The sequence below is a fragment of the Oncorhynchus kisutch genome, linkage group LG29 (assembly GCF_002021735.2).
Source record: "Oncorhynchus kisutch isolate 150728-3 linkage group LG29, Okis_V2, whole genome shotgun sequence".
NCBI lineage: Eukaryota > Metazoa > Chordata > Actinopteri > Salmoniformes > Salmonidae > Oncorhynchus > Oncorhynchus kisutch.
In genome coordinates, this window is record NC_034202.2 from 12417124 (window position 1) to 12561302 (window position 144179).

At 42.0% G+C, this 144179-nt stretch overlaps 1 protein-coding gene across 3 annotated transcripts; it reads left to right on the forward strand.

Moving 5' to 3' along the window:
* Positions 1-37891: 37891 nt before the first annotated feature.
* LOC109873988 (noelin) lies at positions 37892-95034 on the forward strand. Of its 3 annotated transcripts, none has more exons than XM_020465724.2 (6): positions 37892-38384; positions 69994-70143; positions 76789-76944; positions 79011-79230; positions 84549-84655; positions 92650-95034. In XM_020465724.2, exons 1-6 carry the CDS (start codon positions 38319-38321, stop codon positions 93322-93324), a joined length of 1374 nt encoding a protein of 457 aa, XP_020321313.1. In that variant the 5' UTR covers positions 37892-38318; the 3' UTR covers positions 93325-95034. The 3 variants fall into 3 exon arrangements, with proteins under 3 accessions (XP_020321313.1, XP_020321312.1, XP_031665053.1); XM_020465723.2 differs by lacking the exon at positions 37892-38384 and adding an exon at positions 62934-64706; XM_031809193.1 differs by lacking the exon at positions 37892-38384 and adding an exon at positions 68171-68378.
* The last annotated feature ends 49145 nt before the right edge of the window (positions 95035-144179 follow it).

Here is a 144179-nt window from a genome sequence, read left to right on the forward strand (position 1 = left end):
AAGGTCTTCGAAAGCCAAGTCAACAAACAGGTCACTGACCATCTCGAATCCCACCGCACCTTCTCCGCTGTGCAATCTGGTTTCCGAGCCGGTCATGGGTGCACCTCAGCCACACTCAAGGTACTCAACTATATCATAACCGCCATCGATAAAAGACAGTACTGTGCACCCGTCTTCATCGACCTTGCCAAGGCTTTCGACTCTGTCAATCACCATATTCTTATCGGCAGACTCAGGAGCCTCGGTTTTTCGGATGACTGCCTTGCCTGGTTCACCAATTACTTTGCAGACAGAGTTCAGTGCGTCAAATCGGAGGGCATGCTGTCTGGTCCTCTGGCAGTCTCTATGGGGGTGCCACAGGGTTCAATTCTCGGGCCGACTCTTTTCTCTGTGTATATCAATGATGTTGCTCTTGCTGCGGGCGATTCCCTGATCCACCTCTACGCAGACGACACCATTCTATATACCTTCGGCCCGTCTTTGGACACTGTGCTATCTAACCTCCAAACAAGCTTCAATGCCATACAACACTCCTTCCGTGGCCTCCAACTGCTCTTAAACGCTAGTAAAACCAAATGCATGCTTTTCAACCGGTCGCTGCCTGCACCCGCATGCCCGACTAGCATCACCACCCTGGATGGTTCCGACCTAGAATATGTGGACGTCTATAAGTACCTAGGTGTCTGGCTAGACTGCAAACTCTCCTTCCAGACTCATATCAAACATCTCCAATCGAAAATCAAATCAAGAGTCGGCTTTCTATTCCGCAACAAAGAATCCTTCACTCACGCCGCCAAGCTTACCCTAGTAAAACTGACTATCCTACCGATCCTCGACTTCGGCGATGTCATCTACAAAATGGCTTCCAACACTCTACTCAGCAAACTGGATGCAGTCTATCACAGTGCCATCTGTTTCGTCACTAAAGCACCTTATACCACCCACCACTGCGACTTGTATGCTCTAGTCGGCTGGCCCTCGCTACATATTCGTCGCCAGACCCACTGGCTCCAGGTCATCTACAAGTCCATGCTAGGTAAAGCTCCGCCTTATCTCAGCTCACTGGTCACGATGGCAACACCCATCCGTAGCACGCGCTCCAGCAGGTGTATCTCACTGATCATCCCTAAAGCCAACACCTCATTTGGCCGCCTTTCGTTCCAGTACTCTGCTGCCTGTGACTGGAACGAATTGCAAAAATCGCTGAAGTTGGAGACTTTTATCTCCCTCACCAACTTCAAACATCAGCTATCTGAGCAGCTAACCGATCGCTGCAGCTGTACATAGTCTATTGGTAAATAGCCCACCCTTTTTCACCTACCTCATCCCCATACTGTTTTTATTTATTTACTTTTCTGCTCTTTTGCACACCAATATCTCTACCTGTACATGACCATCTGATCATTCATCACTCCAGTGTTAATCTGCAAAATTGTAATTATTTGCCTACCTCCTCATGCCTTTTGCACACATTGTATATAGACTCCCCCTTTGGTTTCTACTGTGTTATTGACTTGTTAATTGTTTACTCCATGTGTAACTCTTTGTTGTCTGCTCACACTGCTATGCTTTATCTTGGCCAGGTCGCAGTTGCAAATGAGAACTTGTTCTCAACTAGCCTACCTGGTTAAATAAAGGTGAAATAAAAAAATAAAAAAAAGCCTGAAATGTGCTTTTACACTAAACATAACGTTTTGCATTGTTGCCAAAAAGTTCAATTTTGGTTTCATCTGACCAGAGCACCTTCTTCCACATGTTTGGTGTGTCTCCCAGGTGGCTTGTGGCAAACTTTAAACAACACTTTTTATGGATATCTTTAAGAAATGGCTTTCTTCTTGCCACTCTTCCATAAAGGCCAGATTTGTGCAATATACGACTGATTGTTGCCCTATGGACAGAGTCTCCCACCTCAGCTGTAGATCTCTGCAGTTCATCCAGAGTGATCATGGGCCTCTTGGCTGCATCTCTGATCAGTCTTCTCCTTGTATGAGCTGAAAGTTTAGAGAGAAGGCCAGGTCTTGGTAGATTTGCAGTGGTCTGATACTCCTTCCATTTCAATATTATCGCTTGCACAGTGCTCCTTGGGATGTTTAAAGCTTGGGAAATCTTTTGTATCCAAATCCGGATTTAAACTTCTTCACAACAGTATCTCGGACCTGCCTGGTGTGTTCCTTGTTCTTCATGATGCTCTCTGCGCTTTTAACGGACCTCTGAGACTATCACAGTGCAGGTGCATTTATACGGAGACTTGATTACACACAGGTGGATTGTATTTATCATCATTAGTCATTTAGGTCAACATTGGATCATTCAGAGATCCTCACTGAACTTCTGGAGAGAGTTTGCTGCACTGAAAGTAAAGGGGCTGAATAATTTTGCACGCCCAATTTTTCAGTTTTTGATTTGTTAAAAAATACAGTTTTGCTCCTCTTATTCTCTGTCCCCAACGCTCTAGGCGACCAGTTTTGATAGCCTTTAGCCGCACCCTCATACTACTCCTTCTCTGTTCCGCGGGTGATGTGGAGGTAAACCCAGGCCCTGCATGTCCCCAGGCACCCTCATTTGTTGACTTCTGTGATCGAAAAAGCCTTGGTTTCATGCATGTCAACATCAGAAGCCTCCTCCCTAAGTTTGTTTTACTCACTGCTTTAGCACACTCTGCTAACCCTGATGTCCTTGCTGTGTCTGAATCCTGGCTCAGGAAGGCCACCAAAAATTCAGAGATTTCCATACCCAACTATAACATCTTCCGTCAAGATAGAACTGCCAAAGGGGGCGGAGTTGCAGTTTACTGCAGAGATAGCCTGCAAAGTAATGTCATACTTTCCAGGTCCATACCCAAACAGTTCGAACTACTAATTTTGAAAATTACTCTCTCCAGAAATAAGTCTCTCACGGTTGCCGCCTGCTACCGACCCCCCTCAGCTCCCAGCTGTGCCCTGGACACCATTTGTGAATTGATCGCCCCCCATCTAGCTTCAGAGTTTGTTCTGTTAGGTGACCTAAACTGGGATATGCTTAACACCTCGCCAGTCCTACAATCTAAGCTAGATGCCCTCAATCTCACACAAATCATCAAGGAACCCACCAGGTACAACCCTAACTCTGTAAACAAGGGCACCCTCATAGACGTCATCCTGACCAACTGGCCCTCCAAATACACCTCCGCTGTCTTCAACCAGGATCTCAGCGATCACTGCCTCATTGCCTGTATCTGCTACGGAGCCGCAGTCAAACGACCACCCCTCATCACTGTCAAACGCTCCCTAAAACACTTCTGTGAGCAGGCCTTTCTAATCGACCTGGCCCGGGTATCCTGGAAGGACATTGACCTCATCCCGTCAGTTGAGGATGCCTGGTCATTCTTTAAAAGTAACTTCCTCACCATTTTAGATAAGCATGCTCCATTCAAAAAATGCAGAACTAAGAACAGATACAGCCCTTGGTTCACCCCAGACCTGACTGCCCTCGACCAGCACAAAAACATCCTGTGGCGGACTGCAATAGCATCGAATAGTCCCCGTGATATGCAACTGTTCAGGGAAGTCCGGAACCAATACACGCAGTCAGTCAGGAAAGCTAAGGCCAGCTTCTTCAGGCAGAAGTTTGCATCCTGTAGCTACAACTCCAAAAAGTTCTGGGAGACCGTGAAGTCCATGGAGAACAAGAGCACCTCCTCCCAGCTGCCCACTGCACTGAGGCTAGGTAACACGGTCACCACTGATAAATCCATGATTATCGAAAACTTCAATAAGCATTTCTCAACGGCTGGCCATGCCTTCCGCCTGGCTACTTCAACCTCGGCCAACAGCTCCGCCACCCCCCCGCAGCTCCTCGCCCAAGCCTCTCCAGGTTCTCCTTTAACCAAATCCAGATAGCAGATGTTCTGAAAGAGCTGCAAAACCTGGACCCGTACAAATCAGCTGGGCTTGACAATCTGGACCCTCTATTTCTGAAACTATCTGCCACCATTGTCGCAACCCCTATTACCAGCCTGTTCAACCTCTCTTTCATATCGTCTGAGATCCCCAAGGATTGGAAAGCTGCCGCAGTCATCCCCCTCTTCAAAGGGGGAGACACCCTGGACCCAAACTGTTACAGACCTATATCCATCCTGCCCTGCCTATCTAAGGTCTTCGAAAGCCAAGTCAACAAACAGGTCACTGACCATCTCGAATCCCACCGCACCTTCTCCGCTGTGCAATCTGGTTTCCGAGCCGGTCATGGGTGCACCTCAGCCACACTCAAGGTACTCAACTATATCATAACCGCCATCGATAAAAGACAGTACTGTGCACCCGTCTTCATCGACCTTGCCAAGGCTTTCGACTCTGTCAATCACCATATTCTTATCGGCAGACTCAGGAGCCTCGGTTTTTCGGATGACTGCCTTGCCTGGTTCACCAATTACTTTGCAGACAGAGTTCAGTGCGTCAAATCGGAGGGCATGCTGTCTGGTCCTCTGGCAGTCTCTATGGGGGTGCCACAGGGTTCAATTCTCGGGCCGACTCTTTTCTCTGTGTATATCAATGATGTTGCTCTTGCTGCGGGCGATTCCCTGATCCACCTCTACGCAGACGACACCATTCTATATACCTTCGGCCCGTCTTTGGACACTGTGCTATCTAACCTCCAAACAAGCTTCAATGCCATACAACACTCCTTCCGTGGCCTCCAACTGCTCTTAAACGCTAGTAAAACCAAATGCATGCTTTTCAACCGGTCGCTGCCTGCACCCGCATGCCCGACTAGCATCACCACCCTGGATGGTTCCGACCTAGAATATGTGGACGTCTATAAGTACCTAGGTGTCTGGCTAGACTGCAAACTCTCCTTCCAGACTCATATCAAACATCTCCAATCGAAAATCAAATCAAGAGTCGGCTTTCTATTCCGCAACAAAGAATCCTTCACTCACGCCGCCAAGCTTACCCTAGTAAAACTGACTATCCTACCGATCCTCGACTTCGGCGATGTCATCTACAAAATGGCTTCCAACACTCTACTCAGCAAACTGGATGCAGTCTATCACAGTGCCATCTGTTTCGTCACTAAAGCACCTTATACCACCCACCACTGCGACTTGTATGCTCTAGTCGGCTGGCCCTCGCTACATATTCGTCGCCAGACCCACTGGCTCCAGGTCATCTACAAGTCCATGCTAGGTAAAGCTCCGCCTTATCTCAGCTCACTGGTCACGATGGCAACACCCATCCGTAGCACGCGCTCCAGCAGGTGTATCTCACTGATCATCCCTAAAGCCAACACCTCATTTGGCCGCCTTTCGTTCCAGTACTCTGCTGCCTGTGACTGGAACGAATTGCAAAAATCGCTGAAGTTGGAGACTTTTATCTCCCTCACCAACTTCAAACATCAGCTATCTGAGCAGCTAACCGATCGCTGCAGCTGTACATAGTCTATTGGTAAATAGCCCACCCTTTTTCACCTACCTCATCCCCATACTGTTTTTATTTATTTACTTTTCTGCTCTTTTGCACACCAATATCTCTACCTGTACATGACCATCTGATCATTCATCACTCCAGTGTTAATCTGCAAAATTGTAATTATTTGCCTACCTCCTCATGCCTTTTGCACACATTGTATATAGACTCCCCCTTTGGTTTCTACTGTGTTATTGACTTGTTAATTGTTTACTCCATGTGTAACTCTTTGTTGTCTGCTCACACTGCTATGCTTTATCTTGGCCAGGTCGCAGTTGCAAATGAGAACTTGTTCTCAACTAGCCTACCTGGTTAAATAAAGGTGAAATAAAAAAATAAAAAAAAGCCTGAAATGTGGCAAAAGGTCGCAAAGTTCAAGGGGGCCGAATACTTTCGCAAGGCACTGTATATGTAATGTGATGAAGATACATTTGATGAAAATCACAGGGTTCTTTTAGAAAGAATTCAACGATGATGTCTCTGTTACTAAAACATACAATCATGGGTGGTAACTCTACAATTCACTCGAAAAGAAAAGGCACCATGGGAAATATGCAAATTAGGCTTTGGGTGTTAAAACAACACCCAAAATAAGTTACTGTAACAGTGTTGTTGCATAACACTAATAGGAGTTAACTCTAGATTAACACTAGTGTTGAATAGAAATAAAACTGTGAGTGTTAATTACCCATAGTGATACATTTGACTAACACTTGCAAGAATAATGCAGTGTAACATTCTCACTACACAGGGTTACATTAACACTCAAAATGTAACATTATAATCAGAGTACTTTTTAAACTCTTTAGTGGGACCATATGTTATCTGAGTAGTGTTAAAATGAACTCTTTAAGTGTTGATTTAACACTGCAAAATGTACTCTGTACTGGCAGGCAGTATTAAAGATCTGTTGATGAGTCTGTGCTCTGTGTGTGTGTGTGTGTGTGTGTGTGTGTGTGTGTGTGTGTGTGTGTGTGTGTGTGTGTGTGTGTGTGTGTGTGCGTGATATATTTGTCTGTATGTCTGTGTGTGACAGAAAGTTTACACAATACATGTGGTGTGTAAGTGTATTCCTGCTTGTGTGCATGTGCATCTGTGTTTTCGCCAGCGTGTGTGTATGTGTGTGCATCCCTGTCTCTCTAGTGTGGCTATGCTTCATGGTATATATGTGTGTGGATGCACATGCCTGTCGGTGTGTAGGCTACATGTTATATGTGTGTGTCAGTGAGATGGATGCTTGGTGCTCCAGAGGTATAATTGGATTCTGCAGGTGCCTCTGGGTTGGTCATTGATCTCTCCCCTGCAGCAGGCAGTCCTCTGTACTGTGGGGATATAGTACTATGGGGAGGAGGCTGAGAGCTGAGTGACGTTATTGATTTTACCCTAGGCCCATCAGGAGAGGATGGACACGTGATCAACACGAATCCCTGCGGTCTGCTAAAGCAGGGTGCTGTAGAGAACCCTGAAATAGGTAGTATTCTAGGCAATTGGAAAATAGGAATTTGGTGTAGAGCCACCTAGGACAGAAGAAGAAGGTCCGTAATGACACGAGGTAGCTGCAGTACCAATGTAAACTAGCTAATATTGAGATCTAAATACAACCTGATCAAGAATATATTAGAAGGTCCGTAATGACAGAAAGAATGGAAAGCTAATATAGCGGAGTGAGTTATTAACGTCAAAAGAACAAGGAACAGAACAATAGGCTGCTGACTAGGGATTTACGACATCTGGAAAATAGCTTATAGGTTGTATACGGGTGAGACCTAATATCCGATCGAAAGACGCCTCTATAGATAAAGTTTCAAGAAAGGAAAAGCACACATAGGTTAAGGGATAGCAAAATACACATAGCGTGTGAGCCCACACATAGGGAGTAGTGACATACACCTCAATAGTGAGACACAAAGGAGTAATTTAATCCGAATTTTAAAAGCACACACATAGATATATTTATCAGTCAAAAGTCATAAGGAACAACTGTCAGGGTTTTCCTAGGAGTCCGAGAAGGCGAGAAGGATCGGAGGACCAATATGCGGTGTGTTAAGTGTCCATGGTTCTTTTAATAAGAAATTCTCAACATGAACACAACTACAAAACAAGAAACGTGAAAACCGAAAACAGTCCCGTGTGGCACAAACACTGACACAGGAAACAATCACCCACAAAATACCCAAAGAATATGGCTGCCTAAATATGGCTCCCATTCAGAGACAACTATAAACACCTGTCTCTGATCCAGGCAACCATAGACTTACCTAGACACCTAAAAGAACAAAACCCCATAAATCTACAAAACCCCTAGACAAGACAAAAACACATACATCACCCATGTCACACCCTGGCCTAACCAAAATAATAAAGAAAACAAAGATAACTAAGGCCAGGGCGTGACAACAACTAAGAATAAGTAGAACTTATAGTCGTATAAAGTGTGAGATCTAAATAATATATCAGTATTCATACAAATAATTATTGTAAAATTCTAGTAAAGATTAACGGGAGGTATTTATCAACATACGTTAAGTATAATGACGGTAAAAAGCTCATACACATAGATTGTAAAAAACAAAAAGTACAAAACATGGGTAGTACATCTTCTAAGGGAATCCCGGAATTAACGGGAGATGAGAAATATATGCAGGGGAAAGATAAGAGGAACATCTATTTTGGCCCGAAATGGAGGAAAAAGTACAAATTTGACAGACGTTTAACCTTTTTGGGATAGGGGGCTGCCTTCTACTCTGTCCCAGATGCTAATATATGCATATTATTATTAGTATTGGATAGAAAACACCCTGAAGTTTCTAAAACTGTGAATGATGTCTGTGAGTATAACATATGGGGTGGCAGGGTAGCCTAGTGGTTAGAGAGTTGGACTAGTTACCGAAAGGTTGCAAGTTCAAATCCCCGAGCTGACAAGGTACAAATCTGTCGTTCTGCCCCTGAACAGGCAGTTAACCCACTGTTCCTAGGCCGTCATTGAAAATAAGAATTTGTTCTTAAATGACTTGCCTAGTTTTAAAAAAAACTTTAAAAACTCATATGGCAGGGGAAAACCTGAGAAATATCCAACCAGGAAGTGGGACATCTGAGGTTTGTAGTTTTTCAAAGCTTTGCCTACCAAGTACACATTGTGATATCAAATCAAATCAAATCAAATCAAATTTTATTTGTCACATACACATGGTTAGCAGATGTTAATGCGAGTGTAGCGAAATGCTTGTGCTTCTAGTTCCGACAATGCAGTAATAACCAACAAGTAATCTAACTAACAATTCCAAAACTACTGTCTTATACACAGTGTAAGGGGATAAAGAATATGTACATAAGGATATATGAATGAGTGATGGTACAGAGGAGCATAGGCAAGATACAGTAGATGGTATCGAGTACAGTATATACAAATGAGATGAGTATGTAAACAAAGTGGCATAGTTAAAGTGGCTAGTGATACATGTATTACATAAGGATGCAGTCGATGATATAGAGTACAGTATCTACGTATGCATATGAGATGAATAATGTAGGGTAAGTAACATTATATAAGGTAGCATTGTTTAAAGTGGCTAGTGATATATTTACATCATTTCCCATCAATTCCCATGATTAAAGTGGCTGGAGTAGAGTCAGTGGCATTGACAGTGTGTTGGCAGTAGCCACTCAATGTTAGTGGTGGCTGTTTAACAGTCTGATGGCCTTGAGATAGAAGCTGTTTTTCAGTCTCTCGGTCCCAGCTTTGATGCACCTGTACTGACCTCGCCTTCTGGATGACAGCGGGGTGAACAGGCAGTGGCTCGGGTGGTTGATGTCCTTGATGATCTTTATGGCCTTCCTGTAGCATCGGGTGGTGTAGGTATCCTGGAGGGCAGGTAGTTTGCCCCCGGTGATGCGTTGTGCAGACCTCACTACCCTCTGGAGAGCCTTACGGTTGAGGGCGGTGCAGTTGCCATACCAGGCGGTGATACAGCCCGCCAGGATGCTCTCGATTGTGCATCTGTAGAAGTTTGTGAGTGCTTTTGGTGACAAGCCGAATTTCTTCAGCCTCCTGAGGTTGAAGAGGCGCTGCTGCGCCTTCCTCACGATGCTGTCTGTGTGAGTGGACCAATTCAGTTTGTCTGTGATGTGTATGCCGAGGAACTTAAAACTTGCTACCCTCTCCACTACTGTTCCATCGATGTGGATGGGGGGGTGTTCCCTCTGCTGTTTCCTGAAGTCCACAATCATCTCCTTAGTTTTGTTGACGTTGAGTGTGAGGTTATTTTCCTGACACCACACTCCGAGGGCCCTCACCTCCTCACTGTAGGCCGTCTCGTCGTTGTTGGTAATCAAGCCTACCACTGTTGTGTCGTCCGCAAACTTGATGATTGAGTTGGAGGCGTGCGTGGCCACGCAGTCGTGGGTGAACAGGGAGTACAGGAGAGGGCTCAGAACGCACCCTTGTGGGGCCCCAGTGTTGAGGATCAGCGGGGAGGAGATGTTGTTGCCTACCCTCACCACCTGGGGGCGGCCCGTCAGGAAGTCCAGTACCCAGTTGCACAGGGCGGGGTCGAGACCCAGGGTCTCGAGCTTGATGACGAGCTTGGAGGGTACTATGGTGTTGAATGCCGAGTTGTAGTCGATGAACAGCATTCTCACATAGGTATTCCTCTTGTCCAGATGGGTTAGGGCAGTGTGCAGTGTGGTTGAGATTGCATCGTCTGTGGACCTATTTGGGCGGTAAGCAAATTGGAGTGGGTCAAGGGTGTCAGGTAGGGTGGAGGTGATATGGTCCTTGACTAGTCTCTCAAAGCACTTCATGATGACGGATGTGAGTGCTACGGGGCGGTAGTCGTTTAGCTCAGTTACCTTAGCTTTCTTGGGAACAGGAACAATGGGGGCCCTCTTGAAGCATGTGGGAACAGCAGACTGGTATATTGGTTGAATATGTCCGTAAACACACCGGCCAGCTGGTCTGCGCATGATCTGAGGGCGCGGCTGGGGATGCCGTCTGGGCCTGCAGCCTTGCGAGGGTTAACACGTTTAAATGTCTTACTCACTTCGGCTGCAGTGAAGGAGAGACCGCATGTTTTCGTTGCAGGCCGTGTCAGTGGCACTGTATTGTCCTCAAAGCGGGCAAAAAAGTTGTTTAGTCTGCCTGGGAGCAAGACATCCTGGTCCGTGACTGGGCTGGGTTTCTTCCTGTAGTCCGTGATTGACTGTAGACCCTGCCACATGCCTCTTGTGTCTGAGCCGTTGAATTGAGATTCTACTTTGTCTCTGTACTGGCGCTTAGCTTGTTTGATAGCCTTGCGGAGGGAATAGCTGCGCTGTTTGTATTCAGTCATGTTACCAGACACCTTGCCCTGATTAAAAGCAGTGGTTCGCGCCTTCAGTTCCACACGAATGCTGCCATCAATCCACGGTTTCTGGTTGGGGAATGTTTTAATCGTTGCTATGGGAACGACATCTTCAACGCACGTTCTAATGAACTCGCACACCGAATCAGCGTATTCGTCAATGTTGTTGGCTGACGCAATACGAAACATCTCCCAGTCCACGTGATGGAAGCAGTCTTGGAGTGTGGAGTCAGCTTGGTCGGACCAGCGTTGGACAGACCTCAGCGTGGGAGCTTCTTGTTTTAGTTTCTGTCTGTAGGCAGGGATCAACAAAATGGAGTCGTGGTCAGCTTTTCCGAAAGGGGGGCGGGGCAGGGCCTTATATGCGTCGCGGAAGTTAGAGTAACAATGATCCAGGGTCTTTCCACCCCTGGTTGCGCAATCGATATGCTGATAAAATTTAGGGAGTCTGGATGGGGTTGCACTTCCTAGGGCTTCCACTAGATGTCAACTGTCTTTTGAAAGTTGAATGAGGATTCTACTATAAAGGAGGGGCTCATGAGACCTGTTTGAGTCAGTGGTCTGGCATAGTGCCTCGGTCTCATGACGCGCGCTCCCGACAGAGTTACCTTGCGTTCCAGTGCTTTTTCCGTAGACAGGAATTCTCCGGTGGTAACATTATTGATGTTGTATGTTAAAAACATCCTAACGATTGATTCCATACATCGTTTCACATGTTTCTAAAGGACTGTAATGGAACTTTTCGAGTTTTTGTATGGATAAAATGCTCGCGCCTCATGAAGATGGATTACTGGGCTGAACACGCTAACAACAAGTGAATATTTGGACATGAATGATTGAACTTTATGGAACAAATAAGTAATTTATTGTCGAACTGGGATTCCTGGTAGTGCCTTCTGATGAAGATTATCAAAGGTAACATGGAACCCAAACCGGCTGCGCGCATGCGCCATCGTGCGCTATCGTGTGCTATCGTGCATACATTTATTTTGCCCCCCACACACACCAAATGCGATCACGACACGCAGGTTAAAATATCAAGACAAACTCTGAACCAATGACATTCATTTGGGTACAGGTCGAAAATCATTAAACATGTATGGCAATTTAGCGTTAATTTGTCAGATTTAGCTAAATTGCTGTTGCTAGCTAATTTGTCCCGGGATATAAACATTGAGTTGTTATTTCACCTGAAATGCACAAGGACCTCTATTCTGACAATTAATCCACACATAAAATGGGCAACCGAATCGCTTCTAGTCATCTCTCCTCCTTTCCAGGCTTTTTAATCCGTTAACCTCTTGAAATCTAGGGGGCACTATTTTTATTTTCAATATAAAGGCGTGAAACTACGGCAAAATCCTGTAGACACCTTGGGGAATACATAGAAAAAGGAATCTGGTTGATAGCCCATCCACTGCTCAGTAGGGACGCATTGGAACGCAGAGCTTTCAAAACATGAGTCACTTCCGGATTGGATTTTTCTCAGGCTTTCGCCTGCAATATCAGTTCTGTTATACTCACACACAATATTTTTTACGTTTTGGAAACTTTATAGTGTTTTCTATCCTAAGCTGTCAATTATATGCATATTCTACCATCTTGTCCTGACAAAATAGCACGTTTACTTTGGGAACGTTATTTTTCCAAAAATGAAAATGTAATTTCACCCACTGCCTTATCAGGGGAAAGTTGTCGAGCTAGAAAGGTTAAATATAGAAAAACTGGAAGCAATGATTAAACAAAATAGGGTTTGTGGCCACAAGGTAGAAGAGCAACGGACAGAAGGGCTCGACACCGCTCATATTTGGCTGGCTGAAGCTAGAAAAAGAGAGGAGGGGGCCAAGAAAGAGGGAGTTACTAAGGAGGAAGAACAGAGAGAAAAAGGTCAGGTGCCTACAGCCAGACTCAGAGGAGGAATAGAAAAGAAAGAAGCAGATCACCTCGAGATAATTGTAGATAAACATAAAGGAGGCTTTAAGGAAAGAAAAGTAAGAAAGAACAGACAGGAGCAGAATATTTGATCGCCACTCTTGGGGAAATTCCAGGAAAGAGCAGGAAAGATTTTAAAAAGAAAGGGGGAAACATGGAGAGTAGAAAATGGATAGAACCCGAGAACAGCAAGTGTTACAACTGCGATAAAACAGGCCACATGGCAGAGAATTGTACAGCCCCACCAAGGAACAGCATACAGAGACAGCTTAGGGATAGACAGAAAAGGGAATGTAGGCGAATGAGAGAGCGAGAGGAGTAGTAGGAGCAAAAAGGCAAGTGTCGAGAAAGGGTGAGAGAAGGTTACAAGAAGGATATCAGCAGGGAAAAATGATGTGCGTGTGAGACTTAATAACTTATCAAAAGTCATAACAGTAATTATTCCTAAATTCTGTGTAGGAGATAGAGAGCTTGACAAGAGTCAAGAGAGGAAAGGACGAGAGAAGATAAAGGGACATGCAGAGAGATAATAACTGAACATTTTAATAGCTTGTTTAGGTTAAATTGAAAGACTAATTCATTCTAAATAATAGCAAAGCGATTTCGATGTAATACGTTGTCTTGCCTAAATGGTCTGCTGGTATAACCTATTGAGAATGGAGTCATATTTTAATTACTGAATCATAGAAGAGATAGTTACCTAAATCTAATGAATTCTAAATCATAGAGGAGAAATAATTGCGATAGAGTTGTGCCCATCGAAATGTGTTTTTATTCTGATGGATTGACTGATGTCGGATAAAAGTTTTGTGATAGTTTGTGGTTATTGATTCTTGGTTTGATTGTTTAGGTATATTATAGTGAATTGGAACAGAAAGTTAATGTATTCTAACATTATATTCTGTTTCCATTACGTGGCACAATGTCAGGTCAGTAAAGTGGATTGCAGGTTCACTAGTTCCAAAAACATCCAGTGATTTGGCAGAGAGCCACATCATTTTACAGAAATACTCATTACAATTGTTCGACATGGAAATATAGATAGACCTCTCCTTAATGCAACCGCTGTGTCAGATTTCAACAAAACTTTACGGAAAACCTTTACGAAAAAAACCATGCAATAATCTGAGAATGGAGCTCAGAATTATTTTTTTTGACTACCATGTTGGAGTCAACAGAAATCAGAAATAACATTATAAATATTCCCTTACCTTTGATGATCTTCATCAGAATGCACTCCCAGGAATCCTAGTTCCACATTATATGTTTAATTTGTTCGATAATGTCCATTATTTATGTCCAAGTAGCTACTTCTGTTAGGGCGTTTAGTACACAAATCCAAATGCTCGTGCAGGTCCAGACGAACGTCGGACGAAAACTTCAAAAGGTTATATTACAGGTTGTAGAAACATTTCAAACTAAGTATAGAATCAATCTTTAGGATGTTTTTATCGTAACTCTTCAATAACGTTCCAACCGGAGAATTCCATTGTCTGTAGAAAAGCCATGGAACGCAGTTCACTATCATGTGAAATGCGCATAACCAGGACCTGGCTCTCTGCTAGACCACTGACTCAAAGAGCTCTCATCCGGCCCCACATCACAGTAGCAGCCTCATTCAAGTTTCTAAAAATGGTTGACATCTAGTGGAAGCCTTAGGAAGTGCAACATAACCAATTTCCCACTGTGTATTCAATAGGGGCTGGGTTGAAAATCGACCAACCTCAGATTTCTCACTTCCTGTTTGGATTTCTTCTCAGGTTTTTGCCTGCCATATGTGTTATGTTATACTCACAGACATCATTCAAACAGTTTTAGAAATTACAGAGTGTTTTCTATCCAATACTAATAATAATATGCATATATTATCAACTGGGACTGAGGAGCAGGCCGTTTACTCTGGGCATCTCTGGGCACCTTTCATCCAAGCTACTCAATACTGCCCCTGCAGCCATAAGAAGGTAATCACAGTTGTGTGTGTCGAATGGATGGGTATTCCTATCAAGCACTTTGAGAGACTGATGGCAGACAGACTAAATGGGTTTCAATGTTGCAAAGCAAGCAAACCAAACTAGTCAAGTAGTAGGGGAATTTCATAGATTTAAAATACAGTATTGTATCCAAGGGTAGCTCATTTCAATTAAGTACATATAACCATTGAGGAAATTTTAAACTAATGATTGGAGAGAGTACAATGGAAATATTGTACTCTCAAGCACTTTGAGAGACTGATGGCAGACAGACTAAATGGGTTTCAATGTTGCAAAGCAAGCAAACCAAACTAGTCAAGTAGTAGGGGAATTTCATAGATTTAAAATACAGTATTGTATCCAAGGGTAGCTCATGTTCAATTAAGTACATATAACCATTGAGGAAATTTTAAACTAATGATTGGAGAGAGTACAATGGAAATATCATTATTATTAGGTTTTGTTTGTAGTCAAGGTTTGGGTTTCTGAATCGTGGTAGTATAATGAATGCTGACCAAGGGTTTTTTTGGGGGAAAAGGAGTGCTTCATTGTCTCTCTTTGGAAATGTTTTCTGGGGGCTGTAATCTTGAAGGGGGTGAGTGAGATAGAGTCATATTTCTACTAAATTGAAAAGGTCTGGAAATGTTTTGTTTGTTTTTAACCTTTGGGTTTGAGGAGATTTCCATTTTTCCTTTAGACACAATATCTTAAAGGGGTACACACACATATGGAGTATTAGAAGTTTTATTTTCAGAGTTTTAATTAAACACGTGAATTCTTTAGATAATGGGAATGTTCTGGGAATCTGGGATACAACATGTAGAAAACGTTGATGATGTTTTTTCTTTTATTTGTCTAATATAGTAAGTGTGGTTTGATCAGCCTCATTGGAGGGCCATTTGGATAATGAATTTAAGGTAATTTGTAATACTGAGTTCATGGTAATTTGTGTAATTGGTAATTATGAACGAGTTTATAGTTCTTTGACATATTTGTAATTGAACCAATGAGAAAAAAGAAATGGCATAGCCTTGGATTAATGGTAGACGTATGTTAAGTATTTAGAACCTATTCTAAGCCAACAGGACAGGGATATAAGACATCTGTGGTGATTCAGGATCATTGAGAGCATCGAGATAACCTTAATCAAACTATGTAATAACCTTAGAGATTACTACCATAGACATCTGATTTTTCTAAAATCCATGAGTTCAGACAGGGAGACAGTGAGACATTTAGTCAATATTTGGAAACAACCCATATTATAATATTTGATACTGACTGTTATAAGAAAGAGCGACAGACAGATAGCTGAAAATGGATGACAGTTTAGCTAATCAGGTAGAACAAATAGAAGGCCAGAGTTAGGGACCAGAACAGGTAGACATAGAAGTTGAAGATATACTAGCAGAACACATGAGAAGACTGTTTGTTAACCAAACCCGTATGTCCAAGATTTTGTGTCCAACAGGTGAATTACAGGAGAAGGTGATTCACTCAATCCAACCAGGAGACTGGGTGTGGATCCAGTCCCTGAGGAGAATAGACTGGAAGCAGCCCCGTTGGGAAGGCCCATACCAGGTTCTGTTAACTTCTTGGTGACAGGGTCAGTATTTTCACTTCCGGATGAAATGCATGCCCAAATTCAACTGCCTGCTACTCATCCCCAGAAGATAAGATATGCATATTATTAGTAGATTTGGATAGGAAAGACTCTTGAGTTTCTAAAACTGTTTGAATCATGTCTGTGAGTATAACAGAACTTATTTAGCAGGCGAAACCCAGAGGACAAACGATTCAGATTTTTTTTTTAGGTCACTCTCTTTTCAATGGGTTTTCATTGGGAATCCGAATTTCTAAGGGACCTTCTTGCAGTTTCTACCGCTTCCACTGGATGTCAGCAGTCTTTAGAAATTGGTTGAGGTTATTCCTTTGTGTAATGAAGAAGTAACACTTTTCAGAACGAGGGTCACTTATAGTGTACTGTTAGATAGAGGCGGATGACCAGAAAGCTAGCTACAGTTTGTTTTCCTCCTGTATTGAACACAGATCATCCCGTCTTCAATTTTATTGATTATTTACAGAAAAAAATACCTAAAGTTGTATTACAAAAGTAATTGGAAATGTTTTGGCAAAGTTTACAGGTAACTTTTGAGATATTTTGTAGTCAAGTTGCGCAAGTTGGAACCGGTGTTTTTCTGGATCAAACGCGCCAAATAAATGGACATTTTGGATATATATCGACGGAATTAATCGAACAAAATGACCATTTGTGATGTTTATGGGACATATTGGAGTGCCAACAAAAGATATTGTCAAAGGTAAGGCAGGGAATGGGTTGGCCAGATTGAAGTACTCGGCCAACCCACCTCGGTTCACTTTAACTCCTGATGAGTACCAGTGTTATAGATACAAGAATGGCACCGAGAACTTAGATGATTTTAATGGCTGAAAGGTAATCATTAATGTTACTAACTTAGGTTTGGAAGTACAGGAGAAAATTCTTAACCTAACAGCACCTATAACTGATGTAGGGTGGGCTCGTACCAGCAAAGGATGCGTACGACAGAAACTACCAGAAAGGGTGGATAGGCACTTGCGCCCCGGGGTAATTGGTCCAACCAGTTCGAGTTAGTCATCAGAGGCCAGTTATAGGAGGCTAAAGTAGGCACAGGAGGAGTTTTGACCTGGATGGGAGTAGCGATTGGCATCATCAGGTAGTTACTGATTAATACAAAGCTATGAATCAAATAGGTGAAGACTTTACCACCACGTTCTTTTGGTGGTTGACAATAAATAAAAATGTGGATTGGATTAATTACCCCTATTATAATCAACAGTGATTCGTGAATGATACTAGGGATGCAGTAAAGGGGTTCTCTGACCAATTATCTGGCACCTCCCCCATGACCTGAGACCTGGTAAAATAGACTGACTCTCGATATGCTAATTGGCAGATGTCTAATTGGTATGTAGAAAGATTGGGGTTCATTACTGTACGTCTATTTTTTCAATAACACAGCTCCAGACGGATCAGTGACCAAGGCCTTGGCTGGTTTAACCACATTAGCTCACGAATTAGCAGAGTATTCTGGGGTGGATAATTCTCTAACAAATTGGTTTGACAGTGTGTTTGGGAAATGGGAAAATTTTCATAATCACTGTGTTGTGGCCAACTTTCACCTGTATGAGGGGTTTGGGTCTGTGTGGATGTTGTTTGGTCCCATGTGTGAGGGGTTTGATCACAAGGACTCTGGAGGGGTCAATGACGCAACAGATGGTGAGATACGGAACGATTCTGATCTCTGACCAATGGGATGATGAATACAGTCCTCCAGGCCTAGGAGATGGCTCCGTTTCTTTTAACTACGAGGAGCCAATGTTGGATGAGACCATTTTTAATGTTTAGACAGTTTTTTATGAAGGTTGTAATAAAAATGCTAACATGAAGCGTTATAATTGGATATAGGCCTATAACAGTCATTGATGAATTACAAATGTACATACATGTATTGGTTTGGATTATTAGATTTTTTTTATATATTGTTTTACATTTTTACCCGTTTTTCTCCCCAATTTCGTGGTGTCCAATTGTTGTAGTAGCTACTATCTTGGCTCATCGCTACAACTCCCATACGGGCTCGGGAGAGACAAAGGTTGAAAGTCATGCGTCCTCCGATACACAACCCAACCTAGCTGCACTGCTTCTTAACACAGCGCGCATCCAACCCGGAAGCCAGCCGCACCAATGTGTCGGAGGAAACACTGTGCACTTGGCAACCTTGGCTAGCGCGCACTGCGCCCGGCTGGCCACAGGAGTCGCTGGTGCACGATGAGACAAGGACATCCCTACCGACCAAGCCCTCCCTAACCCGGACGACGCTAGGCCAATAGAGCATCGCCCCATGGACCTCCCGGTCGCGGTCGGTTACGACAGAGCCTGGGCACAAACCCAGAGTCTCTGATGGCACAGCTGGCGCTGCAGTACAGCGCCCTTAACCACTGCGCCACCCGGGAGGCATGGATTATTCTTGGATACCATTTATGTTTCCATATAGTGTTTGATGTATCAGTGTGTATTATTTAGTCATTAAGGGTGGATTGTTAATGGATTTTATATATTTAAATTAATGATTAGAATATCCCACCCTGAAACCATATAATTGTATGAAATTGATTAGAATCATAAAATTATTATTAATGATGTGTGTAGTTTCAGTCAGTAAAATTATATTAAATGATGTGTGTAGTTTTAGTCAGAATTAGGGTAAAACAATATATCTGTACAATATATCTTTATAGTATCTGTCGTGTCTTTGGTTTTCCGGATTCATTGATAAAACATCCAATCAAATCAAATCAAATTTATTTATATAGCCCTTCGTACATCAGCTGATATCTCAAAGTGCTGTACAGAAACCCAGCCTAAAACCCCAAACAGCAAGCAATGCAGGTGTAGAAGCACGGTGGCTAGGAAAAACTCCCTAGAAAGGCCAAAACCTAGGAAGAAACCTAGAGAGGAACCAGGCTATGTGGGGCGGCCAGTCCTCTTCTGGCTGTGCCGGGTGGAGATTATAACAGAACATGGCCAAGATGTTCAAATGTTCATAAATGACCAGCATGGTCGAATAATAATAAGGCAGAACAGTTGAAACTGGAGCAGCAGCACAGTCAGGTGGAAGTTGAAACTGGAGCAGCAGCATGGCCAGGTGGACTGGGAACAGCAAGGAGTCATCATGTCAGGTAGTCCTGGGGCATGGTCCTAGGGCTCAGGTCAGTTGAAACTGGAACAGCAGCATGGCCAGGTGGACTGGGGACAGCAAGGAGTCATCATGTCAGGTAGTCCTGGGGCATGGTCCTAGGGCTCAGGTCCTCCGCGAGAGAGAAAGAAAGAGAGAAGGAGAGAATTAGAGAACGCACACTTAGATTCACACAGGACACCGAATAGGACAGGCTAAAACATGCTATTCATAAAATAATTTCTCCGTAATTAATATCACCTGATTGAGCTAATCATGTAAATGTAATTAACTGGAGAGTCGGGCACCACAAAATAATATTTATAGAGCGGTTATCTTCCGAATAAACTCTTAAAGAACTAGTCATATTTTACATCAATATCAATCGTCATCTTACTTCAGTGTCATCTGAAAGTTGTAAATTCTTGGTTATCTGCAAGAACCCTGGCCTACAATTTGAATCAGCAATACAAAATGGGGTTTAATCATTTATTTACTAAATACCTAACTAATCACACATAATTCACAGACACATAATTAAATCACAACTTCATTACAAATTACGTCATAGGAAAACGTCCCTGGCGGGCGGAACAGATATGACGGCTTGTTCCACAAAGGAAAAGGGGCTGGGTTGAGTGAAAGAGCGGGAAGACAGGAACAAAGGCGAAGCTGTGCTATCGTAAATACAGTATCATATGCATTCTAAATTACCGCCCATTTGGAAAAGGAAAATGCAATAAATATTTACTCTGAGCTGCGCTTCAGTAGGATGGAGGTAGATGGAAGGTCGTGTTGCCAATCCGAGTCCTCTGTCCTTTGAAGCATGTCTCTGGTTGTCAATTGGATACGTTGTAGTAACGTTGTTGTGTGATAGACTAAATACTCTGTCTGTTCCTTCCTAACCTGTGTTTGCAGCTGCGGCCGCTAACTCAACAGCTAGGAGGTATCACTTCTGTAGTGAATAATAGTTAAAAGTTCATATCATTCGCAACCAAAGCTCCTGCTGATGTTGGCTTCATCCTGTAGTTATTTTCTGAACCATTCTGACATAGGATCGTCATCCTACCTCATCAGAACAAGAAGTTCTATTGTCATCAAGGCTTTATATAGGAAGGGAGAGGAGGGTGTGTTTGAAAAGTTTTATAGCCCTTGTTCTACTGAGTGAGCAGCCCTAACTTATGAAAACCCACATCTCACATTTTAGAAGCTAAAATCACATTTCATCCCGTCACAAATAATTTAATATTCAAACATTTAAATTGAACAACAACTCCATGTGAATCCGATAACTATGATGTGTAGACTTTCCACTGTAGAGTTTGTCATCTTATCATTGATGAGAATGTCTCAGATGACAACCAAACTGACATCATATTCATTAAGTACCACTGCAAATGTTCAATTGTTCGGGTTACCAGGATATAGTTCATTTCCCCCCACATTCTGACGTTCACAGAATCTCTATGTTAAACCAAGGGTTTTGCAAATGTAACCTTAGTGGGGTAGAGAGAGGAAAAAGGGTGGAAGAGATATTTATGACTGTCATAAACCAACCCTCCAGGCCAATGTCTTATAAACAGACGGGCTGAGCAAAATTCGGTGCCGACCTGGCTAGGAGAGATTTGGGAGAGGGCAAGGAGTACTTCTCACGGTCTCCCTAATCTTTGTCGGCTGGGTAGTGATACAGTATGTGCGTAGGATACCTGCTGTTTGTGTGTGAAGGTATACTGGTATAAAGATGCATGATATTCCTGAGGAGATTCCATTTGGATTTGGTCTATGTTGTGTTTGTATGTTTGTTTCTCAATCAAAAGGAAGAGCTTTAGATTTGTCTCAAGTTTTATATCTTCACCTGCACAAGTCCAGTGAAATGCCTTTCTTGCGACCTCTTTCCCAACAATGCAGTACTCAGTATCAGTAGTATGTTACATGAAGTAAAGTAGAACAGAAACATGCAAGAAATAGAATAAAAAGAACACGAGAAAGTAAGAAGCTGTATAAAGGTTCAGTGCCTATACCATATTTCCAATATGCAGGGTTACTAGAATGGTAGGGGTAGATATGTATAGGGGTAAGGTGACTAAGCATCAGGATATATGATAAATAGAGTACCAGCAGCAAATATGATGATTTTATGTGACTGCGTCTGTGTGTGTGTAGAGTCGGTATGAATGTGTGTGTGTGAGTATGTGTGTGTTGGATTGTCAGTGTGCGTGTGTATGAGTGTGCAGAGAGGGTGCAAAAATACAATAGAAGGGTCAATGCAGATGGTCCGTGTAGCCATTTTGTTGGCTATCATCTAGCTAGGAGTGTTATGGCTTGTGGGGATAGAAGCTGTTCAAGAGCCTGTTGGTGTCAGAATTGTTGCTCCGTTATTGAACATTTGAAATTTGCCCCCCCCCTGTTTACTGTAGTCCAAGATCAACTCTTTGGTCTTACTGACGTTGAGGTTGTTGTCCTGGCACCACACTGCCAGGTCACTGACCTCATCCCTGTAGGCTGTCTCATCGTCGCCGGTGATCAGGCCTACCACCGTTGTGTCGTGAGGAAATTTGATGATGGTGTTGGAGTTGGACTAAGGGGGGGGGGGGGGGGGCTAAGCACAAACCTCTATGAGGCACCCGTGTTGAGGTTTGACGTACTCATGTCAGCCTCGGGGAGCGAGGTCACCCAGTACTCTCGGTCGGTGGGGGCCCTCGTGCACAGATAGATGTTGTTTTGTCGAAGCATGCATAAAATGCATTGAGTTCCTCTGGTAGAGAGGTGTCATTGGGCAGATTCCTGCTGTGTCTTGGTTTGTAATCCGTAATGGACTGTAGCCCCTGCCACATGCGGCGGTGTGTGTATGCAGGTCTGTGTGTGCTCTTAGGATGGAAAACATGGAGCAATTTAATATTGTTCTACTTGTATGTGTGCATGATTTTGTGTGGTGCTTGCAAAAGGCTCCATTAGTAAATCCCATTAGATTCCATTTAGCTATACATTCTGATGTGTGTGTGCCTGTGTGGGTTTGTGTGTGTGTGGGTTTGTGTGTGTGTGGTGTGTGTGTGTGTGTGTGCAATTTTACTCACACAATTTGAGACGCATCTCTTTGGCTTGGGTGGTAACACATTTTGAACAGGCGGCTCCTTCCTTGGAGTTCCTACAGATTCTGTCCTGCTTTCCTGCTTTTCAATTATGCTCTTTTGACCGACTGCACAAGCTGCCTACGGCAAATGCAGCGGAAATATTTTCATCATAATAAATATAGAGAAAAAGCAATACAGAGGTTTTAACAAGGTCTTCTACACGCTGTATTAGTGTGATTAATTCTTCCATCTGGCTAGCCTCCAGACATAGCACTGTGAAACAGGCTGAGAGAGAGAGAGGGTGAGAGAGAGAGAGAGGGCGACAGAGAGGGAGAGAGAGAGAGAGAGAGAGAGAGAGAGGGAGAGAGAGAGAGCGAGATGAGTGTGAGGTAGAGAGAGAGATGAGTATGAGGTAGACAGAGATGAGTGTGAGGTAGAGAGAGAGATGAGTGTGAGGTAGAGAGAGAGATGAGTTTGAGGTAGAGAGAAAGAGAAAGAGAGATGAGTTTGAGATAGAGAGAGAGATGCGTGTGAGGTAGACAGAAATGAGTGTGAGGTAGACAGAGATGAGTGTGAGGTAGAGAGAGAAAGATGAGTGTGAGGTAGACAGAGATGAGTGTGAGGTAGGGGAGACAAAGCTGGAGTCACGGTAATATTATCATACAGTAAATAGACAGGCACTACTTGTTCTGAGAAGAGGATGTCTATTTACCTACAATTCACTTTTAATGAACTCGTCTTTGTATATGACTCTGGTGTTTAAATTAATTGGATTAGTTAGACTGTGCCCAAACCAAAATGAGGAACTACAAATAATAATTTGCACTAGGCTTTGTTTCAATTTGTCAGTTTAAAAATAGTTATCTAACAAGTTTTATTTTCTATTTACAGTTTTAATTTAGGTGTGTTCCGCCTCCTCATTAATTCACACAAGAAGTAGCCCATTTCACTGTTGCGGATCATTTATTTTTGAGCCGGACTAACTTCTCTCCTCAACGGGAGCTGAAGCACCTCCTCAGTGTTTCCCCAGATCAAGTATGCAGACATTTACTTATCTGTTGTCAGAACAGGCCTTGCACAACCTTTTTACCCCTGGCACATTTTCTGGCTGGCACACTTCATTATTCTTTCCCTTACAAATAATAACTTTTGATGTGTGTGTGTTCCTTTCAAAGTAAGTGCCTCATTTTCTGTATATCGTATTGTCGTTTCTACTGTAGCATAGCTGCTGTTAAGTTAGCTGACACACTTCTCTTTTCTAAATAATATTACATTGCTATCCTTGTGCTCACCAGAGATATGGTACATTGTAAACAAGTCTTGCTGTTAGTCGCTAACTTATGTTTCGTTTTTTTGGTCAGCATAACCTGTTATTTTCACTGGTTTATGATTTGAGTTTGGCTGTTTGATGCTTGGATGATGAAATTAGCATTTATCTTTGACAATAACGGTGACATTGAGGAATAGAGTTGTGAAACCTTTATTTCCCATCAGCACAAAACATTTTTAGTTGCTTTTCAGACAACAATGCACTTTAGACACGCTTGTTGCATCATACGTTCTGTTGCTACTGTTCCAATCACATATTTGTGATGGTACGCTTCAGGGACCATTCAACAATGATCACAAATATGTAATCATACACGTCAAAGGGCTAGAAAATAATGTAGAAATGTTTTATACTTTGTTATATTGTGATGCAGGAAGAGCTTGTCAAACGGATTTGGATCTTTGGTCTAGATATAATTCCTTCTGTGTTTTCAGACAGCAACACAGAATGTGTTCCAAATAGCACCATATTCATGGGGCACTACATTTGACCAGAACTGTATGGGTAATAGGATGCCATTTAGGAAGGAGCCACAGTAAAGCGCTAAATTAATCAGAAATAAACTGAGCTCTCGCTTTGATGTACTGTATAACTGAACTCCAGAGCGCTGCTGTAATGTGCTGCGCTGGAATCATGAGCTGAATCATGAGCTGAATCATGAGCTGCATTCAATCCCCCACCTAACTGAACTGAGGAGGCAATTTTAACTGGCATAAACAATGCAAGCCCGTTTTACCCGATAAATCATCAGAAGAGGTGTATGTGTGTGTGCGTGCGTGCGTTTCAATACCAACCAAGATGGAGGTCTTACCATCCTAACAAGCCTTTAAATCCCCATGCACCACGCAAGCTATGATTTAGTAACTGTGTGACGTACTGTATAGACTACTGATAATGCAACAGCCTAACAAGACCAATTCCATTCCCACCCACTGCTGATCACAACTGATTGAGTGAATGATAGTGATATAATGTTTACATACCCTACATTATTCATCTCATATGTATACGTATATACTTTACTATATCATCTACTGCATCTTTATGTAATACATGTATCACTAGCCACTTTAACTATGCCACTTTGTTTACATACTCATCTCATATGTATATACTGTACTCGATACCATCTACTGTATCTTGCCTATGCCGCGCTGTACCATCACTCATTCATATATCTTTACGTACATATTCTTTATCCCCTTACACTTGTGTGTATAAGACAGTAGTTTTGGAATTGTTAGTTAGATTACTTGTTGGTTATTACTGCATTGTCGGAACTAGAAGCACAAGCATTTCGCTACACTCGCATTAACATCTGCTAACCATGTGTATGTGACAAATAACATTTGATTGATTTGATTTGATTTATCTGATGTGTGGAAGTGGCAGCCTGGCATTGTGTACAGGCAAGAAGGGGGGAATAATACTGCCACAAGTTCTATGATTGCAAAGGCAACCCATACAATAGAAGACACAGAGGATCTTGCTAATGAGTTTGGCAACCCATCAGAAGTAGCATATTATCGCTGTCTGATGAAACAGACATCAGGAAATTGAAAATATTTTCCCATTAACAAACATACAATTATTATGAATCTTCAGTATGACATTTTGAATATATTTTCTTGGTCGTAGAGTCATGAAATGGTAAGAATACACTGAGTTACTGCTTTAAATAAATGTTTTTAAAAATATGTTTTTCTTTAGACAGCGAAGACATACTCAAATAGCGCAACAGACAGCAAACAAGACTTCACCAACCAAGCCTGCAAGTAATTCCTAACCCATTCATACCCATGGAGAGCACCCCATATTACACCAACACATTAACTGGAACACAGCTAGTTCTACCGTGAGTGACGTCTGTGTCCTGGGATATACTAGAAGTAATTAAGAGATCTGAGAATCTGGCAACCCAATGGATTGAGGAGAAAATGCAGGCAGAGGGGAAGAGCTCGAAGCTTATGGGCCATAATTAAGAAATGTGCAAATCTGGCAACTCAGCAGGGAAAGCCCATTTGCAAAGAAAGAGCAGCTCTAGCCTCTAACTGATAATGAGTTCTCACAACCACAGACATACAGTGCATTCGGATAGTATTCAGACCCCTTCACTTTTTCCACATTTTGTTACGTTACAGCCTTATTCTAAAATTGATAACATTTAAAAAAAAATATCCTCATCAATACCCCATAATGACAAAGCAAAAACAGGTTTTTAGACAATTTTGCAAATGTTTAAAAAATGCTGTTTCCAATGATTATCCTTGCGAAGTTTCTACAACTTGATTGGAGTCCACCTCTGGTAAATTCAATTGACTGGACATGAGATTGGAAAGGCACACACCTGTCTGTATAAGGTCCCACAGTTGACAATGCATGTCAGAGCAAAAACCAAACCATGAGGTTAAAGGAATTGTCCGAGTTCTGAGACAGAATTGTCTCGAGGCACAGATCTGGGGAAGGGTATCAAAAAATTGCGGGATTGTAGGTTCCCAAGAATACAGTGGCACAAGTTTGGAACAACCAAGACTCTTCCTAGAGCTGGTCGCCAGGCCAAGCTGAGCAATCGGGGAAGAAGAAGTACCCGATGGTCACTCTTACAGAGCTTCAGAGTTTCTCTGTGGAGATGGGAGAACCTTCCAGAAGGAAAACCATCTCTGCAGCATTCCACCAATCAGGCATTTATGGTAGAGTGGTTGCACCAGCTGTTATTTAGGGGCTTTATAGCAAAGGGGGTGAATGCATACACACGCACCACTTTTCCGTTTTTAATTTAAATTTTGTGCATGTCTATTACATCAACAAACAAAAAAATGTCAAGGGGGATGAATTATTTTGCAGGGCACTGTAACTGTGCTGCTGGCAACAATTGAATTACACTTTGTTGCCGGCGTTTACTGACTATGGACATATTCAACGGTTTTGAGCATTTAAAAAATAATCTGTTATTCTGCACTCTGGCACACTAAGATAAGTATTTTGTTAATAAATGTAGCTAGATATCTAGCTAGGTAAACAATGAATCCCAACACATGATGAAACGTTAGTTAGCGAGCCAGCCAGCTAATGTTAGCTAGCTAGCTACAGTACACTTTAACGTGAAATTAAAATACTTTGTGAAAATTAGAAAAGCATAATATCTGAAAGTTTAGCTAGCTAGACTATCTTACCCATGGTCTGAAATCGGACTGCCAGAGCAAATTTACCAGCTATCAACAGTTGCAGTGACATTCTACTGAAATGGATACTAGTGGAGTCGTTTGATAAGACATGTAGCTAGCTATCTAGCTAAACAATGGCCCATAATCACAACTCATGACGTTACTACACGGTATGAATCTGCAGGTAGCTAGCCATATAGGTTCTATGGCTATAACTAGTCAAGCATATGTGTCTGAGATACAAAGAATAAGATCATACCCATAACGTTAGCAAGCGACCCAGCCAGCTAACGGTAGCTAGCTAACAGTACACTTGAAATGAAACCACTTTCTGTCAAAATTAGAAACGTGTAATATCTGAAAATGTAGCTAGCTAGACTATCTTACCTGTATAGATCATTTTTGGACATTTCTCCTGCCTGATGCCATGCATGGTTGCCGTTGGTTTGAAGATGTAATCCAGACTGGTGTTTTCTCCATCTCCTTAGCTATTATACTTGAATTACACTGCTTTCAAAACTTCAAAACTGCATCGCAGTGCCAGCTGTGCCACCAGAGTCTCTGGGTTCGCGCCCAGGCTCTGTCGCAGCCGGTTGCGACCGGGAGGTCCGTGGGGCGACGCACAATTGGCCTAGCGTCGTCCGGGTTAGGGGACGACCTTTCGACCTTCGTCTCTCCCGAGCCCATACGGGAGTTGTAGCGATGAGACAAGATAGTAACTACTAACAATTGGATACCACGAAAAGGGGGTAAAATTCAGACCAATCCAAACTCATCTCTCGGCATGTCCATCCCACTCATTATCTTAGCCAATCATGGCTAGCGGGAAGGTTGCTCTTTTTCTCTGTGGCTAAACCAACTAGGCTTGAAATTGAACCATTTTATTCGTATTTACAGATGGCATACAAGTTTGATATTAAGGCACATGAAAGTTCACATGGTCGGGAAGGCATTTCTGGCCCAAAAACGGCATAATATTTTTGGGGGATTAAAAAAACTCTCCTGTGAAGTCGTGACTTGCGACATATACCTAGTTTCCTGAATCGGGTCACAAATGTGTTAAAAGTGAAGGGGTCTGAGTACTTTTTGAATGCAATCGTCTATGACACGAGAGTGAAAGTGAGAGAGATCAAACGGATTGTACCGCAACAACACCTGAATCATGATCCAACCATGGCCTCCCTAAACCTCTCTCTCACTCTCTCCCACCTTACTTTCCCCTACGCTTTCCTCAGTTTATTCCTCTCTTTATCTCTGCCAGTAGGCTATCACTCTCTTTTTTTGTTTCCTGCATCATACTATTCTGACCTACATAAACCCAGTTTATACAATATTGCATGTATCTGGATGTGAGGGCCGTCCCCAGGCTACCCACTGCAGCCTGCATGTGAACTCATACACACACACACGAGGGAGAGAGAAATGCACAAATACTATGCATATACACACATGACAAACACAGACACATATCCCCATTCATTAACACAAGCCCGGAAGCAAACTCATACATGCACAGTACATCTCACCCATACAAAAACACACACAAATCACCGTTCAAACACAAAGAGAGGAGTATATAAAATGACCAAGGAAGTGGAATGGAATGTCATATGGAGCGAGAGAGACCAAATAAACAACCCAGCGCTGGATCACTTAGTTGGGTAATTGAGTAATGATCCACCGGGTCAGAGCTGGTGAGAGTATATTTTATTCCGGTTCATCTGTCGTGCTGCGTTGTCGACACATGCTAGGGTTCAGCATTGACAAATTTGCAGCCCATTGAGACTTACGCAAGTTCCTATGTCTATGTTGGGGTAGTTACAACTGTGTTATGATATTTAAATATTGATTTTACATATAAATATGTAATGTGCAACAATACTGAAGGGAAGTGGACAGGAATGACAGAGCCATGACTACATGGAACTCTATTTCACACCAAGTAACTCATGCCAGCAGTGAAATTAGATTTAAAAAACAGATAAAAAACACCTTATGGACCAGCGGGGACTGTGAAGCAACACAAACATTGGCACAGACACATGCATACAGACACACACACAATTACAAACACATGGATTTAGTACTGTAGATATGTGGTGGAGTAGGGGCCGGAGGGCACACAGTGTGTTGTGACAATCTGTGAATGTATTGTACTGTTTTTAAAATTGTATAAACTGCCTTAATTTTGCTGGACCCCAGGAAGAGTAGCTTTGGCAGCAGCTATTGGGGATCCATAATAAATATGAAGGAAAAAGGAAACCGCACACTGCTCTTGATTGTATCACTGATCTTTAATTAATAAGCTTACGTATCGGCCACACGGCCTTCATCAGAGCTTTTGGGATTTTTTGAAAGTTGCACCATTATGTGGACCTGGCCCCTCCCACATCCGTTCTACACATCGAAGGGGGTTGGAGGCAAAGGAAAAATAAATAAGTGCTTCCAATTATAACAATATGCATTTCATAAATATTTCAAAAGTGTATAAATAAGGTGTATTAAACACGCCTGTAAAATCTCAATGAGGACATAGCAAGTTTTCATTAGTCATAGGGTACATCATACGAGAAACGTCAGAATAATCTACAAGAGAGACATATTTCATGTTCAAATTCACAACATAACATACATAGGCATTATTTAGGAAATAATGTCTGGAGGGTGAAAATCCCAAAACATTCTCTTTTACTCAGAGTATTATTAATATCACCTGTCTGATATCTTAACTTTCTCTATGCCACAAAATCTAAAGGTGGAAATGTCATGCTTCAGGTCATTGAAATGTACAGCGACTGGATAATCCCTGTCGTTTCTCCTGATTGAACTTTTATGTTCACTAATTCCCTGTTTGAGAGCGGGTGGTTTTACCGACATAAGAGACCACATGGACATTTAATAATGTAAATAACATGGGTGGTGGAGCACGTAATAATGTCATTTATTTGGAACCGTTTTCCTGTGTGTGGGTGGCAGAAATATTCACACTTGATCATATTGTTGCACTGTGCGCAACCTCTGCATTTATAGCTACCATCTGGTAGAGGGCGTAAAAAAGCTTGGCTAATTTTATTTTGTGGCTGGCAGTTGGCGTGAACCAATTTATCGCGTAAATTGCGACCTCTCCTATACACAATACATGGTGGATATTTAAATTCAGCCGGCAAAGCTGGATCCGATGATAAAATATGTTTATTCTAATGGTTGGCCAAAGAGACCCATTGGCAATCCAACGGCCACAATTGGCCCTGCTTCCTGAAAATAACCTATGGACTACATAAAATTAAAAAAACATCTGCTGGGTCAACCCAGCATGAAGGTAAATAAAAACCCAACTGATGATAGCTAGTGATGTTACGTTTGATACCAAGGAATGCATAGAAATTGCTAATAAAGTGTACTTCGAAGCAGTGTGCCGACGCCTGTCTCACTTTATCAAAAGCACGTGATCATTGATGTCCAAGGTTTCCTTTTGTCGACCTACGTTTGGTATTAGTTTGGTAGTAGACAAAAAGGCTATGCTGTGCATGCGCTACGGGGTTTGGGACATCATCTATAGAAATTTGACCAGTAGCCTAGTGGTTAGAGTGTTGGACTAGTGACCGAAAGGTTGCAAGTTCAAATCCCCAAGCAGACAAGGTACAAATCTGTCGTTCTGCCCCTAAACAAGACAGTTAACCCACTGTTCCTAGGACATCATTGTAAATAAGAATCTGTTCTTAACTGACTTGCCTAGTTGTAAAGGTAAAACAAATAAATGTACACTGTGTTGATCAAAGCCTTGAGTAATGAACCTATTGTGACACAATTGTCTGGAAAACCTCAATACTTCAAAAAGCTTTGTTTCCCAGTCAGTACTATATACAACTTTTTTTAATGGCTCTTCATAGAATCTTCGGAAACTATTCTTTATAACACCATACAGGTTCCCTATAGAACCTTATAAGCATGGTTCCATATAGCACCAAAAAAACCTCCGTTATGGTTGCAAGGCAAAGAACCCTTATTTGGCACAACATAGAACCATTTCCTTTTAGAGTGCACACAGAGTAACCCAAAAAAACAGTGTTGCTTTCAGTGTTGATGCCTGCTAGGTGTGTGTGTGCGTGAGAGAGAATGCTTCTGTTACGGTTTTCTTTTCTCTGAAGAGGTGTAGCAAGGATCGGACCAAAAGGCGGCGTAGTTGGTGAAGGAAAAACTCAAACATGAACATAATACAAAACAAACAACGTGAAAAACCAAAACAGCCTATGCTGGTGCAAACTAACACAGAGACAGGAACAATCACCCACGAAACACTCAAAGAATATGGCTGCCTAAATATGGTTCCCAATCAGAGACAACGATAAACACCTGCCTCTGACTGAGAACCACTCCAGACAGCCATAGACTATACTAGATAACTCCACTAAGCCACAATCCCAATACCTACAAAAACCCCAAGACAAAACACACCACATAATAAACCCATGTCACACTCTGGCCTGACCAAAATAATAAAGAAAACGCAAAATACTAAGACCAGGGCGTGTCAGAACCCCCCCCCCCCCCCCCCCCCCCAAGGTGCGGACTCCCGGCCGCACACTTAAACCCATAGGGGAGGGTCCAGGTGGACCCCACTCCAACAAAGTCTTAGTCCACTTGCATCGCGTCCTTTGATTGGCGACCCTCGCCGCCGACCTTGGCCTAGTAACCCTCACCAAGGGCCCCACTGGACTGAGGGGCAGCTCGGGACTGAGGGGAGGCTCGGGACTGAGGGGAGGCTCGGGACTGAGAGGAAGCTCGGGACTGAGAGGAAGCTCGGCACTGAGAGGAAGCTCGGCACTGAGAGGAAGCTCGGCACTGAGAGGAAGCTCAGGCAGGTAGTTGGCTCTGGCAGATCCTGGCTGGCTGGTGGTTCTGGCAGATCCTGGCTGACTGGCGGTTCCGGCAGATCCTGGCTGACTGGCGGATCCTGGCTGAATGGCGGATCCTGGCTGAATGGCGGATCTGGAAGATCCTGGCTGACTGGCGGATCCTGGCTGACTGGCGGATCTGGAGGATCCTGGCTGACTGGCGGATCTAGAGGATCCTGGCTGACTGGTGGATCTGGCGGATCCTGGCTGACTGGTGGCACTGGCGGCTCTGGCTGCTCCATGCAGACCGGCGGCTCTAGCTGCTCCATGCAGACTGGCGGCTCTGGCTGCGCTGAACAGGCGGGAGACTCCGGCAGCGCAGTAGAGGAGGAAGGCTCTGGCAGCGCTAAACAAGCGGGAGACTCCGGCAGCGCAGAACAGGCGTGAGACTCTGGCAACGCTGTAGAGGAGGAAGGCTCTGGCAGCGCTAGACAGGCGGGAGACTCTGGCAGCGCTGCAGAGGAGGAAGGCTCTGGCAGCGCTGGACAGGCGAAGCGCACTGAAGGCCTGGTGTGTGGTGCTGGCACTGGTGGTACTGGGCCGAGGACACGCACAGGAAGCCTGGTGCGGCGAGCTGCCACCGGAGGGCTGATGCGTGGAGGTGGTACTGGATAGAACGGACCGTGCAGGCGCACTGGAGCTCTTGAGCACCGAGCCTGCTCAACCTTACCTGGCTCAATGCCCACTCTAGCCCGGCCGATACGAGAGTGCGCTCCACAGCATAACATGGTGCCTGCCCGGTCTCTCTAGCCCCCCGGTAAGCACAGGAAGTTGGCGCAGGTCTCCTACCTGGCGTCGCCATACTCCCTGTGAGCCCCAAGACATTTTTGGTGCTGACTCCTGGGCTTCCTTCCACGCCGCCGTTGTTCCTCGCCAGGCTTGTTATTTCATAGTGGCTCATCGGCCTCTCACCTCCCACTGCTCTTGCCCTTCTCAGGATATCATCGTGTTTCTCCTCAGTATGTAGTGCCACGTCGTATGCTCCCTCCAACGAGTTGCCTTGGAAACAAAACACGTCCTTCACCGTCAGCTTTAGAATCCCCATCAATATAGTCCTTCCAAAAGTTTCCCGTCCTAAAGGCTCCAACTCCTTTTCCTTCCAAGCAAACCGAATCGTGTTGGCCAGCCCAATCCCAGGGACCGACCGTGTTGATGGATTTAGCACCATCTCCGCAAGGAGAATGGCGCACCCGGCTCACGTTCTCTTCTCTTCCAAAACAAGGAAAAAAGAAAAACCAAAGTGACTGAGCGTATCTGGTGCAAACAAACACAGAGACAGGAACAATCACCCACGAAACACTCAAAGAATATGGCTGCCTAAATATGGTTCCCAATCAGAGACAACGATAAACACCTGCCTCTGATTGAGAACCACAGACTATACTAGATAACCCCACTAAGCCACAATCCCAATACATACAAAAAACCCAAGACAAAACACACCACATAATAAACCCATGTCACACCCTGGCCTGACCAAAATAATAAAGAAAACACAAAATACTAAGACCAGGGCGTGACAGCTTCTGTCTGAGAGTAAATGCCTTTGTTTAATTTTGAGTGTGATCACAACACTAACAGCCCATAAAAAATCCCCATAAACATCCCTATAATCAACAGCTTTATCCTCTGCCTGAGTGGCTTCGCTATGCTATCATCCCCCCAATGTCCTTTATGTGTGAAAATTCAACTATTAAAGTAGACAGAAAAATAGAGACAAGCCAAAAACAAAGACATAACACTTTAATTTCCCCTTTCCCTTCCCTTCTTCCTTCTTTACTTCTTCCTCTCTCTCAGGAGAATCTGGAGCCCAACTGAAATTAGAATAATTAGCGGACTCATTAGTAGTTAGTCATATGATGCTGCCTGCCCCGCCCTTCCCCTCTGGGCCTTCCGTCCGGTCCCGCTGTTCAATCAGACTTTATATGGAGCTCTCTCTCTCGCTCTCCCTTTTGTCTCAGTCTGTCACACACACTCTCTGTCTCTCTTTCCCCCCTCCTCTCTCTCTCTCTCTCTGCCAGCCCCGGATTGATCATGACCCAAAGCAATGGGCTGCATCAGAGACTGCACAGCAGCCAATTTGAATGAATGGGACATCTCAGAGACATAAAAGGGGTGAGAATCATATTTTTTTTATATCTGCCGCTGAGTCTCCATGGAGGGGGCTGATAAGAGCTGAGAGGTGGTGATGATGGCTGGGGAGTGTAATGGCCGACTGCCTGGAGAAAGGGGCGTGAATTCTATTAGGACAAAAATATCACAGACTCCCTCTGTCTTTCTCTCTTAATCGTCTCGCGCTCTCTCTCTCCGTGACTCCAGCTCTGTCTCCAAGTCAATACAGAATGTAATGCATCAATCCTTCTGTCTTTCCCCCTCTATCTCTCCCGCTCACCCTTTACCTCACACTCTTCTCTTTCTCGCGCTCTCTCTTTCTCACTCTTTATTAGCTCAATAGGAAAGGATAAGAGGAGTGACAGAGAAAATTGTATGCATTCATTAAAAGCCCAGTGCAGTCAAAAAGGGAGAATATCCTTAGAATTGTATATATTTACACACTGTGAGGTTGGAATAATACTGCGAAATTGTGAAAATTATGATCATGCCCTTTTAGTGTAAGAGCTGTTTGAAAAGAGAGCTTGAAGTGTCAGCCTGTTTGGTGGGATGGAGTTTTGGCTTTGCATGGTGACATCACCCTGCTGTAAATTAGTTAATAGACCAATAAGAAAGAGAGTTCCAAACCTATCTACCAACAACAGCAAATGTGGAGGTAAACATTAAGCTCAGGCACAATTTAAAGGAAATAAAAAATACAATAAGAAAGCCTATTCAGAATCAGAAGGGCTCTATGTAGAACCCTTCTTGCCTTCCAAGCAATCATCAAAGTACACTTTCTTCCAAAAGAGTGTACTGTATACTGTAGGCCACAACATGGTGATATATTATTCAAGTCCCATGATAATGGAGGCTCCATAAAATGTTTAGATTGTAGGCATATTGTATTACGATTTTCAAGACTGAGAGTAGAGCAGCTTAACCACTCTAAACAGACAGTGTTGTTCATCCCAAATGGCACCCTATTCACTATATAGAGCATTACTTTTGACAACAGCGATATGGGCCCAGGTCAAATGTAGTGCACTATATAGGAAATAGGGTGCCAATTGGGACTTGGGCGATAATGCTCTGCTGGTTCTGAACAACAATAGCTTTTAGGCTACATGCAGTCAAGCTTTTTCCCATTAACCTCTCAGATAATTTGAGGGCACCTACTGTAGCTAGCTTTTCCTTTCGAAAGCCCACCCGTATAAAAAAAACTATTTTGTGCACAAAGCAATAGAGGGTAAAAGTGTAATAAGATGTTTACACGACTTCACTATCTTAAGGAAAAACAGTTAGTAAAACTAACGACTAGTAGTCTATGCAGCATGTTATGTAGCATGTTCTCCACATTACATTACCCCACAGTATCTCTCTGGATTCATCCCAAGTGGCACCCTATTCCCTATAGTGCACTACTTCTGACCAGAGCCGTAGGCAGGCTCTGGTCAGAAGTAGTGCACTATAAAGGGAATAGGGAGCCATTCGGGACATACACTATGTACTTCATTGGCTCAGTCCTTTGTAGCTAGAGTAGATGTAAGTGAACACATTTAGCCAGCTACAGCTAGCTGGGTCCCTCTGTAAGCTGTTTAACAAATTAAGGCGTGTGTGTCTGATGCTACATGCCTTTAAGCTGTTAGTGTATGACACAATTCCATCGAGACGCAGGCAGCCTGGCGGCCATGGAATCGCATCAAAGACTTCTCGGGCAAGCAATTGACAGAGGAATTACTTTTGGTCTGCATCTGAGAGAAAAGAGGCCATTACTGAGGCACACAATGAAATGAGCTCGGCACAGAGGGAGAATGCTAAATAGACCACTAAAGTGACAAAGCACATAGGCTTACACACAGCGGCCCAGCACTGTGGGCTACTGCCTACACAAACAAGACCCCCTGTGCACTAATATGCCCAATCCAAATAGTTAGATTCTCTCCATGCATGATATTGTACCATAGAAACTCAGTTACACACACTTACCTGTGGCTCCCCCCCCCCCCCCCCCCCACACACACATACACACACCCCCACACACACATACCCCCTCTAGACACACACGTACACACAGACACACACACCACCAACATATTTTCACTTTAGTTTGAGGGAGGACATAAGCCAGCTTCCAGTGACAGTCTATAAAATTCTATAAAACCCTCTTCAAGCTGACACACAGCACTTTAACACATTGTCCATCACATGTGGCTACGAGAGGAAGGCATTCGGATGAAAAGTGTTGAACTGCACTTTCAATTCCAACTACGGTCGCAGTCAATTTCATGAACTGCGATATCCCTAGTGTGCAGTTGGGTAAAGCGTATCAAGAACAGGCTGTAGTTGCAGCCTACCACACAGCATGAACACTGTTAAAATGAAGTGCTTCGTAACACCAAAACAAGTGGCAACTGAGCTGTAACCGATGCGAAGGAGCCGAAACCTTAACTTTGCTGGAGTATTGAAACACATTATCCTGAGATGTTTTGAAACATTACTTGATTAACTGGTGTTAAGTCACACCAAGTGTTCTGCAACACCTGTTTTGTTGTTTTGAGTTCGGTTAGATACTTTCTCTTTTGGTGTCGTTTCCTCTCTCTGAAGCTCCTAAACATTATGGGGTTTCAAATCCTGTCGAGTACATCATTTGATCCCTTCTTTTGGAGTCTTTTAATGTTTAACATTGATTTATGAATCTGATCATTTGCCCGTTTAACCCATTTTGGCAGGCACAGTTCTCGATCCCCCAGGAGCAACTGCAGGTTTTCCAGAAACATGGCAGGATACGATATTAGCCTCCAACATCACAAGCTAGAAATGTGGGAATGGGTCGTCTCATCGTTGAACACAATTTTGCCTGACGGTTTTTAAATCTGTTCATCGTGAGCAATTATGCCTCATGGCACAACGAGTTGCTTAATACTAATATAGAGGTGTAGTTTTCTTTCTTCAAGCATGCATGCAACATTGTGTAAAATAACAATGAAGTCTGAACATTTTTGAATTACCTACAGTCCTCGAAGAATAGAGCCACAGGGCAAAATAGGAAGTGCAAGGATATTAAAAACAGACTTCCAATGAGTTCAATAACTTCATTTTCTCTTATCTTTGGTTATTCTCATAAAATATAGTTAGAATTCCACAACAAACATTTCTTCATAGACCCTTATCATTAATCAATATTTAAGGTAGAAACCATTTGCATTTCTCAGTCTCACACAGTCTGCTAAAAAATATATATTTATGTTTGTTTTGATGCTGCATTTTACATACACTGAAACTCAAAGTGTTTTCAAACCCTCTCTTAAAAACACAAATATTCAGATTGAAGAACCACTCTGGGTGTTTCAGAATAATGCTATTCCATTTTTTTTTTTTTACTTTCTGTGCATCGTAACACTTACATTCGGTTTACATTCAAACACCTTCCAAAAACGAGATCTCCGCACTAGTTTTCATGGTTTCATGCAACACAAACAATATTACACAATCCCAGTGTTTTGAGTATTTCTATTTTGACAGTGAAGCCACTGTTACCGCCAGTGTTGCTTGATCAATTTCTCAATTTACAAACCAACACACGATTTCAGCCTTACAGACTATGGTCATGTCTACAGACTATGGTCATGTCTTATTTCAATATCAATGAACAGAGGTGTATGTGAAATGAATGTGAAATGAATACCATTATTTTGGAATATGAGCCAAATCAAATAAGAAACTCCCAATGGACTAAATAGACTATCTAGTAGAACACAGACAGGCCAGATTTTGTTTAATAAACCTGTGACAAACAAATTAAATACTGGAATTGAGGGACATGATACAAAAAATAAAATATTAGGCCTCCTCTCATATCTCTCGTGCGCTCCCTGTTTGATTTTCCCACGCTCTGGCATGTCACTTCCTGGTTCAACACCATGGACAGCTCCGCCGTCTCTCACATTTTTCACCAATCGCTATTCTGAGGCTCGAGGCAGGGGAGCAAAGTTTTGGCAAAATCTGAGTAACCGGTGCAGCTTTCCGTAAACCAACGTCTTCCTTCACAAATGTTTATCAGAACCCGTAGTGGCGATTAGAGGACGAAAGGGAGGACGAAAGAGGGAGAGCAGAAACACAGACCGAGAGGAGCCGAGATTTATTTATTTTTGATATGCGAAGAGACTGTGATTCCGCACAGATTTATCGCTTTCTACTTTTTGATTGCTGAGTGATAAACAGACGTCGAGCGACCTCAGCGCTAGGAGGGAGCGGAGAGGAGAGGACTGCCGTGCGGGGGACGCAAAGGAACCGATCTGCATGTGAGAGCATTGGTACGTTCCACACACCGGAGGCAAGAGATGCAGCCCTCGAGCAAGATCCTGAGTCTTATCGTCCTCGTCTTGATGGGCACAGAACTCACCCAAGTAGGTTTAAACACACGCCATTTTCCCCTCTGTATTACAGCTACAACGTGGCGGGCGGTTAATTGGTCCGATAAAAGATTAAGAGGCTACCCAGTGCCTGCTCGCTAGACAGAGCTCCGGTAAATGATACAGTTTCCGCATTTAAACAGATTAACGGGTGGGATTACATGGCGATGATGTGGATACATTGTGCTACACCGGCGCAGATAGCGCCAGAAGCGCCCAATGAATGTCACAGAGCCTGACCCTACCGGGGCTCTCTGTTTAACGCGCAGGGATACAGAGATATACAAAATCCTAAACGCACAAATGTGTGTCAATATACAAATATATTACACACGTATAAATAATGAGCAAATGTAATAAATGAATGACAAATATACCCATCCAAATAATCAATGTGCGGGTTAGGGTTATGTCAGAATGTTTTTAATTCCAAATCGAATCTTTGTGCTTTGTCTGCTAGATGTATCGTTATTCTGGATGTGTCGTTTTTTTTGTTGAATAATCAACAGTCAAAGATGATTGCATATCAAGTAGCACAGCACAGCTGGTCCTTTGAAGATGCCCAAACGAGCAGTAAGAATTTGACTTCTGATAGGAATAGGGAGGTCTTCATTCTAATTTTATTTGTCTGGTATAAACCATTACACAACAAATTGATCCAATCACCAAAAATGTATCCAAGGCTGTAATGTGATGGAAGAATGTTGTCAAGTGTTGTTCTCCGTCTGAACCACCCACACAGCACTTCTGGGAGATGCTTATGGTGGTGCTGTCCATGGTGCTGATGGTTGGTTTATGTTTGTGAGGAAGTTGCCTTTAACTCACATTGTGCACATTTGACTCTATAGTTTAAAGTAAATTTCCTTTTTTTTTCACACATGTTTACATATAGGGTTACACAGATATTCTAGCAATTTATGTTTCCCAAAACTACACGTGTGTCTGTTCCCAGAGACCTACAGACAAAAAAATAATGGCTCTAAATAGTACCAGATTGGGGTTATTTGGCTTGTAAGCATAGTGGAACCCTTTTTGGTGCTATATAGAACACTTTTTTCAAGGTTCTATAAAGAACCATGCTCATGAGGTTCTAAATGGAACCCGTATGACGCTATAAAACACCCTTTCCTAAGGTTCTATAAAGAACCATTAAAAAGGTTCTTTATAGAACTAAAAAAGAGCTCCGCTATGGTCTTTTTTATGGTAATTTTTAGAACCTTTAAAATAACAGTTTATTTTATGGAGAAGGGTTCTATAAATAACCGATATCAATCTGAAAGGTAAATTCATAGGTGTTGAGTTGAATCAAGTGAGCTACCTCTGGAACGCTGGGGGTCCATGAGGAGAGAATAGAGGAACTCTGACTGATTTAGTCAAACATTTTCAATTGACACAAGGCCATGCAAAATCTTTCACAAGATATGCCACTGCCCATAATCATATAGAGGAGCATAACACAACACTTTAGATCAACTAGAAGGACACTCTCACTCACGGTTGCACAAAAAGAGCCCCAAAATACCTTAATGAGCCACCTCCCCTACATTTTAAGTATCACTAAAAGAGCAAAGAACCCTTATGTGAACTGTAAAGAACCATTGAAGAGCTCAAAGGGTTCTTGAGTCATTATGGTTCCACATAGAACCAGCACCCTTCCCAAAGAACTCTTGAGGAACCCAATTGTTTTTTGTTGTCTGTACACAGTCCTATCTCCCTAGGCATGAACAAGTTGACAACTGGTTAACAAGCAGAATGGACATTAGTTCAACATAATAATCCTGTCAACATGAATACATTATGTGGACATCTATTTGGCAATGCACAAACATAGACCACACAATATTCTACCAAATTTGAACCTTATTTTAATTCAAATTCAACCACAGGCCTCAACATTTAATTCATTTCAGATTGGATTAATGTTAGGGACAGATCGGAATTTACTATGCAGGGACTGGTCTGCCTCAAGGTGTCATTTAAAAAAAAAGAAAAAAAACCTACCCTAAGTAAAAAATATTTTCACTTGACCTTTGTACTATAAAATATATTGAACACCCTCCACCCTCATAGAATTAACTCAAAATAATGTGTTTACGACCACAAATAACAATAACTGTAGGGATCCTGTGTTTATAAACGTGGATATCAACTTTGCCACTTCAGCATTGTTTTGTGGTACTGTCGATTCCACGGAGGGCTACGGGCCAGAAGGTTGAGGGTTCGCCAACCACCACAGACAAGTTAACTCTCCCTGCCTGAGTGATTACACTACGGTCAGAGTTGGCTGCAGACACTATCAGCTAGGAGGAAATCACATTTTCAACATTTTGATGCAATATTTATAATTATATAAAATGTATGCAACATATTTTCCACCAACAGGTTTCTGTGCTAATGCACCACACAACTAAAAAACATAGCATACCGACATTGGGCAATTCAATATCATGGTTTGCATTTTCAACACCACAATAAATAGATTATGTCAATCTCGACAAACAGAAAATACATCAATACCTTCTAGGCTTACCCAGTATCAAAGCCTTGGCTTGACAATGTCCGAATGTCATTCAACTTTTCGGTATTCTGTATTAGGTGTCTCTTTCCATTCATCAACCAGCTGCTGCACAGTTTGGATTGATTGATTTTATTTGTCAGTTAAAATAAAACTTATACAGTTGAAGTTGGAAGTTTACATACACTTAGGTTGGAGTCATTAAAACTCATTTTTCAACCACTCCACAAATTTCTTGTTAACAAACTGTAGTTTTGGCAAGTCGGTTAGGACGTCTACTTTGTGTACGACACAAGTAATTTTCCTAACAATTGTTTACATACAGATCATTTCACTTATAATTCACTGTATCACAATTCCAGTGGGTCAGAAGTTTACATACACTAAGTTAACTGTGCCTTTAAACAGCTTGGAAAATTCCAGAAAATGATGTCATGGCTTTAGAAGCGTCTGATAGGCTAATTGGCATCATTTGAGTCAATTGGAAGTGTACCTGTGGATGTATTGTAAGGCCTACCTTCAAACTCAGTGTCTATTTCCTTGACATCATGGGAAAATCAGAAGAAATCTACCAAAAATAAACCACAAATTAAATTAGACTTATTTAAGTTGATCTAAGTCTTAAGGAATTATATTGAGCCATTACATCACTTCCTGTTTCACTAGGGTATAAAGATGAGGTAACACACATGCAATATCCCACTGTCATCCAACACCATGAAGAAAACAATAGAACTGGCAGTTCAAAAGAGACAAATGGTTGTAGACCTTCATAAATCTGTTAATGGCTACAAGAAGATCCACAAATGATTGAATATACCACTGAGCACTGTCAGGGCAATTACTAAAAAATGAAAAAGATATGGAACAGTTGAAAACCTCAGGGGTAGAGGACACAAATGCATTTTGCCCCCAGGATAGGGAGGAGGATGGTGAGAGAAGCAACAAAATCCCCAAGAATCATGTGTGGTTAAATTTTTGGTATGTACAATAATCTTTAATGTTGCCATTAATTGTGAAACCTTGATTTGGAGAACATTGACTTTTAAATAAATCAAAAAATGATTTTGGTTGGTTCCATTGAAACATTAATAAAGTATCAAATTTCTCACATGTTGGTATTTTGAGTTTATCTCTATAATTATATTGTTTATATTTATTTAAGCATTATTTGTGCATTGCCAATCAGGGGTGCCAGTAATTTTGGAGCCCAATGTCCAAAGTTTGGACACACCTAACTCATTCAAGGGTTTTTCTTTATTTTTACTCAATTGTATAATAACAGTGAAGACATCAATACTATGAAATAACACATGGAATCATGTAGTAACCAAAAAGTGTTAAACAAATCTAAATATATTTTATATTTGAGATTCTTCAAAGTAGCCACCCTAGATTTTTTTTTTACCTGACCTCATTTAAGCAATTTTGATGTTGTATGAGTTTCTTTGTGTATCACCAAATTAGCTTGAGATGATTTTACTGCAACACTGCTCACTGCATCCAAGTTGCTTGACATAGTTGTTTAAAAGCGCTGTTAGTCAAGGCGAGCTCATACATTTAAGCTCCCTGCCCACTCAGCCTGTCTTTTCAAACTTCCTGGTAATTTTGAGTGTTTCTATCCAAAAACAAATATTATGGGTGATATTTTAGACACTCTAAAGGCTATTTTACATGAGAATCAGTCCTCAAATGGCAGCTTCATTAAATAGTACCCGCAAAACACCAGTCTCAACGTCAACAGTGAAGAGGCGACTCCGGGATGCTGGCCTTCTAGGCAAAGTTGCAAAGAAAAATACATATCTCAGACTGGCCAATAAAAATAAAATATAGGCAAAAGAACACAGAGACTGGACAGAGGAACTCTGCCTAGAAGGCCAGCATCTCAGTGTCGCCTCTTCACTGTTGATGCTGAGACTGGTGTTTGCGGGTACTATTTAATGAAGCTGCCAGTTGAGGACTTGTGATGCGTCTGTTTCTCAAACTAGACATTCTAATGTACTTGTCCTCTTGCTCAGTTGTGCACCGGGGCCTCCCACTCCCCTTTCTATTCTGGTTAGAGCCAGTTTGCGTTGTTCTGTGAAGGGAGTAGTACACAGCGTTGTATGAGATCTTCAGTTTCTTGGCAATTTCTCGCATGGAATAGCCTTAATTTCTCAGAACAAGAATAGACTGATGAGTTTCAGAAGAAAGTTCTTTGTTTCTAGCCATTTTGAGCCTGTAATTGGACCCACAAATGCTGATGCTCCAGATACTCAACTAGTCTAAAGAAGGCCAGTTTTATTGCTTCTTTAATTAGGACAACAGTTTTCAGCTGTGCTAACATACTTGCAAAAGGGTTTTCTAATGATCCATTAGCCTTTTAAAATGATAAACTTGGATACGCTAGCACAACGTGCCATTGGAACACAGTAGTGATGGTTGTTGATAATGTACCTCTGTAAGCCTATATAGATATTCCATTAAAAAATCTGCCATTTCCAGCTACAATAGTAATTTACAGCATTAACAATGTCTATGCTGTATTTCTGATCAATTTGATGTTATTTTAATGGTCAAAAAACTGTGCTTTTGAATGTTAGTGTAGCTGTTGCCAGAGAATTGACTGTTCATTTCTTTACCATAAGCCACTTCCAGTTTAGAGAATTTGGCAGTGCATGCAATCGACCTCACAACTAATTGTTTTTATAATTATTTTCTCTCTGACAAAAATCTTCCTTCGGCCAAATGTAGCTGCGTACTCCTCCCCTAGAGCACTACATATCCCATAGTTCCTTAATGAAGATGTACTCAGAGCATAGCTAGTATGTGGGCAGTATGTATTCCAGAATTCCTTAATTAACATGTTTTTAGAATAGATAGTGAGGGCAGTATTTGTTGTTGTTAGTTCAGGTTTTCAGTCATGCAGTGAAAGGCCAGCTGTTCAGTGAAAGGCCAGCTACATCTCCCTGCATGGCAGTTTTAGACCCCTCTCCCTGCCTGCCCTCTCACAGAGACCTGAAAAGCAGCTGCTGCTGTTACAGTAATATAACAACCCTCTGTAACCCTCAAGGATTTAAGGCCCACCTCTCCCTCCAGCTTTATGAAGCGCTATACAAAGTAACAAAGCGAGCATGGGCCCATGAGTTCTTCTGCAAAAATATGGAATTAGAGTTGGATAAATGTAGATAAACCCTATTTTTTTTTGCAAGGACTTATACAGGATACTAACCTCAACATCAAAACCTTCATTCCAATTTTTGTATTTATTATGGATCCCCATTAGCTGCTGGCAGCAGTAACTCTTCCTGGGGTCCAGCAAAATTAAGGCAGTTTATACAATTTTAAAAACATTACAATACGTTCACAGATTTCACAACACACTGTGTGCCCTCCGGCCCCTACTCCACCACATCTACAGTTCTAAAACCATGTGTATGTGTGTGTAATAGTGTGTATGTTATCATGTGTGTGCATGCATGTGTCTGTGTGTATTTGTTTGTGTTGCTTCACAGTACCCGCTGTTCCGTAAAGTGTTTATTATCTGTTTTTTTAAACATAATTTGACTGTTTGCATCAGTTACTTGATGAGGAATAGAGTTCTATGTAGTCATGGCTCAATGTAGTACTGTGCACCTCCCATAGTCTGCTCTGGACTTGGGTACTGTGAAGAGACCTCTTGTGGCATGTCTTGTTGGGGTATGCATGGGTGTCCGAGCTGTGTGCCAGTAGTTCAAACAGACAGCATTCAACATGTCTGACACGTGTGCTCCCATTCTGGCTTCTAGGTCACCAGGCTGCTCATTATGGGTCACACCTGTCACCAGCGGTACGCGCATAATGACACTCACCTGGACTCCATCACCTCCTTGATTACCTGCCCTTTATATGTCACTCCCTTTGGTTTCTTCTCCAGTCGTCATTATTCCTGTTTCATGTTGGTGCGCTGTTTGTGTGTCTTGTTTTGTTCATTTGTTAATGAATTAAATGTATTCACTCCCTGAGCTTGCTTCTCAGTGTCCATCGTTACAATGTCAATACCTCTCATAAATACAAGTAGTGATGAAGTCAATCTCTCCTCCACTTTGAGCCAGGTGAGATTGACATGGATTTGATTAATATTAGCTCTCTGTGTACATCCAAGGTCCAGCCGTGCTTCCCTGTTCTGAGCCAATTGCAATTTTCCTAAGTCCTTTTTTTTGTAGCATCTGACCAAACAACTGAACAGTAGTCAAGGTGGTACAAAACTAGGGCTTGTAGGACCTGCCTTGTTGATAGTGTTGTTAAGATGGCAGAGTGTGGCATATTTATTATGGCCAGATTTCTCCCCATCTTAGCTACTGTTGTATCAATACGCTTTGACCATGACAGTTTACAATCCAGGCTTACTCCAAGCAGTTTAGTCATCTCAACTTGCTCAATTTCTACGTTATTTATTACAAGATTTAGTTCAGGGTTTAGTTCAGGGTTTAGTGATTGGTCCCAAATAAAATGCTTTTCGTTTTAGAAATAATTAGGTCTAACAAATCCCTTGCCACCCACTCTGAAACTAACAGCAGCTCTTTGTTAAGTGTTGCAGTCAGTTCAGTCGCTGTGGTAGCTTACGTGTATAGTGTTGAGTCATCCACATACATAGACACTCTGGCTTTACTCTAAGTCAGTGACATGTTGTTAGTAAAGATTGAAAAAAGCAAGGGGCCTAAACAGCTACCCTGGGGAAGCTTTATCCACATTATAGCAGGGGTTGTAAAGCCATAACACATATGTTTTTCCAGCAGCTGACAATGATTGATAATGTCAAAATCTGCACCCCACAATCCTTTTATCATCAATTTCTCTCAGCCAGTCATTTGTGTAAGTGCTGTGCTTGTTGAGTGTCCTTCCCTATAAGCGTGCTGAAAGTCTGTTGTCAATTTGTGTACTGTGAAATAGCATTTTATCTGGTCAAACACCATTTTTTACAGAAGTTTACTATGGATTGGTAACAGGCTGATTGGCCAGTTATTTGAGCCAGTAAATGGGGCTTTGCTATTCTTGGATAGCGGAGTGACTTTAGTTTCCCTCCAGGTCTGAGGGCACACACTTTCTAGTAGGCTTAAATTGAAAATGTGGCAATATCATCTGCTATTGTCCTCAGTAATTTTCCATCCAGATAGTCAGACCCCGGTGGCTTGTCATTATTGATAGACAACAATAATTTTTTCCCTCTTCCACACTGACTTTACGGAATTCACAATTACAATGCTTGTCTTTCATAATTTGGTCCGATATACTTGGATAACTTGGATTAGTGTTAGAGTTTGTTGCAATTCACAATTCAATACCCAAAACCTTGATTTTTGACAAAATGACCTGAATGGACTATTACTACCGAGTACTATCATGGAAAAATACCTCTAACAAGCCAAGACCTGCAGAAGAAACATACCAGAACCTGGAAATACCATCCAAAACAAAATTGTATGAGTAATGTTCAGACTGAACCTACTTTCTGAAGCCAAAAAGTAAAAGACAATCTCAAGGTAATTTTGTTATATGAAGCTTAATAAATAAATCTACTAATCTGCTAGGAAATAATCTGACTGAAATGAACTGAAGTGTGAGGTGAGAGGTGTGAAAACAAAAAATGCAGGAGAGTTTCACAGCCTCTCCCCACCCAAATGCAGAGGCCTTTGAAGACCTCTCCATCTGCGCAGAGAAAATATCCTCCTCGGAATCCCCAAAATACAACAGCCACAGGACAACTTTGTTTGTACATTGTAAAGCACCATTCGCCAACACTGACAAGATAAAGCTAGCTAGCGGCCTCGTTTTCCACGTGGAAAAGATGGATGGAGACATACTAGCTACGTTAGCTGGGATTTTCTACAAGGAATCTGCCTCCTGAAAATAGCTTCTCCCAAGTGGGTCTGAAACCTACTCCCCATTGCCTGCTGCACTGCTGCTTGGATTCCACCTGGCGATCTGTTCACCGTTTGCTCTGGCCTGTCTCCTCCTATCTGGTATAGGTACCCCCGCCACACTCCCCCCTCTCTCCTGAGCTTTCTCTTGCCTCCAGCACACATGCAATGTTGAGGCAAGTGACTCTGAACTTACAACGGCTAACCCAAAGTTATATTTTTCGCTTGTGCTTTATGCTATTTGCCTCATGACGCCTGCATGCTTTGTTGACTATGAACTTGCTTGTTTACCCAACCGTGGGAAAGTCTGTTTGTTTCCACACTCGGGACTCTGACTCTCTACTCGTTACACAGACTCTTGGCCTCCCATCCTATTCTAACCACCTCTTGCTGGCTTTGTATTCATGTTACCTGATGAAATTGCTGTACAATATGATCTTCTTGCCATCTAATGCACATTCATATGTTATTGTCACGTTCTGACCTTTATTTCCTTTGTTTTGTCATTATTTAGTATGGTCAGGGTGTGAGTTGGGGTGGGCAGTCTATGTTTGTTTTTCTATGATTTGGGTATTTCTATGTTTCGGCCTAGTATGGTTCTCAATCAGAGGCAGGTAGGTAGTAGGTAGCCTGGGTTTCACTGTGTTTTTGTGGGTGATTGTTCCTGTCTCTTTGTTTGCACCAGATAGGACTGTTTTGGGTTTTCACGTTTCTTGTTTTTGTATTCAGTTGTTCATGTGTACATTTACGTATTAAAAGAACCATGGACACTTACCACGCCGCATATTGGTCCTCTGATCCTTTTCGCCTCTCCTCTTCGGAAGAGGAGGAGGAAATCCCTTACAGTTATAAATCAGCACTGCAGAGCTCTCCCTGTCCTCTTCCGTTCCCTGATTGTATTACTATTGATTATATCTGGAAATGTGCAAGTACACACTGGCCCATCTACTGTTGCTAGTCCCAATTCTGAAATAGTGCTCTGATATCTGCTTCACTGATTTCTGCTCATGTAAAAGCCTGGGATTTCTGTACTGACAAGCCTTCCTTCATGATCTGGCCTCTGTAAATTGGTATAGAATCAGCTTGATCCACTCTGTCGAAGACGCTTGGCCCTTCTTTTTTGTTATTTTCAGGGGTAACAAATACACGCTCATAAGCTAAATGAGAATTAAAAACAAGTCAAGAATTTTATTTGGCAAATCGCTCGGCACACAGCATTCCGGCTGACTTGCTCTCGTTCAGGCAAATGAGAAATAAGTACACTCAGGCTATCCGGAAGGCCAAAGTTAGTTACTTTAAGGAGCAGCCCTCTCTCTGTGGGTCTAACCCCAAGAAGTTCTAGAAAACGGTTACAGACCTGGAGAATAAACCCTCCTTATCACAGCTGCCCATGTCCCTTAACGTTGATGATGTGGTTGTTACTGACAAGAAGCACATGGCTGAGCTCTTTAATCACCACTTCATTAAGTCAGGGTTCCTATTTGACTATGCCATGTCTCCTTGCCCGTCCAACATTTCCTCATCTCCCACCCCTTCTAATGTGACTATGCTCCTCCGTCTTTTTCCCCTGACCCACTACAAAGTATCTCCCTGTAGGCGGTTTCTGAGTCTGAGGTGCTAAAGGAGCTCCTTAAACTTGACCCCCAATAAACATCTGGTTCAGATGTTAAACACCCTTTCTTCTTTAAGGTTACTGCCCATATAATCGTCAAGCCTATCTCTGAGCTTTTTAACCGGTCCCTCCACTGTGGGGAGGTTCCCATTGCTTGGAAGGCAGCCACGGTGTGTCTTTTATTTAAAGAGGGATATCAAACTGATCCTATCTGCTATAGGCCAATTTATTTTTTGCCCTGTTTATCAAAAGTGTTGGAAAAACTTGTTAATAATCAACTGACTGGCTTTTGTGATGTCGGTAGTATACCATTCCATTCTTGTGGGCTGGCTAAGGAGTATTGGTGTCTCTGAAGGGTCTTTGGCCTGGTTTGCCAACTACCTTTCAAAAAAGAGTGCAGTATATAAAGTCAGAACATCTGCTGTCTCAGGCTCAGCCACTGCCTTTCACCAAGGGAGTACCCCAAGGCTTAATCCTAGGCCCCACACTCTTCACAATTTACATCAACAACAGAGTTCAAGCAGTAGGAAGCTTTCTCATCCATTTATGTGCAGATGATACAGTCTTATACTCAGCCGGCACCTCAGCCAGTCATTTGTGTAAGTGCTGTGCTTGTTGAGTGTCCTTCCCTATAAGCGTGCTGAAAGTCTGTTGTCAATTTGTGTACTGTGAAATAGCATTTTATCTGGTCAAACACCATTTTTTACAGAAGTTTACTATGGATTGGTAACAGGCTGATTGGCCAGTTATTTGAGCCAGTAAATGGGGCTTTGCTATTCTTGGATAGCGGAGTGACTTTAGTTTCCCTCCAGGTCTGAGGGCACACACTTTCTAGTAGGCTTAAATTGAAAATGTGGCAATATCATCTGCTATTGTCCTCAGTAATGTTCCATCCAGATAGTCAGACCCCGGTGGCTTGTCATTATTGATAGACAACAATAATTTTTTCCCTCTTCCACACTGACTTTACGGAATTCACAATTACAATGCTTGTCTTTCATAATTTGGTCCGATATACTTGGATAACTTGGATTAGTGTTAGAGTTTGTTGCAATTCACAATTCAATACCCAAAACCTTGATTTTTGACAAAATGACCTGAATGGACTATTACTACCGAGTACTATCATGGAAAAATACCTCTAACAAGCCAAGACCTGCAGAAGAAACATACCAGAACCTGGAAATACCATCCAAAACAAAATTGTATGAGTAATGTTCAGACTGAACCTACTTTCTGAAGCCAAAAAGTAAAAGACAATCTCAAGGTAATTTTGTTATATGAAGCTTAATAAATAAATCTACTAATCTGCTAGGAAATAATCTGACTGAAATGAACTGAAGTGTGAGGTGAGAGGTGTGAAAACAAAAAATGCAGGAGAGTTTCACAGCCTCTCCCCACCCAAATGCAGAGGCCTTTGAAGACCTCTCCATCTGCGCAGAGAAAATATCCTCCTCGGAATCCCCAAAATACAACAGCCACAGGACAACTTTGTTTGTACATTGTAAAGCACCATTCGCCAACACTGACAAGATAAGGCTAGCTAGCGGCCTCGTTTTCCACGTGGAAAAGATGGATGGAGACATACTAGCTACGTTAGCTGGGATTTTCTACAAGGAATCTGCCTCCTGAAAATAGCTTCTCCCAAGTGGGTCTGAAACCTACTCCCCATTGCCTGCTGCACTGCTGCTTGGATTCCACCTGGCGATCTGTTCACCGTTTGCTCTGGCCTGTCTCCTCCTATCTGGTATAGGTACCCCCGCCACACTCCCCCCTCTCTCCTGAGCTTTCTCTTGCCTCCAGCACACATGCAATGTTGAGGCAAGTGACTCTGAACTTACAACGGCTAACCCAAAGTTATATTTTTCGCTTGTGCTTTATGCTATTTGCCTCATGACGCCTGCATGCTTTGTTGACTATGAACTTGCTTGTTTACCCAACCGTGGGAAAGTCTGTTTGTTTCCACACTCGGGACTCTGACTCTCTACTCGTTACACAGACTCTTGGCCTCCCATCCTATTCTAACCACCTCTTGCTGGCTTTGTATTCATGTTACCTGATGAAATTGCTGTACAATATGATCTTCTTGCCATCTAATGCACATTCATATGTTATTGTCACGTTCTGACCTTTATTTCCTTTGTTTTGTCATTATTTAGTATGGTCAGGGTGTGAGTTGGGGTGGGCAGTCTATGTTTGTTTTTCTATGATTTGGGTATTTCTATGTTTCGGCCTAGTATGGTTCTCAATCAGAGGCAGGTAGGTAGTAGGTAGCCTGGGTTTCACTGTGTTTTTGTGGGTGATTGTTCCTGTCTCTTTGTTTGCACCAGATAGGACTGTTTTGGGTTTTCACGTTTCTTGTTTTTGTATTCAGTTGTTCATGTGTACATTTACGTATTAAAAGAACCATGGACACTTACCACGCCGCATATTGGTCCTCTGATCCTTTTCGCCTCTCCTCTTCGGAAGAGGAGGAGGAAATCCCTTACAGTTATAAATCAGCACTGCAGAGCTCTCCCTGTCCTCTTCCGTTCCCTGATTGTATTACTATTGATTATATCTGGAAATGTGCAAGTACACACTGGCCCATCTACTGTTGCTAGTCCCAATTCTGAAATAGTGCTCTGATATCTGCTTCACTGATTTCTGCTCATGTAAAAGCCTAGGATTTCTGTACTGACAAGCCTTCCTTCATGATCTGGCCTCTGTAAATTGGTATAGAATCAGCTTGATCCACTCTGTCGAAGACGCTTGGCCCTTCTTTTTTGTTATTTTCAGGGGTAACAAATACACGCTCATAAGCTAAATGAGAATTAAAAACAAGTCAAGAATTTTATTTGGCAAATCGCTCGGCACACAGCATTCCGGCTGACTTGCTCTCGTTCAGGCAAATGAGAAATAAGTACACTCAGGCTATCCGGAAGGCCAAAGTTAGTTACTTTAAGGAGCAGCCCTCTCTCTGTGGGTCTAACCCCAAGAAGTTCTAGAAAACGGTTACAGACCTGGAGAATAAACCCTCCTTATCACAGCTGCCCATGTCCCTTAACGTTGATGATGTGGTTGTTACTGACAAGAAGCACATGGCTGAGCTCTTTAATCACCACTTCATTAAGTCAGGGTTCCTATTTGACTATGCCATGTCTCCTTGCCCGTCCAACATTTCCTCATCTCCCACCCCTTCTAATGTGACTATGCTCCTCCGTCTTTTTCCCCTGACCCACTACAAAGTATCTCCCTGTAGGCGGTTTCTGAGTCTGAGGTGCTAAAGGAGCTCCTTAAACTTGACCCCCAATAAACATCTGGTTCAGATGTTAAACACCCTTTCTTCTTTAAGGTTACTGCCCATATAATCGTCAAGCCTATCTCTGAGCTTTTTAACCGGTCCCTCCACTGTGGGGAGGTTCCCATTGCTTGGAAGGCAGCCACGGTGTGTCTTTTATTTAAAGAGGGATATCAAACTGATCCTATCTGTTATAGGCCAATTTATTTTTTGCCCTGTTTATCAAAAGTGTTGGAAAAACTTGTTAATAATCAACTGACTGGCTTTTGTGATGTCGGTAGTATACCATTCCATTCTTGTGGGCTGGCTAAGGAGTATTGGTGTCTCTGAAGGGTCTTTGGCCTGGTTTGCCAACTACCTTTCAAAAAAGAGTGCAGTATATAAAGTCAGAACATCTGCTGTCTCAGGCTCAGCCACTGCCTTTCACCAAGGGAGTACCCCAAGGCTTAATCCTAGGCCCCACACTCTTCACAATTTACATCAACAACAGAGTTCAAGCAGTAGGAAGCTTTCTCATCCATTTATGTGCAGATGATACAGTCTTATACTCAGCCGGCACCTTCCCAGATTTTGTGTTGTACGCAATAAAACAACATTTTCTTAGTGTCCAACAAGCTTTCTCTGCCCTTAACCTTGTCTTGAACACCTCCAAAACAAAGGTCATGTGGTTTGGTAAGAAGAATGCCCCTCTCCCCACCGGTGTGATTACTACCTCTGAAGTTTTAGAGCTTGAGGTAGTCACCTCATACAAGTACTTGGGAATATGGCTAGACGGTACACTGTCCTTCTCTCAGCACATATCAAAGCTGCAGGCAAAGATTAAATCTAGACTTGGTTTCCTCTATCGTAATCGCTCCTCTTTCACCCTAGCGACTGGAACGAGCTGCAAAAAAAACACTCAAACTGGACCGTTTTGTCTCCATCTCTTCATTCAAAGACTCAATCAGTGACACTCTTACTGACAGTTGTGGCTGCTTCACATGATGTATTGTTGTCTCTACCTTCTTGCCCTTTGTGCTGTTGTCTGTCCAATCATTTTTGTACCATGTTTTGTGCTGCTGCCATGTTGTGTTGCTACCAATGTGTTTTCATGTGTTGCTGCTATGCTATGTTGTTGTCTTGTCGTGATGTGTGTTTTGTCCCATATATATGTATATATATATATATTATTTTTTTTAGATCACAGCCCCTGTCCCTTCAGGAGGCCTTTTGCATTCTGGTAGGCCATCATTGTAAATAACAATTTGTTCTTAACTGACTTGCCTAGTTAAATAGGCATAGTTTACATAAAAATAAATTAAAATTCTTACAGAGTCCTGCTGTTCTGTCTTAGGTTCAAATATTATTTGAAATGTTTCAAAAACTTACAGCGCTTGGAGTGTCAGATGGGCGCAGTTTGCACGTTTGAGATATTTCTGTTTCCACTGCACCTGAAAGCTCAGTCAAGCACAGTATGTGAAATGATTTTGAATAGTATTTAAATCCAGGTATGCTGCTGTAACAGTAATATAACAGCCGTCTGTAACTTTCAAGGTTTCAGGTCCACTCTATCTCCACCTCTCTCTTCCTGCATTCTTACAAAGGCCTGATGTTCAGACCTAGGTTCAAATCATTTCTAAATAGTATTTGAAATAATCTGCGCTTGATTGAATTTGTCTGGCTTAATTGACCAATATAGTAGACCCAAAACCCACATTTGGCACTCTATGCAGGCTAGATCAACGCATATTTTTCATGTTTTAAATTATTATTTGATCCCAGGTATGCTGCTGTTTACAGTAATATACCAGCCCTCTCCTCCATAAACCTTAAGGTTTCAGGCCTACATTTCCATGCTACACATCACACACCTACAATCTGCAGCAAAGTTCAAACCTCGACATCTCGTCACACGCCTACAAACAAATACAAACCCACATACAGTTGCAGGCTAACTCAGAGCGATATGAAACATACTCCCACTAATGTAAACGCATGCAGACTCCCTCATAGATCAAATTAAATGTATTTATGAAGCCTTTTTTTTACATCAGCAGATGTCACAAAGTGCTTATACAGAAACTCATTCTAAAACCCCAAACAGCAAGCAGTGCAGATGTCGTAGAACGGTGGCTAGGAAAAACTCCCTAGAAAGGCAGGAACCTAGGAAGAAACCTAGAGAGTGTCGGGGTAGGTTCCTTGTTCCTTGTCAATCATTGGCTTATTGGTAAAATCAGCAATCAGACAATATATTCTTTAAGTAAATCGATCAAACCTTTATTAATGCAATTGCAGACAGAACTTGACAACGGAAACACAGCACGTGTGTTTCAGAGTAAGTTCTGCAACACCTCCTGAGAGCGCAGCTGATTTTATACATGTGATCACTCCCTGGTGGTATGATCATCTACGTCAATGTATGTATACAGCAATATGCTGAGGTTACCTTATAAGACAACCTAGTACAGTAGCTTCTCTGAATTTATTAGCATTGTCCACTGTCACACAAGATCAAAATGTCAAAACCAGACAGTGGTTACTTCTCTTTATCTAGTTTCGGTCTGACCCAGACCTAGCCTGCAAGCACACTCTTGCAACAGCTAGGGCATAACCACAAAGACTAAAATAGATGGCTTGTGGAGCGTATAGTGGTAGAGTTTTTAGGCACATAGCAACCGTATCTATTATACGGCCTGCAGAAAAACAGATGAAAAACAAGAGGGCGCAAACCGAACAGAAAGATTACGTCACTGAGGCAACCCACTTAAGTGATGCACCCCTCCAAGGGAGTGCATGGGAGAGCACTAGTAAGCCAGTGACTCAGCCCCCATAATACGGTCAGAGGCAGAGAATCCCAGTGGAGAGAGGGGAGCTGGCCAGGCAGAGACAGCAAGGGTGTTTAGTTGCTCCACTGCCTTGCTGTTCTCTGTCGCATCCCTGGGCCAGACTACACTCAATCATAGGATCTACTGAAGAGATGAGTCTTAAATAAAGAGTTAAAGGTCGATACCGAGTTTGCATCTCTCACATGGATAGGCAGACCATTCCATAAAATGTAGCTCTATAGGAAAAGCCCTGCCTCCAGCTGTTTGCTTCAAAATTCTAGGAACAGTAAGGAGGCCTGCATCTTGTGATCATAGCATACGTGTAGGTACAGTTCAAGTCAGAAGTTTACATACACTTAGGTTGGAGTCATTAAAACTGGTTTTTGAACCACTCCACAAATGTCTTGTTAACAAGCTATAGTTTTGGCAAGTCTGTTAAGACATCGACTTTGTGCATGACACAAGTCATTTTTCCAACAATTGTTTACAGACAGATTATTTCACTTATAATTGACTGTATCACAATTCCAGAGGGTCAGAAGTTTACAGACACTAAGTTGACTGTGCCTTTAAACAGCTTAATGTCATGGCTTTAGAAGCTTCTGATAGGCTAATTGACATCATTTGAGTCAATTGGAGGTGTACCTGTGGATGTATTTCAAGGCCTACCTTCAAACGCAGTGCATCTTTGCTTGACATCATGGGAAAATCAGAAGAACTCAGCCAAGACCTCAGAAAAACAATTGTAGACCTCCACAAGTCTGGCTCATCCTTGGGAGCAATTTCCAAACACCTGAAGGTACCACGTTCATCTGCAAAAACCATAGTACGCAAGTATAAACACCATGGGACCACGCAGCTGTCATACCACTCAGGAAGGAGACGTGTTCTGTCTCCTAGAGATTAACGTAATTTGGTGCGAAAAGTGCAAATCATTCCCAGAACAACAGCAAAGGACCTTGTAAAGATGCTGGAGGAAACAGGTACAAAAGTATCTATATCCACAGTACAACGAGTCCTATATCGACATAACCTGAAAGGCTGCTCAGCAAGGAAGAAGCCACTGCTCCAAAACTGCCATCAAAAAGCCAGACTACGGTTTGCAACTGCACATGGGGACAAAGATTGTACTTTTTGGAGAAATGTCCTCTGGTCTGGTGAAACAAAAATAGAACTGTTTGGCCATAATGACCATAGTTATGGTTTGAAGGAAAAAGGGGGAGGCTTGCAAGCCGCAGAACACTAACACCGGAAAATTATGTGAATATATTGAAGCAACATCTCAAGACATCAGTCAGTAAGTTAAAGCTTGGTCGCAAATGGGTCTTCCAAATAGACAATGACCCCAAGCATACTTCCAAAGTTGTGGCACAATGGCTTAAGGACAACAGAGTCAGGGTGTTGGACAGGCCATCATAAAGCACTGACCTCAATTCTATAGAAAATGTGTGGGCAGAACTGAAAAAGCGTGTGCGAGCAAGGCAGCCTACAAACCTGACTCAGTTACACCAGCTCTGTCAGGAGGAATGGGCCAAAAATCACCCAACCTATTGTGGGAAGCTTGTGGACACAACGTTTGATCCAAATTAAACAATTTAAAGGCAATGCTACCAAATACTAATTAAGCGTATGTAAACTTCTGAGCTGCTGGGAATGTGATGAAATAAATAAAAGCTTAAATAAATAATTCTCTCTACTATTATTCTGACATTTCACATTCTTAAAATAAAGTGGTGATCCTAACTGACCTACGACAGGGAATGTTTACTATGATTAAATGTCAGGAATTGTATAAAACTGAGTTTAAATGTGTTTGGCTAAGGTGTATGTAAACTTCCGACTTCAACTGTATGTACGGCAAATCGGAGAGATAGATAGGATCAGATCTATGTAATGCTTTGTAGGTCAGCAGTAAAACCTTGAAATCAGCCCTAGCCTTAACAGTAATCCAGAGTAGAGAGGCTAACACTGGAGTAATTTGGTCACATTTTTGGGTTCAAGTCAAGATTCTAGCATCCGTGTTTATCACTAACTGAAGTTTAATTTGTGTTTTATCCAGGTAGCCGGAGAGTAGAGTATTGCAGTAGTCTAATCTGAAAGTGATAAAAGCCTGTACTAGCTTTTCTGCATGACTTTTGCAATGTTTTGAATATGGAAAAAAGCTGCCCTTTGATATATTCTTGATATGTTTGTCAGAAGAAAGATCAGGGTCCAGAATAACACTGAGGTCCTTCACAGTTTAATTTGGGACCATTAAGATTAATTGTCAGATCCAACAGCAGATCTGTTTGTTTCTTGGGACCTAGAAATGGCAACTCTGTTTTGTCCGAGTTTAAAAGTAAAACATTTACCGCCATCTACTTCCTTACGTCTGAAACACAGGCTTCAAGAGTAGGCAATTTTGGGGCTTTACCACGTTTCATCGCATAGCAGTGAATGTTGACATTGTGTTTTCCGAATTATGTCACAAAGAGGTAGAATATATATTGAAAACAATAGTGGTCCTAAAACGGAACCTTGAGGAACACCAAAACGTACAATTGATTTGTCAGAGGACAAACTATCCACAGACACAAACTGATATCTTTCCGACAGATAAGATCTAAACCAGGCAAAAACTTGTCCGTCTAGACAAATTAAGGTTTTCCAACCGTCTTGATGGAGTTCCCACATATGCTGATTACTTGTTGGCTGCTTTTCCTTCACTCTGCTGTCCAACTCATCCCTAACAATCTCAATTGGGTTGAGGTTGGGTGATTGTGGAGGCCAGGTCATCTGATTCAGCACTCCATCGCTCTGCATCTTGTTCAAATAGCCCTTACACACCCCGGAGGTGTGTTTTGGGTCATTGTCCTGTTGAAAAACAAATACTAGTACCACTAAGCACAAACCATATGGGATGGCGTATCGCTGCAGAATGCTATTGTAGTCATGCTGGATAAGTGTGCCTTGGATTTTAAATAAATCACTGACAGTTTCACTAGCAATGCACCCCCACACCATCACACTTCCTGGTGGGAACCACACATGCGGAGATCATCCGTTCACATACTCTTCGTCTCACAAAGACACGACAGTTGGAACCAAAAATCTCAAATTTGGACTCATCAGACGTGTGGACATATTTCCACCGGTCTAATGTCCATTCCTTGTGTTTCTTGGCCCAAGTTAGTCTCTTATTATTATTGTTGCCCTTTAGTGGTATTTTTTTGCAGCAATTCAATCATGAAGGCCTGATTCACGCAGTATGTTGAGATGTGACTGTTACTTGAACTCTGTGAATCATTTATTTGGACTGCAATCTGAGGTGCAGTTAACTCTAATGAACTTATCCTCTGCAGCAGAGTTAACTCTGGGTCATCCTTTCCTGTGTCGGTCCTCATGAGAACCAGTTTCATCATAGCGCTTAATGGTTTTTGCGACTGCACTTGAAGAAACTTCTTGAAAGTTCTTGAAATTTTCCAGATTGATAGACCTTCATGTCTTAAAGTAGTGATGGACTGTTGTTTCTCTTTGCTTATTTGAGCTGTTCTTGCCATACTATGGACTTGGTCTTTTACCAAATAGGGCTATCTTCTATATACTATCCCTACCTTGTCACAACACAACTGATTGTTTCAAACACATTAAGTAGGAAAGACATTCCACAAATGAACTTTTAACAAGGCACACCTGTTTAATTGATATTTATTCCAGGTAACTACCTCATGAAGCTGGTTAAGAGAATGCGAAGCGTGTGTAAAGCTGTCATCAAGGCAAAGGGTTGCTGCTTTGAAGAATCTCAAATATAAAATATTTTTTGGATTTGTTAAACACTTTTTAGGTTACTACATGATTCCATATGTGTTATTTCCTAGTTTTGATGTCTTCACTATTATTTTACAATGTACAAAATAGTAACATTTTTGAAAAACTCTGGAATGGGTAGGTGTGTCCAAACTTTTGGCTGTTACTGTAGGTCCGGAGACATGTTGGACAAAACCCACTGAGTGTATGATGGTTCCGAAAGCCTTTTGGAGTGGGTCTGTGAACTTTTCCATATGAATATTGAAGTCACCAAAAATGTGAATATTATCTGCCATGACTACAAGGTCTGATAGGAATTCAAGATACTCGGTGAGGAACGCTGTACATGGCCCACGAGGCCTGTAAACAGTTGCTATGAAAAGTGTTTGAGTAAGCTGCATAGATTCCATGACTAGAAGCTTAAAAGATGAAAACACAGTCTTTTTGTTGTTGTTGTTACATCTTTGCAGGATGCGCGGGGGATATGGTCACAAGTCTAACCAGAAGGAGAGGCCTCATTTAACACAGTAAATTAATCAGGCTGGAGCCATGTTTCAGTCAGGCCAATCACATCAAGGTTATGATCAGTGATTCGTTAATTGACTATGACTGCCTTGGAAATGAGGGATCTAACATTAAGTAGCCCTATTTCGAGATGTGAGATATCACAATCTCTTTCAATAATGACAGGAATGGCGGAGGTCTTTATTTCAGTGAGATTACTAAGGCAAACACCACCATGTATAGTTTTGCCCAACCTAGATTGAGGTACAGACACGGTCTCAATGTGGATAGCTGAGCTGACTACACTGACTGTGCTAGTTGGAGACTCCACTAAGCTGGCAGGCTGGCTAACAGCCTGCTGCCTGGCCTGCACCGTATCGCATTGTTTAGCTAGAGGAGTTATAGCCCTGTCTATGTTGATAGATAAGATGAGAGCACCCCTCCAGTTAGGAGGGAGTCCGTCACTCCTCAACAGGCCAGGCGTGGTCCTGTTTGAGGGTGAGTCCCAGAAAGAGGGCCTATTGTCTACAAATTCTATCTTTTGGGAGGGGCAGAAAACAGTTTTCAACCAGTGATTGAGTTGTGAGAATCTGTTGTAGAGCTCATCACTCCCCCTAACTGGGAGGGGGCCAGAGACAATTACATGATGTTGACACATCTTTCTAGCTAATTTACACGCTGAAGCACATTCAAATGCATTCACTATACACATACATAAATCCTCAGCAAAAATGTACACATATCCACAAACACACTCATGCAGACAAGACATTCATTTGTAGAGACAAAATTCCAAACATTTATGTCCCGTGTGCTGTTCAGCTTCGGCTACATCTCTCACCCAGCTAGAAATGTAGGGATCCAAGAGATAGCGAGAGAGCGAGTGAGAGAGCGAGAGAGAGAGTGGGGGGGTTGTAATGCAAGGTTTACACTATCATCAATTCAGTTCTTGGGAGAGTGAGAAATATGGAGAGAAAGATGGAGTCTCTGCAGCTGCATTTCATTATGTGATTGACATCATGGATTTGATTTATTCAAAATTCAGTGTGAGTGAAAGAAGTTGTCCATTTTATTTGGCACAGCTCCATCCGACTCAATGGGAGAGATCATTGATGATCATATGTCATACTGTACATTCAGAGTTGTGTATGTAGTAGTAGCTGCAGTAGTATGGTCATAGCAACCATATAACATGGGAGAATATAGCCGCTTTAAATGACATTCTAGTCTGACTAAATGAGAGACATAATTGGGGATGTGTGAACCTCAGGCTTTCTGCATTATACTTATTATATTATATACTACATTATACTGTAATGTTCCTTTTACTCCTTAATTTCCTCTCTGCCACTCTCTGTGAATCGGTCAGTCAAGCCAGCCTAGCGTGACAAGCCTGGTCCTCCACTGACTGATCTGTTCCAGTGGTTTAGCTGATCTGTCCAGGGCATAGTCATAGGAACGGTTTCCCATACACAGATTAAGCCTAGTCATGGACTAAAAAACATGCTCAAGGATTAGGTTGAATTTGTGTTGGGGAAACCAACCCAGTTAAAGCAGATTATTAATGCTTAGTACTGCTATGCAAACTGACTGGCAGAGATGAGATGGCCCTGGGATGGGGTGGGCTGAGCTGGGCAGGAGAGGGGAGGGGAGGTCATGGCAGGACAGGACAGGACTTGGATGGGTTGGGCAGGGTAGGAGAGGGCACACACAGAGGTGAGCTGACCCCCTCTGATACCTCACACTGTCCTGTAGAGTCACAACTGCTGTGTACTGTGCACTGAGAAAGGTCAGAGAGAGGGGGGGATGGAGAGACAGATACATAGTAGGAGGGGGGAGAGAGGAAAGGGGAAAAGGAAGGAGAGACTGAAGGTGAGAGAGAATGTGAGACTGAGTCTTATTTATATCACCATACTGCATTACTGAGAGGACATCAATAGCTCATATAACACTGTATATCTTGGGTCTTGATGTAATATCTTGCAGTATTACAGCTAAACCTATAGGTTGAGCACTACTTTGATTCTTTTACTTCAGGGTTGGGCAACTCCAGTCCTCGGGGTGCTGATTGGTGTCACACTTTTGCCCCAGACCCAGCTAGCATACCTGAATCCAATAATGAACTAATCATGATCTTCGGTTTAGAATGCAATTATTTTAATCAGCTGTGTTTACTAGGGATGGGGGAAAAAAGTGTGACACCATTCCGGTCACATGAACCAAAACGCTGTAATGAAATGATTTATTGAGTAATATTAACAGAATTATTAAAGTGAGGATCCAAAATAGTCACACGGTAATGGGAGAGAGGTAATAGGATAAAAGAAGGAGACAGGTATGGTGCCTAGAGTACTGGCGTGTCATCCTGCTGCTGTGGATATGGCTGTGGTTCAGGGGCCGTATGCAGGGCTGGCCCTGGGCATGAGCAGCATAAGCGGTTGCTTAGGGCCCCGGACAATAATCGAAATTTGGTAGTGTACCAGCAGTTTTTCTCATGTAATGTCAGTCACTGACAGTCACTCAATTAGCCCATGTCAGCAAACATTGATAGCCATCTATACACCTTGTAGTAATCATGTCCAAATTACTGACCAGGCACATAGGGCATGTGCCTAGGGGCCCTGACCTACAGGCGGCCCTCACTGATTTGGTTAGTCACTCTCACTCAGGTATCATATGAACATGGGATAAGTCATGGTAAAATGTGTAGAATTGCATGAAATTAGTTTTAAAACTGCAAAAATATATCTCCACCGCGTGGCAGAATTTGTAGAATTGCAGGAAATTAGGTGTAAAACAAGAACATTTTCTGTTCAGCCCCATGGCACAATGAGTAGAATTGCACAAAATGTGTTTTAAAATGGAAGGATTTTCTTTCCGCCCTGTGGCAAAATGTTGCAGAAAATGTGCCTTAAAACTGCAACATTTTCTCTATGCCCCATGGCAAAATGTGTAGAATTGTAGGAAGTGAACTTTAAAACATAATTTGTTCTCTTCGCAATCAAGAGGGGGACCACTAAAATGCTTTACCCGTGAGGTGAAGGGCTCCCGAACCAAATCTCGCTTCTCATAGTAGGAGTGCTGATTTATGATCAAGTCCCCCTTGTAATCTTATTCATTGTGAGCTTGAAGTCAAAACTGATCCTAAGTCAGTACTTCTACTACTCTGACAAGGTTGATACTATATATATGGTCTATGGCAGGGTTTCCAAAACCCTGGTTTTTGCCCTACCACTACAGAGCTGATTCAAATAATGAGAAAGATAGAGAGTGAGTGAGAATCAATTCACCTGAACATGTATGTCAGGGGTAGGCAACGCTGGTCCTGTAGTGCCGCAGGCACTTCATGTTTTTTGTTTAAACGACCTGGAAGACCAGGTGTGTTGACTTTAGGCAATCACTGAACTGATCAATTAGCTCAGTTGGTCAGGTGTGGTGCCTAGTTGGAACAAAATCCTGCAGTACCTGGGTTCCCGACCTCTGCCGTGCTTGTTCTTTTGCCTGCAACACCTTCAGAAATCCTTTTTGGTGAATCAAATTAGGCACACCTTCCAACACAAAATGAGTCGCTAACCGTTGGGTGATTCATTTACACATTTAAATTGGGTTGTGACATGTATGTGATATTTCACGGCTATTTAATGAAGAACAGTGTTGCCTTATGACTACTGTCCCTTTAAAAGACAGTTTGAAGTACCAGCAACACCAAAAGCAGCTACAAGATGGTGCCAGAGTCTTCAACATCATTAGTTTTACTGTAAAGGCAGTGTTGATAATGATAGTTGTCCGCTTTGGGGACTTTTGAATTAAGCTTGGTTTTGTGTTAAAATCGTTGTGTTTTAATGCACTTTTTTTTCATTATTGGATAATAAATGCTTGTTATCCTAATTGTGTGCCCTATTAGGCATATGTACAGCCCTTATTTGCCTATCTCACCTTAATATGCCCACAACAACTTCTGATCAAATGCTGAACTGGTGGAGTATTTAAATCAAATCATAATGGACTTTAATTGCATGAGGTTGTTCATTATATTAAGGTCAATTTGAATAATTATCGGTACCTTTAACATCTCGGGGTCCATGGGGGGTGTGGGAGTGAGAAACGTCACCTGCTGCGGCCCGGGATAATTGCCGCGTTCAAAACAACTGGGAACTCAGAAACAAATGATCCCAGACTGAGAGAAATCGATTTGAACGGTCATCCAACTCGGAATTCCAACTCGGGAACTTGGGCTTCTTTCTAGAGCTTCAACTTTCCTACTTGAAGAGCACCTACTTCATGATTTGACGTCGTATTTTTTCGAGTTCACTTTTCTTTTTCTTTTTCGTTTTGCAATAGAAGCGCTCAGCATTTTGCGTGCAGACAGGTGGGGAATTTTACCGGGAACTGCTCTTTCCCCTATTTCCTCTGGGGGCGCGATTGAGGACAATAACGTCGACTAATCCGAGATTACACCAGCCAAGCAGACACGGACCCCCGGTGGCACGAGGAAGGGAGTCTCGAACCTGGTTGACGCCATCATATTTGCGCGTTGCTTGCGTTGCTATACAAATTAAATAAAGTGGTTTCCCCAAGGGTACTTTTGGAAATGTGATGGTTCTATGTGGAACCACAATGATTTAAAGAACCCTTCGAGCTCTTCAATGGTTCATTACGGTTCACAAAAGGGGTCTTTGCTCTTTTAGGGAAAATTAGAACATAGTGAAACGGCTCATCAGAATATGTTGGGTCATGGTATGCGCATAGTTATTTTTGTGCAACCGTGAGTGAGAGTGTCATTCCAGTTTTGTAATCTGTTATGTTGTGGCATTATATGTAACTATGGCCGGTAACGGTGTTTTTTGTATTAATTGAGAACGTTGTCGCAATTGTTCTCAGGGATCCGCAGTTGTTCCAGAGGTAGTTCACTTCATATTCACCTTGTCAATTAACACAATAATAACACATAAGGAATGTTAGCAATACGATATGGCTGACAAGAATACAAAATAAAAAACGTCGGTTCTTCAAAATGATCTAGAAAGAATAGTTCAGACTCTACAAAGTGAAATAAAGAACCGTAATAAAGGCCCCAAAAAGAGTTGCAACCATAGTGGAACCCTTTTTTTGGTGCTATATAGAAAACATTTGAATGGGTCTTTATAGCACCGTGCATGTTCCGTGTAGAATATTGAAAGAATGGTTCTATATTGCACCAAAAGGTTTCTGCTACGGTTACAAGCCAAATAACCCCTATCTGGCAGTATACAGATCCATTGTTTTGTGTGTATATATATATATATCTGCAGGCACCTCCTTCTCCTTTTGGAACAGCCTGTGTGTAGTCACTCGCACTTATATCCAAGAGTGCGCGAGGCAGGAGGCGGACTGAGGGCGTGAACGAAAGAGGAAGGGAGAACGGGAAAGCCACCAGAGCGCGGGACAGCACAGACAGCGAAAGCCCTGTCAATTGAATTGAAAGAGAGAGGCCTGTCCATCCAGATTTCTCCATCTCTAACCCACTCCTCAATCTCACTTTCTCGCGACTTTCGGGTCTGTCCGATTGGTCATCGAGGGTTTATTCTCGTTAACGTGATCCATACCTGCCCCGAGTTTTTTTTCCAGCTCCGAACCATTCCGCCATTCACCAGTGATGTCCAAGAAACGACCGACCGAAACGGGGCTTCGGGTGTTACACCAGCAGGCTGTGGCTTCACCGGGCAACATGGCTTGCCTTGCTCGTTTCTCACCGGATCGTGCTGAAATAGAATGCAGCTAATTTGGGTTAAACACAGAGTGAAGAGATGTCGGTACCGTTGTTGAAGATCGGTGTGGTGCTGAGCACCATGGCGATGATCACTAACTGGATGTCGCAGACGCTGCCCTCGCTGGTGGGGCTCAACACCACCAAGATCACCGCGGAGAGGGCAGGCTACCCGGACAGGAGCACCGGAGTAAGTGTCACCACAACTTTTCGTTTTTCGCGGCTTCATTTTGGCTGCGTATTATTTACCCAACTGTTACTTATTTTATTTTTATTCGCTCTCATTGGTTCATTAATTATTAAACGTATGAAAGCTCTTCTCTTTGAGCTCTTTTTGTTGTTTGCTTGACAGGGACACTAGTGTATTTTTATGTTGTGCTGTCTGTTTCCAGCGCTTGGTTGGCTCTCAGATCTTAGAGCAAATGGAATTGCAGAGGCATGGTTGATATCGTCTTTCTCAGTTTGACACCACTCGAGATAGAGAGAGAGAGACTAGTTGTAGGTTACTGTAATTTCGAGGTGAGGCGGGGTAGCGCGCTGAGGTGGAGGAGAACAAGGGCGCCCGGTGGAAACTGAGAGCGGTAATGGACTTGGTTGCTGTCATTGATAAAACGCTGCAAGGTGAAAATTGAGTGAAAATGAAATTTCGCGGCCAGACCTCTACAGTGAAAGCAGCTGGGTTCATATTTATCCCCCGGATTTCAGGCACCCTCAGTGGGGTCTCTGATTCTCTGATCATCGAATGAAAAGCGCACCCGATACATAATTGGGTCCTGTTATTACTCGGGGCAGAAGGCTTCTTCTCTTTGTATCTTTGTCAAGCACAATCTGACCTTTTGGTTAATCGAAGAAAATGTAATTATTTATTAAACATTAATAGGCTAATTCTTCGTGAAATAAATGTTGAAACCTGTAGAGAAATAAAAATGTATATGTGATTTTACGCAATGAGGTTGAGTAAGAAATAATTAATAAAACGCACTCCTTGATAATGGTTTACGTTTTTTGTCAAAAAGCTATTTGATTAGAACAAAAACCATTTCAATAATTAAACCACAAAACAGTACTATCTGGTCCGATATAAAGGCTGCACTGTAATGAAGTGCCGACATATTACAATATTACATCGTCATTTTCGCTTATTCCATGACAGACAAAATGTTGCGTTATTACATAGCAATAACTAGAGCCATGTGTTTAGATAATACACGGCTCTGGTAATAACATCCGTGTTTGCACTCTGACTTTGAGCTGTTCTCCTGTGGGATTATAGATTTTTTTTTAACTTCCTCTAAACCATGCACACAAAAAAATCTATGGGGTACAAAGTACATGAGGACGGCTGGGGGGGGTGAAATTGGAGAATTTGACATTTTTCAATCACCTGAAATAGCTTTTTCTTGTATCTAGAGCCATAATCATAATGCTTAATTATATGTATAAAAATATAAAATAAAAAGTATATAATGACTAAAATAACCATTTGAGCTCTTCAATGGTTCCTTACAGTTCACAAAAGGGTTCTTTACTCATTTAGTGATAATTAAAATGTAGGACACGCTTAGGATATTGTTGTGTAACCGTGAGTCAGAGTGTCATTCCAGTTTGTCTCATGTGTTGTGTTAGGCCAGTATCTGCGTTTAGTCGTTCGAAGTGCTTTGTGAAAGACTCATGTATGGTCTTGTTAATTAAGAACGATTGATGAAATCAGTCAGTTCTCAATTCTTTCTTCAGGGACCCCCATCTGTTCCAGCGGTAGCTCACTCGACTCAACTTGTCGATTAACACAGTAATAACACCTATAGAATTCTAAAAATATAATATGGCTGACCAGAATAGAAAGAAAACGGATTGTTTTTCGAAATAATCTATAAAATGACCTTTCATGTTGAGAAATGTTCTTTATATCACCAAACAGGTTCCATTAAGAACCTAATTAGCATGGTTCTTTATTGAACCTTCAAAAAAGGGTTCCTGCTATGGTTACAAGCCAAATGACCCCTATCTGGTGTTATTTAGAACCATTATTTTCTTGTGTGTAGTTGACCATCTACCTTTTTCATTATATTCAGTCAATGCCTCTGTGAAGTGAATATGGAAAGGTTGCCAGTTCCCTTTAAAACATTCACATTTATTTACCACACTTTTAAGTTAATTGTTGGTGACCTTTTTGGTTCCCTTTAGGGCTCTAAGGTAGGGATGACAAACTGCAACCATGCACTATCCATTCACTCTCAGCAGTACTATGGCCACCGGACATTTGACTCAGGTTAATATTCACTATTGGAATAGGCTTCTCTTGCACCCTGGTCATGATGTACAGTTAAACGATGGATTGTGGAATGAGTGTGTGGATTCAGGATCAGGACACTGTTGGCTTTTATGTACAGTAGTAATAAAAGTGCTACGATTTAAGATTAGTCCTGCAGATATGTAATGGAGAGAGAGAGAGACTGAATGGAATGGAACGCTTTCAGATGAACAATGCAGATATGCATTGGCTATTTCCTATGTTCGTGCCACCAGAACTGTAGATACATTTACATATGGAGCCAGTCTTTGGCTGAAAGGTTTTGTGATGACTAATTTCTAAGCAATCTGCACTCCAAAAAAATGCTATAGTTATTTTTGGCCAACCGTGAGAGGGAATGCCATTCCAGTGAATAAATTATGTTGTATTGTCAAGGAATTACAAGGGTTGAGTCAGTCAGTCAAATACTTGGTGGAGAGTGTGGTGAATCGGTGGTGGCGATGATGATGTTGTCATCTGTCCTGCAAAGTTAGGATGTGTTAGTTATTCTGTGAGAGGTTTTGTTCTGAAAATACTGTGGTCTATTATGACCCAAGCTTATGGTCATGTTGCAGCAGTGTGTAGGAGGGAGATGTAACAAGTGTGCAGGAGGGCACGAGACGAAGGAATGTGTCGTATCGGTGGAGAAAGTTGTGTGTTAGCTGTGGCGGTGCCCATGGGACTGGAGATCGAGTCTCCAGTGAGACAATAGGCAGGTTGAGGTTGCCCGGGTCAGAGTAGTACAGACAGTGTCGTATACCGAAGCAGTGAAGAGAGTGGTAGAGGAAGATGGGTACAGCGTGGGGGATCCTGAGAGGATTTCTGTGAGTAGGAAGAGACCATTAGAGAGGGATGGGAATAATATGCGCTTCAGTAAGGTGGGTTTCTTAGCATTCATAGACGTGGTTGTCAACTGAACCTCAGAAATGCAACGTGAGTCACAGAGAATTTGAGGTTGTGGTGGCAGCTGCAGAGAAGTCCTTGGGTTTGTGAGGTTTTACTGCAAAAGATTTGCAGGGGGTGTTGAGTGGTAGTTCTTTCCTCCCAGACCTTTGGCCTGGAGAAGGATTAGATAGGGTTAAATAATGGAATTAGGGTAGTGTTTTTTTAGCGAGGGCTAATAATTGTCAGGGTCATTTTCCTTTCCCCCCAATTTTGTATTACCGGAAGTTAGTAGTAGGTGGCGGTGTATGCAACTAGAAGTTGGATGCGAACCGCCAACCCAATCCCAAAGTAGAAGAAGAAGAGTCAGTGAAAGTAACTTGAAGAGGACTCGTGATGATTTTTTTGCGTTTCTTCCGTCCAGAGGGCGCGGGCGCTCACAGCCACGCACATTGCGACAATAACTATGACTTGCTTTGCTCTTTGGAGCAGGGTGCCATTAAAAGGAGTGATGGTGTTAAGTGCTGAGGAGGATCAACTGAAATGGAAGATTCCAGGTGTATGTGACGCCCGCCATTTGGTGCGACGCAGACCCAGTGGAGAGCGTGGTGAAACAGAGAAGACACTGTCTGTCCTGCTGAGTTTTTAACTTGGCAGCCATGGTTATCAACTGTACTGCAGAAATGGAACGTGAGTCACAGAACATAAACGTTGTGGTGGCAGTACTTGGCATTACAAGATTTTACTGCAGAAGAGTAACAGGGGATGTTGATTTGGTAGTGTTCTGTCAGCCCAGGCCGTCGGCCTACAAAAGTGTCCGTGCTCAACCTTAACATGTGTTGACTGTACAACAGAACAGATTAACTTGGAATGACATTTACTCAAAAAAATTACTATCTGTAAGTCATGCCCCGACTAAGCCATGCCTCTAGTCTTCTGCTCTGACCCGGTGGATCATAGCTCAGTAACCCAACTAAGTGAGTCAACTGGCTGGGTCAAACATAACCCAACGTGTTGTCTGTCCACTATTTACCCAACACTGGGTTGTTTTTAACCCAGCATTTGTTTGAGTGTGGGCCTCAGCTGGTCAATCACTCAGGGACAAGGATAGAGACATGTCACATCAACACCATCAATCCCTATCAGATTGTGGTCAATTGGTTGTGAGATCAGCACCACATTCTTTGATGACCTCTCAAGCTTTGTAGGATTCTGCATACCCAGCTTTGCCCTGTCTCAATGTGAACATGATTGTACTGTGTTCATTGTTTAATTTTGACAATCTCACACCTCATCCTTGTATTGTTAAATAATTGGACACCATGGCCTCCCGGGTGGCGCAGTGGTCTAGGGCACTAGCTGTGCCACCAGAGACTCTGGGTTTGCGCCCAGGCTCTATCGCAGCCGGCTGCGACCGGGAGGTCTGTAGGGCGATGCACAATTGGCCTAGTGTCGTCTGAGTTAGGGAGGGTTTGGCCGGTAGGGATATCCTTGTCTCATCGCGCACCAGCGACTCCTGTGGCGGGACGGGCGCAGTGCTCGCTAACCAGTCGCCAGGTGCACAGTGTTTCCTCCGACACATTGGTGCGGCTGGCTTTTGGGTTGGATGCGCGCTGTGTTAAGAAGCAGTGCGGCTTGGTTGGGTTGTGTTTCGGAGGATGTGTGGCTTTCAACCTTCGTCTCTCCTGAGCCCGTACAGGAGTTGTAGCGATGAGACAAGATGGTAACTACTAACAATTGGATACCATGAAATTGGGGAGAAAAACGGGTTAAAATATTAAAAAAATATTTAAAAAAATAGTTGGACATCAATAACTTTGATAATGTATACAATCTTGAGTATTTCAAGGTCTCGACCAGTTCGATTGGCTGCTGTTCCCCTCTGTTTGCATTTGATGATTGGATGGAGCGGGGTGGGAGGTTGGAGGAGTTTAACAGTTCTCATCATGGCCATATGTCCCCGTGCTTAATCCTTTGTTCGTGTGCATCCCACAGAGAGACATTATGTAAGTGCCACTGTGGAGAGACAATAAACACGGAGTACTGAGGGTTTAACACAGCTCCACCACTCCAAGTGGTGCTATATGTGACCACAAGCCTACAGTGTATGTTTGAAATGTGTGGCCAAGCTAAGCCAATGCAGTCAGAGAGCAGGTGAGGATGGAAGGGGTAGAAGACGTTATTTGTTCAACATATCCCTGACAATTGGATTATAGGATGGATGCTTTTGTTATTTTGTTATTCAATTTTTCTCTGAACACCCTCCCTCCCGCTCTCTCTCTTTATCTCTCTCTCTTTCTTCCAGGTGTTGCCAGCGAACCCAGAGGAGTCGTGGCAGGTGTACAGTTCAGCCCAGGACAGTGAGGGGAGGTGTGTGTGCACCGTGGTGGCACCGCAGCAGTCCATGTGTTCACGAGATGCCCGCACCAAACAGTTGAGGCAACTGCTCGAGAAGGTAACTACATGGAACAAAATATATAAACGCAACATGCAACAATTTTGAAGATTTTACTGAGTTACAGTTCATATAAGGAAATCAGTCAATTGAAATAAAGAAATTAGGCCCTAATCTATGATTTCACATGACTGCGAATACAGATATTGTATGCGTCTGTAGTAAGGTAGGGGCGTGGATCAGAAAACCAGCCAGTTTCTGGTGTGCCTCATGCAGTGTGACATCTCCTTCGCATAAAGTTGTTCAGGATGTTGATCGTGGTCTATGGAATTTTGTCTCACTCTGTCTCACTAATGCCTGTGCAAAATTGCTGGATATTGGCGGGAACTGGAACACACTGATCCAGAGCATCCCAAAGATGCTCAATTGGTGACATGTCTGGTGAGTATGCAAGCCATGGAAGAACTGGGACATTTCTGGGACAGCTTCCAGGAATTGTGTACAGATCCTTGCGACATGGGGCCGTGCATTATCATGCTGATATGAATGGCACGACAATGGGCCTCAGGATCTTGTCAGGGCTTCTCTGTGCTTTCAAATTGAGTTCGTTGTCTGTAGCTTATGCCTGCCCATACCATAAACTCACTGCACCATTGGGCACTCTGTTCACAACGTTTACAAACTGCTCACACACACAGCGCCATACACAATGTCTACCATCTGTCTGGTACAGTTGAAACTGAGATTCATCACTTCTCCAGTGGCCGTCGAGGAGCATTTGCCCACTAAAGTCGATTACGACGCAGAACTGCAATCAAATCAACACCCTGGTGAGGACGACGATCAGGCAGATGAGCTTCCCTGAGACGGTTTCTGTCAGTTTGTGCAGAAGTTCTTCGGTTGTGCAAACTCACAGTTTCATCAGCTGTCTGTGTGGCTGGTCTCAGATGATCCCGCTGGTGAAGATGCCGGATGTGGGGGTCCTGGGCTGGCGTGGTTACACGTGGTCGGTGGTTGTGAGGCCGGTTGGACGTACTGCCAAATTCTCTAAAATGACTTTGGAGGTGGCTTATGGTAAAGAGATGAACATGACATTTTCTGGCAACAGCTCTGGTGGACATTCCTGCAGTCAGCATGCCAATTTTGTGCTCCCTCTGGCATTGTGTTGTGTGACAAAACTGCAGATTTTTGAGTGCCTTTTATTGTCCCCAGCACAAGGTGCTGTGCAATGATCATGCTGTTTAATCAGCTTCTTGATATGCTATACCTGTCAGGTGGATGGATTAGTCTCACTAACAGGGATGTAAACAAATTTGTTCACAAAATTTGAGAGAAAAGCTTTTTGTGCATATGGACATTTCTGGGATATTTTATTTCAGCTCATGAAACATGGGACCAACACTTTACATGTTGCGATTATATTTTTGTTCATTGTATTATTACTTCATGTCCAAAGCAACACTAACCAATGACCTGTCAAGTCTTGCCTCACAGACTTCAATGGAATTATTCAACTACCCCACCACCACACAACCCACAGACAGCAGCCCACACATACCAGCAGCAGTCCAAGACAACACACTACTTCAGCACCCTGCCTTAACTTGTTCAGCTCCACAAAATTGACCCAAATTTACTCCTCCAAAAATGCTGGGTAAAAAAACCAAACACACATTAGTTATTTAGCATTGTTTTCTTGAACATGCATTGACAATAAAACACAACAGATGAACCTGAATGACATTTACTCTCACGGGTGGCCAAAAATAACAATACGAAAGCCACGCCCATACTAAGACAAGCATCCAGTTTTCTTATCTGACCTGATGGATCATTGCTCAATAACCCAGCATCGACAACCCAACTTTAAGTAAACAATGGGTTGTTTGTGACCCAACTGACTGGTTCAAAATAACCCAACATTTGTACGTCCAATATTTTTAACCCAGCATTTTTGATTGTAGCTACACTGTAAAACCATGCAGCATGTGAGCACTTTCATAACGTAAACGTCAGTGTTTAAAACTTCAACATTAGGCATTTAGATTAGACAACAAGTGTTCTCATCTTAAACACAGGTGTTTAAAATGCAAGATTAAACATGATAGTCAGCTGTTTCCTGTCAGTTTCCAATCAGGAGAACACCTACTGTATATCTCCTAAATGATCTGATTTCAAACACTAGTGTTTACTTTCCCATCATCCTCTTTAGAGTGCATTTAGTCAGTACAAAGTGATGTGACTTTCCATAACTTTTATTCAGATCAGTGTTAGGAATGTCTGTCACCTTACCTACATTTCAGCGAAGTGAATAGGACATTTGATTCAAGAAAACATTTCAATCGCATGGTGTTTTTGTTACTCGTGTTGAATTCATTTCCGTTAACTCTCTCGGAGTGAAAAAGACGTGGGAAGGGTGCCACGATCATATATTTCTCAGCGTGATTTGTTGCAGGTTGATTTTTTTTAGAGCAGTTTGTCTTAATATCTATTCATCTTATACTATACAAAGATAAATAACTCAACATTTTCTAAACTAATCCAATCACTAAGGGTTTTGATTTATCGCGCCCGTTGCTGAGATGGTTGTTCCAGTTTAGATGGTTTAGGTACTGTAATCGTCTTTGTTATGTCCGCCATCATAGCAGTCATTCTGAGTGCAGGTTGTGGGTGATAAGATAATCAGGTTGTCGGATATTCTCCCACTGGTTTGATTCTGATAGTAATTACTTACTGCTTCACTAACTTGTTGGTTTTATGGAGCCTGTGAGTCAGGATTTTCAGATGCGAATGGTCAGGATAGCTGATTGCCTTACGAATTATATTAAATATGGTCATAAAGGTTTTTACATTCAATTGAAATACTTTCACTTAGGCAGTCACGTGAAGGCTTCAGGGGTAGAAGGTTCTGAATGTAACAACCATGAGCCTCTCAGTAACAAACACAGTCATACTGTAGGTGGGTATTTCTTACATTCATTCGAAAGGCATGCAGGCAAATATGCAAACACAGCTTTACACCCAGTGTACAGTGTTAAAATAACACCCCCCGTGTTAAGTGTTTCAAATCTAAACACTGTGTCCTGAATTAACGTGTTCTGGTATGTACAATCTAAACACTGTGTGCTGAATTAACGTGTTCTGGTATGTACAATCTAAACACTGTGTGCTGAATTAACGTGTTCTGGTATGTACAATCTAAACACTGTGTCCTGAATTAACGTGTTCTGGTATGTACAATCTAAACACTGTGTGCTGAATTAACGTGTTCTGGTTTGTACAATCTAAACACTGTGTGCTGAATTAACGTGTTCTGGTATGTACAATCTAAACACTGTGTGCTGAATTAACGTGTTCTGGTATGTACAATCTAAACACTGTGTCCTGAATTAACATGTTCTTGTGTTTAAAAAGTGTTACAGTGAATTAACGTGTTCTGGTTTGTACAATCTAAACACTGTGTGCTGAATTAACGTGTTCTGGTATGTACAATCTAAACACTGTGTGCTGAATTAACGTGTTCTGGTATGTACAATCTAAACACTGTGTGCTGAATTAACGTGTTCTGGTATGTACAATCTAAACACTGTGTCCTGAATTAACATGTTCTTGTGTTTAAAAAGTGTTACAGTGAATTAACGTGTTCTGGTATGTACAATCTAAACACTGTGTCCTGAATTAACGTGTTCTGGTATGTAAAATCTAAACACTGTGTGCTGAATTAACGTGTTCTGGTATGTACAATCTAAACACTGTGTGCTGAATTAACGTGTTCTGGTATGTACAATCTAAACACTGTGTCCTGAATTAACGTGTTCTGGTATGTACAATCTAAACACTGTGTGCTGAATTAACATGTTCTTGTGTTTAAAAAGTGTTACAGCGAATTAACGTGTTCTGGTATGTACAATCTAAACACTGTGTCCTGAATTAACGTGTTCTGGTATGTACAATCTAAACACTGTGTGCTGAATTAACGTGTTCTGGTATGTAAAATCTAAACACTGTGTGCTGAATTAACGTGTTCTGGTATGTACAATCTAAACACTGTGTGCTGAATTAACGTGTTCTGGTATGTACAATCTAAACACTGTGTGCTGAATTAACATGTTCTTGTGTTTAAAAAGTGTTACAGCGAATTAACGTGTTCTGGTATGTACAATCTAAACACTGTGTCCTGAATGAACGTGTTCTGGTATGTACAATCTAAACACTGTGTCCTGAATTAACGTGTTCTGGTATGTACAATCTAAACACTGTGTCCTGAATTAACGTGTTCTGGTATGTACAATCTAAACACTGTGTGCTGAATTAACGTGTTCTGGTATGTACAATCTAAACACTGTGTGCTGAATTAACGTGTTCTGGTATGTACAATCTAAACACTGTGTGCTGAATTAACGTGTTCTGGTATGTACAATCTAAACACTGTGTGCTGAATTAACGTGTTCTGGTATGTACAATCTAAACACTGTGTGCTGAATTAACGTGTTCTGGTATGTACAATCTAAACACTGTGTGCTGAATTAACGTGTTCTGGTATGTAAAATCTAAACACTGTGTCCTGAATTAACGTGTTCTGGTATGTACAATCTAAACACTGTGTGCTGAATTAACGTGTTCTGGTATGTACAATCTAAACACTGTGTGCTGAATTAACGTGTTCTGGTATGTACAATCTAAACACTGTGTGCTGAATTAACGTGTTCTGGTCTGTACAATCTAAACACTGTGTCCTGAATTAACATGTTCTTGTGTTTAAAAAGTGTTACAGTGAATTAACGTGTTCTGGTATGTACAATCTAAACACTGTGTCCTGAATTAACGTGTTCTGGTATGTAAAATCTAAACACTGTGTGCTGAATTAACGTGTTCTGGTATGTACAATCTAAACACTGTGTGCTGAATTAACGTGTTCTGGTATGTACAATCTAAACACTGTGTTCTGAATTAACATGTTCTTGTGTTTAAAAAGTGTTACAGCGAATTAACGTGTTCTGGTATGTACAATCTAAACACTGTGTGCTGAATTAACGTGTTCTGGTATGTACAATCTAAACACTGTGTGCTGAATTAACGTGTTCTGGTATGTACAATCTAAACACTGTGTGCTGAATTAACGTGTTCTGGTATGTACAATCTAAACACTGTGTGCTGAATTAACGTGTTCTGGTATGTACAATCTAAACACTGTGTGCTGAATTAACGTGTTCTGGTATGTAAAATCTAAACACTGTGTCCTGAATTAACGTGTTCTGGTATGTACAATCTAAACACTGTGTGCTGAATTAACGTGTTCTGGTATGTACAATCTAAACACTGTGTGCTGAATTAACGTGTTCTGGTATGTACAATCTAAACACTGTGTGCTGAATTAACGTGTTCTGGTCTGTACAATCTAAACACTGTGTCCTGAATTAACATGTTCTTGTGTTTAAAAAGTGTTACAGTGAATTAACGTGTTCTGGTATGTACAATCTAAACACTGTGTCCTGAATTAACGTGTTCTGGTATGTAAAATCTAAACACTGTGTGCTGAATTAACGTGTTCTGGTATGTACAATCTAAACACTGTGTGCTGAATTAACGTGTTCTGGTATGTACAATCTAAACACTGTGTTCTGAATTAACATGTTCTTGTGTTTAAAAAGTGTTACAGCGAATTAACGTGTTCTGGTATGTACAATCTAAACACTGTGATGCATTTGGTTTGGAATTCGACGTGCCTAAAAAAAGTTTCACAGAAAAGTGTTTGGTTGTGTTTAGATGGTTGTCACCCACACCCACCTGCGGCCCCATCCTCATCCACCCTGTTGTTCATGAGACAAGAATGGGAACCGGGAACCAGTCAGCCACTAATGAGTTCCATGGAAACCTCCACGGAGTCACCATGGAGTCACTATTTCATCACCGCACACTAGCCAAACAACACGACAGATGATGCAAGCCAGCTCAATGCACATACAGTGCAGCAGGGATTTACACACTCGGTCCTGGGGCCCCTCCCTGGGTGCACGTTTTGGTTTTTGCCCTAGTACTACACAGCTGACTCAAATAACCAACTCATCATCTAGCTTTGATTATTTTAATCAGTTGTGTAGTGCTAGGGCCAAAACGTGGGGGGCGGCACAATTTGGAGAACCCTGCAGTACAGTGCTTAGAGAAGGAACAATTACCAAATGTTTGTGGTATTCATGATGCATGGTTTCTGTTGTTTTGGCTAGCAAATGGTAAAGCTAATCTCAAAATAACCCAGAGTGTATCAGAACAGTTGGTGAGTGTCCATAGTATTGCTCGAGCTGCCAATAAGTATGATTGACGCATAAAGATCTCTCTTCCTTAGACTAAGTGATTTGTTGTCCAGTCACGTCTGTGGGGTTGTCTGTGGCCTACGACAGGCAACTAATAATACATAGCATTATTATGGACAGGTATAGAAATAGAGTACAGTACAATTTGACATAGCAACATCACATACAAGAGAGGATCAGGCCCTTTCTTGTGCCACCAGTTAGTACCAATCAACGATTTCCCACAAAGCTAAGATGTGCTCTGCAGAAGTCAGACTCTGAGTCCAGACCATAGAAATAGAATTGCTAGAATGGGCATCCTATTCAAGTCAATGTTCTGTGATGGAAGAATCAGTGGCCATATTTGAGTGTAGGCATACCCATCTCCATGTCTTCCCTGTTCTCCCCTATGTAGGTCCAGAACATGACCCAGTCCATCCAGGTGCTGGACCAGCGGACACAGAGAGACCTGCAGTACGTGGAGAAGATGGAGGTGCAGCTGAGAGGTCTGGAGACCAAGTTCAGACAGGTGGAGGAGAACCACAAGCAGAACACTGCCAAGCAATACAAGGTACAGCAGCAGACCAGTACACCTACACCCACCATGCTGGGGCTATAGGGGCCATCACCACCACCACCACCACCACTCATCTGATCAAAACCACCTCCATCCACCATGGATTGGTTTATGTGTGCCCACTGCCCACTCTGGATATGGTCCAGCATCAGATGATAAACAACGACATTCTCAATCAAAGTCGTGGATGTGCTGGGCCCTTCACAGATAATCAATGGAGAGCACTCCCAAAAAATGTCAATTTCAATACTTATGTATTACCCATGCATGTTTGACGGATGAGTATTGATATTGAACCATTGGAGTGCTGCATATTTCCTTCTTCTATAGTTGGAGTGCTTTTCATATTCTCTAGGAAAAGCTCTCAGAATTGAATGCATCAGTATGTGTCAAAATGAACTGTATTGGGACTTAAGACTTTTGAATAGGAACATTTGGGAATCTCTCTTACCGAGAAACAGTCTTCTTTCTCCACAACAATAACCATTACAACAACAACTACCACTAATACTAGTAACAATAATGAATTATAGTATATGAGCTGGTACTGGGGGGATTCTAGACCATTCAGTGGGCACATGCAAAAACTATCATCAACCAGATATTAATTCATTGCTTAGCTCTCCTTCCTTCCTTCCTTCCTTCCTTCCTTCCTTCCTTCCTTCCTTCCTTCCTTCCTTCCTTCCTTCCTTCCTTCCTTCCTTCCTTCCTTCCTTCCTTCCTTCCTTCCTTCCTTCCTTCCTTCCTTCCTTCCTTCCTTCCTTCCTCCCACTCCTCCCACTCCTTCCTTTTAAATGATTATCGACAATCCAAGTTTAGCACCCCTTTTTTTATTGATTGATTTAACTAATCAATGAAAGAGTAGATCCACCAGTAAGGTCATAGCTAACCAACTACACCTTTTAAACCACATAATCATTAAGCTACACCTGCACATTGGTGTTACTTTCCTGGCACTCAGAAAAGCACATTTGTACATATTGTACGTCTCAACATAAACAGCCGTGTCGATGATAATTTGCGAAACAACAATTTCCACCCCCTGCACTCCTTTCGGCGTGTGTACATTTCCAATGCATGCCCCCCCCCCACCTTCATATCACGAATGCAAAAATCAAAGCCTGTTTAACATGTTCTCTAATCCAGTGTGTGCATTACTGTGTGTGTTGTTTTGTGTCTGTTAGATAGGTTAGTGAGCTAGATGTCAAAAGTATGTTATTTTCTTGCTTGCAGGGCTAACTTTAGGACATGTAAAGAGAGAAGAAGAGGCAGGTCAATCCCATGTTCCACCTGAACTGGGCTACCACAGTACTGAGCATCAAATAGTTTATGATTGACCTTTAGCACCTTTAGTACTACTACTAAGAAACCCCAACTACCGCCTTTCCCAACCAGCCAGTCTACCTACTTATCTACCCACCACTGGTCACTTCCTGCATGTTACTGTTGCAATGTTTTCCATCCAAAAGCGTTTTCAAAAGTAAACATTTCGTTATTTACAATGATTGATATTGTTGTTTTGATGATTATGATTATTGTTGTTTTACTTTAGTTTTTTTTTTGTCTATGTATATTTGATCACTGAAGACTCCCACGTACTTACAAACATTAGTGAGGATAAAATCCCAGACACTTTGTTGTGTGTGACATGTCGACGCATGTAACCTTTTGGAGATGTTGCATTTTAAACGATGATGACCAATAAAGCGCTTTCCCAATTGTTTCCTGGTGTACTGGGAGCTTGTGTTTAACGCAGTGGCTCGTCTCCATTAGGATGGAGCCTCCTGCTATCTCGCCGATACGGTGGAACACACACTGGGTTTGTTCCCTCAGACACACACACACACAGGTACAAACACTGTACACCCACACACACACTAACAAACAGGGTGCTGTGACAGAGTTGTGTATTGTCAGAGAGTCAAGATAGGCAAGGCTAGAGTAGTCAGGGCCAGATAGGTGTTTTATCTTTTTAATTTTTTTTGCTGCTTTTTTGGAGTCTCTTATTTTTTGTTCGCCAAAAGCATGACACTGAACCCAGCTTATTTTAATCCTTTCAGGCCATAAAAGCGAAAATGGAGGAGCTTAGGCCGTTGATACCAGTGTTGGAGGAGTACAAGGCCGATGCCAAATTGGTATTGCAGTTTAAGGAAGAGGTCCAGAACCTGACGTCAGTTCTAAGCGAGCTCCAGGAGGAGATGGGAGCCTATGACTACGAGGAACTCCACACCAGAGTGTCAAATCTTGAGGAGAGACTCCGAGCATGCATGCAAAAATTAGGTAGGCGGAGAAAGCTTCTGACACACACTCACACGCTATGGCTGCGTTTTACACAGGCAGACCAATTCAGATCTTTTGCCAAATAATGGGTCTTTTGACCAATCAGACAGGCTCTTTTGACAATAATTGGGTGAAATATCAGAATTGGGCTGTCTGTGTAAACAGCCTTTGCACACTTCCAGTGTTCATGGACAAGGTCTTTATAGTTTTAGACTAAAGTGAGAGCTTCAGGCACATGTAGTACACACCTCAGAAACGTTCAACATCAAGGCGCACAGTGTACGCAATGGATACACAGTGTACGCAATGGATACACCTGAAAAGAAACACACAATCCCTTTTTTTAACACACCTGAGCTTCTTCAGAGATCTCATGAGCGGACAAAACTATCACATACATGTTATCTGTGCCTTATGTCTATCTTCCACACAGGTGTTTCAAAACAACTGCTTCTCAATACTCTATAGGCCCACCTTTGTTTGATCTCATTTTAAGAAAACAGGATCCCATATGTTTGCCAATCTAGCCTCTGTTTAGCCAATGTGGTGTAGGTGCATTTGATTGACAGCATAGATGAGTTGTATGCACAACCTACTCCCAATTTTAAAATGTGATTCACTTATTCGTAAACATATTCTGTCACACGTGTGATGAACACACACACATTACTTCCTCTCTGCAACCTACACACTCTCACTCTCCCTCATTTTCTATTTCATCTCCCCCCCTTTATTTGACAGTGATGGCCCCCTGCTTACTACCAGTACATGATTATTCGAGCACCGGTTGTGGTGTCGTCACTCACAGCTTGTGTCCTCAAATTGGCTCCCTTTTTCCTGTAACACCTATAGTGCGCTACTTTCGACCAGAGCTCTAAGGGCTCTCTGGTCAAAGTAGGGCACTATATTGGGAATCGGGTGCTATTTGGGACACACAGAGAGATCAATCCACGTGCAAAGCCTCTTATCTATGTAGAGTTCTGTGAGGATGAGACACAACTGCAGGAGACAGTCCACCCAGCATACAGTAGTTACGAAACAATGAAATGAAATGATTTCACCGCTTTTAAAAGGAAATGCCAAAAATGGCTAAAACATTCAATTGCTAAAACATTGTAAAATATTCCACTATCTCTTTCAGGTCCACTTTGGGTAGACATCAATAGAAAAATAGGATCTATATTACTTCCTTTCTTTATTGGATGACGGTTCTTTTTCATTCCTTAAAAGTCAATAGTCTGATCTCTGCTTAGGCAGTGGCAGACAAACAGCCTGACAATGTTATCTCTGCTCCCTATACTCTAGGCCTACTGTCTTTAGTCATCCTATTTAGCTAGGCTAGCCTGCCTAAGTAAGCTAGGCTAGCCTGCCTAAGTAGGCTAGGCTAGCCTGCCTAAGTAGGCTAGGCTAGCCTGCCTAAGTATGCTGCAGGGCTGTCTGCCCGAAATCATTTGACTAGTCCCCGTCACTCTCTCTCTTCATGGTGCTGTGTACTTTCCTCTCTCATGCGGTCTGTGTGTATCCAAGGTAACGCAGCAGGCATAAAAGTGTATCCTAGTGATGGGTTGTTTGGTTGCAAATGGCTCTTTGCTACTGCTTTTTGAGCGCAAAACAATGTTTTTCTTCAGAGAAGTTACAAAATATCTCCCCAAAGAGGGTGAATCATCACTGCAGAAACAATAAATAGTGGGGAGAGCGCATCAATCTGGTCCATGCCGATTTTGTCAGTGCCTTAAAACAGGCCATCTAATCATTTTGCCTGGTAAAAAGAAATGAACTCGCATTTCATGATCTGACATAATGGTAGCCTACCTTTTAGGCTTTACATTGGAGATGTGCCTTTTTAAAAAATTGTTCTAGATGTTTTTTTTAAAACGAAGAGCCATTTGGGAGCCAAATGAGCCGTCTCTTTTATGTGAACGGTGCCAAATGAGCCGGCTCACTGAAAAGACTCGGAATGTACATCACTAGTGTAAAAAAAACAGGCGCAATGGATTATGGTCGTTGTAGTTAACTACCATGTTTCTGCGCTGAACTATGCTGAATATTTGCTTCTTGAAAACTATAACTCCCTTCAGACCAGTGTCCCACTCTCTCGTGAATGACTCAATTTCTCTCCAGAGAAACAGCGCGTTGGGCTCAGAAAAAACATAACTAAATGGAATTTAGGACTGACCTGAGCAGGGTAAACAACTAGGTTGGCACCACGAAACAGCAAATGGAGGGGAGAGAAATGGAGATAAAGAGAGAGAGAGAGGGGAGAGAATAAGAGATAAATAAAAAATAATAAATCATAGAGCGACTGACAAAGAGAGAGAGCAACTCCGGAAAGGAGAGACATGAGGGAGTGATGGAGAGGGGCATAGGGAATGAGTGAGCATGGAGAAATAGTGAAGGAGAGAGGTAAACGGAGAGAAGGAGAGCGAGAGAGAGAGAGAGAGGGAAGGGAGAGCGAGAGAGAGAGAGAGAGGGAAGGTGAGTTAAAGCGAGAGAGAGAGAGAGAGCTGAAGGAGAGGGAGAGATAAAGAGAATGGATCGCTGAAGGCCTTTCCTTCAGGCTGTTTTGTGGCAGATAGAGTAACAGTAGCTGTGACGTTGGCGACACAATGGCCATCCATCACGGGGACATGGCATCTCACAGGGATATAATCAAATAAATAAATCATCCTGTAGTGCTCCGGTTGGGCCGGTGAGGTCCCTTGTTCTGTAGGACAGGGCGAACGTGCAGTAGCTCCTGTCAGACCTGGGTTTAAATACTATTTGATATATATTTTCAAATTCTTTAGCTGGGCTTGATTGAGCTAGAGTAGTTGCAAAAGTGCCAGCCCCGGCCATCTGGCACTCCAGACAGGCTAAAGCAAAGACTATTTTTGGGTGAAAGATTTTAATTAGTTTCTGAACCCAGGTCTGACTCCCGTGTGTGCCATCACTGGGAGTGTAACGACACCATCACATAGTGATGGATAGAGCAGAAAGGCAATCTCACCTAGGTCCCCAGGCACTGACAGCTCCCTCTCTTTCACTGCTACACATAGCCCGGCTATACCTACATCTCGCCCCCTATCACTGCTTCACATATCCCCCAGACACTTACATCTTTCTCTATCACGCTCCGTCTCCCTCCCCCTCTCTCGCACTCTCTTTTCTATTGTCTCTATATTTACACTCTTAGAAAAAAAGGTGCTATCTACAACCTAAAAGGGTCCTTCGGCTGTCCCCATAAGAGAACCCTTTGAAGAACCCTATTTGGTTCCAGGTAGAACCACAGAAGGTTCTTCATGCAACCCAAGAGAGTTCAACCTGGAACCAAAAATGGGTTCTACCTGGAATCAAAAAGGGTTATCCTATGGGGACAGCCGAATTTCCATTTGGTACCCTTATTTTCTAAGTGTAAACATTACATCATTGCTCTTCCTCTTTATCACTGCTGTCCTTTCTCTTTCTTGCCTTCTGTTATTTCTCTCTGTCTCAGTAGACAATCCTCCTACTCTCTCCTATAGTCCTTCTTTCTGACCCCAGCTCACTATATAAAACCTAAAGATAATAAAAACCAGTCTTCTCTCTCTCTCTCTCTCTCTCTCTCTCTCTCTCTCTCTCTCTCTCTCTCTCTCTCTCTCTCTCTCTGAAATATCTCTGTTCCCTTCACACTAGGATCAGGCTGTTCCCTCTTTTGTGTGACCACGTTCATTCACTGATTCGATAATCCTCAAATCATCATTCCATTCCACAATGACTGACTGATGGTGTTTGGGTTATTTCAATGTTATAGTCTAGTGGTGATTTCCATTAGATTTCCCCTAGTCTAGCTCTGGTTGGCTGGAGCCATATTCAGGCCAAGAGGGGATTAGATTAGACCCGATGTGCACATTTCTCCCAGAGGTCCAGACCAAAAGGTAATCTAAAGATAGGAACGATTAGAGGAAATGAATAAAGAAATAAAGGTCCAGATTATTACTATAGTCTGGTACCCCCACTGAAGTGTTATGTAAGGGGCTGATGGTAGTGGTGCTTGTTTGCCCATGTGATGTCATGGGTTTGTCTCGCTGCTGCAGATGCTGAGGTGTCATAGTCACAGCCATACACGTGAGGGCATGGGACAAATAATATACACACACACACACGCAGGGAACACACAGGAATGTGCACGTTGTACGCAAACCTCTCTACTTGATATATGAAATGTTTTATTTTATATAACCAATGTGCTAAAACACACAAATGATCCAGTTTTCACATCAAAAACATTCAAAGTGTGACTGTGAAAAAAAGGAACAGAGTTGTCACAGAAATTGTGAAAGATGAAGATGGTCATGTGAGGGTGAAAGGAAAAGTAAAAGAAAAAAAACAAAATATATATATATATATCCTATAATTGCATTTCACAACCACTTTATTGCCAGAGAGAGAATGGGAAAAGGAGGGAGAGAGGGATAAAGGTAGAGAGGGCAAGAGAAGCATAGAGACAGCGAGAGAGAGAGTATGGTTGGGGACGGGACCAGATAGCAGAAATGAAGATATAGTGAGAAAATGAGACCTTTTAAATGTATAGATTTGTTTTTTACCATTAGCATACAGAGCAAGTTCAGTGATATTTTTTTAATGAGTTTATTTATATCTAATTCACCTTTGCCTCGTCAAAACAAAGTGTTATGTCAATTTAACAAAATACTGCCTTTCAAATTAAGGAACAATAATGTCAGTGTGTGTTTGAGCTGTTTGCTCGTTAGCTGACATTAAGATCTAACCACAGAATCGAGGTTGTTCCCCATCTGTTTCAAAATAACAGCCCATTAGTCCAACTACCTGGCTGTCATCGGGGAGGGAGGCACAGCCGAGCGTTCAGAGCTAGATATGTCAACTTCACATTAACACCTCAATCAAGCCTAATTAACGACATGCTCAGCTCACACAGCTTAGAACAAATGGAAGCAGGAGCAACAACACAATCCTACACAACTTGAATAACAATGAAATCTCTCTCTCTCTCCATCCCTCAGACACAAACACAGACACAAACATAAGCACAGAATACCAAAGACCATTACAGGACCTTTATTCTCTCAAGATGGCAGACAGATGGAGGAACCAACATAGACACACACAGCAATAAAATACACACATTCCGTTCTCCTTTTGTGATTGAAGGCTACAGGTGCATGTTTTGTAAAAGATGTTATAATGTGCAAGTACAACATGCTTTCTTTATTACAGCACGCTAGACAATATAAATAATACAGATGTGCCCTTGAATGCTGAGTCTATGAGAAGTATATGTTGTATCTATGAGAGGTATTTCTATGTCCGTTATTCCTTCACAGCATGTGGGAAGTTGACGGGCATCAGCGATCCTGTCACCATCAAGACGTCTGGATCCAGGTTCGGATCCTGGATGACTGACCCTGCAGCACCGGAGGGAGATACACGGGTAAGACACAGACAATCAATCACATTTATTTAGAAAGCCGGTAGGGTAGGAAAGACATATCAATTCATGATATCTACCAGTAAATGCTAACTAAGGCAACAATGGATATGCAACCAGGTATTGAAAAAGTTTAGTCCGCATCAGGGGCGTAGACATGGATGGGCCTGGGTGGATCGAGGCCCACCAACTGGGGAGCCAGGCCTTTACAGCACACCCAATCAGATTGATGTGGTTTAAACATTGTTGTGGACTTAGACCATCAACATTTTTTTGAAAATCTGAAAAATCTTTAGAAAGACAAACAAGAAAACCATAGGAAAACATAGGATCTTTCACACAGGGTGCCTTTCCATTGCTGGGCAGGCCGTTTGGGAAGTATCCCCACTTCTCCAGGTACCACTACAACACTGCATAGGGCCGATGGAAAGACAGTAGTCACACACAGCATGATGTTAAAGGATAAGCAGTCCATAAACCTCGACATAATAAGCCAGTAGGTCCCAATCATCAGAATACAAAAACACAACCATTAACTATTTCCCAATCTAAATGTACAACTATTGCTTACCATTGCAAAAAAACACATTTCACTTTTATCACACAAAGTAACCAGTGAACTACAGTTTAAAGTGGACAGCCTCCTGAGTAGCGCAGCGGTCTAAGGCACGGGTCCGATCCCAGGTTGTGACGCAGCCGGCCGCGACCGGGAGACCCATGAAGCAGCGCACAATTAGCTGAGCGTCATCTGGGTTAGGGGAGGGTTTGGCTGGCCGGGATATCCTTGTCCCATCAGGTTGTAACGGCTCCTGTGGCGGGCCTGGCGCCTGCACACTGATACGGTCGCCAATTGGATGGTGTTTCCTCTGACACGTTAGTGTTGCTGGCTGAGGACACTTGTCTCTCAACCTTTGCCACTCCCACTGACAGTGTGGAGTGGCAAACAGACAATCATTATATCAGTCAAAAATATCAAATGACCAGTTTATGCTACAAAAACAAACTTTATAAGAAGCTTTAAAAATAGGTTATATTTGACTCAATGTTCCATGACGTACACTAAGGCATTGTTGGCAGAATAGATGGATGCAGTTCAATGCATGATAAATATAATTCACCAATAAATGTCTTGGTAATCCCAAAGATGTTGCTATCAGGTTGTAAATCACAGCTGGCTTGGTACATGCTGCTTCCATTCGGGATACACTGTTTCAGTTTCAATGACTCAATATTCTGGACAAAAATGGACAAATGTAACTAAGGCTAATACAATCAATGATCACGAGTCAGTCAAAACGTGGCTAATAGACTAGCATATACAGTGCCGTGCGAAAGTATTCGGCCCCCTTGAACTTTGCGACCTTTTGCCACATTTCAGGCTTCAAACATAAAGTCAAAGTCCAGACCTGAATCCAATTGAGAATCTGTGGAAAGAACTGAAAACTGCTGTTCACAAATGCTCTCCATCCAACCTCACTGAGCTCGAGCTGTTTTGCAAGGAGGAATGGGAAAAAATTTCAGTCTCTCGATGTGCAAAACTGATAGAGACATACCCCAAGCGACTTACAGCTGTAATCGCAGCAAAAGGTGGCGCTACAAAGTATTAACTTAAGGGGGCTGAATAATTTTGCACGCCCAATTTTTCAGTTTTTGATTTGTTAAAAAAGTTTGAAATATCCAATAAATGTCATTCCACTTCATGATTGTGTCCCACTTGTTGTTGATTCTTCACAAAAAAATACAGTTTTATATCTTTATGTTTGAAGCCTGAAATGTGGCAAAAGGTCGCAAAGTTCAAGGGGGCCGAATACTTTCGCAAGGCACTGTAAAACTCAGCAAAAAAAGTAACTCCCCTTTTTCAGGACCCTGTCATTCAAAGATAATTCATAAAAATCCAAATAACTTCACAGATCTTCATTGTAAAGGGTTTAAACACTGTTTCCCATGCTTGTTCAATGAACCCTAAACAATTAATGAACATGCACCTGTGGAACGGTTGTTAAGACATTAACAGCTTACAGACGATAGGCAATTAAGGTCACAGTTATGAAAACTTAGGACACTAAAGAGGCCTTTCTACTGACTCTGAAAAACACCAAAAGAAAGATGCCCAGGGAGGCATGAGGACTTCAGATGTGGCCAGGGCAATAAATTGCAATGTCCGTACTGTGAGATGCCAAAGACAGAGCTACAGGGAGACAGGACGGACAGCTGATCGTGTGGCAGACCACGTGTAACAACACCAGCACAGGATCGGTACATCCGAACATCACACCTGCGGGACAGGTACAGGATGGCAACAACAACTGCCCGAGTTACACCAGGAACGCACATCAGTGCTCAGACTGTCCGCAATAGGCTGAGAGAGAATGGACTGAGGGCTTGTAGGCATGTTGTAAGGCAGGTCCTCACCAGACCTCACCGGCAACAGCGTCGCCTATGGGCACGAACCCACCGTCGCTGGACCAGACAGGACTGCTAAAAAGTGCTCTTCACTGACGAGTCGCGGTTTTGTCTCACAGGGGTGATGGTCGGATTAGCGTTTATCGTCAAAGGAATGAGCGCTACACCGAGGCCTGTACTCTGGAGCGGGATCGATTTGGAGGTGGAGGGTCCGTCATGGTCTGGGGCGGTGTCACAGCATCATCGGACTGAGCTTGTTGCCATTGCATGCAATCTCAACGCTGTGCGTTACAGGGAAGACATCCTCCTCCCTCGTGTGGTACCCTTCCTGCAGACTCATCCTGACATGACCCTCCAGCATGACAATGTCACCAGCCATACTGCTCGTTCTGTGTGTGATTTCCTGCAAGACAGGAATGTCAGTGGTCTGCCATGGCCATCGAAGAGCCCGGATCTCAATCCCATTGAGCACGTCTGGTACCTGTTGGAATGGAGGGTGATGGCTAGGGCTATTCCCCCCAGAAATGTCCGGGGACTTGCAGGGCCTTGGTGGAAGAGCAGCAAGAACTGGCAAATCTGGTGCAGTCCATGAGGAGGAGATGCACTGCAGTACTTAATGCAGCCCGTGGCCACACCAGATACTGACTGTTACTTTTGATTTTGACCCCCCCCTTTGTTCAGGGACGCATTTTTCCATTTCAAGTGTTAGTCACTGGTCTGTGGAACTTCTTAAGTTTATGTCTCAGTTGTTGAATCTTGTTATGTTCATGCAAATATTTACACATGTTGAGTTTGCTGAAAATAAACACAGTTGCCAGTGTTTTTTGCTAAGTTTATGTTTATGTAGCAAACTAAAAACACGTAGCCTAACGTTAGCTATTGTAGATAGCTAGCTAGCTGCTTGGAGGAGTGACTGACTTTTTCCCCTCATATAGTTTTTTTGGTGTATACACAGCTAGAGATACAGGTGTCATTTTGTTAGCTAGCAAGAACTTGAACGACTGTTATCCAGTTAGCATATCTCTTGCGTTCGCAAATTCACTCTGGCCAACTGCTCCGATTTCAGAGCACTCTCGTCTGCGTGTGCCAGAGCGCAGAACAACTGATTAATTTTCGAACGCGCAACATCCACTGAGTATGACCGGTATCAATAAACATAGGCAAAAAAAGTTATTTTTAACATGCTCCAGATAACATGTAAACAGCCTAACCAGCTCTGCTACGATGAGTAAAATAGTCAGAGTGAGGTGTCTGGAAGTAGCTAGCTAGCAAGCTAGACAGCTTTAGCCAGTTAGCTTGGGTGCTTGGTTGGGGACAAGACTGCGTTGGCAGTCAAGCTGCAGAAGGACGAGGAGGCTACAATTCCCCATTGTTTATCATTGGAATTTTGACAGTCAGCTAGCTGAAAAAGTTTGATAGGGTTTATCTAATGTTCCTTCGTTAGATTTCGCTCATCTTGCTCTGGCTAGCATTAGTTGTTGATCTTGTTGTTGTTGATGATGTGCATGACAGAGAGAGAGACTACCTTTTCATGGTTGTTTCATCAGTAGGACTGTAAAATTCCCAAATGTTAGAGGACTCCTGTGGTGTTTACATACAGTATTTGCAGAAATCCATTCACATGTATTTTATGGCTTTTGGTGAATGTGTTCTAATGATCTAAAGTCGCACTGTTGTAACTGCCTGTAAACACACAGTCCAGTTCAAAGTGAATGATGGCAGGTTCGTGTGACAAATGGCTTTTTTGTATAAAGGCCTACTGTGGCTCTGATTGGCTACAGCACACTGGTCTGTGTATACTCTGGTCCTGGACAAGACATGTTACTACTATAAATTCTATTACTATAGAATTTTCACAAATGCCTTAGTATACATAATTCCTAAACATTCTATGAATTTATGAAAACGTGAAAATTACCATATTTAGGTCGTCGCTTGTCAGAAAATGTTTTATGTCATATTCTGCCAGGGAGTGTATATGAACAGCTTTTAATAAGATTTCATGTTGCTAAACTGCTTTCAGTTTCACTTAAAATGCAACAATGTTTCACACAAATTATTTTCAAAGAGATGTCTAACAACAGCAAACACGCTGCAATAAAAACACAGTTCCACTCACCAGATGATTTGGAACTTAACTTCTTGTTGAAAGTTATTCTTGAAAAGGGATCAGCAACGACATCCTCTTTCAAAACACCTGCTGCATCCTCCTGCAAACTAGCCGACAACAAAAGCTAGCTAGCTTGACCATGGGAAAACTACTGCTCGCTATTACGCAGTGACCTGTTGACCTTCAAAAAGGCAGAAGTTTCCTTAAGTTTTTTGAAAAACAGTCCCACGCATTAAGTCAAAATGTGATTGTTCCACTTTCACTCCAAAATGTTGCCCTAATACACTTGAATGGCACATGGCTTTATCTAGCTTTAGATGGACTATCCAATGGTTGACTTAGCTAGCTAGATGTATCTTCCCAGATACCAGCAGTGTTAACCCTTTCTTTAACTGAAGAGATTAAATCAGAGCGTCATTGAAAATAATATTATAATTATTATAATTATTGATTATTATTATAATCATTAATTTATAAATCCTTAGCCCTTCTCTGAATGAGCAGAAGGCCCATTGTTCCCCACTGTGTTTGGGTTAGTAATAATTTGTAGAGTGGCTCTATTTTCCCTCAGCATGCATTTATTCACTATTCTGAATGTCTAAAGAATCCATATGTTGTTCTGAAATATGAACACAGAAATACTGGACATTTTGAACTCTTATTATGTGTTGATTTGACAAAATTGCAATCATGGTCTTGAATTGGACTTGCATTTTCCTGGTCTCAGTCTTGCCTCGGTCTCGCTTTAGGTGGTCTCGACACAATACTGGCTGAGACACACACAAACACATGCAGACACACACACACACAGACACACGCACAAACATATAGTATATATACACACACACAAACACACACACACTTCAGCCATCCATCAACATGGTAAGCCCAGCTCCATTAAGGTAATGATTTCATGACCTTGGTACTGTGTTTCACTCCTGTTGCTACTGGAAGATCAGACTAAGTGCTTTACAACATTGCATTACCCTCACTCAGATCATGCACACACACACACACACACACACACACACGTTTGTTTTACTATCCTTGTGGGGACCAAATAATTGATTCCTATTCGAAAGCCTATTTTCCCTAAATCTAACACGAAACAAAAACCGTCTGCATGCGTGCGCCATCGTGCACCATCATGAATACATTTATTTTGTCCCCCCACACCAAATGCGATCACAACACACATGTTAAAATATCAAAACAAACTCTGAAACAATTACATTAATTTGGGGACAGGTCAAAAAGCATTAAACATTGGCAATTTAGCTAGCTAGCTTGCACTTGCTAGCTAATTTGTCCTATTTAACTAGATTGCTGTTTCTAGCTAATTTGTCCTGGGATATAAACATTGAGTTTGTCCTGGGATATAAACGTTTGGCTTCTCAAACATCTTGTGGTGGAGGAATCCTAATTAGCTCGGTAATATAGATAATTAAGATGTCTTATCTGTATAATATGCTTATATAATTGAACTGTTGAACTCTTGTTATTAGAATGTATCCCTTCGGACTCTGGTGTTGGCAGTTGCACTAGGAGTCAGGCTTGTCTATCACATGTCCCTGGTGCTATGCAGAATATCAGAAAGATAAGAGGACAGGAGGGAACATTGTCTTCATGTGTGAATGTCTTTACCTATTTTAAACCATGTGGAGGGATGGCTTGATGGGGAACCAATTACTTGTCTCCACAATGTCTGTGCACCAGTCACTTCCTCCTTTTGCCTTGGGGGAGAGAAGGTCTGAGACAAGATGTGTGGGGTAGTGTCTGGAACCATTATACGTCATCTCTGATGTTGCACCTATCCTGGGATACTGTATGACCCAGAGGCTGACTCACCACAGGACTTTACAATTTATTTATTCCATAGAATGAGTTGGTGTTTCTGTACTGTGAAGTACCAGGGACAAGATCTTAGGGGCCTAACTCGGTACAATTAAAACCGTCTTCATAACAAATGCTATCTGGCTGGGGGGTACTCCTTTCTCACCTTGTGACCCATTCCATACATCTGTTGTTTGTCATGTAGACTAAGAGGGTGTATCTGCTAGAAAACATATTTTGCATACTTTGTATGTCAGAGCTACTCGCCACAACACTCAACGGTGTGGAGTCGACCAGCCTCTTTATTGTAGAAGCAATTACTCTATGCTCCTTTATTAATAAGGTTTAAATAAAGTAATTTCCTGATTGGTGATTGACCTTGTCTCTCCTCATTATTGATTAGAATATCCATGACAACCAAACAAAAATAAGTTAAGAAACTTAAATAGCTGAAGTGAGCTGCACTACCTTCATATGACTAAAACAAATGTAGTTTTTTTGAGTAAGGTATACTTAAATGTAACGCCACCACTAAGCCACACCTCCAATAATTTCCCAGTGTACCTTGCCTTTTCGATTGAATTGTAGAGATACAAACCATGAATGCATTTGTTAGTGACAGTAACAGTAACAGTAAAATGTTCAGTCCTGTTGCCTTCACTAAGTGAGTTTCTAGACTAATGTTATAGTTATTATTTAATCATTACATGTATATCATAAGGCTCAATACAGTGGCCAGAAACTCATAGTCTATAGGCTGTATCAGGCCTGCAAGAAGGGTTGAGAAATTCCACAAACTTTCCAGTAATTTTACAATGTACTGCTTGTGAGTGGCAAGGTGGTGTATGAGAGAGTGTATGAGACAGTAGGGAAAGACAAAGTAGCTAAGTGGGACCAGAAAAGATGTGCTATGTATCGTTTACATCTGTGAGACCATGTGTAATGTGTTCTAATAGTACCAGGAAGACAGATTAGATGTGATTGATCACAACAGAGAGGCCCTCTCTTTTTTTCTTTCTTTCCTCTCTCTCTCTCTCTCTCTCTCTCTCTCTCTCTCTCTCTCTCTCTCTCTCTCTCTCTCTCTCTCTCTCTCTCTCTCTCTCTCTCTCTCTCTCTCTCTCTCTCTCTCTCTCTCTCTCTCTCTCTCTCTCTCTCTCTCTCTCTCTCTCTCTCTCTCTCTCTCTCTCTCTCTCTCTCTCTCTCTCTCTCTCTCTCTCTCTCTCTCTCTCTCTCCCTCTCTCCCTCTCTCCCTCTCTCCCTCCCTCCCTCCCCTAAGAGTCATAGGGAGAATGCAGCTGAGATGAGCATTTTATCTGGAATAATCCGCATTTTTCCCAAGAGGCTCATTCCCGATCCCGGCCTGCAGCTGCCTGTCATTCCTGACTGTTTGTATTCACAATCTCGTCTTGGTCTGCTCCATCAGGAGGCAGGAACACTGCTTCCCGCTCCGCTCTGAGCTGAGGCTCCGATTTAATGAGGCTTTCTGTGGTCCACACGTTTATATGGCTCCCATCTACATAATGGTGCACTGAAGAGTTTGATATGAGGGTTTTAAAAGGACTGCAGGGTGTGTTTTATCTTGTTTGTATTATAAAGTTGCTCTTTGTTAATGGTTCCTCTGTTCTTCCTTCTCATCTGTTCTGTCTTTTAGGTGTGGTACATGGATGGTTACCACAACAACCGCTTTGTGCGGGAGTACAAGTCCATGGCGGACTTCATGACGACGGATAACTTCACGTCTCACCGCCTCCCCCACCCATGGTCCGGTACAGGTCAGGTGGTCTACAACGGCTCCATCTACTTCAACAAGTTCCAGAGCCACGTCATCATCAAGTTCGACTTCAAAACCTCCACCATCAGCAAGTCCCGGCAGCTGGACAACGCCGGCTACAACAACATGTATCACTACGCCTGGGGCGGCCACTCCGACATCGACCTCATGGTGGACGAGGGCGGGCTGTGGGCCGTCTACGCCACCAATCAGAACGCAGGGAACATCGTGATCAGCAAGCTGAATCCTAGCACGCTGCAGATCATCAAGAGCTGGACCACCAACCACCCCAAGAGGAGCGCCGGCGAAGCCTTCATGATCTGCGGTACTCTCTATGTTACCAACGGTTACTCTGGAGGGACCAAGGTGTACTACGCTTACAGCACTAACTCCTCCACGTACGAGTACATAGACATCGCCTTCCAGAACAAGTACTCCCACATCTCCATGCTTGACTACAACCCTCGGGACCGTGCGCTCTACGCCTGGAACAACGGACACCAGGTTCTGTACAACGTCACACTGTTCCACGTCATCAGCTCACAGGAACTGTAACCACAGAGGCAGGACTATATACAATATAATATATACACACAATAGAAAGAGAGAGATCATTCTATATATGAACATATATCTATGGGAGACTTTATGGAAAGAGTATCATATATAGTATATTGTAAAACTGTACTACGAGAGATTAGATTAAATGTGACTGGAACTGCAACGTAGATGAATGTGCACTATCTATTGGAATTAAAAAGATAACTGTTTGCTAAGAAGGAAAGAAACATGATACATCTAGAGATCAAAAATGATATATTGGACTGAAAAGAACAGATGCCAAATAAACATCACGCCTTTTTTAATCATGAATAGTAACTATCGTAGAAGATTGTCTTGGTGGCTCTGTGTCTGTCTCTGGATGGACTGTACCTCCTTCCTCCTTCCTGGACTTATCTCAGGGTCAGGGAGGTCCTAGCAATGGACTATGGGATTGGTTATTAACTGTTTGCCAACCAGGACCCCCTGGCCCCTCAGACAGAGAGGGAATACCTCGCCCCTCGAACAGATAAGGGGAAAACAGAGGAGGACCTGGTCAAACGGTTAGAACTAGGACATTATTTGGAGAACTGTGGGAAGATATTATGTCCAGATGACCACTGAGCCTATGACCACAGTCTGTCACACACACTTTTATCAATTCAGTAGCAAATAAACAAGTAAACAGCAACAACATCAACATCCATGAGAAGACCTGGGCCTGTATTCACCAAGAGTCTCAGAGTAGGAGTGCTGATCTAGGATCAGGTCCCCTCTCTTATGCATTATGTTTGAAGGGCAAATCTGATCCGAAATCAGCACTCACTTTTTGAATACAGTCCCTGAAAGCACTGACTGTTGGGGCGAACTGTTGTATTGTACAAGAAGAAGGCCGGGATTCAATCAGAGCCACGTAGTAACGCACTTGACATTTAAAGGTAAATTGATTGAGCCGACATCTACAGCGTTTCCATAGACGCAACCTCCGCGAACCGAATTGTCGACTGCGCTAAGACGCGCCTATTGGATGGAATCCCTGGTTGAAGACTTTCCTGTGTTTGTGTGAAACAGCCTTGATTTGCATGAGTGTTTTTTTTACCATTCTCGTCTGCTACCTTCTGAACGTCGTTGTGCTGTATTATGCTGTACCTATTGAAGAAGGGGATGGGGTAAAGGGTTAGTGTAGGTACCTTTGGGATTTCAGGGGAGGGGAGTTACAAAGCTATTTGCTTTTTCACTTGTTTGTTTATAGAATGTTTTTTTTCTTCCAATCAGATCTTTCTTTTTTGGGGGGGGGGGTAATGTTCTTGTATCACCCCCTAACTGTTGGCACCGGCTTTGCTTCTCTGTCTGTGTTTAGTTGGGACATGCGTGGGAGAATCCTAGCTCATATCCAGTTTATATATTTCAGAAGATTAGAAAAATTATAGAATGTATCACGTAATATATCCAGGAGACCTGGGCTCAGTCCTATGGCTTCAACCTAACCATCATCAGCCTACTGTTTGAAGTATCCCTCTTAGTCGAGGGTAATGATGTTAAATGTATATCTCCCCTCCCACCCACCAACAAAAGAATAATGCTGTTTAAATGTAAATCCCATCGCAGAGGACAATGGCTTTTCACTCTGTTTGCGCTTTTGCTGGACGTGTGTTGTACCTGAGATGAGATAGTTAATGGTTTGTGTCAATAAACAGAGAATCTTTGTTCCGAGCTGATGCCTCACACAGTCTGAATGACAAAATTATTGAGCGCCATGGAGCCACAAAAGGGGGAATTGAAGAGCCACGCAGAACCACAGGTTGCAGACCCCAGGTTATTGGCTGCTGTTTCTGTGCATGTGACTGACTGCAAGACCACCTCATGGGTCTTACTCTAAAGTCATGTTTTTTGAGTGTATTCTGCTTCAGATAAAAGTTAGAGAAAGATTATTCCCTAAATGGAGATAATTGACAGTATATAATTTCCCGTATGTGGACAAGTGTTTCAGAATCAGTGGTGGGGGAGTAGTGAACCACATGTAGTTCAACTAGTAACTTAACTACATTCTGCAGTAGCTTGGTGGTAGCTGAACTACATTCAAATCTTGTTAGTGTTTTCAGTAGTTGATTACATTTCTGCAATGTTAGCGGTGTACTTAACTACTGGAACTGCAAAGTACTTTTTTTGCAGAAAGAAAAGAAAATGAGAACTGCCTCATACTCACTTGAAACATTGTCTTTGTGTTTAATAGACTACATTACCTATTCTGGAAGCATCTGACTCCAGAGTGAACTGTTCTTGCAATTTGTAGTCTGACATTTTTTTTAAATCATTTTGTTGCATTACAAAGTGGGATTGAAATAGATTAGTGATTTTTTTCTCCATTTGATCTACCCAAAAAAGACAATTCTACACATTTTTACAAATGAATAAAAAATTATAAAACTAAATATAGGTGTTGCATAAGTATTCACCCCCCTTGTTTAGGTAAGCCTAAATATGTTCAGGAGTAAAATTTGGACTCTGTGAAATTATAGGGGTTGACATGATTTTTGAATGACTACCCCTTCCTCTGTCCCACATGCACACAACATCTTTAAGGTACCTCAGTCAATCATTGCATTTCAAGCACAGATTCAACTACGAAGACCAGTAAGTTTTCTAAAGGCTCATAATGAAGGGCAGTGATTGGTAGATGGGTAACACTAACAAATCAGACATTGACTATCTGTTTAAGCATGGCCAAGTTAATAATTATGCTTTCGATTATGTATTAAACCACCCAGACACATCAAAGACACAGTCATCCTTCTGAACTGAGCTGCAGGACAGGAAGGAAACAGCTCAAGGATGTCACTTTGATTCTAAAACAGCTACGGAGTTCAATGGGTGTGATGGGATAAAACTGAGGATGGATCCACAACATTGTAGTGACATCTCAATCATGACCTAAATGACAGAGTGAAGGGAAGAATACAAATATACATAATAAAAATACTCAAAAAAACACATCCTGTTTGCAACAAGGCACTAAAATAACTCTGAAAAAAAATGGGAAAGGAATAAACTTTTTGGCCTAAATACAAAGCCTTATGTTTCAGGCAAATCCAATAACAATACATCAGTGAGTAACTGCCTCCTTATTTTCAAGGTGGTAGATGCATCATGGTATGGGTATACTTAAATTGGCAAAGACAGGAGTTTTTCCAGGATAAAAAATCATGGTGTGGAGCTTAGCACAGGCAAAATCCAAAAGGGAAACTTGCTTCAATCTGCTTTACACAGACACTGGGAGACGAATTCACCTTTCAGCAGGATAATAACCTACAACACAAGGCCAAATCTACATTGGAGTTGTTAAACAAGATAACAGTGAATGTTCCTGAGTGGCCAAGTTACAGTTTTGACTTAAATCTGCTTGGAAATAGCTGTCTACACATGATCCCGAACACCTTGACAGAGCTTGAAGAATTTAGAAAATAATAGTGGGCAAATATTGAATAATCCCAGTCTGCAAAGCTCTTAGAGATTTACCCAAGAATACGCACAGCTGTAATCGCTTCCAAAGGTGATTCTAACATATATTTACTCAGGGGGGTGAATAATTATGTAATCCAAGTATTTGTGTTTTATTTTTAATTCATCAACGATTTTTCTTCCACTTTCACATTACAGAGTATTTTGTGTTGATCATTGACAAACATTTTTTTACAATGACCTCCATTTTAATAAAGGTAAATGTGAAGAAATCCAAGGGGGTGAATACGTTGATGCCCACTGAAGATATTAAAACTAAGTAACTTTAGTTAAATGAAGTAAACTACATTTTTCATAAGCGTAGCTTTAGTGCATCTCAACGTCTTCCCGTTTGAAGTAATTGGTAGCTTGGTAAACTATATTTTCAGAGTCGCTTCCCCAGCACTGTTCAGAATGGCAGATGAGACTTCCTGTGCACTGTCTGCGTGCCTGTAGGTCACATTCACAACACTGTGCGAGAACACTAGTCCCTTATAATGCTAATCTCCCAAACATCATTACCGTTAAGTGTCATAATTAAGTTATTTCACAGTGGGCTCCCAGCCATTCCAGATAGCTAAAAAGCCTGCTCCCTTTCATAGTAGTAACTTAAAAAAAAAAAAATTGTAATAAGGATTTATTCGTTTACACATTGTTGCAATAATACATGAGAGTGATTCTTGTTAGGAGATCAAACTTTCACAGGAACTGGTAGGGATTGTTCATGTTTCCTTCCTCAGCATAAGTATTTCTCTCCTTAAAATGGGTCAAATCAAATCTCTTGTGGAGATAAAATACTTTGGTGTAAAGTGACTTTGGTGTAAAGTTCTTCCAAGTCTACCATTCTTACTCTCTGCCTCTATAGCTCTCCTTCCCTCTCTTTATCAAACTCATCTCACTCTCTCCCGATCTTGTTTGATTTCTCTGCCCGTCTCCATATAGCTCCTCTTTCTCTATCTCCTTCTGTATTGTGCCTCCAACCCTTTCTCTCCCCTCTCCCTGTTTAACCCTCATTCCCCTCCCTCTTCCTGTCCACTCTTTCCCTTCTCCATCCTTCAGCCATTCTCTCTCTCTCAATTCAATTTCAATTTATGGGGCTTGATTGGCACGGGAAACATATGTTTACATATGTTCTGCATATACTCCAGAATGTTATGAAGAGTGATCAGATGAATTGCAATTAATTGCAAAGTCACTCTTTGCCATGCACATTAACTGAATCCCCCAAAAATATTTCCACTGCATTTCAGCCCTGCCACAAAAGGACCAGCTGACTTCATGTCGACGAGGACAAGGCTGGAGATCACTCTGTCATGCTGATTGAGTTTGAATAACAGACTGGAAGCTTCAAAGGGAGGGTGGTGCTTGGAATCATTGTTCTTTCTCTGCCAACCATGGTTACCTGCAAGGAAACGTGTGCCATCATCATTGCTTTACACAAAAAAGGGCTTCACAGGCAAGGATAGCCCTGCCAGTAAGATTGCACCAAAATCAACCATTTATCGGATCATCAAGAACTTCAAGGAGAGCGGTTCAATTGTTGTGAAGAAGTCTCCAGGGCGCCCAAAAAAGTCCAGCAAGTGCCAGGACTGTCTCCTAAAGTTGATTCAGCTGCGGGATCGGGGCACCACCAGTACAGAGCTTGCTCAGGAATGGCAGCAGCCAGGTGTGAGAGCATCTGCATGCACAGTGAGGCAAAGACTTTTGGAGGATGGCCTGGTGTCAAGAAGGGCAGCAAAGAAGCCACTTCTCTCCAGAAAAAACATCAGGGACAGACTGATATTCTGCAAAAGGTACAGGGATTGGACTGCTGAGGACTGGGGTAAAGTCATTTTCTCTGATGAATCCCATTTCCGATTGTTTGGGGCATCAGGAAAAAAGCTTGTAAGGAGAAGATAAGGTGAGCGCTACCATCAGTCCTGTGTCATGTCAACAGTAATGCATCCTGAGACCATTCATGTGTGGGGTTGCTTCTCAGCCAAGGGAGTGGGCTCAATCACAATTTTGCCTAAGAACACAGCCATGAATAAAGAATGGTACCAACACATCCTCAAAGATCAACTTCTCTCAACCATCCAAGGAACAGTTTGGTGACGAACAATGCCTTTTCCAGCATGATGGAGCACCTTGCCATAAGGCAAAAGTGATAACTAAGTGTCTCGGGGAACAAAACATCGATATTTTGGGTCCATGGCCAGAAACCTCCCCAGACCTTAATCCCATTGAGAACTTGTGGTCAATCCTCAAGAGGTGGGTGGACAAACAAAACCCCACAAATTCTGAGAAACTCTAAGCATTGAATATGCAAGAATGGGCTGCTATCAGTCAGGATGTGGCCCAGAAGTTAATTGACAGCATGCCAGGGTGGATTGCAGAGGTCTTGAAAAAGAAGGGTCAACACTGCAAATATTAACTCTTTGCATCAACTTCATGTAATTGTCAATACCTTTGACACTTATGAAATGCTTGTAATTATACTTCAGTATTCCATAGTAACATCTGACAAAAATATCTAAAGACACTGAAGCAGCAAACTTTGTGGAAATTAATATTTGTGTCATTCTCAAAACTTTTGGCCACGACTGTACAGTGTTGTAATGATGTGCAAATAGTTAAAGTACAAAGGGAAAATAAATAAACATAAATATGGGTTGTATTTACAATGTTGTATGTTCTTCACTGGTTGCCCTTTTCTTGTGGCAACAGGTCACAAATCTTGCTGCTGTGATTGCATACTGTGCAGCTCAGTTTCCACCTCATTTTGTGGGCAGTGTGCACATAGCCTGTCTTCTCTTCAGAGCCAGGTCTACCTTCGGCGGCCTTTCTCAATATCAAGGCTAAGCTCACTGAGTCTATACATAGTCATTTCCTTAATTTTGGGTCAGTAAAAGTAGAATATTGGGTCAGGTATTCTGCCACTGTGTACTCTCATTCTAGTTTTGCTCAGTTTTTTGTAAATTATTTTCCAATGTGTCAAGTAATTATATATTTTTTCTCATGATTTTGTTGGGTTTAATTGTGTTTCTGTCCTGGGGCTCTGGGGTCTGTTTGTGTTTGTGAACAGAGCCCCAGGACCAGCTTGCTTAGGGGGCTCTTCTCCAGGTTCATTTCTCGGTAGGTGATGGCTTTGTTATGGAAGGTTTGGGAATCACTTCCTTTTATGTGGTGGCTCTTTTCTGGATTTTGAAAATTAGAGGGTATCGGACTAATTCTGCTCTACATGCATTATTTGGTGTTTCACGTTGTACACAAAGGATATTTTTAAAGAATTGTGCATGCAGAGTGTGTCCCATTTTGTGAATTCTTGGATGTTGAGCGGACCCCAGACTTCAAAACCATAAACTGCAATGGGTTATATAACTGATTTGAATATTTTTTGCTAATTGTTATATCAAATTTTTTGTTCCTCTTAATGGCATAGAAGGCCCTTCTTGCCTTAGCTCTCAGATCATTCACAGCAATGTGGAAGTTACCTGTGGCGCTGATTTTTAGTCCAAGGTATGTATCGAATTATTGTGTGCTCTAGGGCAACGGTGTCTAGGGTGGAATTTGTATTCGTGGTTCTGGCAACTGGACCTTTTTTGGAACACCATTATTTTTGTCTAACTCAGATTTACTGTCAGGGCCCAGGTCTGATAGAATGTGTGCAGAAGATCTAGGTACTGCTGTAGGCCCTCCTTGGTTGGGGAGAGAAGCACCAGATCATCAGCATACAGTAGACATTTGACAGATTCTAGTAGGGCGAGGCTGGGTGCTGCAGACTATTCTACTGCCATCTTCAATTTGTTGATATAAATGTTGAAGAGGGTGGGGCTTAAGCTGCATCCCTATCTCACCCCCCGGCATTGTGGAAAGAAATGTGTGTGCTTTTTTCCTTCTATCTACAGCATGTCTTAATATTATTCAGTTCCTTTGGCTTTGATGCCTCATGATTGAGCAAACCTCTGTTCAAGTAGAGTGTGATTTTGCTGTGATCTGATAGTGTTCACAGTTAGTCCACTGACACCCCTAAGAGACTCTGGGTTGAGGTCAGTGATAAAGTAGTCTGCAGTACTACTGCCACGAGATGAGCTATAGGTGTGCCTTCCATAGGAGTCCACTCAAAGCCTACAATTGACTATGTACATACCCAGTGTCTGACAGAACCAGCATGTTTTTGTTGGTTATATTGTCGTTGTTGTGTCTAGGTGGGTATGCTGTCACATCCAGGTAGCAGGGAATGCTGTCACCTCCAGGTACGTGTTTGTCCCCCTGTGTGCTGAGGGTGTCATGTTCTTTTCCAGTTCTGGCTGTTAGGTCAACACAGACTAGTACAATTCCCTGGGCCTGGAAATAGTTGATTTCCCCCTCTAGGATGGAGAAGCTGTCATCGTAAGGGAGGATATAGGTTGCACACAAGGACATTTTTCTTTGTTGAGATCATGTCCTCATTGATTTCTAGCCAGATGTAAAATGTTCCTGTTTTGACTAATTTAATAGAGTGGGTTAGGTCTGCTCTATACCAAATTAGCATACCCCCTGAGTCTCTTCCCTGTTTCACACCTGGTAGTTTGTTGGATGGGACTACCAGCTCTCTGTAACCTAGAGAGCAACCAGTGGGTCCATCTGCTTTATACCATGTTTCTTGTAGGATGACAATGTCTATATTTCCAATTTCTTTGATGAAGTCTGGGTTCCTGCTCTTTAGGCCATACATACATAAAATGTCTCTCTCTCTCTCTCTCTCTCTCTCTCTCTCTCTCTCTCTCTCGCTCTCGCTCTCTCTCGCTCTCATGTTTCAATCGATGAATAAATGATTGATTCTATTTTTAGTGAGAGTGCTTGGCCAGCACATGCATCCTTGTTCTCCACAAGGAAAGTTGTTGCGATTGAGAAAAATTGAAAGAGAATGAAAGAGAAACAAAAATAACAAAACATGTCCTGAACAAGGTCTCTGACTGTGTGTTGCAATGCACCGAATACATTACCATGTTTAAGAATGTGATTGGCAGGCACACTGAGACGCACAACACCCCGACAACTATCCCCAACATCCTCTACTCCCCATTTCTCACACACACATACACGCACTGCTGCAACTATCTCCCCCCACCACACACAACATACCCCCTGACAGTTGCATTTAATTTCATCATGCTGCATAATGTTGGTTTCCTGTGTCTATTGTCTTGTGTATTCCAGATTCCTCTAGCTATGCCACTTGCTAATTATTTAGCAACAGTAATGAGAAGGTCATTGGTATCTTGTCGGAGATCGCTGTCCAGGGTGTTGAATGGAGGGCTCCCGCACACATGCGCCATTGTGCCCGAATTGATTTTGTTCCCCCCACACCAAACGCCATCACGACACGCAGGTTGAAATATCAATACAAACTCTGAACCAATTATATTAATTTGGGGACAGGTTGAAAAGCATTAAACATGTATGGGAATTTAGCTAGCTAGCTTGCAGTTGCTAGCTAATTTGTCCTACTACTCCGACAATTCATCCACACATAAAACAGTCGACCGAATAGTTTCTAGTCATCTCTCCACCTTCCAGGCTTTTTCTTCGTTGGACTTTATATGGCAATTGGCATTTAACTTTCGTAGGTGTATTACCACGACCGACCGACCTGTGGACATTTATTTCGCAACGCTCAAGAGGTGTGGTCAGCAAGTAAGGCTTACACAGGAGTATAAGTTTCCTATGCATAGCACAATGTTGGGGTAGTTACCACTTGTTATAATATTGTCACAAACGTTGTTATATGAATCGGACCAAAATGCAGCGTGGTATGGTTCCATCATCTTTTATTAGAAGTGAAACACACAGAAAACAAAGCGCAAAAACGAAACGTGAAGCTAATGTAGTGCTCGCAGGCAACTACACATAGACAAGATCCCACAAAGCACAATGGGGAAATGGCTGCCTAAATATGATCCCCAATCAGAGACAACGATAAACAGCTGCCTCTGATTGGGAACCATACCAGGCCAACATAGATATATAATAACCTAGATAACCCACCTTAGTCACACCCCGACCTAACCAATATAGAGACTAAAAAGCTCTCTATGGTCAGGGTGTGGCAAATATTTAAATAATAATGTTATTCATTTTAGAATAGAATATGTCTTTAGAAAAGGTACTGAAGAAAAATGTCAATGTAAAGTGAATGAAATGTACTCTCACGGGTGGCAAAAAATAACTATCTGAAAGCCACACCCCCAAAAGGCAAAGCCTTTTTGGATTAACCAAAACCTTTTTGGATTAACCATCAGTTGGCCCTCCCGAGTGGCACAGTGGTCAAAGGCACTTCGATGTGGGTTGACCCAGGGTCTTTTTCTAGGTAAGCCATGGGTTATTTTCCAGAGGCATGGCCTATTGTGAGCATGGATTTCAGATATTTGTTTCCACCTGTGAGAGTAAATATCATTGGTGTGCATGATGTTATGTCAGTACTCTGCAAATTTGAATTTCCCTTCGATGTTTTTGTCACGTCACATATTTTAACATAGAAAAGCAAGCCACATTTTCAACAGCAATGTTTTGGAAAACACATCAATTCATCTTTTAATACACAATATAATAATTATTTTAACATCATAACAAAGTGGTAACTAGCACATCACCAGAATACAGATATGCATCTCAGAAAATCTAACGTAAACTTTATTATAATACAAAAGTGTCAATGATTTACCTATACAATAAAACAGAAGAAAATGAACCAGAATGACATTTGCTCTCAAAGGAGGCAAAAAAGAACAATCCAAATCAAATAAAATTAGATTTGACATACCATGGTTAGCAGATGTTAATGTGAGTGTAGCGAAATGCTTGTGCTTCTAGTTCCGACAATGCAGTAATAACCAACAAGTAATCTAACTAACAATTCCAAAACTACTGTCTTATACACAGTGTAAGGGGATAAAGAATATGTACATAAGGATATATGAATGAGTGATGGTACAGAGCAGCATAGGCAAGATACAGTAGATGGTATCGAGTACAGTATATACATATGAGATGAGTATGTAAACAAAGTGGCATAGTTAAAGTGGTTAGTGATACATGTATTACATAAGGATGCAGTCGATGATATAGAGTACAGTATATACGTATGCATATGAGATGGATAATGTAGGGTAAGTAACATTACATAAGGTAGCATTGTTTAAAGTGGCTAGTGATATATTTACATCATTTCCCATCAATTCCCATTATTAAAGTGGCTGGAGTTGAGTCAGTGTCAGTGTCAGTGTGTTGGCAGCAGCCACTCAATGTTAGTGGTGGCTGTTTAACAGTCTGATGGCCTTGAGATAGAAGCTGTTTTTCAGTCTCTCGGTCCCAGCTTTGATGCACCTGTACTGACCTCGCCTTCTGGATGATAGCGGGGTGAACAGGCAGTGGCTCGGGTGGTTGATGTCCTTGATGATCTTTATGGCCTTCCTGTGACATCGGGTGGTGTAGGTGTCCTGGAGGGCAGGTAGTTTGGCCCCGGTGTTGCGTTGTGCAGACCTCACTACCCTCTGGAGAGCCTTACGGTTGTGGGCGGAGCAGTTGCCGTACCAGGCGGTGATACAGCCCGCCAGGATGCTCTCGATTGTGCATCTGTAGAAGTTTGTGAGTGCTTTTGGTGAAAAGCCGAATTTCTTCAGCCTTCTGAGGTTGAAGAGGCGCTGCTGCGCCTTCTTCACGATGCTGTCTGTGTGAGTGGACCAATTCAGTTTGTCTGTGATGTGTATGCCGAGGAACTTAAAACTTGCTACCCTCTCCACTACTGTTCCATCGATGTGGATAGGGGGGTGTTCCCTCTGCTGTTTCCTGAAGTCCACAATCATCTCCTTAGTTTTGTTGACGTTGAGTGTGAGTTTATTTTCCTGACACCACACTCCGAGGGCCCTCACCTCCTCCCTGTAGGCCGTCTCGTTGTTGTTGGTAATCAAGCCTACCACTGTTGTGTCGTCCGCAAACTTGATGATTGAGTTGGAGGCGTGCGTGGCCACGCAGTCGTGGGTGAACAGGGAGTACAGGAGAGGGCTCGGAACACACCCTTGTGGGGCCCCTGTGTTGAGGATCAGCGGGGTGGAGATGTTGTTGCCTACCCTCACCACCTGGGGGCAGCCCGTCAGGAAGTCCAGTACCCAGCTGCACAGGGCGGGGTCGAGACCCAGGGTCTCGAGCTTGATGACGAGCTTGGAGGGTACTATGGTGTTGAATGCCGAGCTGTAGTCGATGAACAGCATTCTCACATAGGTATTCCTCTTGTCCAGATGGGTTAGGGCAGTGTGCAGTGTGGTTGAGATTGCATCGTCTGTGGACCTATTTGGGCGGTAAGCAAATTGGAGTGGGTCTAGGGTGTCAGGTAGGGTGGAGGTGATATGGTCCTTGACTAGTCTCTCAAAGCACTTCATGATGACGGAAGTGAGTGCTACGGGGCGGTAGTCGTTTAGCTCAGTTACCTTAGCTTTCTTGGGAACAGGAACAATGGTGGCCCTCTTGAAGCATGTGGGAACAGCAGACTGGTATAGGGATTGATTGAATATGTCCGTAAACACACCGGCCAGCTGGTCTGCGCTTGCTCTGAGGGTGCGGCTGGGGATGCCGTCTGTGAGGGTTAACACGTTTAAATGTCTTACTCACCTCGGCTGCAGTGAAGGAGAGTCCGCATGTTTTCGTTGCAGGCCGTGTCAGTGGCACTGTATTATCCTCAAAGCGGGCAAAAAAGTTATTTAGTCTGCCTGGGAGCAAGACATCCTGGTCCGTGACTGGGCTGGATTTCTTCTTCTAGTCCGTGATTGACTGTAGACCCTGCCACATGCCTCTTGTGTCTGAGCCGTTGAATTGAGATTCTATTTTGTCTCTGTACTGACGCTTAGCTTGTTTGATAGCCTTGCGGAGGGAATAGCTGCACAGTTTGTATTCGGTCATGTTACCAGTCACCTTGCCCTGATTAAAAGCAGTAGTTCCCGCTTTCAGTTTCACGCGAATGCTGCCATCAATCCACGGTTTCTGGTTAGGGAATGTTTTAATCGTTGATATGGGAACGACATCTTCAACGCACGTTCTAATGAACTCGCACACAGAATCAGCGTATTCGTCAATGTTGTTATCTGACGCAAAACGAAACATCTCCCAGTCCACGTGATGGAAGCAGTCTTGGAGTGTGGGGTCAGCTTGGTCGGACCAGCGTTGGACAGACCTCAGCGTGGGAGCCTCTTGTTTTAGTTTCTGTCTGTAGGCAGGGATCAACAAAATGGAGTCGTGGTCAGTTTTTCCGAAAGGAGGGCGGGGCAGGGCCTTATATGCGTCGCGGAAGTTAGAGTAACAATGATCCAAGGTTTTTCCACCCCTGGTTGCGCAATCGATATGCTGATAAATTTAGGGAGTCTTGTTTTCAGATTAGCCTTGTTAAAATCCCCAGCTACAATGAATGCAGCCTCCGGATAAACGGATTCCAGTTTGCAAAGAGTCAAATAAAGTTCGTTCAGAGCCAACGATGTGTCTGCTTGGGGGGGATATATACGGCTGTGATTATAATCGAAGAGAATTCTCTTGGTAGATAATGCGGTCTACATTTGATTGTGAGGAATTCTAAATCAGGTGAACAGAAGGATTTGAGTTCCTGTATGTTTCTTTCATCACACCATGTCTCGTTAGCCATAAGGCATACGCCCCCGCCCCTCTTCTTACCAGAAAGATGTTTGTTTCTGTCGGCGCGATGCGTGGAGAAACCCGATGGCTGCACCGCCTCCGATAGCGTCTCTCCAGTGAGCCATGTTTCCGTGAAGCAAAGAACGTTACAGTCTCTGATGTCCCTCTGGAATGCTACCCTTGCTCGGATTTCATCAACCTTGTTGTCAAGAGACTGGACATTGGCGAGAAGAATGCTAGGGAGTGGTGAACGATGTGCCCGTCTCCGGAGTCTGACCAGAAGACCGCCTCGTTTCCCTCTTTTTCGGAGTCGTTTTTTTTTGGGTCGCTGCATGGGATCCATTCCGTTGTTCTGTTTGAGAGGCAGAACACAGGATCCGCGTCACGAAAAACATATTCTTGGTCGTACTGATGGTGAGTTGACGCTGATCTTATATTCAGTAGTTCTTCTCGACTGTATGTAATGAAACCTAGGATGACCTGGGGTACTAATGTAAGAAATAACACAATCCGAAAGTCACACCCCTACTAAGCCACACCTCGGTCTTCTGACCTGATCCGGTGGCTCATCGCTCAATACCCCAACTGAGTGACCCAACTAGCAAAATAAAAAATTGCCCAAAGTGTCTTCGGGCCACTATATAGCCAGCATATAAAAAAAATGTCTCTATTGAATCTGCATCGCTGAAGCGTTACAGATTGCACAATAGAAATGTTAAGGTCATTTCCAATTGAGCTGACATATTGAGCCGTGTATATATATACACTATATATATAAAAGGTATGTGGACACCTCTTCAAATGAGTGGTTTTGGCTATTTCAGCCACACCCGTTGCTGACAGGAGTGTAAAATGGAGCACACAGCCGTGCAATCTCCATCTTAAATAAGCATGCCCCATTCGAAAAATGTAGAACCAGGAACAGATATAGCCTATGGTTTCACTCCTGCCGTGACTGCCCTTAACCAGCACAAAAACAACCTGTAGCGTATAGCATTAACATCAAATAGCACCCGTGATATGCAACTTTTCAGGGAAGTTAGGAACCAATATCCACAGGCAGTTAGGAAAGCAAAGGCTATCTTTTTCAAAAAGAAATTTGCATCCTGCAGCACAAACTCCAAAAAGTTCTGGGACACTGTAAAAAAAAGAGCACCTCCTCCCAGCTGCCCACTGCAATGAGGCTAGGAAAAACTGTCACTACCAATAAATCCGCAATAATTGAGAATTTCAACAAGCATTTTGTTACGGCTGGCCATGCTTTCCACCTGGCCACCCCTACCCTGGTCAACAGCCCTGCACCTCCCACAGCAACTTGCCCAAGCCTCCCCCATTTCTCCTTCACCCAAATCCAGAAAGCTGATGTTCTGACAGAGCTGCAAATTCTGGACCCCTACAAATCAGCAGGGCTAGACAATCTGGACCGTCTCTTTCTAAAATTATAAGCCGAAATTGTTACAACCCCTATTACCAGCCTGTTCAACCTCTCTTTCGTATCGTCTGAGATCCCCAAAGATTGGAGAGCTGACACGGTCATCCCCCTCTTCAAAGGGGGTGACACTCTAGACCCAAACTGCTACAGACCTACCCTGCCTTTCTAAGGTCTTCGAAAGCCAAGTTAACAAACAGATCACCGTCCATTTCGAATTCCACCGTACCTTCTCCGCTATGCAGTCTGGTTTCCGAGCTGGTCATGGGTGCACCTCAGCCACGCCCAAGGTTCTAAACCATGTCATAACCGCCATCGATAAGAGACAATACTGTGCAGCTGTATTCATCGACCTGGCCAAGGCTTTCGACTCTGTCAATCACCACATTCTCATCGGCAGACTCAACAGCCTTGAGTCTGCTGACAGCCTAACCAGTCTGGTTAGACTGTAAACTCTCCTTCCAGACTCACATTAAGCATCTCCAATCCAGAATTAAATCTAGAATCGGCTTCCTATTTCGCAACAAAACATCCTTCACTCATGCTGCTAAACATACCTTCGTTAAACTGACTATCCTGCCGACCCTTGACTTCGGCAATGTCATTTACAAAATAGCCCCCAACACTCTACTCAGCAAATTGGATGCAGTCTATCACAGTGCCATCCATTTTGTCACCAAAGCCCCATATACTACCCACCACTGCGACCTGTATGCTCTCGTTGGCTGGCCCTCGCTTCATATTCTTCGCCAAACTCACTTTCTCCAGGTCATCTATATGTCTTTGCTAGGTAAAGCCCCGCCTTATCTCAGCTCACTAGTCACCATAGCAGCACCCACCCTTAGCACATACTCCAGCAGGTATATTTCACTGGTCACCCACAAAGCCAATTCCTCTTTGGGTGCCTTTCCTTCCAGTTCTCTGCTGCTAATGACTGGAACAAATTGCAAAAATCACTGAAGCTGGAGACCCATATCTCCCTCACTAACTTTAAGCACCAGCTGTCAGAGCAGCTCACAGATCACTGCACCTGTACATAGCCCATCTGTAAATGCCCATCCAACTACCTCATCCCCATACTGTTATTTTTGTGTTGCTCCTATGCACCCCAGTATCTCTACTTCTGCACATCTATCGCTCCAGTGTTTAATTGCTAAATTGTAATTATTTCGCCACTATTGACCTATTTATTGCCTTACCTCCCTTATCTTACCTCATTTGCACACACTGTATATAGACTTTTTCTCTATTGGGTTATTGACTGTATGTTTGTTTATTCCATGTGTAACTCTGTGTTTGTTTGTGTCGCACTGCTTTGCTTTATCTTGTCCAAGTCAAAGTTGTAAATGAGAACTTGTCCTCAACTAGCCTACCTGGTTAAATAAAGGTGAAATATATATATATTTTTTAAATAGACAAACAGTGGCAGTAGAATGGCCTTACTGAAGAGCTTGGTCACTTTCAACGTGACATCGTCATAGGATGCCACTTTTCCAACATTCAGTTCATCAAATTTCTGCCCTGCTAGAGCTGCCCCGGTCAACTGTAAGTGCTGTTATTGTGAAGCGGAAGTCTAGGAGCAATAATGGCTCAGCAGTGTAGAGGTAGGCCACACAAGCTCACAGAACGGGACCGCCGAGTGCTGAAGCGCGCGCAGGTAAAAATGGTCTGTCCTCGGTTGCAACACTCATTACTGAGATTTAAACTACCTCTGGAAGCAACATCAGCACAATAACTGTTCGTCGGCCTCTTCGTGAAATGGGTTTCCATGGCCGACCAGTCGTACACAAGCATAAGATCACCATGCGCAATGCCAAGTGTCAGCTGCAGTGGTGTAAAGCTCACCGCCATTGTACTCAGGAGCAGTGGAAACGTGTTCTCTGGAGTGATGAATCACGCTTCACCATCTGGCAGTCGGACGAATCTGGGTTTGGCGGATGCCAGGAGAACGCTACCTGCCCCAATGAATAGTGCCAACTGTAAAGTTTTTCATGGTTCGGACTAGGCCCCTTAGTTCCAGTGAAAGGAAATCTTAACGCTACAGCATACAATGATATTCTAGATGATTCTGTGCTTCCAACTTTGTGGCAACAGTTTGGGGAAGGCCCTTCCATGGTTCAGCATGATAATGCCCCCGTGCACAAAGCGAGGTCCATACAGAAATGGTTTGTTGCAATCGGTGTGGAAGAACTTGACTGGCCTGCACAGAGCCCTGACCTCAACCCCATCAAACACCTATGGTGGGAAAATAACAAGATTTGGTTATAAGGCTGTTTATGCATCGAATTGCTTTGATGAGAACTCTCATCTATGTCTGTGTGAACTGAGAGGAGCTTAAACACCTACAGCTGGCATTCCATCGATAAGATGTGGTGGGTGTAACCAAGATAGAGAGAGCCAAGAGGAATAGAACAAAACCCTTATTATGTCTAATCATTCTTGCATCTGAGAAACAACACCAGAGGTAGATAACCAGGAATTTAACCTAAAGTGGCTTATGGTGCCACCCAATCTGCATGAGGGGATAGAACCAGCCATAACTAAGCATTCTTAGTGGCAGCTATATAAGAAACAACATTTTCTGTAAAGGTTAGGCTGCTCGCCCAACAGTCAAGAGTGTTTGGTTGACATTTTTGCAATAATAATCAATATTGAATAAAGATGACTGTTTGAAGAAATGACAAAGTCTCTCTCACTTGATTAGAATATGCAATGACACACCTTTGGGATGAATTGGAACGGTGCCCGACCTCACGAATGCTCTTGTGGCTGAATGGAAGCAAGTCCCCGCAGCAATGTTCCAACATCTAGTGGAAAGCCTTCCCAGAAGAGTGGAGGCTGTTATGTCAGCAAAAGGGGGACCAACTCCATATTAATGCCCATGATTTTGGAATGAGATGTTTGACAAGCAGGTGTCCACATACTTTTAGTCATGTAGTGTATTTCAATCACACTGTAATGCTAAACATCCCCGATATGGGTTGAGTAGAGTCCCTAGTCTTCTAAACCAGTGTTTCCCAGTGTTGACTATGACTGGTGTTTAAAAAAATCTCATTAAATCATTAAATGAAATCATACTCTACTTTAACCACAATGTATTTAAAAATGCGTTGGATTGTTATGAAAAAGAGTGCTGTTAAACATTTGCATTTAAAGTACAACTTTGTAATGAATATAAACAAAGTGCATATGAATCTAACCGTTCAAAACGAATACAATCTGAACATAATAATAGAATATGGCACCATATCAAAGAAAAATAAATGATAATGTGCAAAACTGAGCATCCCACTTAAAACATTAAACTGGTCCCTCTCTTCTCTCTCTTCTTTATTGACATGTTATAACCAGCACCACACAGTAATGCTGACCATATTTAGCTTTTATGAGAGATATGCATTCAGAAATTTAAGCTGATGCAGTTTCTTCAGTAATTCTTTGTCCCGTTTTCGAGAAGACCCTCTCAGAGGGAACTGTTGTGACCACTATGCAGAGGGAATGGTTGTGGCCACTATGGGCTCGTCGAAATAGGATTGGACCTCCATTATAGCATCTGCTGAAGGATTCCTTCATGCTGCATCCCCAGTTGCTCTGTTGTCAAACAGCATCCAAACAGCAGACGTTTGTGGCACTACTTCTACTGCTCTTCTTCCTGTTGCCCTGGTGCCTGAGCCGGCTGACTGCTAGGGCTGACCCTCCCTGCTGCTGAGGTTATTCTTTGAAGAGCCTCATCAATCGCTCTGGCTTCACTGAAGGCTAACCTGGGGTCAAGTGCAGTGGTTTCTGATAGCACGTGATTATATACCATTCTGTGGAACTTTCTGTCCATTGATGAACATAGGGTGTCCATCAACTCTGTCACATGTCATGTGGTTACATTTGCTTCTCTCTGGCAGCTGGCTGGGATTCGCTGCAGACCCTGACACAGGAGTATCATTTTTGAGGCTGTCACATAGCTGAAAAGAGAGAACAGTAATTGATTAGTTCAGGTTCATGTTTTGTCTACCGATACTACATTCTCATCTACATGTATAATACTGGATTAAATAATGATGTAGTAATAACCAGAGGTGTGGACTCGAGTCACATGACTTGGACTCAAGTCAGACTTGACTTTGACTTTAACACCAATGACTCGTGACTTAACTTGGACTTGAGCCTTTTGACTCGACCTGACTTGATACCCTCCCCAAGCCCAGATATTAAAAATGATGCTATTAAAAAAAGGGTGCAGCACATCATTCTTCATTTAACAGATTACAGTTTAACTCGGACAGCAGCCAATCAAATTGTGCCAGCTGAGGAAAAGGAACGTCGGCAGGTGAATTCAGATGGAGCCCTTGGAAAGATTACACCCCAAATTATTATTTTCGGATATGAAGACTACACTGTATCAACTAAAAACGGATTGCAACTTGCCAAACATGCGTGTGTGTGTGGTTGTTAAGGTTGGGCGATTGTGTACAAGCCTACATCGCCCGGTTGCGCCCCATAGCGATCCTCGATAGTCGATTGCTATGGGGGGTCTTTCTCATGGCTACCCATGTATTTCCATGGAAATATAAAGTTTATTTTGAAAGTAATACATATATTTAAAAGCAATTCTGATTTGTGTAAATGTAATATACTAACTATTGAAATGGTATTACATTTGGTGAAGAGAACATTATGACTTGTTTCGAAACTCAAAGTTTAGGACTTGAGACTTGTCGGTCTTGACTTGGGACTTGGGTGCTAAGACTTGAGACTTACTTGTGACTTGCAAAACAATGAATTGGTCCCACTTCTGGTAATAACTGCTTACTGTACTTCTCTCCACTGATCTCCACAGTGACCTGCTCAAAGGGTTCCAGGACTCTGCACACCTCCTCCACCACCTCCCATTCCTCTTGGGTCAGAGCATCAGCAGGTGCATTGGCAATGGCCAGGGTAGAGATGATGGCATCATTTGCCTCAAGAAACCGCTTCAACATATAAAATGTTGAATTCCACCTTGTAGTTCAGTCTTGTTTAGGCCTCAGCTCAGACATCCCCATCTGGCGTTGTGTGGACTTTTGTTTTTCAGCACCTACTGTGCTCCTGTGGAAGTATTCCACAGCTGCTTTCACTTTGTCCACAGTGGGCTTCATCACCATCAGAGCATCTCTTACAATCAGGTTGATTGTGTGGGCAAGACCTGGATCATTTTAACATTTTCATGGCTTTGGTTATGTTAGCTGCATTGTCGCTAACACAACAGACCACTTTTTCATCTACTTGCCATTCTCTGGCCACTCTCAACAGTTCCTCTGCCACGTTCTCTGAGGTGTGTCTGTCACTGAACTCAAAGCAGTCCAGAAGACAGCTAGACATCGAAACATCTTTAAATGAAATTACATGTAACCGACATGTAAGAAGTGTTTACCCTTGATGTCCAGCAGTCAGTGGTAAGGCAAACTGCAGTAGCTTTTTGGACTCTTTCCCGCACTGATGCCTGTGTGCTCTCGTACAGTTGTGGAATAAGTGATTTTAAAAGTGTTTTCCTGCTTGGAATTGTGTACATTGGATTTAGACTATTGCTATAATAAAAAATAATAAAAAAAATCTGTCCTCCACGATCGAAAATGGCTGGAAATTGGTGGCAATCATTTTAGCCAATGCAATATCAATTTGGCCTTGTTTTGCTACAGACATAGACTTTGGCATAAACTGTTCCATAGAAGACTGCGTTGCTGTGGGTCGTGGAGTAGGCCTACTTGACTGAGTGGATACATCTTCACGTTTGGAGGTACTGGCTCCACCACTATCACTTCACAGTTTGGTGCACAGTACACATATGCCAGTGTAGGTTGTGCATAGAACCGGCTTTATATGAGATTTTGTTTTGGCAAATTCTACACTGTGCTCTAACACTGTCTACATTATTAAAATTCATCCAAATGCTACTGTGCTTCTGACTCATTTTCCAGCTGTTGTTTTCACAGATGTCCTTCCTCTCTCTCCTCGGCTGCTAAGTGTGTGACTGTGAGTGAGTTGGCTCGGCCCTCCCTCACGCATCTTTGGTTCATTGGTTGACATTGCGTGTCTGATTGACAGGAACAACAGGTGAGGCTGTTAGTCTGAGCAGACAGTCTGAACGAATGTGTGCGCTTGAGCATTTAGACCTATATTATTTTATACTTTTTTTCGTTCTTTGAATTAGTTAATTCTATTCATTTAAATCTTTTGATTATTCACGTGTTCATTTGTTATTTATTTTTATAAATAGATTCGGCTCTCCTGATATGCGAGCCGTCTCCCGGTGTTCACCTACAAAAAGCCGTCTCGTTCGCAAACGACCCATCACTAGAGTTTGAATGTTTGATGTTTTTAATATCTGCAGCCAGGCAAGACTTACGACTTCATTATAGATATAAGGTCCAGGATCCTAACACTGTAAAGAGAACCATGTGAACACATGATCTTGTGTGATCTCGTGATCACGTGATTTAATGTAGAGCTAATGTGAAGCAACATGTGGCAACGTGAAGCAACATGTGAAGCAACATGTGATAACATGTGAAAGAAATATGACAACATGGGGATGCAAAATTTCAACACGTGACAACATGTGAGTGTGTGAAAATCCAGGTGTCAAATGTCCTTTTGAATATTCTACTTTAAAAAGGCATATTTAACTAGTTCAATTTAAACCGTTATGGTCCCCTGCAGGTTTTGTCTTGTTCCCGGTTTGTTCCAGCGACGTCCCAAAGGACATTTTTAGTCATGGTCCCCTGCAGGTTTTGTCTTGTTCCCGGTTTGTTCCAGCGACGTCCCGAAGGACATTTTTAGTCATGGTCCCCTGCAGCTTTTGTCTTGTTCCCGGTTTGTTCCAGCGACATCCCGAAGGACATTTTTAGTCATGGTCACCTGGAGGTTTTTGTCTCATTTCTGTGAAAATACTGTAAATCTACAACTACAGTAGGTGTTAATATTAAACAACAGTATGCTGCTGTATGTTGATTACTTACACCTCACTTGGCATTTGAACTCACAACCTTTTGGTTGTTAGCAACATTAAGTTACTGATGCACCACTAGGTCTGTGGCCATAAGTGCAATTCCTAAAGGTGTAATAAAAATAATTTAAATATATAAAACAACTTCAATGTGTTATTTCTATAAACATTAATCAGCTGTATTCTGGTTTCCAAAAAACTTGGGACTCAGACTTAAATCGGATTAGAACTCTTAATCTCTTGATTGCTAGCAACCTGATATGTCCAGCTACAGTGCAGCTCCAGCACTAGATCTGTGAGTGTGAAAGAGATATGGCCACAGACTTTACTCGCAAGAATGCATTTCTGCACGTTGCTAAAAGCTGCCCAGAGTCAAGTAAATAATTGTCCAATTGTTACCAGCCATGTAAAACTTGAATTGTTCAATCACACTACACATAGAGTATAAATAAATGATTTGAGTATTTGATCTTGCAGCCTCTCGGTTGGGTGGGCATCAATGTTTCTGCAGTGCCACTAGGTTCATAATTATTCATAGTATATTCTCAACAAATTGGTGTACGGTTAGGGTACGGTGTCGTTGCCTGGGGTAGAAAAAGGTCAAAGGTACACTTCACAGCCAATGTTTTTATAAGGTATGATCATCAGGTGGGGGTAATGTACTGGTCGGGCTCAATAGCATATTTGTGGGTGTGCGTATATATATATATATATATATATATATATATATATATATGTGTGTAATTAATATATGCCTAAGTCTTTTAACAGTTGAATTGTTTGATAGCTATGCCAATGCCACTAGTATACCTCTTTTGACACTGACTGTTCTACAAATGTGGTTACATAATTTGTTAGCACTGTACTGTGAAGAGGTTACCATAAATTCTCCAGTATCTTAATGGCAACTTGATGCTGTGAATTTGATGGTTCTTAACTGGAGCTCCTTACAAGTCACTGTAATTTACTGGGAAAATGTTGCTGGTAAAGTACAGAACACTTGCTGCTGCTAACAATCTTGCCAGTAACCTATTGTGCCCCCACTGTCTCTTCTTTCGACAACATGCACATCACTTGCTGATTGGCAGCATGCAGTAATAGCGGCAGCATATCAGACGATTGCAGGTGTGGCTTATTCTAGGCAAGGAATTCAGGTAGCTCTTTTGGGCTCCCATAAGAGCAAACGGTTTCCTAGTTAATGTAATCTGTTCAGAAACCTTTTTTGTGTATAGTGTCAGTTCTGCCGCCTCCGTAAAGGCAGTTGTAAAGTGCATGTGATAACAAACTGTAAGCAAATGTATTTTATAGCCATGCAATTGTGTTACTCACTTTCCTACCAGACCATCAAGCCAGTTAGTGTGATGGATTGGCTTCAGTAAATTAATGTGAATGTTTATGATAACCATAACAAAAAATCTTAATGCAACAATATCAAAGATTTGACTGAATTCCAGTTCACAGGAGGGGGGGGGGTAAAGCCATGAGTGGGAAAAGGCCCACTTACTTGGCACCCATGTCCACCAACAGAGGAGCCAGGCCATGCCCAGCCCAGCCCAACTTTTTGTGTGTATGGAAGAAAAAAAATTCAGCTCATGAAAAATGGGACCAACACTTGATATGTTGCGTTTATATTTTTGTCCAGTGTAGTTGACAGGAAGTTAATGAAAACTAAACATTAACTTTCTGATGAACCAGCTGCCATTATCCTACTGGAAAATGCAAAGTAACCTCTTAACAGTGCAGTTATTGATTGCCAGAAGTTCTTACACAGATTGAAGAACTGACAATGGCAAAAAAGGTTCTCAACCTTCATCGACATAACCATAAACCTAGTGATGTTACTTTTGATGCTGGATATACAGTGGAAAGAAAAAGTATGTGAACCCTTTGGAATTATCTAGACTTCTGCATAAATTGGTCATATAATTTGATCTGCTCTTCATCTAAGTCACAAAAAAATTGACAAACACAGTGTGCTTATACTAATAACACACAAACAATTATACATGTTCATGATTTTATTGAACACACCACGAAAATATTCACAGTGCAGGGTGGGAAAAGTATGTGAACCATTGGAGTTAATAACTGTTTGACCCTTTAGCAGAAATAACCTCAACCAAACATTTTTTGTAGTTGCGGATCAGACCTGCACAAACAGTCAGGAGGAATTTTGTACCATTCCTCTTTACAAAACTGTTTCCGTCATTGATAACAAGCTATCCAGGCCCTGAGGCAGCAAAGCAGCCCCAAACCATGATAATCCCTCGACCATCCTTTACAGTTGGGATAAGGTTTTGATGTTGTTGTGCAGTGCCTTTTTTCTCCACACATAGTGTTGTGTGTTCCTTCCTAACAACTCAACTTTAGTTTAATCTGCCTACACGTTATTTTGCCAGTAGCGCTGTGGAACATCCAGGTGCTCTTTTGCAAACTTCAGATGTGGAGCAATGTTTTTTTTTGGACAGAAGTCTGTAGTGTCCTCCCATGAACACCATTCTTGTTTACTGTTTTACGTGTCGTAGACTCGTCAACAGAGATGTTAGCATGTTCCATAGATTTCTTTAAGTCTTTAGCTGACACTTCAGGAAATCTTCTTAACCTCATTGAGCATTCTGCACTGTGCTCTTGCAGTCATCTTTGCAGGATGCCCACTCCAAAGAAAAGTAGCAACAGTGCTGAACTTTCTTAAGCACACTGTTTGTCTATTGTTGTGACTTAGATGAAGATCAGATCACATTTTATGACCAATTTATGCAGAAAACCATAGCCTTCCAAAGGGTTCACATACTTTTTCTTGTCACTGTATAAACAGTCTGACTAGGTCAGGAGCCAGACAGGGAGCCTAAGGAACGAAAATAAATTATTTAGGCTATATTATTTAAAATATTTCAAGGCTATAACCTACAAAGAAATATATTGTGAAGCATTTGCGAATGCGACACAATAGGCTAGTAGGGACATAAAGCACTCAGCATTTAAACACCATGTTGTTGTATTAAATCATCATAGTCTACAAATTGCCCATATAGGCTGTGACATATTTAGAAGTGAAACGGACGACCAAAACAACTGGATTCGTTATCACTTTCATGCCCTGCTTCCAGTCCACTTACCGATATCTGAACAAGAGAGCCTCATCAAAATTGCAACAAAATTTAATTTAATCAGAAACCACTGCCAGATTTCTGGATAGGGCTGTGCTCAGAGTTTGTTGCCTTGGCAAATTGCGCTGTTAAGACACTGATGCCATTTGCAACCACGTACCTATGTGAGAGCGGATTATCGGCCCTCACTAGCATGAAAACTAAATGCAGGCACAGACTTTGGGTGGAAAATGATTTAAGACTTAGACTCCCTCGCTCCGCTCCGATCCAGCTTCGCTCCGCTCACATACTCTGGTGCAGATGCCTGTATCACTTTATCAGAAGCATGTGATCAATGACATCCGAAGTTTCATCGAACAACCACCTGATTTGGTTTGGTATAACACAAAAAGGCTACGCTGAGCACATGCTACGGGGCGTCATATATAATTATTTTAACCAAGAGGTGCCACTAGTTTACACTGTGTTGGTAAAAGCCTTGAGTAATTAACCTATTTTCAACACAATTAGCTGGAAAACCTCAATGCTTCAGGAAGGTTTGTTTCCCCATCACTAGACTAAACTACTTAAACTGGTACAATATTTTTACTGATGGTTGACACAAATACAACAGATTTTAAACCCCCAAATATGCTAATGAGCCCCACCAGGACATTGCCTCCACCTACATTTAAGTGCAGTAGTGATTGTACCTAAAACTGTGTTCGTAACCAAGTGGGAATTTACCACTTGAACGGCCCTACAACTGATAATTACTCATCCCTGAGCTACAACTTCTCCCACATGCTGACTTCTGATGTCACATACTAAGGAAATGACCTCAACAACAGCATTTGCAGCAGATAAATGTAACAAAACATTATTCATTAAACGCAATCTATTAATATGGTTTTTGAACTCTAGAATTTGTTTAAAAGCATGATAGCTGTACTTTTAGTTTATAGTTGACGTAGCTTGTTGGCCATTAACCAATTGACATTTTCCAACTTGAATTTCCAACTTCAAGTAGTAAATTCCCACCTTCCACATGGTTATGAACACAGCTTTATATGCCATATATTTTTGGGAAAAATGTACCATTATACTATATCTGCACATGTACCCAAAAAATAAATCACAAGGAATAAGGTTTTGAAGTGCCTGTTCTGTAGCTGAGATATATATATACAGTACCAGTCAAAATCATCCGACCTCAACCCAATTGAGATGGTTTGGGATGCGTTGGACCGCAGAGTGAATGAAAAGCAGCCAACAAGTGCTAAGCATATGTGGGAACTCCTTCAAGGCTGTTGGAAAAGCATTCCAGGTGAAGCTGGTTGAGAGTCTAAAATATATTTAGATTTTTTTCACACATTTTTTGGTTACGACATGATTCCATCTGTGTTATTTCATAGACTGATGTCTTCACAATTGTTCTACTATGTAGAAGAAGAAAAAAAGTAAAAATAAAATAAAACCCTTCAATGAGTAGGTTTGTCCAAACTTTGGACTAGTAGTGTATAGATATAAATGTAAAAGATACATTTTTGGTCATGTCATTAGGGGTACTATTTACCCCTTATGCACATTGTGACACTTTTATAGACCGGTACTGGGTTACTTTCAGGCGACTCCCCTGAAGCTTGTTTGTGTCGCAAAATAACAATCCCCTTTGTATTCTTGAGTCTCCCCCTTCGATACTAGTGTGATATTAATTTGTAGCTCCAACTGTTCGGTCTGGACAGTATTTTTTGTTGCTGTCGAAGACATCTTTGAAATTAGGACATCTGCGACAGATGACTGCCGTAAAGCTTGTGGATGTCGGAGAGAAAAACTGACACTGTCGTATTCGTGAGAATCTCATCTTTTCGATGGTGGTGACATTCATTTGTAGCTCAAGCCGTTTGGGTTTTACATACTAGTTCCTGATGATTTTCTTGTCCTGATCCTCTCATGTGTAGAAAAAGACTGTCTTTAAAAGCCTCATGTTATGGAATAGGCACAAGCTTTATATCGGCAGAAAGAGGGGGATTGAGCTGCAGCCTATACAAAAAATGTTTAAGTCTCTAGCCTAAACACACAAGGCGCTATTCAATATTCCAAATGACGTCACTGTGTGTTGCTAGGGAGCGTCAATCAACTTTAGGGGGTTAAGTTCCCGTCATTTCAGAAAGTTAACCAATTCGCTAATTCAAATTTTCCGCTATTGAAAATACTGTAAAATAATTAAAATTGACATTTTTGTGTACTTCCTGTACAGTTCAGCTGATGAAATACACAAGTTGTTTCCACTATTTTCACCGCAACTCAGTGGCCGGTAATTTACTATAAAATTAAAGGATCATTCTTTAAAAAAATTTTTTTTACCATAAGCGCATGTAAGTATCCTATTGGTTTAAATGCAATTGCAAGGGAGGCATTCCAAATTCATTTGCAGGATGAGCCAAAAAGTACCCAAGTTCATTGTGATTGACAGTAAATATATAGCAAATCACTAATACAGTATCATATTACTGTAGAAATGTTCTGTATAAAGACTACAATTTACCACAAAATTAACAGCAATGGCCAACAGTGTAGTTTCTTGTTAACACATGTATTTTTGGAACCCTTCACATGACATTTCACACGCGAAGACACGTGTTTTTGGAACACTTAATATGTGATCAAATGTGCAATTCCGTGTGTTATCGCTGTTGAGCTAAACTAGAACCACACCTGGAATTTTAACTCACAACCTCTGTATGAGGTACGCTGACCTTTCTGCTGCACCACAAAGTCTGTAGCATTCCCTGAAACATTCATTACCTTTTGTAACGATGTTCGTCTGATGAAGGTTTGGACCAAAGCGCGGCATGGTAAGTGTTCATGTTATCTTTATTTAAACTGAACCCAAAAACAAAATAACAAAGAGAATGAATGAAAACAAAACAGTCCTGTCAGGTGCAGAAACTCAAAACAGAAAAGAACTACCCACAAAATCCATTTGGGCAAGAGCTACCTAAGTATGGTTCTCAATCAGAGACAACGACAGACAGCTGTCCCTGATTGAGAAACATACCCTGCCAAAAACAAAGAAATACAAAAACATAGAAAAAAGAACATAGAACGCCCACCCTAGTCACACCCTGGCCTAACCAAAATAGAGAATAAAAAGCCTCTCTATGGCCAGGGCGTGCCACCTTTAATACATCTCTGCAGTTAGCAGTGCAGATGGCAATTTTTTGCTATCAGTTTTTCAAACTATTTTATGATCATTGATTTAATTTACTTATTTGATCAATTTGAGTGTTTTCTAGTCTAATGTTGGTGGGGCATATTTTTCTGTTTTAATGATACTCCTGAATCACTATGAAAAATAGAATTGTTTTTTTAAATGGTTTATTATTAAGAAAGCTGAGATTTATTTTGAAGTCCAAAGTGTTAGGAAAGTGTAGGTGAAATCAGTTACTGGTACAGACATAGTGGCACAGCAGGAAGATCAGAATGCCCTGAACAATTTTTGTTTGCAGGGCATCACCTCTGAAATCTCGTGTGATAATTTGTTGAAGGTTATGTGATCATGTGAAACTTCATGTAAAATGCCATCACGTGAATTGTTCCAAAGACACATGATTTCACATGTATAAAACACTTGGAAATGTCACGTGAAAACATGTGATTTTCCGTAAGAGGAGTCATTCACTGGTAGTACAGGATGACACACATGCTGTGAACCATTTCTCTGTTTTGTTCCGGTGTCTATGCTAAATTCATCAATTTGAGAGCAGCAGAACGAAGCAAAAATAACAATAGTTCCACGTCTACATTTGTGCTCAGTGGGGATCTTGCAAAGCTAAAACTATTACCACCCCAGCGTAGATTGGAATACCAGCCTATGATAAATCAATAGAGCCGTATAGCTAGAAAACTGGGAGGAAAAACAACAGCCATAAAAAGCAATTCATTTTAATTATGCGCAATAAAAAGGGAAAGTTAGGAGAACTCGGGTGTCCCTGTTGGTATTATCTCTGCACTGATTCCATTTAGAACGTGTCCTTGTCAGCGCTTCAAACACCTGCTGCACCCCCCCAAAAAAAACAACCGCTACACAAACCAAACAATATGTCTACCTCCCAATTAACATTTTCCCAGACACAGCAACAGACAGAATAGTCTCAGACAAAACAACAACTTGATTGCCATGGAGAGGACACACACGCTCACACACACACATGCAGACATGACCACTAAAGGTAAAACTTTTTAGCTTAGATCCCATTTCATGTTACTTTCCCTTTGATGACCAATACATTTAGTTTATGGCAAATAAAAAATATGATTGCACCACCATTTGTATTGCACCACCAGCTCTTTTCACATGGGAATGCTGCCATACTAGCATATACAAACTATCCCATGAATAACAATGATATGCGTTATTTATAAAGACCATTTCTCATAGTACCCAATGCACAAAAAAAGTCTGTTTTATACCCTAAATCCCAGAAAGCCCTGGGGCGATGTCTAGATCTGAGGCAGATAGCAAACTGTGTTTGTGTGTTGGTGTCTCACCCATTCCTGCATATTCTATTTTGCATATAGATTGTGTGTGTACAAGTTTGTGTGTGTATGTTTGCATGTGTGTGCATGAGTGCATCTGGCGTGTGCCCCTGCGTGGGTGCTTGCATGTGTTGTGTACATACGTGTGACCGAGTGACCATAGCTGTGCATATTCATGCATATAGTACACATCACACTTAAATAGTCACATGTGTAGACAACAGGCTTGTATTAAACCCACGCTCTGCTGTGACAATACAGTTGGCACTCTACCAAGGGTCAAGTTGTATGTGTGTGTGTGTGTGTCTGTGTGTGTGTGTGTGATTGCACACGTCCACACTCACAACACAAGCTGTGGTGACAAAATGCATGCCATCTGTGCACACAGGAGATTTGTCCGTGTATAAACTATGCCAGTACTCCCAGGGGACTGTGACCAATGAGCACATAGTGCCACAGAGCAACCAGTAAAAACCTGTTGTGTATGACACACACCGTGAAGAACCCTGCAGTGAACAGATTGGTGTAAGTAGATATGGTCAGTGTTTGTGGCACATCCATTCTATGCTGGATACTTGGCAATACTGGGTAAATGCAATGGCATTTGGCTGCTATGAACTTACGAAAACATGAGTAATGATCTATCACAGTGTGAGTGGCAGTTGGTGATTCATTATGACTCAACATTTTCCTCCATGCTTTCTCTCAGATCACATAAGGACGATGGTCGATGGGGCCGTAGATCTAAAAATGAATAACTCAGCCGATGCTGTTCGATTGGAATGAAACTGAAAGTAGAAATCCAACGAGATGAGGTTGGGTTTTAAATGAAAATGAACTAGTGACAAAGCACACTCTCCCTCCACACTCATTTCAAAGTAAACACAGGAAGACCTATCCAGCAGATGTACCTGGGTTCTCTGATATTGAAAATCATATTAACCCAGACACACGCCTCAACCTGTAGAGACTCATTAAAACACCATCGTTCTCATCTCTATGTCCGTGTGTCTTTCTCGCTCTCGTGCTCTCCTTCTCTCTCTCACCCTCTCCCTCTCTCCCTCTTTTTCTCTCCCTCTCCATGTCTCTCAGTGTTGAGGCCTGTACTGATAGTGTTAAGTTAAACACTGGTCCACTGTCTATACGGGTCTGCACATTTCAGTATTAATTCAACACACTGCTTAATGTAAAGCATTATTTGCATATTTATGATTTGCATATTTCCCTGAGTGCCTTCCATTTCAAGTGAATTTTAGCATTACCACCCATTACTTTATTTGTTAGTGACAGAGACATGGTTGTTGCATTCATTTATTTTCTATCCTAACAATTTACAGGCAACATCAGGCCTCAGGCCTGGAAGTTACATCATGCTGGTTGAAAATCCAGACAGAGTGGAGGTATTTAATATTTTATTAACCTGCATTCAAAATGACTGCTGGGTTGAGAACTTAGATATGATATTATCTAAACCATTTAAATTGTAAAAAAAAACATTTCAGTAACAGTGCAAAAGGTTCAAGTAACAAATTGGATTACTTTAGAAACATGTTTTTATATTGGAGTAGCATAAGATTAGTTAATCAACCAATGTACATGCAAAAACATATACATTGAAACAAACTATTCTAAAAATCTACCTGCTATAGAGCATGCTGGGAAATATGGATGGTCATGGTTTTGGTTTAACACTGTTCATTAACACCAACACAGGGATTATTTTACACCAATGCGTGTTCATTTAATACTTACAGAGTTAATTTAACACCTGAATAAACTATATATCAACAATGTTGCACTGAAAACCAACACTAGGTAACACTGGCCAATTTGCTGTGTGCATCTCCTGTCCTCCCTGTCACTGTATGTTTCTGTCTGTATCTCTCGTTCTCTGATCTACATAGTGCGTATTCATTAGGCAGAAGTCACTGTCACTGTTTAAACACTGAACTACCCTTTTGGAAACTATTGTTCATATACTATTAAAGATAAGAAACTCCAACACACTGGTAATCTTGATACATCCAATAAATTAATAGATCTTATTTACCAAAAATTCGGTCTGAAACAACCTCCATCAGGACATTGTTCTACTATTGAACCATCACTACTAAGCCAGCTAAAAAACTGACATTTTACTTACTTTGTAGCTATGGTACACACCCCCCTCAAAAATGGTCTAAATAGTATCAGATAGGGATTCTTTATATTTACATTTTAGTCATTTAGCAGACACTCTCATCTAGAGTGACTTACAGTTAACGCATTCATCTTAGGATAACTAGGTGGGCCAACCACACATCACATGTATAGTAAGTACATGTTTCCTCAATAAAGTAGCTATCAGCAAAGTCAGAGCTAGTAAGAGGGAAAATAGTCAAGTGTGAGTTTTAGTTCACAAAAAGCTTGAGGTGGTGAGCCGACATCCAAGCTGAGATATCTGCCAGACACACAGAGATGTGTGTTGCCACCTGGGTGTCAGAAGGAGGAAGGAAAAAAGTAGTTGAGTGTTATCCGCATAGCAATGACAGGAGATGTGAAGATATGGTGCAGCCGAGTGACTTGGTGTATATAGAGAAGAGGAGAAGGCCTAGAATCGAGGCCCGGGGGACACCAGTACTGAGAGTACGTGGTGCAGACACAGATCCTAACCTCATCACCTGGTAGCAGCAGTCTGCCAGGTAGGATGCAATCCAAGAGTCTGCAGAACCTGAGACGCCCAGCCCTGAGAGGGTGGAAATGAGGGTTTTGATGGTTGACGGTGTCGAAGGCAGAGGATAGATCTAGGAGGATGTGACTTGCAGGCCTGCTGTGGCCTGTAAACCGTGAGTTTCAGACCATTGTATTATTCTGTACATTAAGAAAGAAAAGGTTTACAATTGTTCCCAAAGTGCTACAAACACGTATCTCTTAAATCCTTTAAGCTACATGCATAATTGTCCTGCAAGTAGGGTTGCAAAAATCCCGATTGAATGATTACGGATTTCCTGCTTCCATTTCCAGGAAACCTCCAACCAGGATTTTTGGAAAACTTGCAAAAGTTAGCAGAGTTTATGCTGACCAACTGGCAGGTGTCTTCACTGACATTTTCAACATGTCCCTGATTGTCAGTAATACCAACATGTTTCAAGCAGACCACCATAGTCCCTGTGCCCAAGAACACAAAGACAACCTGCCTAAATGACTACAGACCCGTAGCACTCATGTCCGTAGCCAATGAAGTGCTCTGAAAGGCTGGTATGGCTCACATCAACACCATTATCCCAGAAACCCTAGACCCACTCCAATTAGCATACCGCCCAAACAGATCCATCGATGATGCAATCTCTATTGCACTCCACACTGCCCTTTCCCACCTGGACAAAAGGAATACTTATGTGAGAATGCTAATCATTGACTGCAGCTCAACGTCCAACACCATAGTACCCTCAAACACCTCCCTCTGCAAATGGATCCTGGACTTCCTGACGGGCTGCCCCCAGGTAGTGAGGGTAGGTAGCAATACATCTGCCACGCTGATCCTCAACACTGGAGCGCCCCAGGGGCGCGTGCTCAGTCCCCTCCTGTACTCCCTGTTCACCAACAACAGCATGGCCAGGCACGACTCCAACACCATCATTAAATTTGCAGACAACACAACAGTGGTAGGCCTGATCACCGACAACAACGAGACAGCCTATAATTCTCATCGACAGGACTGTAGTGAAGCAGGTCGAGAGGTTCAAGTTCCTTGGTGTACACATCACCAACAAACTAGAATGGACCAAAATCACCAAGACAGTCGTGAAAAGGGCAGATTTGGCATGGGTCCTGAGATCCTCAAAAGGTTCTACAGCTGCACCATTGAGAGCATCACTGCCTGGTACGGCAATTGCTCGGCCTCCGACCGCAAGGCACTACAGACGGAAGTGTATGCGGCCCAGTACATCACTGGGGCTAAGCTGCCTGCCATCCAGGACCTCTACCCCAGGCAGTGTCAGAGGAAGGCCCTAAAAATTGTCAAAGACCCCAGCCACCCCAGTCTTAGACTGTTCTCTCTACTGCCGCATGGCAAGCGGTGCCGGAGTGCCAAGTCTAGGACAAAAAGGCTTCTCAACAGTTTTTACCCCCAAGCCATAAGACTCCTGAACAGGTAATCAAATGGCTACCCGGACTATCTGCATTGTGTGCCACCACCAACCCCTCTTTTACACTGCAGCTACTCTCTGTTTATCATATATGCATAGTCACTTTAACTATACATTCATGTACATACTACCCCAATTGGCCCAACCAACCAGTACTCCCGCACATTGGCTAACCGGGCTATCTGCATTGTGTCCTGCCACCCACCACCCACCAACACCTCTTTTACGCTACTGCTACTCTCTGTTCATCATATATGCATAGTCACTTTAACCATATCTACATGTACATATTACCTCAATCAGCCTGACTAACCTGTGTCTGTATGTAGCTTCGCTACTTTTATAGCCTCGCTACTGTTTTTCACTGTCTTTTTACTGTTGCTTTTATTTCTTTACTTACCTATTGTTCCCCATAAAACCTTTTGCACTATTGGTTAGAGCCTGTAAGTAAGCATTTCACTGTAAGCTCTACACCTGTTGTATTCGGTGCACATGACCAATGAACTTTGATTTGATTTGATTTTGCAACCCTACCTACAAGTCACATTACGCTGCTTTGCAAAGTAATGTTTCATTCCGATATACATTTTCACAGAGTTTGGATATTCAACAGTTGGAATGTTTATTGACCTGCAACCTTTGTTCAGAATGAGTGTTTAGGTTAGGAACATTGTGAGAAGACTGAAGAATCTAAACTGGAAAAAACATTTCAGTAGCAGGTGCAAAGAAATCTAAATAACAGATTGGATTAGTTGAGAAAAATGTGATTTGCCTTAATGCTAAATGGAAATATACTGTAAGTGCAGTATAATTCAGTGCTTATCGTTTCCATTCATTTGGGAATGAGGGATATACCTGAACCTACATAACTGATGGCATTGGAATAAGAAAATTGCTTATTTCTGCCTCGCTGGAAGAACGTTCAGGCCTGACCGTTGCTCAATGAGCGACAAAACATTTGATGATAATCAAATGCAACCGCCAGCTTAAATGATTGACCATGATCTAAACTGTTAAAGAAACATAGGTGTAAAAGAGTCATATTTTCCCAAAATTTTATTTGACCTATATTTTGAAAAAATATTGAGACTTGTATTTACATACACACAACATAAATATGCACATTAAAATACAAAAATACAGTCATGGGAAGCACAAATAAAACATCACAATAACAGTTACATTGCTCTACAAATAAGTCCCCAATCAATATTTTAAATTGCTCATAACATCAAGATGAAATGCATTTTGAATTTGATTCCAGCATTACCATGTATTAAAACTAAAAGCAGATGTATCTTGCTTTGTTGAGACCATAGGAACCCCAAGAGTTAATCAATCATTTGAACAGGTTAGGCAATTCAGGTGTCTATACCTCAACAGCAAAGTTAGACAGGACAAAAGTTTATGAAGTAGGGCTTTGTTATCAAAAAAGGAGTAATGTGGAGATATATGGATCTTTAGCGAATTCCAGCCAACCATTTGATACATTATGCAGTGATGAGTATCAAAACTGTCACCTGTAACAAAACGAAGGGCACTATGGTAGATGGCATCCAAGTTAAGAGTAGTAGAGTAGCAGCTGTAACTTGACAAATAATATCACCAGGACGATCAGCTGTCTGCCCTGTCTCGCTGTAACGCTGTATTAGGCGTCTCACAGTATGGACATTGCAATTTATTGCCCTGGCCACATCTGCAGTCCTCATGCCTCCTTGCAGCATGCCTAAGGCACATTCACGCAGATGAGCAGGGACACTGGGCATCTTTATTTTAGTGTTTTTCAGAGTCAGTAGAAAGGCCTCTTTAGTGTCCTAAGTTTTCATAACTGTGACCTTAATTGCCTACCGTCTGTAAGCTGTTAGTGTCTTAACGAACGTTCCACAGGTGCATGTTCATGAATTGTTTATGGTTCATTAAACAAGCATGGGATAACAGTGTTTAAACTCTTCACAATGAAGATCTGTGAAGTTATTTGGATTTTTATGAATTATCTTTGAAAGACAGGGCACTGAAAAAGGGATTAGCCTTTTTTCTGATTTTAGACGAGGTTTGCAATTTTTAAACAGATTGAACAATGGTGTTTATATAAATAGTGAAGACAATAGGTCCCAAAATCAACCCCTGTGGTACACCTTTATCTACAGTACCAGTCAAAGGTTTGGGCACACCTACTTACTCAAGTGTTTTTCTTTATTTGTACTATTTTGGGATTGTGGGGGCCAGGTCATCTGAAGCAGCACTCCATCACTCTCCCTGGTCAAATAGACCTTACACAGCCTGGAGGTGTGTTGAGTCATTGTTGAAAAACAAAATCATAGTCCCACTAAGCACAAACCAGATGGGATGGCATATCACTACAGAATGCTGTGATAGCCATGCTGGTTAACTGTGCCTTGAATTCTAAATAAATCACAGACTGTGTCACCAGCAAAGCACCCCCACACCATCATACCTCCTCCTCCATGCATCATGGTGGGAACCACACATGCGGAGATCATCCATTCACCTACTCTGCATCTCAATCTCAAATTTGCACTCATCAGACCAAAGGACAGAATTCCACCTGTCTGATGTCCATTGCTTGTGTTTCTTGGCCCAGGGAAGTATCTTCTTCTTATTGGTGTCCTTTAGTGGTGGTTCTTTGAAGCAATTCAACCATGAAGGCCTGATTCACGTAGTCTCCTCTGAACAGTTGATGTTGAGATGTGTCTGTTACTTGAACTCTGTGAAGCATTTATTTGGGCTGCAATTTCTGAGGTTGGCAACTCTTATCCTCTGCAGTAGAAATTACTCTTCGTCTTCCTTTCCCGGGCGGTCCTCTTGAGAGCCAGTTCCATCATAGCGCTTGATGGTTTTTGCAACTGCACTTGACATTTTCCGGATTGCCTGACCTTCATGTCTTAAAGTAATGACGGACTGTGGTTTCTCTTTGCTTATTTGAGCTGTTCTTGCAATGTTATGGATTTGGCATTTTACCAAATAGAGCTATCTTCTGTATACCACCGCTACCTTGTCACAATACAACTGATTGGCTCAAACGTACTACAAAGGAAAGACATTCCACAAATTAAGCTTTAACAAGTCACACCTGTTATTTGAAATGCATTCCAGGTGACTACCTCATGAAGCTGGTTGAGAGAATGCCAAAAGTGTGCAAAGCTGTCATCAAGGCAAAGGGTGACTACTTTGAAGAATCTAAAATATATTTTGATTTTTTTAAAACACTACTTGATTTCATAGTATTGATGTCTTCACTATTATTCTACAATGTAGAAAATAGTCCAAATATAGAAAAACCCTTGAATGAGTAGGTGTGACCAAATGTTTGACTGGTACTGTACATCAAGCAATTCAGACTTAACCCCATTAATCACAATGGGTTGAGTTCTGTCACTAAGATAATCATGAACAGGTATCAGAGATCAGGCCATTTGAGGACAACCTATTCAATAAAATAGCATGATCAACAGTATCAAAAGCTTTTGACAGGTCCACAAACAAAGAAGCACATTTCTTTTTAGGGTCTAAAGCATTGACAAGATCCTTCAAAACTAAAGTGGTAGCTGTAATATTGCTATGCCCAGGCCGAAACCCTGATTGGTTTACATTCAAAATACATTTCACAGATAGAAAAGGGCAAAGTTGTACATTTACCAAGGATTCAAGAATCTTAGCTAGGCAAACAAGAATTAAAATGGGGAAATAACTATTAAGATCACTACTATCCCTCTGTTATGGTGTGGCAGCACGAGCTGATTTCCATACTTTTGAAATATTTCCTGATAACAATGTTAAATAGAAAATATGGGTTCTTGAACCAACATTCATGGCCACTGCACATTTAATCAGACCGGGATCCAATTGGTCGGCCCCTGTGGATTTCTCGTTGTCTATTGCTAGCAAAGAATTACGGACTTATTTTTCTGTAAATAGCCTAAAAGAAAATATTTGACTTTCATTTCTCTGATCATTCAGCAAGTTTTCCCTATCAGCATCCAGCCCAATATTAATATGAATAGCCTTAGAAGTTCTTTTGAAATTAAAATGGTTGCATTTTCTAACGAGGCTAGCTTCTGAATTCATTTGTTATGGCAGAGAAGAGGAAATAGAACCCTTCAGGGATTTGACAGTTTTCCGGAATTTAGCCGGGTTCCCATTATAATCCGAAAGAGCGGTTACAAAGTAATCAGATTTAGCCTTTCTGATGTCTTACACAATGATTCCTCAGTTGCTTAAAAGCTTGCCAGTCCGGGGCCAAGCCTGTGTTCCTGACCTTGACCCAAGCATCATCTCTAATGAATGAATTCTGATAATTCCACTCGATCTACCTTTAACTCTTAATTTTTTGAAAGGAGTATGATTATCCACAATAGTATTGAAGACATCTGCAAAAAGCCTGAAAGCTAAATCAAGTTCAGGGATAGCTGAAATTACAATCAAGGTAAGTAAAATAAAGATCACATAAAAAAAAACCTGTTCACTGAAGTTAAGGTCCTCTTTGTGATGACAATGATTTTTCAATTTTCACTCTAACACAAACAACTGGGCAATGGTCACTAATGTCTTGGGCGAATACACCAGTACAAAGATATTTCCCTGGTGTATTTGTTAAGATATGATCAATCAGAGTTGACTTTGAAGGATCTTTAGGGTTGGGCTCTGTCACCAGCTGGGTTAGGTTTAGAACATTACACGTCTTTTAGGTTGTCTGAAGCCTACATTTCTCAATAATAATTTAGGTCACCCAGGATAATAACGTCTGATTTAACCCTCCTGTTATGTTGCGGGTCAATTTGACCCATTTCCACTTTTTGAGTTGCCTAAAATACTAGGTAACCTCTTTTTTCTCCATGAAATTAAATTACTTTTCCTCATTTTGGGTCATGAACCTTAACTTCAAAATGTGGACACACTGTCTGTGCAGATTTTGTATACAAACATGATGTTGTGGGTCATCTTAACCCGAAGGCATTTATGTGTATTGATGTTTGCACGGGTCCAAAATACGTGTCTGATGTATTTTGCTTTGACTGGTTCTGGTTGTACATTTATAATTATGTTTGGGATAAAAAGAGTTTCCCCAAGCTTCTCCTTCTCAGTACGAGAGCAGCAGATCTCTGACTTAGACTGTCAAAAATGAGCTCCGAAAGATTTTCAGTCCATGAAGCCTTATCACAAATTCTGGACTGTGACAGTCAAATAGAAGAAGAGGTTTCAGAGATGGAGGACATTTCAGAAATGGAGGACATTTCAGAGATTGAGGACATTTCAGAGATGGAGGACATTTCAGAGATGGAGGACAATGCTGTTGATGATCCAGATTGTGAATTTTTCTTTGGTGAAGAGGATTCAGAGGAGAAGTCTGCCATACCATTTCCTCCATCAGATGAGAGAGAGAGAGCAACAGCCATCATCCAGAGAAGAGAGGACAAGGAAGTCTAACGATGGTATTATAGAAATGGTCACCGTCACCACGACGAAGTCAAGGTAGACTGTCAGCTTCCAATGTAAGCAAAATTGCTCCAGGACCTACACGATTTGATCTGCCCCCGTGCCAAGACAGTAAAACCAACACCACTTGTGTAGAATGCAGTAAATAATTCTGCAGAAAGCACACACGTGTTCAACATATGTAAAGACTGGAGGTATACTTTTGACCAATAGGGTCAAATCAATTCTTTGAGTGTCTTGAGTGTGTTTAAACTGTGCGGGTCAAACTGGCCCAAACCACAATGGACGTAAAGAAAAATTCAGCAAAGCACAAGGATTAATAAAAGAAGACAACAAACTAGTTAACCCCTTGAGTGCACAAAGGTTAGATGGTAGACACCTATGACAGTTATGGATATATTTTTCCCCAGACATAGGCTTAAAGATAGTAGCAAAATTGAATTGCAAAGGAGATTGATTTCACTAAAGATTACTTCTATAATCCGACAACAGTTTCCAGCAGTGCTAACAATTGCAAAATGGTGTTCTAATGATCAATTAGCCTTTTAAAATGATCAGCTTGGATTAGCTAACACAATGTGCCATTGGAACACAGGAGTGATGGTTTCTGATAGTGGGCCTTAGTACACCTATGTAGATATTCCATAAAAAACTTGTTAGTTTCCAGATACATTTGTCATTTACAACATTAACAGTGTCCACACTGTATTTCTGAACAATTTGATGTCATGTTAATGGACAAAAAATGTGCTTTTCTGTCAAAAACAATGACATTTCTAAGTGACCCCAAACTTTTGAAAGGTAATTGACCCTTTATTAAACTAGAAAAGTCAGTTAAGAACAAATTCCTATTTACAATGATGGCCTACCTCAGCCAAACCCTAATCCAGAGGATGCAGAAGTAGCGACAGCATAAGACAATTCTCATCCACCCCGGAAAATCTAGGCTACATTAGTTGTACAGCTAAATTTGGAAAAAGCGACCTAAGACAAGTGGTCATATTTAGCTAACTATAAGCTGACAGAAAACATAATATGAATGAGTTAATAATCATGAATCACTTCAGAGGTGACGTCACCAGTGATCGAAATAATTGAAAAAAAACACTTTCAAAAAATCTAAAGTAATCTGAAAATTGGTTTGGTTTGATTGGTTTGTGTATGCCGCCATGTTTTTTTTCCACGTCAACCAAAGTAAGAGGTTACAAGATGAGTTGGGTCTGTTGGCAGTATGCATGTTGAAGGGGGTGGGGCGTCTACCATCATTAAATTCCATCATTCACTTTATGCATACTATACTTTATGCAAAAGACGATCCCTTGACTTAGTTTTGTTATAACATCGTTGGTCTGACAGACATTTGCGTGACAGCCAGAATGCATTGCATGATGTCAACAAACATGGTGCCACATATAGCTAGCAATTAGCTTAGCATTAGCTCATCATAATCAGCATTACCTTCAAAAAAGTATTTCACACACACACACACACACACACACACACACACACACACACACACAATAGGTGTTCATTACAATCTATGCAAGAATTGGAATGCATGATTTGTCACCATCAAAAGTTTTAGAACACCTACTCATTCAAGGACTTTTATTTATGTTTTACTATTTTCTACATTGTAGAATAATAGTGAAGACATCAAAACTATGAAATAACACATATGGAATCATGTAGTAACCAAAAAAGTGTGAAACAAATCACAATATAGGTTATATTTGAGATTCTTCAAACAGCCACACTTTGCCTTGATGACAGCTTTGCACACTTTTGGCATTCTCTCAACCAGCTTCATGAGGTAGTCACCTGGAATGCATTTCAATTAACAAGTGTGCCTTCTTAAAAGTTCATTTGTACAATTTCTTTCCTTAATGCATTTGAGCCAATCAGTTGAGTTGTGACAAGATCGGGGGGTATACAGAAGATAGCCCTATTTGGTAAAATACCAAGTCCAATAAATGGCAATAACAGCTCAAATAAGCAAAAATAAATTACAGTCCATCATTACTTTAAGACATGAAGGTCAGGCAATCCGGAAAATTTCAAGAACTTTGAAAGTTTCTTCAATTGCATTTGCAAAAACCATCAAGCTCTATGATGAAACTGGCTCTCATGAGGACCGCCACATAAATTGAAGACCCAGAGATACCTCTGCTGCAGAGGATAGAGTTGCCAGCCTCAGAAATTGCATCCCAAATAAATGCTTCACAGAGTTCATGTAACAGACACATCTCAACATCAACTGTACAGAGGAGACTGTGTGAATCAGGCCTTCATGGTCGAATTGTTGCAAAGAAACTACTAAAGGACACCAATAAGACTTAATCGGCATGGTTACCACAGCATTCCACAAAAATATGCCATCCCATCTGGTTTGGGCTTGGTTCGACTATCATTTGTTTTCCAACAGGACAATGACTCAACACACCTCCAGGCTGTGTAAGGGCAATTTTACCAATAAGGGGAGTGATGGAGTGCTGCATCAGATGACCTGGCCTCTACAATCCCCCGACCTCAAACAAATTGAGATCGTCTGGGATGAGTCAGACAGCAGCCAGTAAAGTGCTCAGCTTGTGTGGGAACTCCTTCAGACGGTTGGAAAAGCATTCCAGGTGAAGCTAGTTGAGAGAATGCCAAGAGTGTGCAAACCTGTCATCAAGACAAAGGGTGGCTATTTGAAGAATCTCAAATATAAAATATATTTAGATTTGTTTAACACTTTTTATATTATACATTATTTCCATGTGTTATTTCATAGTGTTGATGTCTTCACTATTATTCTACAATGTATAAAATAGTAAAAATAAAGAAAATCTCTTGAATGAGTAATTATTCTAAAACTTTTGACTGGTAGTGTACATACATACATACATACATACATACATACATACATACATACATACATACATACATACATACGGTGTGCTACAGTAAAAACGACAAACTTATGACTGGTACTGTAAGATACATTTTACATCATCTGAAAGGGGCTTCGGTATTAGCCTGTATGAGGTGCTGCGTGTGTGAGACAGGGTGAGAAACCTGAGGTGTTAAGTCTCGTGTATTTGATACAATAGTGGCGAATAAAAAAAGTGATAGTGAGTTATGAGCACTATATTACATATAGTGGGGAGAACAAGTATTTGATACACTGCTGATTTTGCAGGTTTTCCTACTTACAAAGCATGTAGAGGTCTGTAATGTTTATCATAGGTACACTTCAACTGTGAGAGACGGAATCTAAAACAAAAATCCAGAAAATCACATTGTATGATCTTTAAGTAATTCATTTGCATTGTATGCCTGCCTCGCCGTTCGCAATCATCAAATGCGGGGAGTAATATGGCTTTGGTAGGTTTTAGCCTGGTCAGGGCAGTGGATATAGTCATGTAAGCAACAGATGGTGTGGGTGATCAGATTGAATGCTTTGTGAATGAAATCAGCTCTATTGTATGCAGAGACCGTGGTGTGAGTGTAGCGATGTTGTAGATGTAATCGGTTATTGTAAACTATGGCGATAGACAGGTTTACCTAGGTTTATTTTTTGACGCCATCTAGGGGCTGAATGTTACGTGGGTGGATCAATTATCATTCTCCTTCCAGAACGTGGTTCCATTTGTACAAACTTCAAGTATTACCAACTATACAGTATATTCAGTGTTACAGGCTTTGGTTTTTCAATGTATGTTTTGAGGTTGGTCTTTAAAACGTAGAGCTCGTTAGCACGTAGGATGCACCGATTGGTGTCAGCTCGTTAGTCAGTATGTGTTTCACCTGTGCTGGTTGCCGTCTTTTTTTTGTGGGAAGGTGTTTCACCTGTGCTGGCCCAGGTGCTATTTAAGAGTGGCTGGCCCAGTACCACAATTGCCTTGATTGATGTGGAGGTTCAACACTGTCTTGACTCTCCTGAGAAGATCTGAAGGATCAGGTTACAGTGGGTCTGCTTTACAGCACCTTCTGTCTCCCACAGAGGTGGAGTAGGCCGCTTTATGACGCTCGTAAAATACTCTGCTTCTGGGCTCTGTGGTATTGAGATTGGAATGTGACTGTGGAACACAGAGACACTTGGCCAAACTTTGACGTCAAAATGTTTAATAATTGACCAGTATTTCTGTTTTCCAAACAGTTGGAGTTTCATTGGTGACCTCATGAAGGACAGGAGACACACATTACTGTATCTTTGTTTGTATACACTTCTCAATTATGGGATTTGCATCTGAATGTTGTATGAAAAAATTATGATTAAGCATAAGAATACTTTTGGAATGATAACAATGTGATCTTAGTCTTCTAAATGAGAATTGTTTTTCATGGTAACTTAGTCAGTGGCCATGCCCCCGCACAGATACACGCACAGATATTATACCCAAACGTCATGGAATGCCCATTTCCACAGAGGTAATAAAAGGACTCATGACAAAATGTACATTTAGTGTGCAGGGATAGGGTCCTCACGCTGAAATGGCTACAACTCTATAGACTAAGCAGACTAAGATGTGAGCAGTATGTTGCAACATGGTTTAAATTACAACTCTACCGACGGACAAGACCAGAGAATGTGGGGACCATCCCCACACTGAAATGGTTAAGAAATCTACAAACTAAAGACCAATTATTAATTCTGCAGCTGTTTAAGTACTTTAGTCTTGTAAACGCAACCGATCGACCGACCGACTGGTACGACTACATGGGAAAAACCTACATGGGAGATGCTAGATAAATGTATAAAGGCGAATCTGCTCGTCATTTCAAAGGATTTTGATATCTCGGTGGCATGTGGTAATCCAAAGGTGTCAAAAAGTCGATCAGTACTGCTTTGGTTGAGGAGGAAATCCTTCCAGAGAGGGAGGATGATAAAAAGGGTCCTACGGGTGGTAGAGTACGCCCCATAGATGTGCAACAGCTAGAGGTAAAACTAAAGGCAAAATTGGAACAGAAGTTGGAGTTGGAGCACAAGGAAAGACAAGATGAACATGCAGCTAAACAACAAGAACAAGCAGCCAGACTAGAACAAGAACAGGAAGATCGTGCGTATGCCATTTGGTTAAAAGAGATGGAGCCACGACAAAGGGAGATAGATCTGGAAGTACTCAGAATCTAGTCAGGCCACCCTACACACTCAACAGAGTTTGATCTTGGTTGAAACAGCCGGCTTGTACAGCCTTTCAATGAAAAGGAGGTGGATGTATAGTTTACTCTTTGAGCAGATTTCCACGTCCCTAAAATGGCACAAAATAGTTTGTCCCTGCTCCTCCAAAGGGTACGCCACTTTCTCTTGACCAGAGTTCAGATTATGACACTGGTACAGTTGCTATCCGTCGGGCTTACGAAAGAGAGTCACAAAGCCATGTTGAGTTCACAAGGGAACAAGCACGTCTTTTTGATCAGTGGTGTGGTTCTCAAGAGGTCAAGGACCTTAAGGATTTAAAGACACTCATAATTCTTGAGCAGTTCAAGAATTGCCTTCACGAAAGGGTTGCAACCTACATTTATGAGCAAAAGTATCTCACTCTTGAGAAACCTGCGGTTCTTGCAGAGGAATTTGTGTTGACACACAATTACCTTCACAAACAAAGCACCCAGTAGTTATCCCTATGCAAAAAGCAATCCAGAGAAGTCACCTCCTGCTGAGATATTTCAATCCTTTTCTACTGTGTCCAAAGACAAATTGTCGTTCCAGTTATTCTTCGACAAGAGATACTGAGGTTGGCTCATGATGGTAGTATGGCAGGCCATCTTTGGGTCAACATGTATGACCATTTCTTGAATATCTTATTCTGTCCGGGTCTGAAACAAGATGTCTTACTCTAAATTCTGTCGTGTTTGCCAGTGAATGTGTAGACTGGACCAAGCTGTATAGATTGCATCTTTGCAGCCTATTCCTGCTTTTGACAAACCTTTCAGCAGGGTTCTGGTGGATTGTGTTGGTCATTTGCCCAAAGCTAAGCGTGGTAACCAGTTTCTCTTGACCATCATGTGCAATGCCACTCATTTCCCTGAGGTCATTCCACTGAAGAAAGTCACAGCTCCCAATATTGTTAAGGCAATGGTAGAATTATTTTCAATGTTTGGACTTCCGCAGGTGAAGTAATTGGGTGTTAACCATTGCCCCTCTAGTGCCTTCCACCCAATCTCAAGGTGCTCTTGAGAGATTTTAGACTGTTGAAGCTTACTGCTTTGAGTCTGAGAATGATTGGGATGAAGGCGTCCATCTTGTACTCTTTCCAGTGCGAGAGGTTGTTAAAGAATCTCTCGATTTTAGAGCTTGTGTTTGGACATCATATCAAAGGTCCTCTGAGCTTGTTGAGAGAAGTTTTTGCAGGGTAACGCCTTAAAAACAAAAGCATGTCTGTTGGAGTGCGTTACAGCTTTTCGATTGTTTTTCGATAGTGTGCCAGTCAACTATAGTTCACCCGCTATGATCGGGCGGCGAAAATCAGTGGAAACTGGTAGTGATCTGCCTGTGGCCACTGCTGTCACAGTTGACTATAGTCTTCCCCAAGAGTACGAGGAAAGTCCAATACACCCTCTGCCGGTTGGAGGGTTGAGAACCTCAGAGAATCTACATATAAAACCATGATGTCTTTTTGGCACACTTGTCTGGGGAGAAAGAAGGAGACATTGTTGCACTGCTTTTAGAATGTCAGGGTTTAGTCTCAGATGTGCCAACTCGGGCAAATGTACTAGTGCATTACATTGACGTTGGGGACTCTGTCCCAGTCAAACAAATTTGACTGAGGAAAATCAGGAGAGGAAAGTTACTATGCATATTGAAGGAGTTTCCCCTTGAAATGTATTTTGTTGTGGTTGGACTCATTTATAGAAGCATATGTGAGTTTTTCAAAAAAGCTTTAGGCAACTATAGAAAGAGAAATAAAATATAAACAAAATGTATTCTTTGTCTTAATTGTTGACAGCCAGTAGACAACATGTTTACATTGGAGAAGGTGACACATTTAAGTGGATTATGTTCTGAAATTGAAGTTATTTCCTGATGATTGTAAGCAAACTTATCCAACAAAAATATAGGATATTTGTTATCTTATGGGGGAAGGTGTTAGAGTCTTAGTTTTTTCTCCATTTATATTTCAGTTGAACGTTAGTACGTGGGGTTCACCGATTGGTCTCACCTCGTTAGTCAGTATGTATTACACCTGTGCTGGCTTGTCCATCTGGTTTGTCGGGAGGTGTTTCACCAGTGCTGGGCCAGGTGATATTTATGAGCGTCTGGTCCAGTGCTCCAGTTGGCTTGAGAGATGTGGAGGGTTAACACCTGTTAGTTGGCACTCCCAATTCAATTTCTAAAAAGACAGTCATTTATTTGATCTTCAATTATTTTTGTTTTGCTCCACTTTTTGGTTTGTTTCCTGTCTAAGTTTGGTGTGGGTTTTTCTTGTTTGGCGCTCATGTTGGGTTTTTTGGTTCCAGTTGTTAGTCAACTTTCAGTTGACACCCCCATGAGTGTCTCTTTCAGAACTCCTCGTAAAACCCCACCTCTCTTGTTTTGGTTGTCAGTGACTTTGTTAGTTCCCCCTTCTGTTGGAGAGAAATGATTTGGTTTTCTAGCTGGGGAAAGTAATGTGAAACATCAATGTCATGGAACAACTCAAATTGTGGTCTTTAGTCTACAGTGGTAGTCAGCTGATGAAACATGTTAGGTTAAAGGTTGTTGGCTAGGGAAAATGTGATTTTGGAATGGATAAAACATAATTGTGAGAATGGATTACAAATAAAAGAATAACAAAAGTTGATTACATACTTGTATGTTTTCTGTTTTATTTCAGAAATGGAGCCCAAGTATTTAAATTAATGTCAACAAACATGTTAAATTCGGTGGAGTCTCCTCGGAGGAGGAAGGGGAGGAACATCCTCAAAGAATTCAATTTAAAATTGTAAAACATTGAAAAAGTAATAATTTTTTTAGATAAAACTATACTAAATATAAATCACAGGAGCTAGGTTGTATCAATCTCATGATGGATATGGGGAAAATGTGAGTATCATAGATGCCTAAACCTGTCGACGTTACGTTGAACTGGGTGAATGGAATATGAATGACAGTCATCCAACAAGCTGTAATAGAAATAAGGCCATGCTCATGAAACAAATGTCCTCATCATAAATGGCACTTACCACCACCACTGGTTACATTTTTATCTTTGACTTTTTTGTGGAACATTTCCCCAATCCCTCCCTACCCACCACGCATCAAAAACCGCAAGTCATATTTCAATGTAGGCCTATTTTCCACTCAGTGGTGCTTAAGGGTGTGGTACTCGCCAAAACAAGGAACTGCACACAGGGCTGTGTTACAAAGCTAGTTGTATGAGTAGGTGTCCAAACTGTTGACTGTATATCTGTGGTGGTGCCGGTGTAGTTAAAGCACCGTGACCAGGAACTAATACATTTCACTGATGGTAGTGTTCACCCATTTTGAGAGCTTTCCCTTTCATGCCAGGGACAATCTTCTCTTTCAGTTCATGAGAATACCTGCAAACAAATATGCATATTTTGAATAAAGCCTTGGATTTTTCTGTAATATGATAATAGCTATACCGGTTGGTTTCTGTTACGAGAAGTATGTTCTCGATGTTAATTAACCAATTAAATTAAACTACTTAGTCTGCTAACCAGGATTTGTAAGATACTGATTGAAATGAAACAGACGGAGGCCCAGCTAAAACAGTCAAAAAGGTTTATTCACGAGAGCGCTGGTTAGTTGTACAAAACTTCATTTTATACTGGCTTCTTACACACACAATAACATTAGGGATCCTACACACACACTTCCACACACAACCATTAGGTATCCTGTGCACACACTGTCCTACTACCCAGCCGACAGAGATTAGGGGTGGCCGTGGGAATCCCTCCCCGTCCTCCCTCAAGATAGGGAGACCGTGGGAAGTACGTCCCGCCCTTTCCAACAATCTCTCAGAGGCCCCGAGCCAGGTCGGCGCCAAATTCTGCTCAGACAGTCTGTTTTTAAGACACTATAAAGACATAAACATTAGCTATATTGTTTTACCCTAATTCTGACTAGAACTACACATTTATTGATTATAATTGTATACATTCTAATCAATTCCATACAATTATATGGTTTCAGGGTGGAATATTCTAGTCATTCAATTAACAGTTTCCTCTGCCACTCTCCACCAATTCCTTATCAAGGAACAGTTTTAAACACAATGCATCTGAGGGGGTAGGCAGGATGCTTTGTACGCCAGACGAGGTGTCATTGAAGTCTATCTGATGGTGTGAAGTGACAGGATCTCCAGCGGTGACGAACTTCAACCTCTTCTCCCTTACTGACTACAATATTGGCAGCTGCACCACCGTCTTGGGAAGATGAGGGATGCTCATTGCCTGCAAGGTTGGGGTGGGCACCATTGTCCTCAGACATCTCATGCTCAGTCATACACAGATTCCATATCAGAATTACAAAATATGTATTGTATCTCATCAGTGAGGCTTTTCCTTTTGAAACTGGACTATCTCTATACTCAATGCCTTTCAGTGTCTGTCAAGCATAACATTTTTCTGTCAGGACTGACTGAGATCGTAACTATGGTTACTAGGGTTGCCAGCTCAGACCTCTCTTTCCAGGGGTTTTATTTTTATTCAGCTTATAAACTTCTCCTGTGTTTACCCCCCTTTATTGATAAATCCCCCATTTTTTATATTGCCTCCATCATATCTCAACATGATAGCTTCCCACATTTCTAACCTCCATGGTCTTGAACCCCCCCTGAATTCTTTTCAACCAAATTTGGCAACCCTGTTCAGCTTTGGGGCTACAGCTAGGCTAGGCAGTAGACTTGTATTTGGGGTAAGGATCTGTGAGTGGATATCATTGTATTTGCTTTGTGATTGGTCAAAAACAAATCAACACGTCAAGTCGTGGTCCAGTTCTTGTATACACTGTATCAAGCACATCGAAGATTTGTAATATGCTGAAAAGTGCCCAATCTAAGTTGATCTTTTTCAGGCAATGGGAATTTGACTTCGCTTGTCAAACATAAACGAACATGGCTTCCATCAAATAATTTAGCTGCTGTTAGCTTAGCTGACATCTCTTTTCTAAACAATATTACATTTCTCCCTTATGCTGACTAGAGATGTGGTACATTGCATACAAGTCTAGTTGTTGGGTCACTATCTTATGTTTAGTTTTTTGTCAGCACAAACTTATTTAGGCTGGTTTGTGGTATGAGTTTGGATGTGTTCCGTGTGCTGTTTGGATGATAAACTTTGCATTTACCTTTTACAATAAAAGGTGAAAGTGAGGAATAAAGTTGTGAAGGCCTGTATTTTCCATCAGTACAAAACATTTTTTAAGTGCTTTGTAATATTGATGTTACGTTTGATACCGGAGCTCCGAGGCATTGGCAAATCTCTAAGCAGTGCCGATGTATCACATTATCAGAAGCACGTGATCAATGACATCTGGAGCTTTGTTTTTTTCCGACCAACTACCTGATTAGTTTGGCATTGGTTTCTGTAGAAGACAAAAAGGCTAAACTGCGCACACACTACGGGGTGTGGGGTGTCATCTATAATAATTTGGCTGATCTAAATGATTTTGACCAGCAAGTGTTACTTGTGTACACTGTGTTGATCAAAGCCTTGAGTAATGAACCTATTTTTGACACAATTTGCTGGAAAACCTCAAATGCTTCAGGAAACTTAGTTTCCCCATCACTATTGGATAGTTCTTCCTAGAACTCTCTATGAACAGTTCCACCAGCCTTATTAGCCTTAAACATTTGATTATTTATGACAATACATTACATAAATCATAAGGCCTTTGAGGGCCTACTTATAGCCTAACACAGTGGTGTTAGGAATCTCCTGGTATATAGGCGACATCAAACCTGCAAGTCTCATTATGCTGGCTTGCAAGGGGGTGTGTAATTCCTATTGGAATCGAGCCACACTTCTGTGTCTCTGTCGCTCTGTCTCTCTTCCTCCTCTCCACCTCTATCATAGGGAATGCAAATTGGAAGCGACAGAGCATCCTGCAATCCATCAGAGGAATTGAGCATACCTGTTTGCCTGGGTTGGTATGAGAGGGCCACATCACTAGTAATTTAAGTGTGTATATGTCTGTGCATGTATACTCTCCACTGTCTAATTTTCACAGATTCTTAGCCTAGTGTCAGTCCCAAACTACAAAAAAGCTATTATCTTGAACACATTAAGATCATTAGGGTTACATCAAGTCATAGCGGTCTAAAGTACAGTCATTCACTGTGGCTTCACACATCGAAAGGTTGAGCGGCATTTGATTTATGATTTATTGATTTATTAGTCAATTAAGGTTTGACAGAGTCAAGTCACTCAGCAGTTGGAACTATGAGGAGCCTCACATCTATCCCTACCCCCACCCTATCCTATCTCTCACTCCCTCCCATGCTACAGTCAAACGATAATGACACATAGTCAATGTATACTAATCAAAAAAGCCCTTGACTACTGTACCTTGCCGTGTGACAGCATCGCCGTGTTGGAGCTTTTAATATCACCTCTGTGACTGGTTCCACCTGCCGAGGAGAGCTCTGGGGTCAGGTAAGGAGAGGGGGGAGGGAGCTTGGGTAAGAGGGAGGTGTTGTGGGGTATATCCATCCATTATGTATGGAATGAGGATGTCTCCCTAGCTCCTCTATGCTGAGAGGGGTGAGGGGAGTTCCATTATGCAGTTGCAGACCCTGAACCCGCCTCTTTCTCTTATCCCCCTCTCCTCCCCTCCATCACGACCCCCCATGCGTCATCAAGGCAGAGCGGATACTGGAGAGTGGGGTAGGGGCACGGACCGAAGCGGGGAGCGACGACAGCGACATCCATCGCATGCAATGAATAATCAATGAACACCATCTGGTGAAGCAGAGCTGGAGTCATTTACTCTCAGGTTGGTCTCTGTCTCTCTCTCTTTCTGTATCTCGCTGTGTCTCTCTGTGTGTCTATGGGACTGTGTCCTCATCTGTCCCCTGTAGTACTCTGACCTCTCGATGTCAGACCCAGCGATGGGGGGAGTCATTTTAATTCAGCTGTACTATCTGTTCTATCAAACAGCAGCTAACAAGGTGAACCTTCACCCTTTA

Coding starts and splice junctions, on each gene's coding strand:
- LOC109873988 (XM_020465723.2), top strand. CDS start 64,557: ATGTCGGTACCGTTGTTGAAGATCGGTGTGGTGCTGAGCACCATGGCG. Junction 76,945..79,010: donor ACACTGCCAAGCAATACAAG/GTACAGCAGCAG, acceptor TAATCCTTTCAG/GCCATAAAAGCGAAAATGGA. Junction 84,656..92,649: donor CACCGGAGGGAGATACACGG/GTAAGACACAGA, acceptor TCTGTCTTTTAG/GTGTGGTACATGGATGGTTA.